This window comes from Cervus elaphus, chromosome 22 (assembly GCF_910594005.1).
Source record: "Cervus elaphus chromosome 22, mCerEla1.1, whole genome shotgun sequence".
Lineage (NCBI taxonomy): Eukaryota > Metazoa > Chordata > Mammalia > Artiodactyla > Cervidae > Cervus > Cervus elaphus.
In genome coordinates this window covers 59,157,947-59,302,125 of record NC_057836.1, presented here as the reverse complement: position 1 = coordinate 59,302,125, position 144,179 = coordinate 59,157,947, and the positions used below count along the sequence as shown (strand labels likewise).

The 144,179-nt window shown below is 36.8% G+C and overlaps 3 protein-coding genes and 6 pseudogenes across 4 annotated transcripts; 4 read left to right on the top strand and 5 right to left on the bottom strand.

Annotated features, from left to right (window-relative positions):
* Nucleotides 1-2,987: 2,987 nt before the first annotated feature.
* Nucleotides 2,988-3,926, bottom strand: LOC122680640 (olfactory receptor 2AP1-like). Its single transcript, XM_043882253.1, has one exon. The coding sequence runs from the start codon at nt 3,924-3,926 to the stop codon at nt 2,988-2,990; it is 939 nt and encodes a 312-aa protein (XP_043738188.1).
* Nucleotides 3,927-23,303: 19,377 nt separating this feature from the next.
* Nucleotides 23,304-26,184, top strand: LOC122680248 (annotated as a pseudogene). The gene has a single exon (XR_006336669.1). The product of XR_006336669.1 is annotated as a heat shock protein HSP 90-alpha-like (transcript).
* Nucleotides 26,185-28,983: 2,799 nt separating this feature from the next.
* On the bottom strand, nt 28,984-29,921 carry LOC122680160 (annotated as a pseudogene).
* Nucleotides 29,922-36,488: 6,567 nt separating this feature from the next.
* Nucleotides 36,489-42,534, top strand: LOC122680001 (annotated as a pseudogene).
* Nucleotides 42,535-47,064: 4,530 nt separating this feature from the next.
* On the top strand, nt 47,065-48,021 carry LOC122680000 (olfactory receptor 10C1-like). The gene has a single exon (XM_043880829.1). The coding sequence runs from the start codon at nt 47,065-47,067 to the stop codon at nt 48,019-48,021; it is 957 nt and encodes a 318-aa protein (XP_043736764.1).
* Nucleotides 48,022-75,722: 27,701 nt separating this feature from the next.
* Nucleotides 75,723-77,236, bottom strand: LOC122679999 (annotated as a pseudogene).
* Nucleotides 77,237-90,495: 13,259 nt separating this feature from the next.
* Nucleotides 90,496-92,004, bottom strand: LOC122679998 (annotated as a pseudogene).
* Nucleotides 92,005-108,742: 16,738 nt separating this feature from the next.
* On the top strand, nt 108,743-109,945 carry LOC122680437 (olfactory receptor 9K2-like). The gene is made up of 2 exons (XM_043881793.1): nt 108,743-109,653; nt 109,903-109,945. The coding sequence occupies exons 1-2, from the start codon at nt 108,743-108,745 to the stop codon at nt 109,943-109,945; spliced, it is 954 nt and encodes a 317-aa protein (XP_043737728.1).
* Nucleotides 109,946-122,300: 12,355 nt separating this feature from the next.
* LOC122679997 lies at nt 122,301-123,236 on the bottom strand (annotated as a pseudogene).
* Nucleotides 123,237-144,179: the final 20,943 nt, after the last annotated feature.

The window sequence follows — 144,179 nt, the reverse complement described above, 5'->3', positions numbered from 1 at the left end:
AGTAGGAAATGCCAACCTACTCCAATATTTTTGCCTGGAAAATTCCATGGACAGAGGAGTCTGGCGGGCTACAGTCCATAGGGTCACAAAGAATCAGACACAACTGAGCAACTAAGCACTGACAGACAGATAATATTTCAGAATCTGCCTGCAATGCAGAGATTCAGTTTCGATCACTGGGTCAGGAAGATCCCCTGGAGAAGAAATGGTAACACACTCCAGGTCTTACTTTTGCTGACTGTATAGAGCTTCTCCAGTATTCTGGCATGGAGAATTCCATGGACTGTATAGTCCAGAGGATCCCAAAGAGTTGGACATGACTGAGCAACTTGCACTTGCATAGAGCTTCTCCATCTTTGGCTGCACAGAAATATAATCAATCTGATTTCATTATTGACTATTTGGTGATGTCCATGTAAAGTCATCTCTTGAGTTATTGAAAAAGGGTATTTTCTACGACCAGTGTATTTTCATTTACTGATTCCTAAGATGTCAATGTTCAGTCTTACCATCTCTTGCTTGACCACATCTAATTTACCTTGATACATGGACCTAATATTTCAGGTTCCTTGCAATATTGTTCTTTACAGCATTAGATGTTACTTTCACCACCAGCCACATCCACAACTGAGTGTCATTTCTGCTTTGACCCAGCCACTTCATTCTTTTTGGAGCTACAGGTAACTGCCCTCCACTCTTTCCCAGTAGCATATTGGACACCTTCCAACCAGGGGGCTCATTTTCTGCTGTCACATATTTTTGCCTTTTCATACCATTTATGGGGTTCTCATGGCAAGAATACCAGAGTAGCTTGCCATTCCCTCCTCCAGTAGACCATGTTTTGTCAGAACTCTCCATTATGACCCATCTGTCTTGGGTGATTCTGCATGGCGTGGCTCATAGCTTCATTGAGTTATGCAAGCCCCTTTGTCATGACAAGCTGTGATCCATGAAGAAGCAAAAATGAGATACTAAACATTAAACCTCTATCAGTATTCTTATATTTTTCCTGAATTTTATATACATATAATTTTAAATATCATTTATATTACTGGTTTTTAGACTAAGAATCTTTGGTTCAGTGAGATTTCAGGTTGATATATTGCTATGCTAATTAATGTTTTGTGCAATTTTTGCTAGTTACCAATTTTCTTCCAGAAAAATCATCCAAGATGAGTTTCCGAATTGTCTATTTAAATTTTGCATCTATGTCTGTATTTGCATGGTTTAAAAGAAATTATCTGTCAATCTAAGTTTAGCTACACATCATTATATATATTTCTGAAAACAAGCAACCACCACAGGGTAAGCAAACATACTGAATGACTATGATTAATGTACTGCTGATGATGTTTAAAACAACGAATGAATCGAGTCAATTACCTGTTGATCTAAATAACCAATGAAGTAACAAGCTAACTCACTTGTTAACATCAATTGTGTGTTTGGTATTTAGGCGTTTTGATGTAATCATGACAAGGTGTATAAAAACTGACAAGTTCTACATCTTCAATCATTTTTCTCCTTCATGATTTCCCAAGGCACTCTTTTAGTATCTCTCCTACTGGGTAAATTCTTCATTATTAAATGGATAAACAAGGAATTCAAGAGTACAAAATTGGCACTAAGTAACTATGTACTTTAGTAAAAGTTTGTTAATATTTCTCGGACTCAATTTTTTCACCTGTATATTAAAGGGATTATAATAGAAGTATCTGGAGTTTCTTTAAATTTCAAAATTATTCATGCTATGAATCTGATCCACGCATTCTGAAAAAGTTAACACAGTCAAGAAATGATCAGAAAATGTCAGTTTTTACTTGTGGAGACTTTGCCTAAGGTTATCAGATTATCAAGATTTAACGTTTAGTATGCAATTTAGATGGAGAAGGCAATGGCACCCGACTCCAGTACTCTTGCCTGGAAATCTCATGGATGGAGGAGCCTGGTGGGCTACAGTCCACGGGGTCGCTAAGAGTAGGACAGGACTGAGCGACTTCATTTTCATTTTCACTTTCATGCATCGGAGAAGGAAACTTCAACCCATTCCAGTGTTCTTGCCTGGAGAATCCCAGGGACAGGGGAGCCTGGTGGGCTGCTGTCTATGGGGCCGCACAGAGTTGGACACGACTGAAGCGACTTAGCAGCAGCAGCAGCGTGCAGTTTAGAAAGAGTATGAGTTACGACTATAAAATCATTAATATCATAGACAATGTTAACATAGTTTTATATTCTTGTAAATGCGAACCAGAACAATAACTATGCAGGACACTAAATTATATGAAATTTGCTATAAAGACATTTCCTTTTAGCTTAAATTTGAAATATCCTTCTACCTCTTTCATGGGTTTATTCAAAGAGTTTGTGTACAAATCCTCATTAAGCATTTCCCCATCAATGCTAAAACAAACATGTGCTTATTTTCTCTTCTTCAGAAATGTTTTACCTCAACTACTGAGTAATGTTTAGGTTCTCATTAAAAACTCATTGTAGAAAGACTAAGTTTAAATCTGAATAACTTGAAAATAACCAACTTTATATCAGTTCACTAATATATTGATTACACTATTGCCAAGAAGCTAATATAAATTTCTTTGATGTAAGTATGATTCAGGTACAAGTATAGAAATTGATGACTACATGGTAATGGGCAAGAGAAGAAAAATGCATTTGTAAAAAGCAAACTATTAGAAATCATATTCCCAATTTGACTTTTGTCAAATCTTCTTTTTTCTTTTAAGTGAAATACAGATGAAGAAAAAAGAACGCAAGTGTTAGAGGACGCATGCACATATACATACACACACAGAAAGACCTTTAAAGTTTTAAGAACATAAAGCGGTGATAAAGTCAGCTTAATTAAACAAGTAGTTATGCTGTTTCAGGGTTTGGATAGGAATATTAACAATATAGAAAATATATTTGAATTAAGATAATGTACGTCTATGGTCTTCCAAACATTTATTATGTAATAATGAAACTCAGTTTTACTTTCTTGAAAAGGTTATTATCTTACTGACCAAATGTTTGAAGGCTATTTTCACTTGCTTGTTCCTTAGTGTATAGATGAAAGGGTTCAAGAGAGGGGCAACTGAGGTATTTAACACAGCCACTCCCTTATTAAAAGTTGCAGCATCCTCCACAGAGGGATTTATATACATGAAGATACAGCTTCCATAAGAAAGTGAGACCACAATCATGTGAGAAGAACATGTAGAAAAAGCTTTTTTTCTTTGTTGAGCAGATGGGATTCTCAGAATTGTCCTGATAATGTATGTATAGGAAAGAATCACCAGCATCAAGGTGAAGATGAGGGTAAGGGCAGCAAGGACAAACTCAATCACTTCTATGAAACGAGTGTCTGAACAGGATAAATGCAACAGTACCGTATAGTCACAGCAATAATGATTGATGACGTTGGAGGCGCAGAAAGGCAGCTGGAGAGTCATTACATGGGGCACAATGACAACTAAAAAGCCAGAGAACCAGGAACATAGGACAAGCTGAATGCAGAGTCTTCTGCTCATTAGAGTCGTATAATGTAGCGGTTTGCAAATGGCAGCGTAGCGATCAAAGGACATGGCAGCTAAAAGGTAAAATTCGGTTGCTCCCAGAAGGATGGCAAAAAAATACTGAGTGAAACAACCAGCAAAGGAGATCGTCTTGTCTCCAGTTCCAATATTGACTAACATTTTGGGAACAAAGACAGAGGTAAAAGATATTTCTAAAATAGAGAAATTCCGGAGGAAGAAATACATAGGAGTCTGAAGGTGATGGTCCAGCAGGGTCAGAATGATGATTGTCAAGTTCCCCGTGATACTTAAGACATAGGTTAACAGCAGAAATGGGAAAAGCACAGCCTGAAGCTTGGCATCACTTGTCAGTCCAAGAAGGATGAACTCTACCACTGATGTTTGGTTTCCCATAGTTAACGTCTGACAAGTTAAAGGAGAATAAAATAATAATGATAACGGTTGGAATAAAAGTTATAAGGTTTTATTGAAAAGTAAAATCAAACTCAAAACAATTAGAAGTAAAATTTAAAACTCAGAATCTTTCTCTTCCCCTTATTTTTTCAGTCAGATCTTTTAATGAGACAATTTACATATTTTCCTCTTTTGATTCATAAATAACAAAAATACTGCTTCTTAGAGACATTTTCATTGTTTCTTCTAAAATGTATCAATATTTGTTTTTCATCATTGTCCCACTTGTTTGCACTTTCCTTTATATTCTTTCTATTCTAATTTTCTTCTCTAAACTATTGGATGCTGTCACACATACATACACAAATATAAAGAAAATTTAGAGAGTAGGTTTTATTTGGGATTTCTTAAATTAGCCTTTTAACTCAGTTTATTAGCCAACAAATATATATATATAATCCAAGGTATGAACTCTAGGAATAAAATTGGACTTGCTCAGTTTTTTGTTTTTTTTTTTTGCTGTTTTGCATTTTCTCTTATTTCACATTTCTCATTTTGAACAATAATTCTGTGTACCTACTTAAAGTTCAAAGAGTGGATAGATTTTTCTTTTAATTCTGAAATGTTTGGAACTTACAATACTGACAATTTCTGTGTCATGAAAATTGTTCAATAAATGACATCACCATTTAATATAGATATATGGATTAAACTGCCCTTGGTGAAATATTAAATATAAAAAAATATTGTGCTTTCTTGCTATTAGCAGAATCTTCCCATCAACCTATTACAGTTCCTTAAAAGTCAGTTCAAACTCTGCTCTCCATACAACTTTATCTGACAAACACAATTAGCAATAATTGTTTCTCCTTTATAAAAATTTATCAGAAAGTAATTCTGGGTCATAAAGTCAAATTATTTTCTAATTATATTAAATATGTACACTTTATCCAACTTTTACATAAACCTATAGCCCACAAGAACAGGCTCCAGTTTTCTTTATATCTTATTTAGAGAGGCTAGAAAATTGCACAGATTTGGTAAAATTTTCAATGCAAAATATATTTTTTACTTCTCTTTAGATTCATGGGGCTTCCCAGGTGGCACTAGTTGTAAAGAACCCACCTGCTAATGCAGGGGATGTAAGAGATACAGGTTCAATTCCTGGGCTGGGAAGATCCCATGGAGGAGGAAATGGCACCCCACTCCAGTATTCTTGCCTGGAAGATCCCATGAATGGGGGAGCCTGGCAGCCTACAGTCCATTCATAGACCTATTTAATTGAATACTATAGAGTTTTACGCAAATCGAAACTCCAACTAAGTTTATGCATACAGCTTCTCAGGTTTTTCTTTTAATATTTTCCATAATCAGACATGAAAAAATATCACTATGAGAATGATTTTCCTAGTAAAACATTATGAGGTTTCTTTTTCATTTACCTATTGTTTCACTACTTATGTTGACATATGTTCATATGATGATATGAAATAAGGCAATGAGAGTAATACATTACATCTTTATCAAGGTAAAAATTCCAGAAATATCTGGTACACATAAAAGGGTAACTTGCTGGGAGGATTTATTGTATGATAGAATTATGTCAGAAAATTTGAAGATTCATGTCTCCTGATATTATAACTATAACCAATATGCACTTTTGTACAGAATTGTCTCCTTTGTTAACTACCTTCATTTAATGTATTAACATGAAGTTATAACATGCTATGCAGTTATACAGTATTAGTATACTAAAAATCCTGTTATGTTAATAATGAGATAAATGTACCAATAATATAAATTTAAATGTTAATTGATTATGATTATCTATGTCAGAATATATTATCTTGACTACTTTGTAATGAGCACAGATAAATGAGTGTGAGAAATTAAAAATTATGCACAAATAATGAATTTCACAGAAATATTTTATATTCAGAGGCATGCTAGGATAGTACTTCCACTATCAAAAGCTAGCTCATTAAATTGTAATATGGCCACAACTACCTGAAATAAATCTTGAGATTTGAACAATGAGTAATGATTTTCTCCTTTCTACATAAAAATATCTAGTGTATCATATAATTTGAATATATCAATGTTAATCTACTGGTTTGAGGTTCTAGCTATTAAGCTTCAAAATTCTACTTTAGAAATTCATTAATAAATCAATTATATTCACTAAACAACAACAATATTCTGAAATTTTCATTGTTTAGCATTTTTGAAATAATGAAAACTTTGTAAATAATTCCCACATAATAGAAACACTTTACTGAATGAATAAAAGATTTTAAAAATTACAGCAAAAACACTTTTATATAAGTGATCTCATCTATTAAATAAAAGATGAAAAAAATGATATTTTTATATAGGAAGAAAATTTTATAGTAAACATTTTAGCATAATAAAAGATGATAATCCTTTAATATTAAAATTAGTGTTATTTCCAGAAAAAGAATATATATACTCATATATAAAATTACATCTATATATGATCAAATAATATTTCATTCAAACAAAATTTATTTAGCAAAAGATACATTTGTCATTAAAAGGCATACTGCTAAGACACTGATTTTAAAAAGATAAGGTTTATTTGTAGTTGAAAAGATGTTGATAAATTTCCCAGACTTTTCTGGATATCATTAGTTTTGAATCCCTTCACAATGAATTATATATAACTCTTATGTTTAGTCACTATCTCTTTCTGCAGTGGACCCTAAGCATTAGAAACCTCTATCCCTTTATGAAACATTGTTCTCGATTACATTTAGGAGGAATGTTAAGAAAACTGAATCCATGAAAAGTAGGAATTGGAATAGTCGAAAAACAAGAAAAAAGTTATTTATTTTACCACTTCAAGCTCTAATTCTGTGAGTGTGGCATAACATTTTTTTGGCTTGAAAATACCTTTTGCTGTTAAAATATAATGCTTCAAAAAATTTTACCTTTATTTAAGTCAATCAAAATTTTATGAAAAAGAATGTGTGTGCAGTTATGTCACAAGTAAATATGAAAGGTATACAAACAAAACAATAATGAGACACATCTCCACACATCTCCAGTTAAATGCAGCAGTCCTCAGCCCTCTCCTACCTCAAATAGGTAAATCAGTTCTACCTTCACTCCACATCGGCTCCTTTTGTGGCTGAAAGAGAGAATATAAAGTTGTAGAACCCACTGGGAAATCCTTCCTGGGCCATGAGAATTTGTCTGCTTCAAAACACTCAGGAAGAGCCTGGTTTTCTCTCCTAACAAAGGTGGGTCAAATTAGAAGGTAGGAGAAGAAAAAGGCGGGCCTGTGTAGAGCACACCCAGGCTGCAATCCCCTGCCAAATCTTCCCTACAATTTCATTGCTCTTAGAAATTATCTATCACTCTTTTTTTTCACATTCACTTTGCTCTGAGTGTATATATTGCTGTTTCCTGGTCACGTAAGAGCATTACCAACTCGATGCTCTTCCGTCTTTCTGCATTCTTTCTCCAGCCATCACAGGACTGACGTTCCCTCTCCTCACTCAGATCTCAGAAGTGGGCACGCCTCGCAGAAGCCGCCCTGACCATACTTTAGGACAATCACTACTCAGTCACATCTGACACCGTAGCTTGCTTGATGTTTCTTTTTTTTTTTTTTTTTTTCATTTATTTTTATTAGTTGGAGGCTAATTACTTTACAATATTGTAGTGGTTTTTGTCATACAATGACTTGAATTAGCCATGGATTTACATGTGTTCCCCATCCCGATCCCCCCTCCCGCCTCCCTCCCCATCCCATCCCTCTGGGTCTTCCCAGTGCACCAGGCCCGAGCACTTGTCTCATGCATCCAACCTGGGCTGGTAATCTGTTTCACCCTAGATAGTATACATGTTTTGATGCTGTTCTTTCGAAACATCCCACCCTCGCCTTCTCCCACAGAGTCCAAAAGTCTGTTCTGTACATCTGTGTCTCTTTTTCTGTCTTGCATATAGGGTTATCATTACCATCTTTCTAAATTCCATATATATGTGTTAGTATACTGTAATGGTCCTTATCTTTCTGGCTTACTTCACTCTGTATAATGGGCTCCAGTTTCATCCATCTCATCACAACTGATTCAAATGAATTCTTTGTAATGGCTGAGTAATATTCCATGGTGTATATATACCACAGCTTCCTTATCCATTTGTCTGCTGATGGGCATCTAGGTTGCTTCCATGTCCTGGCTATTATAAACAGTGCTGTGATGAACATTGGGGTGCACGTGTCTCTTTCAGATATGGTTTCCTTGGTGTGTATGCCCAGAAGTGGGATTGCTGGGTCATATGGCAGTTCTAGTTCCAGTTTTTTAAGAAATCTCCACACTGTTTTCCATAACAGCTGTACTAGTTTGCATTCCCACCAACAGTGTAAGAGGGTTCCCTTTTCTCCACACCCTCTCCAGCATTTATTGCTTGTAGACTTTTGGATAGCAGCCATCCTGACTGGCGTGTAATGGTACCTCACTGTGGTTTTGATTTGCATTTCTCTGATAATGAGTGATGTTGAGCATCTTTTCATGTGTTTGTTAGTCATCTGTATGTCTTCTTTGGAGAAATGTCTGTTTAGTTCTTTGGCCCATTTTTTGATTGGGTCATTTATTTTTCTGGAATTGAGCTGCAGGAGTTGCTTGTATATTTTTGAGATTAATCCTTTGTCTGCTGTGCTTGATGTTTCATACAGAGTAGATTTTCTTTTACTGTTAACATCGCTCCTAAATTCTATTCTTTTTTTATTTGCTTTCATGTTTATTGCATATCATCATCACTAAAATGTAACCTCCACTAAGTGAAGGACTTTTATTAATGCTAGGTCGTAAGTCACTAGGTGTTATGAAAGTGACCAGTACATATTTAAAATTCTATTGATATATGTGAATTGCATCTTTTTTTACCTGAATCTTACTTAGTATCAGTTTTCTCTAGGTTTGAGCTATTCTAGCATGTCATATTACTTTAAATTTTCATGAGAGATCAATAGTCTTTAAATTCCTTTTCTCTAAATCAACCCAAAGATACTCCAACATAGAAAAAAGTAAGGTTGACAGATTAAAAGCAGAGCAAATTTCAAATAAATATTTGGTTTATATCAAGTACTTGAAATATACGGATCTGAAAGGACCTCTGAAGTATTCATTTAAGAAAATATATTTCACTCTAACATTTCCTGTTTAAGGAATAACAAGAGAAATTTGTCATCTCTGTCTAAAAAATCATTCTGATAAATATTTCTAATTGAATCATGTGAAAACACATACAAACATCAAAATAAAATATTAATATTTTTATAAGCAAAGTGAATGCAAGAAAAATGAAATGGAATGTCAGGATTATACAGGGAAATTATGATTATTTTCCTAACTCCATTCTATTTTTTGTAAATTAATTGATGAATTATAATTAAAGAATTATATAGATGATTCTTCTAATCTCCAATATACATGTGTATCTCTTTAGTATAAATTCAATTTAGTGATGAGAAATATATTCAACTAAGCATATGTTTAAAAATAATCAGGTCTATAAGATAAATAGTGTACGAAATAAACACATAAAATACAATAGATTATTAATACATATGTGATATATATAAATATATAAATACCTATAGGTGATAAAGCATACATATATATATACACATAATATATATACTAAATATATCCATGACTCAAAATGATTGTACTCAATGAAAAATTTCTGTATACAAAACAGAAATATTAAAAAAATATTGTATGCAAATTGAACTTCTTCCAGATAGCAACTTATTGCTTGCCTGACACAACATTTTCACACACATGCTAATATAATGATTTCAATATTTTCTCAAGGAAACATCAGTTTCACTCTTGAACTTCCCTTGATTAATCTATGCATAAATAACATACTTTCCTCCTTTTATATATTATCTCTTCATATGACTTCTTTAGCACTAAATCTAGTGTTGTGAAATAATAATGAATTACTCAAATGATAACTTATCTTTCCATGTTCTCTTGGCCCTTTATTTCAGTATATGTCACATGGATGCTGCCAAACATTTTCTGCACATCTCTTTCATTGAATCCCTTTTCTGTTTGAAATTCTGCTTCAACATCAATATTCTATGTATTATCCTATATAAGAAATATTTACTACCTTCTCTGTATACCTATGGAAGTTTTTGGCAACTACTAGTTTGTTTTTCTTTTTAATGATCAGTGTGTGTGTGTGTGTGTGTGTGTGTGTGTGTGTGCTGTGCAGAAAGGCATACAGCATGATAGCTTCTAAATTTAAGCCCAGTTAGATTTCCAAGTTACTCTTTTAATGAGGTATAATTGATTTATAATAAATTTCAAACATCTATGATATAAAAATTTATCAAGTTTTCAGATTATATCTGTGCAAACTCCACCATAATGAAGATAATAAATGTATCCATGGAACATTAAATTTCCTCATACTCCTTTTTAATTTTTTCCAGGGATTCTACTCATTCCCACACAACTAACATTGTTATAGCTATAAATTAATGCATATTTTCTAAAATTTTATGTAAATGTAATCATGTATTTAGTTCTTAAATTTAGGTCTTTGAACCATTTTGAGTTAATTTTTGTACATTATGAGGTATGGGGCCAACTTCATTCTGTTGTATGTGGCTATCCAGTTTTTCTAGTACTATTTCTTGAAAAGATTGTCTTAGAACCTTAAAAAATAAGCTAACCATATATATTAGGGTTTATTTCTGGGATCCCTTTTCTGTTCCATTGGTTTCTATATCTATCTTTTATGCCAGTACTACAACTGTTTTTGATTATTTTGGCTTTCTAGGATGTTCTGAAACCAAAAAGTGTGAGACTTCCAGCTTTGTTCTTTTATATGATCGTTTTTTGACTATTTGGGATCCTTTGAAGTTACATATGAATTTGAGGGTAGGCTTTCCATATCAAAAAAGAAAAAAAAAAAAGCTGAAGCTGAAGCTCCAATACTTTGGCTGCCTGATTAGAAGAACTCACTTGAAAAGACCCTGATGCTGGGAAAGATTGAAGGCACGAGAAGGGGACGACAGAGGATGAGGTGGTTGGATGACATCACCGACTCAATGGACATGAGCTGAGCAAGCTCCAAGACTTGGTGATGGACAGGGAAGCCTGGCGTGCTGCAGTCCATGGGGTTGCAAAGAGTCAGACATGACTGAGTAACTAAACTGAACTGAATCATAAATTTTGTCTAATTTCCTTTACACAGCACAGTTGAGGCTTTCATGTCATTCTGTGAACCAATTGTTTCTTTCTATTTCTGAATGGTATTCCATTTAATGTATATACCATTATTTCTTTAGTCTTATCTTACATAACGTGCATTTGGACATTTCCAGGACATTTTCATTTCACAAATGAAACTATTATAAATATTTTTACAAGTTTTGTATACAGTTCAGTTCAGTCGCTCAGTTGTGTCCGATTCTTTGCAACCCCATGAATTGCAGCACTCCAGGCCTCCCTGTCCATCACCAAAACCCGGAGTCTACCCAAACTCATGTCCATCCAGTCAGTGATGCCATCCAGCCATCTTGTCCTCCGTCGTCCCCTTCTCCGCCTGCCCCTAATCCTTCCCAGCATCAGGGTCTTTTCCAATGAGTCAACTCTTCGCATGAGGTGGCCAAAGTATTGAAGTTTCAGCTTCAACATCAGTCCTTCCAATGAACACCCAGGACTGATCTCCTTTAGGGTGGACTGTTTGGATCTTCTTGCAGTCCAAGGGACTCTCAAGAGTCTTCTCCAACACCACAGTTCAAATGCATCAATTCTTCAGTGCTCAGCTTTCTTCACCATACAACTCTCATATCCATACATGACTACTGGAAAAACCACACCCTTGACTAGACGGACCTTTGTTGGCAAAGTAATGTCTCTGCTTTTAAATATGCTATCCAGGTTGGTCATAACTTTCCTTCCAAGGAGTAAGCTTCTTTTAATTTCATGGCTGCAATCACCATCTGCAGTGATTTTGGAGCCCAAAAAAATAAAGCCTGACACTGTTTCCACTGTTTCCCCGTCTATTTCCCATGAAGTGATGGGACCAGATGCCATGATCTTAGTTTTCTGAATGTTGAGCCTTAAGCCAACTTTTTCACTCTTCTCCTTCACTTTCATCAAGAGGATTTTTAGTTCCTTCTTCACTTTCTGCCATAAGGGTGGTGTCATCTGCATGTCTGAGGTTATTGATATTTCTCCCGGCAATCTTGATTCCAGCTTGTGCTTCTTCCAGCCCAGCGTTTCTCATGATGTACTCTGCATATAAGTTAAATAAGCAGGGTGACAATATATAGCCTTGATGTACTACTTTTCCTATTTGGAACCAGTCTGTTTTTCCATGTCCAGTTCTAACTGTTGCTTCCTGACCTGCATACAGGTTTCTCAAGAGGCAGGTCAGGTGGTCCAGTATTCCCATTTCTTTAAGAATTTGCCACAGTTTATTGTGACCCACATAGTCAAAGACTTTGGTATAGTCAATAAAGCAGAAATAGATGTTTTTCTGGAACTCTCTTGCTTTTTCGATGATCCAGAGGATGTTGGCATTTTGATCTCTGGTTCCTCTGCCTTTTCTAAAACCAGCTTGAACATCTGGAAGTTCTTGGTTCACATATTGCTGAAGCCTGACTTGGAGAATTTTGAGCATTACTTTACTAGCATGTGAGATGAGTGCAATTGTGTGGTAGTTTGAGCGTTCTTTGGCATTGCCTTTCTTAGGGATTGAAATGAAAACTGACCTTTTCCAGTCCTGTGGCCACTGCTGGGTTTTCCAAATTTGCTGGCATATTGAGTGCAGCACTTTCACAGCATCATCTTTCAGCATTTGAAATAGCTCAACTGTAATTCTATCACCTCCTCTATCTTTGTTCATAGTGATGCTTTCTAAGGCCCACTTGACTTCATATTCCAGGATGTCTGACTCTAGGTGAGTGATCACACCATCGTGATTATCTGGGTCATGAAGATGTTTTTTGTACAGTTCTTCTGTGTATTTTTGCCACCTCTCCTTAATATCTTCTGCTTCTGTTAGGTCCGTACCATATCTGTCCTTTATCAAGCCCATCTTTGCATGAAATGTTCCCTTGGTGTCTCTAATTTTCTTGAAGAGATCTCTAGTCTTTCCTATTCTGCTGTTTTCCTCTATTTCTTTGCATTGATCACTGAGGAAGGCTTTCTTATCTCTTCTTGCTATTCTTTGGAACTCTGCATTCAGATGAGACTATCTTTCCTTTTCTCCATTGATGCTTTAATTTCTCTTGGGCAAATACCTAAAAGTAAAATGACTGTTTAACTTTTTAAAGAAACCACAAAACTGTTTCCAGAAGGGTCATACTATTTATATTCTCCACAAGTTTGTGTAGGAGTTTCATTTAACCCACATCCACACTAAAATTAGGTACGGTCATTCATTTTAATTTTTAGTCATTCTATTGAGTTTGTAATGGTATCTAAGTGTTATTTTAATTTATATTTTAGTAATGAATAAGATGTCAAAAATTTTTCCATGTGATTATTTATTATGGGTACATGTTTTTCAATGAGGTGTCTGTTTAAATCTACTGCCCATTTATATTGAGTTGCTTGTCTTATGTTGCAAAAGTTCTTCATTTATTTTAGAAAAGAAGTCCTTGATCTATTTAACAACCATTTTCTTCAGTTTTGACCTAACATTTCACTTTCATTATAATGTCTTTTGAACAGTAAACTTTTTGTTTTTAAAATTCAATTTATATGGGGTTTCTTTCCTATATTTTTGTGCTTTAAGAAATCTTTGCCAAATGAGTATCACTAAGATTTCTCCAAAACAGAAATATCCTTTGTTTTCTTTCAAAGTTTTATAGTTTGAAGACTTACATTTAAACCTATTATCCATTACAAGTTAATTTTTACAAAAAGGTGTGATACAAGGAAGAAGGTATTTGACTTGTATATTATTATTATTTTGTATATGATTAAAAATAGTTCTAACACATCTATAGAAATAATAATCTGGTAATCCTTTCCATCTTTAATTGTTTGGCACTTTTATTTTGAAATATCAATAGACCTATCTCTGTGGGTCTATTTCTGGACTCTTTTTTTTTAATTGAGGTATAATTGATTTGGGGCTGACGAGGTGGCTCTAATGGTAAGGAACCTGCCTGCCAATTCAGGAGACATAAGAGACATGGGTTTGATCCCTCACTTGGGAAGATCCTCTGGAGGAGGGCATGGCAACCCACTCCAGTATTCTTGCCTGCAGAATCGGATGGACAGAGGAGCCTGGAGGGCTACAGCCCATGGGTTTGCAGAGTTGGACACAGCTGAAGCAACTTCACATGTGTATTTTGGTCTTCCCAGGTGGCAAAGAATCTGCCTGCCAACGCGGGAGTGGTAAGAGATGTGGGTTTGATCCCTAGGCCAGGAAGATCCCTTGGAAGAGGACAAGGCAACTGACACCAGTACTCTTGCCTGGAGAAACCCATGGACTAGCTGTAGCAAGCTATGGTCCAGAGGGTTGCAAAGAGTTGGACACGACTGAAATCACTTAGCATGCATGCATAGTTGATTTAGAAAATTGTAATAGTTTCAGTTGTACAACATTGTAATTCAACATTTTTATAGATTATCCATTTAAAATTATTGCATAAGAATGGTTATGTTTCCCTTTGTTGTGCAATATATCCTTGCTGCTTACCTATTCTATACATAGTAGTTTGTATCTCTTAGTGCTATAACCCTATCTTGTACCTCGTCCCTTCCTTTTCCCAATGGGTAACCACCAGTTTGTTCTCTACATCTATAAGCCTATTTCTGTTTTGCTAAATACATTCATTTTACTTTTAGATTCCACATATAAGAGATAATGTATAGCGTTTGTCTTTGATTAATTTCACTAAGTATAGTAAGTTCTAGGCCCATCTGCATTGTTGCAAATGGCAGAATTCTAGGAATTTCTATAGAAGTTTCTAGGCCCACCTTCATTGTTGCAAATGACCATTCCTTTTTATGGCTGAGTAATATTCTAGTGTGTGTGTGTGTGTGTGTGTGTGTGTGTGTGTGTGTGTGTGTGTGTGTGTGTATACACATATATATATCCCCAATCTTCTTTATCTATTCATCTGTTGTTGGACATTTAGGTTGCTTCCATATCTTGGCTATTATAAATAATGCTGCTATGAATATTGCACTATATGTATCTCAGGAGACAGATCAAAACAATTATTGCTACAACTTACATCAAAGTGTTCTGCCTATGTTCTCTTCTAGGAGTTTTATGGTTTCAGGACTTACATTTAGGTCTTTAATCCATCATTTTGAGTTTATTTTTGTATATGGTGTGAGGAAATGTTCTAATCTCATTCTTTTACATGTAACTGCCCATTGTATATTCTTGCCTCTTTTATCACAGATTAGTTGATCATAAATGCATGGGTTTATTTCTGGACTCTGTATTCTGTGCCATTAATATGTGTCCTTTTTTTTTTTTTTCTTTTGTTTCAGTGCCATACTCTCTCTCTCTCTCTCTCTCTCTTTCTCTCTCTCTCTCTCTCTCTCTCTTTTGCCTGTGCCAAGCAGCTTACAGATCTTAGTTCCCCAACCAGGGACCAAACCCAGGACCCTGCAGTGAAAGTGCTGAGTTCCAACCACTGGACTACCAGGAAATTCCCGCCATACTGTTTAAGTTAATGTAGTCTAAAGTCTGGGACAGTTATGCTTCCAGATTTGATTTTTCTTCTGAAGATTAATAGAGCAATTTGGGATCTTCTGTGTTTCCATATAAATTTTAGGAGGATCAGTTCTTGTTTGCGGGAAAATGTCAGGGGTATTTTGATAGGGTTGCATTAAATCTTTAGACTGGGTAGTCTAAAAACTTGTATTTTATCTTAAAACTATTCATTCTTTCAATCCAAGAACACAGAATATCTTTCCTTCTTTTATCATTTTCAAATATCTTCATCAATTTTTTACAGTTCTCAAAGTATAGTATAGTAACCACTTCCTTGGTTAAGTTTATTCCTAGGTATTTTTTATTGGAATTTCATTGAAACAATTTTTGGTTGAACTGACATTATAAGAACATTGAGTCTTCCAATTCATGAATACAGTAATAAATATGAGAATAGAACAAGGAAAAAATCCTGCAGTACATAGTTTATATTATGCATTTAAAGAAAAAGTCATCAGCATGTATATATATATATATATATATATATATATGTATATATATATATATGAGTGTATATATATATATGTGTGTGTATATATATATATATGCATGCATATATTGGCACTAATAGTAAAGAACCCCCTTGTCAATGAAGGGGACATAAGAAATGTGGGTTTGATCCCTGGGTCAGAAGGATCCCCTGGAGGAGGACATGGCAACCCACCTCAGTATTCTTACCTTGAGAATCCTATGGACAGAGGATCCTGACAGGCCGCAATCTATAGGGTCACAAACAGGTGGACACATCTGAAGTGACTTAGCACAGTACATACATGTATCCAAAGAAGTAGGCTAGCTTTATGTAAAGACATTAATGGATACAAAATTCCATGATTATAAGCCTCATCATATGTGTTGTCCTTTCAACTGCTGCCTATCCTCTGTTCTCCAAATCCCTATAATCTGTTATAATCCCTATAATCTGTTACTAACTCCACTACTTCCCTAGCCTCTAAAATATACCTGTTATTCTTTTTCTCTTGCCTTGTAAAGTCAAGGGATTATCAATATCTTCTTTGTGATTTCTTTCTCACTCTTCTTTTTGTTTTCAGTCTTCCCCTATTGCTATAACCTGGAGTTGACATCACACACTTGCTGCGCTACGTGTGTGCTAAGTCACTTCAGCCATGTCTGACTTTGCGACCCTATGGACTGTAGCACACCAACCGCCTCTGTCTGTGGGATCCTCCAGGCAAGATTACTGAAGTGGGTTGCCATTTCCTTTTCCAGGGTATCTTCCCAACCCAGGAATCAAACCCGCATCTCCTGTGTCTCCTGCATTGGCAGGCAGGTTCTTTATCACTAGTGCCAACTGCTACAGTAACATCCTAATTGGTTTCTCTGAATCAAGCCTGTGTTTTTCACCACATTTCTCCCATTTTAAAGTTCACATTTGTACCACATTTAATGTTCATATATTTGTACAACATGTAATGTCATATTTGTACCACATTTAATGATCACATATTCACATCTCTCTCATTTTAATGTTGTAATTATCTTTTTTGAAAACCACCCCATTAACCACACACTATTTCTAATATAATAGCCAGCATCCAATCTTCTGCACTATTGCATAAATACACATTTCAAATATTTTTTTTGTCAGTAATTAACTTCAAACATTTTAGCACCTCAAACTAGCAAACCTACAGCCCTCTGATTATGATGTGGACATTCTCAAGTAGAAGACTGCCTCAGGACACCTTCCATACCACTTCCCATAACTGTAGCAGGATGAGAGGTGAAAACAATTGCTATTTTCACTAGGTAGCATTGTTTCTTTTTAGAAAACAAACTAAATGTATTTAATAAGGAAGCTTGATATCACTCATGAAAGAAGATAAGGTCATAAGGGTGTGGGCTGAAAGGTGGGTCAAGGAAGTGATTGATAGGTAATTTGCCATAAAAAAAGTGAGTAAGAAAATAACAATTACATTTCTAACATCTATGCTGCATTTTCCTCATCTGTAAAATGTAGATTATATTAGCATTTACTTTAGTTTACTGGAATATATAAGCACATATTCAGTGCTATATAAGTGTTAAGTTCTAATATTATTCTATTCTGAGCTGGCTTTCACATAATAGGTTCACTAGGAAAAGTGAAAGTGAAAGTTGTTCAGTCATGTCTGCCTCTTTGTGACCCCATGGACTATAGAGTCCATGGAATTCTCCAGGCCAGAATACTAGAGTGGGTAGCCTTTCCCTTCTCCGGGGGATCTTCCCAATGCAGGGATTGAACCCAGGTCTCCCACATTGCAGGAAGATTCTTTACCAGCTGAGCCACAAGGGAAGCCCAAGAATAGTGGAGTGAGTAGCCTATCCCTTCTCCAGAGGATCTTCCCAACCCAGGAATCCAGCCAGGGTCTCTTGCATTGCAGGTGGATTCTTTATCAACTGAGCTATCAGAGAACTATCAACTTTGCAACTGTGCTGGTGCTGCTGCTAAGTCGCTTCAGTCATGTCCAACTCTGCGACCCCATAGACTACAGCCCACCATGCTCCTCCGTCCATGGGATTTTCCAGTCAAGAGTACTGGAGTGGGGTGCCATCGCCTTCTCCTCGCACTGTGCAGTTAAGTGTTATTCAGAAGGAAATGGATAGAGGACCTATGTTTATCAACTGCCAACTCTAATTTCTCCAATTACACATAATAAGCATACAGGAAGATGTTTTGATATTCTGCTTCTTTGCATATTTTCCATGAATACCCCAATATCAAAGTGCAACCCCTGTTTTCTTGTCTATAGTTTTTAAATATATAGTATATAGTGACTAACACTAATTAAATAAATGCTATCTCTGGTTAGTTATTATCAATCACTTTTTATTATAAACCTTAGTAAATGAGTATTTTATTTTCTAAAAAGTAATTTACAATATAGACTATACTAAGAATAGTAGTGTTTGTGGGTAAATGAGATTGTCGTATTTCCTAACTAAAGCTGTGGTTCATGCCATGATCAATGTAAACTCAGACCCAGATTGTAAAAGAGTCCAAGTAGAAGACAGAAAAAATATTTGAAGGTTGAAGATGGAGTTAATATTCAGAGAGACAGACAGATGAAGGGAGGTAGATGTCAATAAATCAGGTGGGTAGTATTAAGGTAAGTATAGGAAATAGGCTCTGCTTCAGTGGATCTAAGGGCTTCACTGGTGGCTCAGCTGTAAAGAATCTGCCTGTAATGCAGGAGACCTGGGTTCAATCCCTGCTGGGAGAAGATCCCCTGGAGGAGGGCATGGCAACTCACTTCAGTTTGCTTGAGAGAATCCCATGAACAGAGGGGCCTGGTGGGGGCTACAGTCCATAGAGTCACAAACAGTTGGACATGGGTGAAGCCACTGAGCACGCACGCACACACAGTGGCCGTAGATGCTAACGTTTATAGCTTCTCTGTGCTATGGTGCACAGCACAAACAACTTCAGTGGTAGATATGGGTGGCTCTGACAGATGTTTTCTTAATTTCATTATCTGAAATTAGTTATGCATCTTTTATCACTTTGCCATTTCTACATAACAAATCTTTCCTAAACTTAGTGTCTGAAAACAACCAACTTCTATTATTGCTCATGAGTCTACGGTTCAGCTAGGAGGCTCTCCTGATCTGGTCTGGATTTTCCCACATTTGGGGTAATCAATTGGCTATAAGCTGATCTAGAATGCTTCTGTTGGGATAAAGGTGCTCTGCTTAAGTATATCTTTCTTTCTCCAGCAGGTTAGCCTTGTCTTGTTTCTTGTGAGAATCACATGGTCCAAGAGATAGAGGATGCATGCTTAGTTTCTTGACTCTTATGCTTTAGCACAACATTTCTTTAGTCACATTCTTTTCATAAGAGCAAGTCACAGGTCTAGACTAGAATCAAAGGATAGAAAAAATAGGCATTTCTCCAATGGAGATGAAGAAGCACATTCTAAAGAATATGACCATCTGTCTATTCTCACCACACAGTAAATGAGGAATTACCTAATTACTTTCAAAATTGTGATGTATATTAGTACATCCTAGGGCTTTTGCAATCAAATTACCACAAAGGAGTGGCTTAAAACAATTGAAATTTACTCTCTCACAGATCAGGAGGCAAGAAGTCTGAAACCAAGCTGTGGGCAGGATGGGAACTTGCCAACAACCCCAGTGTTCCTGGCATATAGCTACATCTCTTCAGCTCCTGCCTCCATCTTCACAAGGCTGTGTTTCCTACAGGTCTGTATATCTCTGTGTCTCTAAATCTTTCCTTATGTAATGACACTAGTCATTGGATTTATCACCCACTCTAATCCATTAGAGCTTCCCTTGTGGCTCAGCTGGTAAAAAATCTGCCTGCAAAGCAGGAGACGGATTCAATCCCTGGGTTGGGAAGATCCCCTGGAGAAGGGAAAGGCTACCCACTCCAATATTCTGACCTAGATATTTCCATGGACTGTACAGTCCATGGGGTTGCAAAGAGTCAGACATGACTGAGTGACTTTCACTTTCAATCCATTATAACCTCATCTTCATATGATTATACTCTATTTCCAAATAAGGTAGGACTTCAGCATATCTTTTGGGGGACACAAGTCAGTCCACAAGAGTGATCATATATATTCCATCAAAAGTGCTTAAGAGAAATCAAATTCTCTTATATATGATTGTTACATATATATGGGTCGGGAGCCGCCAGGACATGCCTGGATGCTGACAAGGTCACGGGACGAGAGAGGAACCTGCAAGGCAGCTCTTCCCCTCGAGGTTGTCCCAGGGACAAGGTCACGAGACGAGAAAGGAATCTGCAAGACAGCTCTTCCCCTCTAAGTTGTCCTGGGGGCCCGGTATGTCCCTTTCCTCCTTCTGTTTCACTGTTGTTGGGCTTTCTGTTAATTTTTGGAAATATAATATATGGTAATAAGGCCTCCCTGGAAAAGTCTAAGCCTTTTTGGAAATGCTCATGATTGCTCTGGCTCAAGACACAACCATAAACATCAAGTCAAAAAAAAAAAAAAGGCCACAGGTATAGTTTGGCTGCTTGCTTAAAAGATTATAATGTTCTAGAACAGAAAAGAGTAGAGGCATTTAGATTTAGAAGTAGATATACTGCTTCAGTTTACTTGCTCCTTGGTTGAGAGGGTTTTCGTTATTGCTATTTCTTTGCTGCTATTTGTTCATTGTTTCCCTTTCTTTAAACAAGATGGAAGATTATGGGTATTTTTGTAGAGTTAGGAAATGGGGTACATAGGATTTCAATAGAAGGTTTATATTAACCAGCTTCACTGCCATTATCTCACTATTAATAGAGGTGTTTTGCTGCTTTAGAGGTGTTTTTGCTGCTTAATAGTTTATCACTGTGAATTGAGACTTTGTAATTTCAGGTAAAGAAAAATATCAAGGTTTTTCTCATGGTACTATTCTCAGAAATGTCAAACATGTTACTGTGACCCTTCCCATGTATTGTTTTATTGTCCAAAGAATTTACACTATACCTGAGATTTGTAGAACATTGTTTTGTTAGAATGAAAATGTTAGGCATTGAGGCAAGAAGATTAATGTATGGGATATTTAAGAAAAAACCCTGTAATCGGAAACATTCTAGATGAATGCATAAGGGAAAAACATGGGAAAGAAAAATATTGACAGAAGCATGAAACCTAACTCTGATGTAATATGTGGTGACTTAAGGGGGAGGTAACGTTCATTCTATAAAATCTGAGCTATCCTAAAAATTAAGAAAAAAGCTACCTCTTCTACACAACCTTCTGTGTGTGTCTGTCTTCTTCCTCGCCAATGCCACTCATCCCTTGGTATTCCTGGACCCACTGGGGCTGGACCTCGGCATATATGCAAAAATTTTTGCCTCTCATTTAAAAATGTTCATTCCACAGGCTTCTGTGTAAGATATTTTGATGGAACTTACAAATAAATTCAGTCAAATGACACTTGCTTCCTGAATTGTTTGATTTTTTCATTCATTAGAATTTTTCATTTTTAAAAAATAAACTGACTTTTGATGATTTACATAGGAGAAATATTGAAAACGTATTTAGAAGCCTACTACATACAAATGGAAAGGAAAATGTAAGAAAAAGCAGGATCGTTGTGAAAATTTAAATTACTACTCCAGAATCAGTTGTGTGAATACCCTGCTGTGGCACAACTATAATCTGAATGCCACGGCTGAAGCTTGCGCCCCGAGTACTGGACACTGCGCCCTGCCACGGTCACTGTAGTCTCCTTTGTTCCTGGACTCTGGGAACCACTGGCTTCATGTGAAATCCCCCGTCCCATCTCTTTACATGGTTAAATTGCAATCCAAAATATGATTAATTGAGCTTAAGTTACATATGTTCAAAGTAGCCATAAGGGAGTCTGGTAATACAGGGTCTATCCGGCCTTCATCTCTTCTCCACGGTAGATGGTTTCTTCCTTGCCCTTAGAATCATAAAATGAGGAGTCCGGAGGCTAAGTGATCTATAGATAACTCCTGCCCCCTCTTTTCTGAATATATTAAATTGTAATAGCACAATAAAAACTCAAAAGACTTTGCCAAAAACATGGACAGAAATCAAAATTCATGGAGGATAAATACTCGGTATTGGGTTCTGAATTCAAATTAGTGACTATCTGACTATCAAGTCTGTAGGTTTTATTTCATAATGAATCATTGTGTTACACACATTATATTCTCTCTACTACCTGAACTTTCACAGAACTCACTATCAGTATTTATAATATGTTTATAAATGTGCATGTATTTGTTATTGTAATATTGACTTTGGAGGTTAAGAATTTTGCTTTATGTCATCATTATATAATTGTATTTTTTACTAGTTAATTGTTCTTAAGTTATGTCTCTTAACCAAATCTAAAATTCCTTTAGGACAATTTTATTTATTTCACATTAAAATATAAATATAAACTATGATATACATTGGATTGGATTCCTTAATTTGACTAGAGTGTCACTGAAATAAACCACACAAACTTTTCAAGCTATACTGAAATATGAAATACGTTTGATCACTTTTTCTTCTTACCTCAGCTCCCATATATATCTAACAGGATTGCATACTATAATCAATCTAGCTAATTCTTTTCTTATGTGTACCAGGTTTGGCATTGGAGGACACCCTCTAATACTCAAACTTAAGGACATTTAAAGGAAATATTTCCAGAATTGCTTGTAAATAACAATGTGGGGACATATATTTGAAAGCCATCTATGAAACTGAAAACAAAGGAGGGACTCTATGCAAAACGTTTTCTGCAAAAAGTCAATGATACCAGCACAGTAACCATGATAAAAATATATGGCCAGAAGTAAACCCTGGGGCTTCCCTTGTAGCTCAGTCGGTAAAGAGTCCACCTGCAATTCAGGAGACCCGGGCTTGATTCCTGGGTTGGGAAGATTCCACTGCAGAAGGAAATGGCAACCAACTCCAGTATTCTTGCCTAGGAAATCTCATGGACAGAGGAGCCTGGTGGGTTACAGTCCAAGGGGTCGCAAAAGTCAGACACAACTGAGAGCACAAACGACTACCACAAATCCTGGAATTAGTTAATAAAGAAAACATTAAAGAGCACTGGTTTGAGAGAAAAACTCGAGTTGCCTCTGCGTCCCGGTGCTGCGTCACTGCGGAGCCCATGCTAGTCCTTCAGCCAAGATGCCTGAGGAGACCCAGGCTCAGGATCAGCGGATGGAGGAGGAGGAGGTGGAGACGTTCGCCTTCCAGGCAGAAATTGCCCAGTTGATGTCACTGATCATCAACACTTTCTACTCGAATAAGGAGATTTTCCTGAGGGAGCTGATTTCAAACTCGTCCGACGCCCTGGACAAGATCAGGTATGAGAGCTTGACCGATCCCAGTAAGTCAGACTCTGGGAAAGAGCTGCACATTCATCTCATACCGAACAGGCAAGATCAAACCCTCACCATCGTGGACACCGGCATTGGGATGGCCAAGGCCAATTTGATTAATAACCTGGGCACCATCGCCAAGTCCGGGACCAAAGCGTTCACGGAGGCTTTGCAAGTTGGCGCTGCTATCTCCACGATTGGCCAGTTTGGTGTCGGGTTTTATTCGGCCTATTTGGTGGCTGAGAAAGTGACCGTTATCACCAAACATAAGGATGAGGAGCACTACGCCTGGGAGTCTTCTGCAGGAGGATCCTTCACAGTGAGGAGTGTGAACCTATGGGAAGTGGAGCAAAGGTTATTCTGCATCTGAAAGAAGACCAGACTGAGTACCCTGGAGGAACAGAGAATAAAGGAGATTGTGAAGAAGCATTCTCAGTTCATTGGCTATCCCATCACTCTTTTTGTGGAGAAGGAACGTGATAAAGAAGTTAGTGATGATGAGGCAGAAGAGAAGGAAGACAAAGAGAAAGAGAAGGAGAAAGAAGAAAAGGAGTCTGATGACAAGCCTGAGATAGAAGACGTTGGCTCAGATGAGGAGGAGGAAGAGAAGAAGGACGGGGACAAGAAGAAGAAGAAGATCAAGGAGAAGTACATCGATCAAGAAGAGCTGAACAAGACAAAGCCTATCTGGACCAGAAACCCTGATGACATCGCTAACGAGGAGTACGGAGAGTTCTACAAGAGCCTGACCAACGACTGGGAGAATCACTTGGCGGTCAAGCATTTTTCAGTTGAAGGACAGTTGGAATTCAGAGCCCTTCTTTTTGTCCCAAGACAAGCTCCTTTTGATCTGTTTGAAAACAGAAAGAAGAAGAACAACATTAAGTTGTATGTTCGCAGAGTTTTCATCATGGATAACTGTGAGGAGCTAATCCCTGAATACCTGAATTTCATTAGAGGTGTGGTGGACTCTGAGGATCTCCCTCTGAACATTTCCTGTGAGATGTTGCAACAAAGCAAAATTTTGAAAGTTATCAGGAAGAATTTGGTCAAAAAGTGCTTGGAACTCTTCACTGAACTGGCAGAAGATAAAGAGAACTACAAGAAGTTTTATGAGCAGTTCTCTAAAAATATTAAGCTTGGGATACATGAAAATTCTCAAAATCGGAAGAAGCTTTCAGAGCTGTTGAGGTACTATACTTCTGCTTCTGGTGATGAGATGGTTTCTCTCAAGGACTATTGCACAAGAATGAAGGAAAACCAGAAACACATCTATTACATCACAGGTGAGACGAAGGACCAGGTAGCCAACTCGGCCTTTGTGGAGCATCTCCGGAAGCACGGCTTGGAAGTGATCTACATGATCGAGCCTATTGATGAGTACTGTATGCAGTAGCTGAAGGAGTTTGAGGGGAAGACCTTAGTGTCAGTCACCAAAGAAGGCCTGGAACTTCCAGAAGATGAGAAAGAGAAAAAGAAACAAGAAGAGAAAAAGACAAAATTTGAAAACCTTTGCAAAATCATGAAGGACATTTTGGAGAAGAAAGTTGAAAAGGTGGTTATGTCTATCCGGTTGGTGACATCCCCATGCTTCATTGTTACAAGCACATACAGCTGGACAGCAAACATGGAACGGATCATGAAGGCTCAAACCCTGGGAGACAACTAAACGACGGGTTACACGGCAGCCAAGAAGCACCTGGAGATCAACACTGACCATTCCATCATCAAGACCTTGAGGCAAAAGGCAGAGGCTGACAAGAATGACAAGTCTGTGAAGGATCTGGTCATCCTGCTATACAAAACAGCTCTTCTGTCTTCTGGCTTCAGTCTGGAGGATCCCCAGACACACGCCAACAGGATCTGCAGGATGATCAAACTTGGTCTCGGTATTGACGAGGATGACCCCACTGCTGAGGACAGCAGTTCTGCGGTCACTGAGGAAATGCCTCCCCTGGAAGGAGATGATGACACGTCCCGCATGGAAGAAGTAGACTAAGCGCTGCCTGAGGATCGCTTGGCTATGTGTTCAGCACTCTGTCTCCATTCCCTCTAATATGTTTTCAAGTATTTCTTTATTTTTGTTAACATTTAAAAATCTGTATGGCATGGTAACTACATAAGGGGAGGATAAGATTTCTTTATACTAAGTGAGATACTGTGATACTTTTAGCACTAAAGCAGAGCTAGTTGTTTTTTCCTAGTTTCATGTTGGTTCATTTTAACAGATGGAAGTAGTTATGTTTGTTGTAAGGTATGTATGTAACCTGTGTTAACTTTGTGGTCTGAAGTGTTTAGCTGTCAAGCGGATTCTTTAGTAGACCAAAATTTCCTGTCACTGAAGTGTTCTGAAGTATATATCGTGATGTTTAAAAGAAACACTTGTTAAAGCAAGTTTTCATCTTCTGGGATATACTTTTTAAAACTTCCATCCCCTGTAGTTATGACTGCATGTGCCAGGCCTCTAGAAGTTAGTGTGTTAAGCTGAACCAACTTGATTGGAGTCGCTGTCCATACATAGGGCTTGTTTTCCAAAGAAAAATATTGTTTAGAGTAGCAAAATTATAAGCCTGCTCAGGCATGTTGTAAAGCTGCTGGAAAAGTAACTTGGAGCAAGTTTTGTGAATGGAAATGTAGTGCTCAAGTCACATTCTGCTTTAAAAAGTTGTAACAAATACAGAAGAATTTAAAAAGAGAGAGAGAGAAAAACTCATCAAATCAATCTTTTCAATCATAACTCCAGATATAATAATGACTTTGTTAATTAGCTTGTGGAACTTTAAAGAAACAAAATCTAATGCCCCTGGTGGTGCAGTGGACAAGAATTTGCCTGCCAAAGCAGGGAACATGGGGTTCCATCCCTGGTTGAGGAAGATTCCACATCCTGTGGAACAACTGAGCCCATGCTTCATAGCTCCTCCAGAGCTCACAGACAGCAACAAGAGAAACCACCACAATGAGAAGCCCACGCATGAGGAGAAACAGTCCCCACTTTATGCAACTAGAGAAAGCCCATGAGCAGCAGCGAAGACCCAGTGCAGCCAAAATAAATAAATAAAAATTTTATAAAAACAGAAAAAAATCAGCCTATAAATTGAGGTTGAAAAGTTTTTTTAAAACATCTCCATGAAGATCTTGCAGTTAAGTGACTTTTATCAATTTTAATAAAACTATTTGAAACATAATAATTATAAATTCTCTGTAAAAACTTGTAGACTATCAATCACACAGAATATGCAATAGGTATATGATTTATGAACATTTTTGCTTTCATCTTATAGAAGAAATTAATTTGCATTTCAATCAGAAAGGAGTATATGCATAACTAAAACATACCCTATAATATGTGGAGTCCACTCCATATTTTCTGTTATTCTAACAATAATATTATCAAACAACCAGATAGTGTTTACCATGCATCAGATGCTCTCATAAATTATTTTCATATATGGCTTATTTTATTCTTCTCTATATTTGATTATGCTAGTTTATTAAATGCATACACATGCACTACTTAATAGATTTAACAATCTCACAATTTACTTCTGAGTCACATAAAGTTAATAGGAAACCACTGCAAAAGAGTTTTGCCAGAGGGTCACTGAACTTAGTAACATTAATTTTAAAATATTTGAGTTAGGCTTAAGAAATTAAAAGGCCACTGAAAGAGAAATATTTAAAGGAACTGATATTTCCTGCCCCAAATTCCCATTACATTCAATGGATACAAACTTCAGGGAAACACAATTAAACTAAAATAGTCAACACAAGTTGGAAATTTGAGATGACTTTAAAATTTTCTTGAATTGACAAAGAATGATTGAGAGTCATTATTGCTTAAAGAAAAAACTGTAAAATTAAAAAAAAAACGCTGGCTAACAAAGACTTAGAGCAACTGATATCATTATATATAAATTGCATATTCAAAGTCAATATATCCTTATGCTAGTGGAAATATGAGATTTTTCAAAAATTAAATTATTCATTTTGTTCTTCTATGCTGTCTCAAGGTGCTTTCATTCCTGAAAGGCCAAATTACCATGTAAGTGGGGACTTTATCATGATGAAAATGTGACTAGAGACTTTTCAGTGGTTAAGATATTGGCTTTCAAATTCAAAAGAGTATGCATTCAAATTCTCGGGACCACCTCTGCATAACTCTTTGCCTTTTCAAATTAATTTTCTGATCATAATTTTTCTTTTACAAAAAAAAATAAATGCAAAAGAAAATCTATCTCTTGGGTTGTTGCAGGTGCATTTGTTAAAGGCAGTAACTTGAAAAATCATGTTAGCTATTACTAACTTTACTCTTTTTCACTTACAGTATTGTCAAGCCAGGATTGTTGTTTAGATTCTAATAGCTGAATGTGGTGCTGGAGAAATCTTGAGAGTCCCTTAGACTCCAAGGAGATCAAACCAGTCAATCCTAAAGGAAACCAATCGTGAATATTTATTGGAAGGACTGATGCTGAAGCTGAAGCTCCAATACTTTGGCTACAATATGAAGAGCCGATTCGTTAGAAAAGATCCTGATGCTGGGAAAGAATGAAGGCAAAATGAGAAGGAGCAGCAGAGGATGAGACGATTAGACAGTGTCACCAGCTCAGTGGACATGATCTGAGCAACTTCTGGAACACAGTGAAGGACAGGGAGGCCTGGCACTCACGGGGTCACAAGGAGTCAGACACAACAATTGAACAACAACAACAGCAAATAGTTGATTAATCCAAATGAATAGCAGATTTAGCCAATGATCAAAGAAGTCCAGAAGCATGTTAACAAATATTAAAACTAAGGTAATTTTTTTTTTAAGTAACCTCATTTAAACCCACCACACTTATAAGGAATTTGCACCGTGAATTTTTAGCAACTACAAATCTCTACCTTTCATTATCTTTTAAAAATTAACTTAAAACACATTACATGATAGTCTTCACATCACATTAAATGCAGAATATACAGTGGTTTGTGGCAGATATTTTCATTTACCCTTCATAACTTTTTCCATTCTAATCTGTGCTCTAGAAGGTTGTTCATTATATTGCACCAGTGGACACTCTTGCCCTCTATCTCAACTTGGTTTGATCAAGAAGATACCAGCAGTAGATGTAAGAGAGTCAGAGCAGAATTAGGCTGAGATTGTTGCCTTTGTCTACTAAAGAAAAAAGCTTCCAATGAGCAACTTTTTCTTAGATTTTTAACATTCTCTAAAGTGCCAGTTAATACCTCTTTTCTTTGCCTTTCAGGTCAAGAGACATGGAATTTCCATCATATGAGTTGCCCCACAATTTGTGAATAATCCCTTCATAAAAGAACTCAGGTACCCCAGTCTGAGCTGGGACTCTGACTGAGACACTGAGATTCACCCATCATAGTAAGTGACCCTGACAAAGTAAGAGCAAATCTTCCACTCCTTCAAAGCTTTTGTTCATGGGTTCTGGTGCTCCTACTTTGTTTAGAAAAACTTGACCACAATTGAATTCAAAGCACATCTAACTTCTGCAAGACTTTTCGAGTGATTGTCTTCTTGACTGCCCCCTTCATTTCATTGTTCCTTAGGCTGTAGATGATGGGGTTTAACATAGGTGTGATGACAGTGTAGGACGATGACACTAGCTTCTTACTCTCAGGAGACTGGTTGGATTTGGGCCGTAGGTAGGTCAAGCTGGCTGTTCCATAGAAAAGGGATACCACAATGAAGTGAGATGAACAAGTGGAGAATGCCTTCTGGTGACCGGTAGCAGAGGGCATCATCAGGATGGTTTTAATAATGCGAGTGTAGGAGACCAAAATGAGGGAAAAGGGAAACATAATAAATAGTAGTGTGGAGGCAAGTGCTTGCATTTAATACACGGTTGTATCCTCAGTGACTAGTTTCAACACTGGGGAACCATCACAAAAGAAGTGGCCTATGGTGCTTGGTCCACAGAAAGATGGGCCATCAACCAAGTTGTCTGTAGCATAGACACGGGAACACCAGACATCCAAGAACCTACAGCCATCCACAAACATAGGGACCTATTCATTGACTGAATAGCGGAGAGGATTACAGATGGCCACAAAGCCATCACAGAGAGGAGGAAACATTCGGAGCTGCCAAAGAAGAAAAAGAAGTACATCTGGGTACCGCAGCCTACAAAAGAGATGCTTTTCCTTGGGGATACTAGATCTACCAACATCTTTGGCACCATGACCAAGGTGAAACAGACTTCAAGAAGTGACAAGTTCCTGAGAAAGAAGTACACGGGTGTTTGAAGAGCAGGATCCATACTGGTAACTGTGACAATAAGGAAGTTACCCAACAAAGTGACTGTATAGATGACCAGGAACAAAACAAAGAGGGAAACTTTCATCTGAGAGTTGTTTATAAAACCACGAAGAATAAATTCAGTCACTTGGGTGTGATTTTCACAGACCATATCTTAGACCAGTTTCTCTCTAATAATCAAAGTATATGTGTCAAAGGATCAAAGAATATTCTTTAAATGTATATATAATATCAAATATAATAATAAAATCCATAAATGTATCTTAGTTCTCAGTTGTCTTACCATTCTATTTCTCTAAAACAGAATATCTACAATAAGATTAAATCAGAGCAAAGAAATAATTTGCATGAATACCACTAATTGTCACCTAGGTGCAGTTTGTCTCTCACCAGTGATGATAGTCTGCAGCTCATATTCTTCATCAGAGGCATGCTATTTTTCAGGATGAAGTAGAAAGAGTTTAGGCAGCTAATAACTAAAATAGAATCACTTAATAATTTTAAAAAATATATCCAAGAGGTATCCAAGAGCAAAAAGATAAAAATTGGGCTAGTTTGACTTTTTAAATCTTAGATTATAAATGATACATTTCTGCCAAATGGAGTGCATTTTATATAATACACTACTCCATCCAGTATATATACACATATATACATCTTATACGTATATACACATATAAATTATATACACATGTAGATACACATATATGTATATAAGGGGGAACCTTAGTAAATAAACATAGATAAACAAATAAACATAACAGGTACTTATGATTTTAGTACCTTGTGCAGTCCTCACGGGACTGCTATTTATGTGATTTTTCATGGTGCCTCTTGAACCATAATTTCACATCACTGGACCCCAGTTCTTACTATGCACAAAGGTATAGTCATATCATTTGAATTGGGCTTTATAAAAATAGCAAACTTCTGAGCAAACATAACCTGCAATCCAGAAGTCCTCCTTCCAGCACTTATCTCAGTTCCAATCCATCAAAACAGTTCTGCTTCCGACTGTGTTGTGACTTTGTTAAATTAACATATGTTAAATGGAGCTCAGGGGTGTAGGATGGTGAGCCCTGATTCAACAAAAGATCACAAAGGAAAGTGAAATGAAGTTTATTACTCTCAGATTCTGGAGGAGGAGCTATAGGAGGCCAGAGTGCAGGCACAAAGAAAGGCGAATGTGGGGTATATGCCTTTATTATGGTCCAAAGGTGGAATATTTTGAAGTTCCTTGGCTGAGGCCAGATTTGTTAATTCAAACCAAAAAATGCAGAATTTTTGTATGCTTCCCATGAGTTTTTGTTTTTTTTTTTCCTAAGGGGGCACAAGGAAAAGGCCCTCCCTGGGAGACAGGGGTGACTGTTTACAACAAAGACATTTGGGGTATCATGTCAGAAAGTTACATTTAATTATGGCTGTTGGGCTGTTATCTAGGGTATGTGTTCTGGGGAGAGGTTAATATCAGTTTAAGGTCCCTGCAAATCAGGGACCGATAATGAGTCAGCAGTATTATGAATTAATTTACCTAAATTCTCAACAGACTGTCAGTCTTCTCCAAAACTGCATGGACAAAGTGGGAACTAGTCCCTTACTATTGTGTCTCCACTAAAAGTCCACTCATGGAATTACTAATTCAATTAGTATTATCTCAAACACAATATCTTCTTTAAAGTAGAACATTTTGATTGAAAGTAGAATTATATAAATATTTTCCGTACAGTTCTTACTCAACAACAGCATATCAAATGTTAGGGATCACAAAAATATATGTTGGAAAACACCTATTTTATAAAGCTGCATTGGAGCTGAGCTGAACAATGTTTCCATCTTTTAAGATATTTGGGCTACGTAAGTACTAAGTATTACATCAATTATTTTGATCTAATATTGATATTAGGTCAAATTGATAAGCAATTGATCTAAGCATTAGAACAATTATTTTATAAAACATTTTTCAAATTTAATTTAAAAATCTTAGTTTATTTTATAGTCAAATCATATTTAACATAGATTTCTCTGAAAGTAAGGAGTTGAAAATGCAGACTATTTGAAGAATTCTGTCTTAATTCTACTCCAGTGATATATGTACTTTGGTAATATCTCACCTATTTCTCATACCACAAGTTCTCAAACCAATATCCTCTACAACAGAAGGAAAGGAACTGGTCATCCCAGGCTGCCCACACTGATGGTACTCCAGAATAATAGGTTAAGAGACATGACCGTGATTGTGACCACTACCTTTCACCACTATTGCAAATTCTGCTTCGATATCATTCACATCAACAGTAACAATAACAAGAGTATTCCTTGTATATTTAGAAAAACTTACAAATAGCTTCAGCAGCTTCCCAAGTGGCTCACTGGTAGAGAATCCACCTGCTAAAGCTGGAGATGTGAGTTCGATCCCTGAGTCAGGAAGATCACCTGGAGAAGGAAATGAAAACCGACTCTAGCAATCTTGCTTGGGAAATCCCATGGACAGTGGAGCCAGTGGGCTACAGTCCTTGGGGTCACAAAGAGTCAGACAGGACTGAGAAACTATAAACCAGCAGCAGCATAAATAGTTTCAGATGCATTATCATGTTCACCAGCATTTTGTAACAATTCTAAATTCACTGTGACTCTAAACATACTCCATCATTTGTCTGAGGAAAACAATTATGAGAATTGAATAAGGTATCAAGATTTTATAGTAGTCCAACAATTTTTAGTGTATCTCTAAAATCCCTCAACCACTTCTGCCTCTCAGATTTCTAATACTGAAGTGGGAGAAAACAATAACAGGTTTAATATCTAGTCTTGGAGTGACCAAGGTCTATAATGTAACATCCATGGTCTCCACTGTGAGATAGGAATAAGGCAAGACAAGAAGATTATCAGTTTCTTTATTTGATAATCAATGATATACATATTCTACCTTGTGTAGGCATATTTAAATTCAATAAAGTTTTGGAGAACTAGAGATTTTTACTGTAACAAAATATACTTCCAAATATCCCTCCCCTCTTTCTACATCCTAAAAAAAAAAAAAAATACTGTTTACATTGCATATATCTTCTAAAAATCAAAAGATTCATCAGCAATGATGCCACAGTAACTACCACAAATTTATACTGATACCTTTCTTAAAAACTTGTAAACTGTAGATGAGTTATCAGGATTGCTACATAGATCTAGAGAATGTATTATTTTATTTATTGCATGGAATTCTAAAATTTTAATGACATTTAATTAAGTCCACTAATTTTTGGACTATGTTTTGAGACCAAAGAGTTTCTCACTTGCTATTAAGCAGGCCAGCTTCAAAATTTTCTGGAAAATATGCTAGCTTTCTCATAAATATATATTTTCTCATAAGAATCTTTACAAATCATTCAGCTTCTTTAACTGGAACAGCAATTCTAAGAACCTAAAATATAAATTAATAAAAATTGGAAAGCAAATAACCCTCATACCTGAATTGAAAATGCATTTCATGATTATAATACACATCATTTCTTAAATAGACAACCATTGTTTTCTTAATATTCTCTTCCTCAGAATTCTGTAGCTTTCTAGACAGAAAAAACACTCTATTGTCTTTTGTTTTACTTAATAAAGCATCAAGCTATTCCTTTTTTCATGTATAAATAAGTTTATAGGTTTATTTTTCTTAAGATGATTTTGTTGTATATAGATGCACAGATAAAAATAGTTTTTGCAAGGGGGGGGGATGCGGAATTGAGGAACAAAATAAATCATACAGAAATATCTGGCTATATCTTACCAAATAAAATTTCATATTTCTGAATTTGAAGTTTAATAATTTTTTAAAGATAAGTAATATCTTCTGAGAATTGTAAACTGATCTTGAAATCTGTCACATCTCAAATTTTCAGAATTAAGCAAATAACTTTGACAGGTTAACCTACTTTGCATTGGCACTAAATGGTTGATATACTCCCATAATAGTATTTAAGAGTGATTGGCCTTGGGGAAAATGATCCTTGGGATATTAGAAGGGATTGCTGCTAATTAAACAACCGTTTTACCTTATAGGGGAGAATATCGAATTTTCAAGAAATTGTTTATATTTTAAGTCACAATGGCTTCAATTCAATATGAATTTCTTAATAATAGCTATTTGTGGTGGGTTTGTAGGGCACACTGGTCAATTTCTTGGTATTACAATTATTAATACACTATGATGTGAGGAACATAGATTTTAGCTTTCCCTGTAGAATTTTTTGTAGGATAGATTTTGGCCACAAAATGATAGAATATATTTGTACAACATCCTTGAAATTTAAATGATTTAAAATTTTATTTTTTAATTCATTTTTAAAATTTTATTTTTAAATATATATTTTTAGTAATAATCTTTTAAGTGATTAAACTGTGCAAGTTAAAATGATTAATGGTATGCATTTATTATTTTATACATCAAATAGTTTGCCCACAGCTTTGTTTAACCATGAGAAAACTGTAAACAGTTCCAAGATTCACATACTGTTTCATGAAAGCAATATCTTATAATAACTAACATGGTTATTGTCATAAAGTGATAAACAGTTCTTTCTTTGTTTTGTTAATCCTTAGAATGTATTCTCCTTGAAATTTCAAAGGCTATTTTAATTTAGTGGACAGAGACATAACATTATTATTTGAAGCGTTTTTCAATGAGCTAACAAAGCTGTATTTTATTATATTTGTTGTAGGACCAACTAATAATAAAGTTAAAATAGTCACAAATTAGCACAGCAAAAATGATTCCCAAAAATTTTAACAAAATGTGTGGCAGTAAAAAACCCTTGAAAAAGGCACAGGAGTTTAAATTTTATGCATGAGCAGGAGACATAATAAATAACTAGATAGGAAAATTTACCACTTCCAATTTTACTTCCTTCTTGAAAAGTAAAAGGGAAGCTTTGTGTATTTGAATTTAATCCTACATAAGGATTAAAATACTTAATCAATCATTATTTTCAAAAAAAACTAAATAACAATGCTATAATAGCTTAAAATTCTTTTTCTGAAATCTTCAATTGGAAATACCTACCTTTAAAATAAGTAAAATAAAGCTATAACAACATCAAAGGAAAAGTTACAAAATATATTTATTCTAATTTAATTCTTACCTGTACAAAATAAATAACTATAGACCATATGAAAGATACATTTGTAACATTGGGCAAGAAAAATCAAATAAAAATGGTGCCCATTACTGACTGTTTTGTACCAGCTTTTGTTTTGTTTTCAAATTTTTTAAACAGAAGTTTTATTAGGTATCAACAGGATGACTATGAAAACCCTCTCATACAAAGATGATACAAACTTCAATGAGGTTATTTTTTACTTCTCTGTTCCTAATTAATATCACCTCGCCAAGAAAAAGAAATTCAGATAAAATACAGCTCCTTGTATAGGTGGTCTAACTGCCACTTTTGAGTAACTCAGTTCCCAATTAATAATTCCTAAAATCATTATACAATGCATTCACTGGTTACATATCACTGCCATCTTGTGGGTAGTTCATTTTAATTATTTTAGCTGAAAATTCTTCATGCAGTTATAATTTGGGATTTGCCTGGAAACAAATCAGTGATTCTTTTCCTACTGATTTCTTGGTTTGGCTACTAAGTGGCAGGCACAGTAGGTTTGAAAGGTAAAACAAATACAGATTTCCATCTCAGAAAGATTATACTATTTGTAATTCTCATTTGATGAAATTTGATGAAATTCATGTAACCACTTTTCATACTGTTCACAGGGTTCTCAAGGCAAGAAAGCTGAAGTGGTTGATCATTCCTTTCTCCAGAAGACCTATCCAAAAAAGATCTTAATGACTCATATAACTACAATGATGCAATCAATCACCCAGCGCCAGAACTTCAGGAGTGTGAAATCAAGTGGGCCTTAGGAAGTACCACTATGAACAAAGCTAGTGAAAGTGATGGAATTTCAGCCAAGCTATTTCAAATCCTAAAAGATGATGCTGTTAAAGGGCTGCTCTCAATATCTGGAAAACTCAGCAGTAGCCACAGGACTGGAAAGGTCAGTTTTCATTCCAAACCCAAAGAAAGGCAATGCCAAAGAATGTTCAACTACCACACAATTGCACTCAATTGCTAGCAAAGCAATGCTCAAAATTCTCCAAGCTAGGCTTCAACAGTATGTGAACCAAGAACCTCCAGATGTTAAAGCTGGATTTGGAAAAGGAAGAGGACCCAGAGATCGAATTGCCAACATCCACTGAATCATAGAAAAAGCAAGAGAATTCCAGAAAAACATCTACTTCTGCTTTGACTACGCTAAAGCCTTTGACTGTGTGGATCACAACGAACTGTGGAAAATTCTTAAAGAGATGGGAATACCAGACCACCTGACCTGCCCCCTGAGAAATCTGTATGCAGGTCAAGAAGCAACAGTTAGAAGCAGACATGGAATGGGCTGGTTCCAAATTAGGAAAGGAGTACATCAAGTCTGTATAGTGTCATGTCACCCTGCTTATTTAACTTATTTGCAGAGAACATCATGAGTACATCATGCCAGGCCAGATGAAGCACAAACTAGAATCAAGATTGCAGGGAGAAATATCAATAACCTCAGATATACAGATGACACCACCCTTATGGCAGAAAGTGAAGAGGAACTAAAGAGTCTCTTGATGAAGGTGAATGAGGAAAGTGGAAAAGAGGGCTTAAAACTCAACATTCAAAAACCTAATATCATGGCATCCAGTCCATGGCAAAGAAATGGGGAAACAGTGGAAACAGTGACAGATTTTATTTTCTTGGCATCCAAATATCATTGCAGATGGTGACTGCAGACATGAAATTCAGAGGCTTGCTCCTTAGAAGAAAAGCTATGACCAACCTAGACAGCATATTAAAAAGTAGAGACATTACTTTGACCAAAAAGTCTGTATAGTCATAGCTATGGTTTTTCTAGTAGTCATATATGGGTGTGAGAGTTGGACCACAAAGAAGGCTGAGTGCCAAAGAACTGATTCTTTTGAACTGTGTGTTGGAGAAGACTCTTGAGAGCCCCTTGGACTGCAAGGAGATCAAACTACTCAATCCTAAAGGAAATCAGTCCTGAATATTTATTCATTGGAAGGACTGATGCTGAAGCTCCAAAACTTTGACCACCTGATGGAAAGAGCGGACTCATTAGAAAAGGCCCTGATGCCGGGAAAGATTGAAGGCAGGAGGAAGAGGGGATGACAGAGGATGAGATGGTTGGATGGCATCACCGACTCAGTGGACGTGAGTTTGAGCAATCTCCAGGAGATGGTGAAGGACAGGGAAGCCTGGCGTGCTGTAGTTCATGGGGTTGCAAAGAGTTGAACACGAGTGAACAACTGAACAACAACACATAACCGCATACCCCAGTACTTAAAGCAGTAATAAATATTCATTATCTTACAATTTCTGTGGTTGGTTCTGGAATTCAGGAAGTTTATCTGCAGAGTTTGGCTCAGAGCCTTTAATAAGGTGCAATCAAGATATGATATCACTTATATGTGGAATCTAAAAAAGCCAAATTTATAGAAACAGAAATAATTTCCAGAGGCAGGATGTGGGTGGGAGGAATGGAGAGATGCTGGTCAAAGGATATAAGCTTTCACTTAAAAGATGAGTAAATTCTGAGGATCTAGTATACCATATACTAGATCCAGTGGCTATTAAGCACACCTAATTTTACTGTGCTTTGCAGATACTGGATTTTTTAGAAATTAAAGATTTGGGGCAATTGTGCTTTGCACAAGTCTACCAGCACCGTTTTTTCCAACAGCATTTGCTCAAGTTGTGTCTCTGTCATATTTTGGTTATTTTCACAATATCTCAGACTTTTTCATTGTTACTAAGTTTCTTACGGTGACCTATTTGGTGATCTCTGAAGTTACTATTGTAATTGTTTGGGGATGCCACAACCATAACCGTATAAGATGGCAAGCTTAAAAAATGTGCCAGTTACACAGGTCAACTGTCCCTTCCCTCCTCTCCACAGTCCTCCCTGTTCTCTAAGAACAACAATATTGAAACTAGGTAAATTAATAACCCTAAAATTAAGGTTATATATTATTCTATTTTCAAAATGTGTGTGCAGGGGTGATGGGGAGCTATTTTGTTAAGTATAACTCCTTCACAACAGCCATTAAGTAGACTTCTAATTCTCCATCTTGAAGACATATCAAATAACAATCATAAATAATCTTGTCTTATCTTTTATTTTCTCTAGATATAAATCACCCTGTCTTTCTCCTCCCTTTCACCGCCAAATGTTTCCAACATGTTGTTGTTGTTGTTGTTTTTTCTCATTTCTCAACTTATATCTATCCATACATAACTTGAATCTGATTTGCCCTCTTATCTCTCTCTCAAAAACTTTTTTCTGAAGTCTCCAATGGCCAATGTGTAGCTGAAAATTAATAGATAACTCAAAGCTATTTTTTTTCCTCAACTTCTCATAAATATTTGGCACACTTAGTCACATCTTCCTTAAATAATCTTTTTTCACCTTAGAAAATACTGTTTGCCATGATCTACTCTCTCATCCCAAATCTTTTGTTTTCAAGACCACTTACAAACTCATTTTCTAAAGGGTTAGAGAAGGGTACAAGAAATCATCGTGAGAGCTAAAGTCCATATTTTGTTTGTATTGCTGGTAGGGCTTATTCTCATATGGTCACTGTATCGCCAAATGTGACCTTTTACCAAATTATTCAGGTCAAAATCAGATGTAAAGCAGCATTAAGAAAGCATTTTGAATGGACCTATAGGATTGTCATACTGAGTGAAGTAAGTCAGACCAAGAAGCAGAAACATCATACGACATCCCTTATATGCAGAACCTAAGACAAAGTGCTACAAATAAACTTATTTATAAAGCAGAAACAGACTCAGACTTAGAGAATGAACTCACAGTTGTCAATGAGAAGGACAGGTGAAGGGATAGTTAGGGAATTGGGGATGGACAGGTACACACTGCTATATTTAAAATGGATAACCGATAAGGACCTACTGTATAGCACAGTGAATTGTGCTCAATGTTATGTGGCAGCCTGGATGGGAGGGGATATAGAAGGAGAATGGATACAAGTATATGTATGATTTGAGTCCCTTTGCTTTCTACCTGAAACTGTCACAACATTGCTAACTGGCTATGAAAGAAAGAAAGTGAAGTAACTCAGTCGTGTTCAACTCCTTGTGACCCCACAGACTATAGCCTACCAGGCTCCTCCATCCATGGGATTTTCCAGGCAAGAGTACTGGAGTGGGTTGCCATTGCCTTCTCCAGAGGATCTTCCCGACCCAGGGATTGAACCCAGGTCTCCCACACTGCAGGCAGACGCTTTACCATCTGAGCCACCAGGGAAGCCCAAATGTCCCACTCTGTGACCCCATGGACTATACAGTCCATGGGACTCACCAGGTCAGAGTACTGGAGTGGGCAGCCCTTCCCTTCTCCATGGTATCTTCCCAACCTAGGGATCAAACCCAGGTCTCCCTCATTGCAGGCAGATTCTTTACCAGCTGAGCCACATGCAAGCCTAACTGGCTATACTACAATACAAAACAAAAAGTTTACTTTAAAAAAGAGGACTTTTGACTTTCATATATCCACATCCAACCATATACAATTGAATCTCGAACAATATGGGAGAGAATGAGCATTGCCTCTTCTCTGCCAGCAGTCAAAAATCCTTGTATACCTTATAGTCTTCCCTCTGTGTCTGCTGCAGCATTTGCATCCATGGATTCAACCAATCAAGGATCATGCAGTAACTATTTATTGAAAAATTCACATACAAGTGGAGAATCTGTGTTATACTTCCCTACAATTAAATCTGTGTTGTTCAACAGTCAACTGTACTCCTCTTCCATTTTAATACTATGCCCTGGTTTCAGAGCTAGACTGAGAAATAGTCAACACAGAGAACAGATTGAGATTAAATTTTTTAAATGTAGCATCAACTTTTTACTTTTTTTGTTTTATTAATATTTCACTGTAAAGACACATCAAAGAGGTTGTTTTCCTATCTTGACTACTGTTGAATAATGTTGAAACGAACTTGGGAGTGCAGATATTTCTCTGAAATAATCATTTTTTCCTTTGAGTATATACCCACTAGTGAGATTGCTGGATCATCTGGTAGCTCTATTTTTAATATTTTAAGGACCCTATATATACTATTTTCCATAATGACTATGTTAGGTTACTTTTCTATCAACAGCACACAGGATTCCCTTTTCTTGCCAGCACTTATTATCTACCATCTTCTTAATAATCATAGTCCTAGCAGAAGTGAGATGATATCTCAGAGTCATTCTGACCTGTATTTCCCTTATGATTAGGGATGTTGAGCACCTTTTAATATACATGTTGGTACTTTAGGTCTTCTCTAGAGAAATGTATATCCAGGTCCTTTGCAAACTTTTTAATTGTGTTATTTGTCTTTTACTTTTTGAGTTGCATGCATTTTTATGTATTTTAGATAGGGACCTTTACTGAATATTTGGTTTGCAAGTATTTTCCCTCAATCTATGGTTGCTTTATCTTATTCCAAAAATTATCACCAAGACCAACGTTAAAGAGGAATATTGTTCAGGCACAAAAAATGAAGAGGATCCCAGGACAATATGGATTTACTTGGGGGATATTTTGCTAAGAAACTTAACTCAGACCCAGAAAAATAAAGATACGATTTCACTTACATGTAATTAATAAATTTTAGCCTCCCCCACCAAGACCATGTATTTACTGCACTACACACTTAATCATACACAATGAATAAATGAAATGCTATCTGTGGGTTTATTGAGCCTACTTTGTGTCCTGCATTTGTTCTTTTGATATGAAGATTTGAGCATCTGTGCATCTAAAAAGCCTAAAGAAAAGTAATATGGAAAAACCCATACAATTCAATAAGTGTTTAAAGGGCAAGGTACAAATTCACTAGAAACATTTGGTTTTACCCACTGAAATTTAAATGATGTAACTAACAGCAATAGATTAACTCTGGGAAATATATTTAAATATGAAAATCAAATTAACATTAAATGTTCATCATTGTTCTTTTGAACAATGTTCTCTTGAGACAAATATAATTAAACTGTGTAGTGGATGTAATCGCTACAGTCTCTAGTTAGAGTAGAAATACTGCCTAGTCTATCACCATGTTATAATGTGGAATTGTCAGAAGCCTAGAAGGACAATAAGGAAGAGAAAATGTGCCTTGTGGTTCTTGGTATGTTCTCTCATTCAAATTTCCTGTAAAATTACATTGAGGTTACAGAAAGGACATTTTGTTAGTTTTGGTTTCCATGGACTTTAGCTGTCCAATTATGGTCCTATTATATTCAAATCAAAATGAATAATAAGAGTACAGATAGGTGGCTGTAAATATACTCCCTTTGAAATGATTACTTGTGGATTTAAGGCAAAATGTAGAATTCAGAAGAACAGAACATAGCACCTTACATTGTACTCCTCCCTACACTTAGCTTTTATATGACTCCTTTTATTTAGAAAGCTCTCATGGATGTTACTCATCTAACAGCCTGTGTGTATGATTAGAGTAGCAACAAGGTAAAAATGAAACATCAGATGATGCAGTTTAAGGCCTCTACATTTCTGTGAAAATCCAGAACTCAAAGTCAGGAGGAAATGTTGCATTCATTTTACTGGGTAATCATTTCAAAACTTTTAGCAAAAGGAATACAAGTGTCCAGGTTCTCATGTCAGACCACGGACCCTAGAAAGTTCCACAGAGACCAACGCTAGGTAATTGGATTCCTTTAGGTATCACTACTACCCTCTCTGATCTCTCCACAGATGTCTAGCTCTGAGTCTATAATGAGTAGAAACCAGTCCCTCTGCACCCACTTCACATTTGTGGGATTTTCTTCTCTAGTGGAGTTGAAACCTGTGCTCTTCATTGTGTTCTTAACCACTTACTTGTTTACTATGGGGGAAAATCTCATCATTGGCTTGATCTGGAGCACCCCTTCCTTGCACACTCCCATGTATTTCTTCCTGGTTAACCTCTCCTTTCTGGAGATGTGCTATATCACTAGTGTGGTGCCTCAGATGCTGGTGCACTTGCTTGTGGAGATCAAGACCATAAGCGTTGGGCGCTGTGCAGCTCAGATGTATGTATTTAGCATCTTGGGACTGACAGAATGCTGCCTGCTAGCAGCCATGGCTTATGACCGCTTTGTAGCTATTTGGCATCCTCTGCATTACTCTCTCCTGATGGACCCTCGTGTGTGTTTGAAATTGGCAGAAGCATCTTGGACCACTGGGGTGGTGGTGGAGTCAGCCCAGACCACATGGATCTTCACTCTGCCCTTCTGTGGAACAGGAAGGATCCAGCACTTTTTTGTGACATCATGCCTGTAGTGAAACTGGCTCATGTTGATATCTCCCACAGTGAGATTGTGATGTCTGCTCTCTCTGTGCCTTTTATTCTTAGCCTGTCTCCTCATTCTGAGCTCCTATGTGCTCATTATGGTGACCATCCTGAGAACCCCTTCAGCCGCTGGCAGAAGCAAAGCTTTCTCCGCTTGCTCTTCTCATGTCTGGGCACTGCCTTGTTCACTTACCTCCTACCGAAGGTGCACACACCCCAGAAACAGACACGGCAACTGCACTCGATACACAGTGGTCACACCTGCTCCGAATCCAGTTATCTACACCTTGAGGAACAAGAAGTGAAGGAAGCCTTTCAAAGCCTAACACTGAGGAATACGGTTAGACAAGTGGCATAAAGTACTCACAGGATCGCAACCAAGAAACACGTGGACCTCGTCTATGCTTTTACATATGTTCAAGCAGAAGAAAAGTGTGGGGCTTCCCTAGTGACTCTGTGGTGAAGAGCTCGCTTGCCAACAAAGGAGACACTGGTTCGATCCCTGTTTCAGGAAGATCCCACTTTCTGCAGAGCAACTAAGCCTGACACCACAACTATTGTGGAGCCGCAACTACTGAGCCCATGCTCAGCTCACAAATGCTGAAGCCCACATGCCCCGGAGCCTGTGGTCTGCCACGAGAGGTCACTGCAATGAGGAACCCGTGCACAGCTGGAGATCAAGCCCCTCTTGCTGCAACTAGAGAATTGCCCATGCAGCAGCAAGGACTCAGCACAGCCAAAATTAAATAAATAAAAATCAAAAATGGAAATGTGCAGTAGGGTCATTAAAGTATATATCCTGTGTTCAATCAACAATATTCAATCAACAAAATTACTGAGTATCTCCTGGGCACTACTCAATTTTTCACGACTAACATGGTAATAGGATTAAGGTTAGTGAGTTTCACACTTTTTGATGAAAGAAAATATTTCTTCAGTGGAAAATGCTAAAAATAAAAATGAAAAAATTAATATATTTTAGTGCTAAACATAGGATACTGTCATTCAAGAGCTTAAGTGGAGTACCCTCCCATGCTTACTCACCTGTGATAAACTCTAATATGATCTATTAAATAATCATCCAAAGGAAGATGAAGGACAGGAAAGCCTGGCAGGCTGCAGTCCATGGGGTCACAAAGAGTCTGACAGGACTGAGCAACTGAGCAAAAACAACAACAATAAATACTGATGAGTGATGTGCCCTGTAACTCAACTCTAGGTATTTAACTTGTAAATCCAGTCAAGGAATCTGATTTTTTATCCAAAACTAGCTTGCTTCTATGGTATTATCCACTCATCTTTTGGGTTTTCATACAAATGAAGGTTTAGAGAAACATATATTACATACTACCTAGGGCAATGATGAAAGTATGATACTACTATTCAAATTTTTTTCCTATCTATCTAGTTTTTAAATTATGGTTTTATTTGTCCCCAATTTTCCTGCTTTTCTGTGTATTGAATGTACAGTATATTGCTTTGATCAAGTTCCCATTCTATTCCCACAAATCATCAGGTCCTAATTTCAGGACACTAATGGTCTTAAATCTAGAGTGTATGTCAGTAATATGACAACTGAAAGGAATATACCTATACATTTTAAACACAGAGATTCAACATCACTGCCCAAGTAGAAGCTGAGCAAATATATTGGTATTCTGTGCCTGAAAAACATGAATGTATGTTCTCTCCTGTTCAGAAGTGAGAGTGATGGGACACTGTGATAACCATAGATAAGAGGACATTCACTGGAGCAGACTGACCAAAGGGTCACAGGCCCCACCTGTTCAATAGCAGAATCCCTCCCTGCCAAAGCTGACCCTTAGTTGTCTCTGCACACATAACAAATGTTTCAATGTGCATGGGTGCATGTGGACCTGCACATGCGCTCATACACACAAACACAGACAAATCCAACAGCTGCCAGTCATCACACAACATCTGATCCCTTCTACTGTTTTGTCTGCATTTTAAAACACTCAGCAAAATCACTTAGAGAAGACTTGCTGTTACTATTTATTATCTAACTATTCAAAGACCCATGCTTATGCCTGAAGTAGTTTCTGGAATATTCTGAATCACCAATTCTCCTGGATTCCAGAAGAAGGCTGAATTCCCAGAAAAGCAGATGAAAGAAAGCTCTTTCCCAAATGTGTGTGTCATTTTAATGCTTGAGCTTCAAAGCAGCTCCTCCCATAGTTCAAACTTTAATAAAAGACTAATTTCCACACATATCACAAGAGACATATCAGTACTGAAGACTGGTTTGGAAGAATGTTAGAGACTCGAAAACAGCATCTCAAATAATGCCCTATTGTATAATATACAGAAGGAAAAGATGTGTTCAGAACTTTAGTTTAAGTAATAGAAAGTTGTGAATACCAATGAGATGCTTCCCAGTATATGCCTGCTTCTTGGAGACGTGCCCAGCACCACTCTCTTGTGTTAAGACTACGTGACATCACTTCCAAGGCCCAAACTGATTTTAAGTACCAGAAATCTTCACGAATCACTGTCTCCACAGACCATCAAAATGATAAAACCTGATATCACATTTTATCTCCACGGATCATCAGAATGATAACACCTGATATCACATTTATCACTGTATGCTTTTCAAGGTATAAAAGCACTTTTTAGATCATGTGATAAAGTTGATACCATATTCATTGCAACTATTTGTTTTAAACACCTGACATGCATGCAGTGGAGCTTGCTTTGCTTGTTTATCCATTTCAGAATAGACCAAAGTTGAAGGAAGGAGGCTCTTTAAATTCTAAAGAAGGCAGCAAAGGAGTCCATAGTAGCTGGGTTACTAAAATGTTAGGAGGACTTGCCTGGTGGCTCAGATGGTAAAGGTCTGCCTAAAGTGCACGAGACCCAAGTCCAATCCCTCAGAGAGGAAGATCCCTTGGAGAAGGGATAGCAACCCATTCCAGTATTCTTGCCTGGAGAATTCCATGGACAGAGGAGCCTGGCAAGCTACAGTTCATGGGGTCACAGACATAGACATGACTGAGCAACTAACACAGACATACACACACACACACACACGATTTGGAACTTCCCCCAGGACCTCCATGTACCTACCTGTAAGTATGGCAGAGAGAGGAGGATGCAAGGCCAGTGGAAACATTGCATTGGCATCTCTGATAGCTCAGTTGGTAAGGAATCCGCTTGCAATGCAGTAGACCCCAGTTCAATTCCTGGGTCAGGAAGATCCCTTGGAGAAGGGAAAGGCTATCCACTCCAGTATTCTGGCATGGAGAATTCTATGGACTGTATAGTCCATGGGTTTACAAAGAGTCGGCCTCGACTGAGTAACTTTCACTTTCACACTTTTCACTACAAAACTGTGGGCTCCGAAATAGATTTTCCTTCTATATCTCACACAATATGGGAAAGGGGGGCTATAAGCATATCAAATTATAATGAGGGTGTTGAGGGTACTTCAAAGAGAATCACTGCAAAATTTTGAATGTCTGTTAAATTAAATACTATCCGTTGGTCTACAAAGTCTACTTTCTGTCTTATGCTGGTTCTATTGACATAAAAAAAAGACATGAGCAGTCACCATGCATCTGAAAAACTTAAAGAAAATTAATATGGAAAATAGCCATACAATTCAATAATTGTTTGAAGTGCAAGGTGTAAATCCATTAGAAATATTGGGTTTTACCCATTGAAATTTAAGTGATGTAACTAACAGCAATAGATTGCTTCTGGGAAATGTACTCAAATAATGAAAACCAAATTTGCATTGAATGTTCATCACTGTTTTTGAACAAATTGCTCTTGGGACAAATTAAACTGTGCAGTGGATGCAATCCCTATGGTCTCTCTCAGAATAGAAACACTGCCCATTCTATAACCACACTATAATTCGGAATTGTCAGGAGTCTAGAAGACCGACAAGGAAAGGGAAGTTTGTCTTGTGGTTCTCGGTATGTTCTCCCATTCAAATTTCCTGTAAAATTATACTGAGAATATAGAAAGGCCATTCTAGTGGTTTGGATTTCCATGGATTTTAGCTGCCAATTATGATTTTATCATATTCAAATAAAAAATGACTAACATATGTAAGAAAATAAATAGACAAATGCCTAGAAATATTCACCCTTTCAAGCCCTTAATTGTAAATTTAAAGGAAAACTGTGGAATTCAGAAGACCAGAACATAGCACCTTTACAATTTACTCTCTACACTTAACTTTTATGTGACTCCTTTACACTTAATGGTAAAGATTTTGCCTGCAATGCAGAAGACCCAGGTACAATATCTGGGTGGGGAAGATCCCCTGGAGAATGGAACGGCAACCCATTCATCCTCTTACCTGGAGAATTCCATGGACAGAGGACCTTGGTGGGCTACAGTCCATGGGGTCGCAAAGAGTCCGACACAACTGAAGTGGCTAACGATTTTACATTTAGAAGGCTTTCATATATATTACACACCTAACAGTCTGGTTATGTGATTAGGATAACAACAAGGTAAATACAAACATCAGAGGATATAATTTAAAGCCATTGTTTTCTCTAAAGTTCTATAAAAATCCAGAACTCAAAGTCAGGAAGAAATACTCCATCCATTATGTTGGGTGCATACATGCATGCTAAGTCGCTTTAGTATGTCTGACTCCTTGCAATCGTATGAACTGTAGCCTGCCAGGCTCCTCTGTCCATGGATTTTTCCAGCCAAGAATACTGGAGTGAGTTTCCATGTCCTCCTCCAGGGAATCTTGCTAATCATTTCAAAACTTTTAGCAAAAGGAATACAAGTGTGTAGGTTCTTATGCCAGACCACAGACCCTAGAAAGTTCCACAGAGACCAACGCTAGGTGACTGGATGCCTTTAGGTGTTACTTATACCCTCTCTGCTCTCTCCACAGATGTCTAGCTCTGAGTCTATAGTGAGTGGAAACCAGTCCCTCTGCACCCACTTCACATTTGTAGCATTTTCCTCTCTAGCAGAGTTGCAACCTGTTCTCTTCATTGTGTTCTTCACCATTTATGTGTTTACTGTGGGAGGAAACCTTCTCATCATTGGCTTGATCTGGGGCACCCCTTCCTTGCACACTCCCATGTATTTCTTCCTAGTTAACCTCTCCTTTCTGGAGATGTGCTATATCACTAGTGTGGTGCCTCAGATGCTGGTGCACTTGCTTGTGGAGATCAAGACCATAAGCGTTGGGCGCTGTGCAGCTCAGATGTATGTATTTAGCATCTTGGGACTGACAGAATGCTGCCTGCTAGCAGCCATGGCTTATGACCGCTTTGTAGCGATTTGCCATCCTCTGCATTACTCTCTCCTGATGGACCCTCCTGTGTGTTTGAAATTGGCTGTAGCATCTTGGACCACTGGGGTGGTGGTGGAGTCAGCCCAGACCACATGGATCTTCACTCTGCCCTTCTGTGGAACAGGAAGGATCCAGCACTTTTTTTGTGACATCATGCCTGTGGTGAAACTAGCTTGTGTTGATACTTCCCACAATGAGATTGTGATGTTTGCTATCTCCGTGCTTTTTATCATGACCCCCTGTCTCCTCATTCTGTGCTCCTATGTGCTCATTCTGGTGACCATCCTGAGAATCCCTTCAGCCACTGGCAGAAGCAAAGCTTTCTCCACTTGCTCTTCTCATATCCTGGTTGTTTCTCTCTTCTATGGCACTGCCTTGTTCACTTACCTCCAACCGAAGGCTGCACATTCCCCAGAAACAGACAAGGCAACCGCACTCATGTACACCGTGGTCACACCTGCTCTGAATCCAGTTATCTACACCTTGAGGAACAAGGAAGTGAAGGAAGCCTTTCAAAGAATAACAGTAAGGAGCACTCCAGACAAATGACCTAAACCTGTTTATTACTAAACTATTTAGAGACCCATGTATCTGCCAGAAGTATTTTCTGGATTTTTTTCTCCTCCAATTTTCCTGGATTCCAGAATAAGGGTGATATCCTGGAAGAGAGATAAAAGAAATCTCTTTACTAAACTTGTGTGACATTTTACTCCAGTGCTTCACAGCAGCTCCTCCATAAGTAAAAGTTTAAAAGAGTCTTTTTTTCATATTATCATGAAAGAAATATCAGTGCTGACTCTTGGTTTAGTAGAATGAGGAGAGGGTCCAAAACAGAAACATCAAAAATGCATTTTTAATGTATGGAAGGAAAAAGGTATGAACAGATCTTGAGTTTAAGTAATAGAAAGTTGTGGACACCAATGAGATGCTTTCCCATGCACGACTGCTTCTAGGAGACATGCCCCACACAGCTCTCGCACGTCAAGCCTACTTGACGTCTCTTCCAAGGTCCAACCTGTTTCTGGTTAAGTACCAGAAATCTTCAGTAGTTAGTACCTCCACGTACCTCCAAAATGATAAAAACCTGATATCACATTTATTATTCTATGCTTTTCAGGTATTAAAGCATTTTTAAATCATGTAATAAATTTAATATTATATTTGCTGCATCTATTGTTTTAAATATGTGACATGAGTGCAGTGGAGCTTCGTTTACTCATTAAGCCATTTCAGAAGTGGCCAAAGCTGAAGTAACGAGGCACTTTAAGTTCTAAATAAGACAGCACATGAGTCAAAAATAACTGCATTTATTAAAAACATAGAAAATCACCCCAGGCACCTCCATGTATCCACCCGAATGTGTGGCAGACTGAGGGGGGCAAAGCAAGTTGGAAATGTTGCACTTACAAAACTGTGGGTTCTAAAGGAGATCTTCCTTCTATCTCTCACAGTAGATGGGAAGGTAGAGCTGCAAGCATATGAAATCATATTCAGGGTGGGAAGGTGTTAAGAGTGCCTTAAAGAGAATTACTGTAGAAACTGGAAGGTCTGTTAAAAGGAGAAACTGGATAAAAGTCTCCACTCCAAAGCTTATTGAGATGTAGCATCTGGGGCAGCTGAACTACTTCCATCTGAGAGGAGCTTCAGATGAGTAAATGTTAAAGACAGACTTTGGTTGTATCCCCTGGAGCTTGGGTGTGGGGGGTGTGGATATAGAAACATAAATGCGAGGGCTGCTTCACATACAATTACTGCTATCCTTGTAGTGAGGTTCACTGTAGGAATCTCTAAAAAGCAGAGTTAGAAACGAATAAAGAATACTTGAAAAGATAACCAACCTAGGTATAAATTTATAAAATATGCTAATATCTATACAAGGAAAACTACAAAGCTCTGATGGAAGATATCAAAGAACCAGAAAAATGGAAACCTAATAGCCTTGTACATCAGCAAATGAACCACGTTGTATATTACATCCTATAACTTCCTGGGCCTCACCCAGTAAGGAAATTTGCCCTTTTCCTCTCTCTCATTTCTAATACCAATTCACCAGACCACACAGGGTCTAGAAGCTGCTATGTATTGGATGAGTTCTGAATTTAAAATATGATAAACTTTTTCAAATTCAAATTCATTATATTTCAATAATTTAAAAAATCTGCAAGCTATAGTAACTGACAGAGCTAGTTCAGGGAAACAAAAATGAGAATCAAAAGAGCAAAATTAAACAGTTATTGGAAAAAGTAAAGCCATTTCATAGTTGTGTTCCTAAAGAATTGAGCATTCTGTTACAAATATTTGATTTTTTTTTACATGAAAGCCAGTGACACACATAGCATTTTTATGGTATATGTTATACCCAGGGTATATGTTATACCCTGGCTTATGTAGAAATTTGAATGGGATCATCTATCATCTCATTATTTTCCAAGTATGAGAATTTAGCAAAAATATGGAGTACCCTATTAATGGCAAACTGATAATCTCCTTTATAATTAATATATTGATCTACAAATTCATAAAATATGTACACAAAACTTATTCATTTTATGTTCAGAAGTTTTCTTTCACTACTACTTCAAAAATGTCCAGTTATATTAATAAAAGAGCTTCTAATGCATACTAGAAATATTAAAGTCAAATTTTACTTCTTAGAAGATGTCTGCATTCTGAGAGCACACGTAAGGAAACATCAGTATTGGAAGAAGCTGCCATTTCAAAGCAACGGAAAAACAACAGAGGAAGAACAAGTATTGGACATATTTGAAGTGGGTCTTTTTTGGTAAAAGTTTATTAGCAAAAAGGCTCCTGTAAAGCTTTTGAAGACAGTTATCATTTTTTAAGCCTATTTTGTCCTGAAAAAATCATATTTAGCCATCTCCAGTAAGTGATCAATAAAAACACAAAGAACAACTTCTGAAGCTGGCTAATAATATGTAGTCTCTAATATTATATATGGTCCAATGGCATTTAAAATATGCCTTTGTTTCATCTTAATTTCCATGCATTAACCACTGACACCCCACAGAACCAATTTGAAATTTGAAATCAATTTGAAATTTGAAATCAAGTTTCTAGTTGATATCTCACTCAGAAATTCAAGGTATCTCAACTGGACATGCCCAAAGCAAGCTTATGAGTGAACCTACCCTGAAAAATATGTCAAAATTTTCCATTCTATATCTTAGCACAAACTACTACACCATCCATTCTGTATGGAAGACAGGAGTCTTAGGATTGTCCTTCTAACACAGCTCTCTTTGTCACTATATTCAATCTGTCACAAAATAATGGCAATTACACACAGGAAACATAGGAAAATTGTTCACTTCTCCTTATTTTTCCTGGCATAGTCCAAACTGTCATCATTTTGACCTTTAATTGACCTCTCTGATGGCTCAATGGTAAAGAATCTGTCCGCCAAGATGTGGATTCATTCCCTAGATCGGGAAGATTCCCTGGAGAAGGGCATGGCAACCCACTCCAGTTTTCTTGCCTGGGAAATCATGGACAGAGGCTATAGTCCATGGGATTGCAAAAGAGTCAGACAACGTCTTAGCGACTAAACAACAACACATCCACTAGGAAGGACTGACCTTATTCAGTATGTTCCAAACTACAGTCATGGTGATAGTTGCAAATTAAAAATTTCAGTAAACCATAACCATGTCTGAGTGCATACAGTAGGCTCATAACTTTTAGAATACAGACTAACATGAAGAACATAGCCAAAAAAGATCCAGCTCCTTTTTGCTGTCACAGACCTCATCTAGCTCCATGCTGTCTCTGTTCTAATTTCAATGACTTTCTTTCAGTTTCTTGAATATCATCTCACCATGCAGACAATGCACATGTTGCTTTCTCTCCCTAGAATCTCCCTCTTCAATAACTATGTTGTTGTTGTAACTATTCTCTTCATCTAATTAATCCAAGTTCTTCAAATCTCAAGTCAATAACCACTTATTTATGAAATCTTCATCTCCATAACTACATATTTTCTTCCTATTACATGTTTTATGACACTGTTTAACTTTTTTTGGGTCCCAAGTTTCCTTTCCATATTTATGGTGCTTCAGTTGTTCATTTTTATTTCTTTTATTATTAACTCATTTGAGATATTCAAATTTATATTCCTTCTCCAAACTGCTTGATATTACCCCTACAGACCTTGTTCTTCTCAGATATTTTTATATATCTGAGACAATTATATCTTAGACAATTAACCATTCTGAAAATGTACTATAGATCTTCATCCTGAGCTACCTCTCCTTAAAAAAGAGGGAATAATAATAATTAGATCAAACATACATTTGACACCTAATCTATGCCAGGCATTGTCCTGAGTGTTTTCCAAAGTATACCTCCCTTATACCTCACAACACTGCAATTGGGGTATTATTATTTCTATTATAAAAATGAAAAAATTGAGGCATAGAGAATTTAAGAAACTTGCCAATGATAACTAACAGCATTTGTAAATGATAAATTAATTATCTTAAATATTATGCTACTATATATTTTAATTTATCTATTTTTTAATTGAAGGGTAATTGCTTTACAGAATTTTGTTGTTTTATGTCAAACCTCAACATGAATCAGCTATAGGTATACGTATGTCCCCTCTCTCGATATATTTTTTCTTCAAAATACACACTTCCATTCAGTATAACACTTAAACTTAGAGTTGCCTGAATGGTGCAGCAGTTCACTTCCTGCTTGTTGCAGATATGAAAAAAAATTATTTATAGAACATGCTCAGATTTTTCAGTCAATTGTTCATAGGACATTCCCCACGTTATCTTAAGCCAGAGGTAGCAATGGGACCTGCAGGTACACTGGCAGGGTGCATAACTTGTTCTCAGAACAATCTAAATACTTAGGACCTGGTCCCAAATATGAACTATTTGCTGATAAAGGAAACACAGGATTTAGGAGGTTTAAACTCGAAGAATGAACTGGATAGGGTGAAAAAGTTTCTTTAGCATAAAAGGGAGTAAATGAAGAGGCAGAAGAGAAAATCTAGATATGGATTGTTAGTTCAGTCTTATGGTATCACCAAATCAACCAAGTCAATTTATATTTATAATTTCAAAAATTTGATAGGAAATTAGACATGTATGAAATAGTCTGTGTATTTTCGTGACAGTCCACTGCTCAGTTCAGTTCAGTCGTTCAGTCATGTCCTACTCTTTGCTACCCCTTGGACTGCAGCATGCCAGGCTTCCATGCCCATCACCAACAACCGAAGCTTGCTCAAACTCATGACTATTAAGTCAGGGATGCCACCCAACCATTTCATCCTCTGTCATCCCCTTCTCCTCCTGCCTTCAATCTTTTCCAGAATCAGGGTCTTTTCAAAGGAGTCAGTTCTTCACATCAGGTGGCCAAAGTATTAGAGTTTCAGCTTCAGCATCAGTCCTTCCAATGAACACCCAGGACTGATTTCCTTTAGGACTGACTGGTTGGATCTCCTTGCAGTCTAGGGGACTCACAAGTCTTGTCCAACACCACAGTTCAAAAGCATCAGTTCTTCAGCACTCAGCTTTCTTTAAAGTCCAAATCTCACATCCATACATGGCTACTGGAAAAACCATAGCTTCGCCTAGATGGACCTTTATCGGCAAAGTAATGTCTCTGCTTTTTAATATGCTATCTAGGTTGGTCATAGCTTTTTCTCCAAGGAGCAGGCATCTTTTAATTTCGTGGCTGCAGTCACCATTGGCAGTGATTTTGGAGCTGAAAAAAAAAAAGTCTGTCACTGTTTCCATTGTTTCCCCATTGATTAGTTTTCTGAATGTTGCGTCTTAAGCCAGTTTTTTCACTCTCCTCGTTCACTTTCATCAAGAAGCTCTTTTTCTGCCATAAGGGTGGGGTCATCTGCATATCTGAGGTTATTGATACTTCTCCCGGCAATCTTGATTCCAGCTTGTGCTTCATCCAGTCCAGCATTTCGCATGATATATTCTGCTTATAAGTTAAATAAGCAGGGTGACAATATACAGCCTTGACATACTCCTTTCCCAATTTGGAACCAGTCTGCTGTTCCATGTCCAGTCCTAACTGTTGCTTCTTGGCCTGCATACAGATTTCTCATGAGACAGGTCAAGTGGTCTGATATTCCCATTTCTTGAAGAATTTTCCACAGTTTGTTGTGATCTACATAGTCAAAGGCTTTGGCATAGTCAAAAAAGCAGAACTAGATGTCTTTCTGGAACTCTCTTGCTTTTTCAATGATCCAGCAGATGTTGGCAATTTGATCTCTGGTTCGTCTGCCTTTTCTAAATCCAGCTTGAACATCTGGAAGTTCATGGGTTGAGGAAAGAAATCTGTTTTAGATACATTTCACTCTCCTTTCCTTTCTACATCCTTTATTAACTTTAATGCATATGAGGCATTTTTCTAAAAATTTTATCCCCTTAGCAATCATTGTCTCTTTGCCTTCTTTTTCACTGGAAAAGCACGCCTTCCTGATTCTCAGACTACATGTTAGCACTATAGAATATGGGAAGCTTGTGACCAAGGCCTCAGAAGATATTGACTCAAAATCTGACACACAATCTTGAAAGGTTCAATCAAACTAACTCTTGAGTTTTTATTTAAGCAAACAAGAAGGTGATATCTCTTTTTACTAGACTTGAACTTGGGAATATAGAACTCTGGAGTACCCAAGGACTATAGCCCAAGCAAAAAGAGTATTGTGATTATGATGTCAATGAGAGGAAAACACTGCCTAGAGATGCATATTCTTGAGTCATGATGACTTGTAGGCCAGTGACTCTAGCTTTAGTAAAACATTTAATTTTCTACTGTGGACAATAATGCCCTCCCCTTCTTTTACCATTTGCTTACATCATTCTGAGATGAGGTATTCCTTACCAGTAACTGAAAAATGCAATAACTCAAAAGCCATTGTAACTGAAGTTCTAGAGACATCTCTTGTTGTTGTTCAGTCACCAAGTCATGTCCAACTCTTCGTGACCCCAGGGACTGCAGCCCACCAGGCTTCCCTGTCCCTCACCATCTCCCGGAGTTTGCCTAAGTTCATGTTCACTGAATCAGTGATGTCATCCAACCATCTCATCCTGTTGCCCTCTTCTCCTTTGGCCTTCAATCTTTCCCAGCATCAGCATCTTTTCCAATGAGTCAGCTGTTCGCATAGATGGCCAAATTATTTGAGCTTCAGCTTCAGCATCAGTCTTTCCAAAGAGTATTCAGGGTTGATTTCCTTTAAGACTGGTTTGAAATCCTTGCTTTCCAAGTTGTTCTCAAGAGTCTTCTCCAGCACCATGTTTGGAAAGTGTCAATTCTTTGGCACTCTGCCTTCTTTATTGTCCAGCTCTCACATCAGTAAATGACTACTGGAAACACAATAGCCTTGACTTTATGGACCTTTGTCAGCAAAGTGACATCTTTATTTTTTAACACAGAGTCTAGGTTTGTCATTGCTTTACTGTCAAGAAGTAATTGTCTTCTAATTTCATGCCTATAGTCACCATCCACAGGGATTTTAGAGACATGGATATTGCTATTTTTTAACTCTATCTTCTTACTGCCCTAAGAAAGGTTATTTCCATGCATTCTTTTTTCTAGCTTTATGTATCTTTAATGGTTTTCCTTACAAATTTCATGAATTAAAATCAATTTTAATAATTCCATTATTATATTATATTATATATTATCAAATATAACATGCATATATTTTTTAAGAGTAATTCAATAATAATGTAGATTTATTCAATAAATATCACTTACATAGTATAGGTAAACAATTCATAAGCCTCCACTTTGCAAGATTCCTGAGACGTCTAATTTTATGAGGTTTTTCCATTTACCTCAGAAGGAAAGAGTTGAACAAATTATATCATGCAAAAGTAATCTTTGTGACCAGGTCACTTGACTCAAGAGAAACTTCCCAAACAAACAGACCAAAGTATATAATCAGTGTCTAGACCCTTTCCTAGACAGATATACTTGTGCTATCTTTTGAAGCTAATTTTTGGATTTTTAAAAATAATAATTAGGTAAGACTCAAAAAATAATATTTTCTCAGTTTCTATATACAGTTGCCACTAGGGAAAAGCAGCTGCCAAGTGTTTATTAATAATTATTGATTAAGCTAGCAACATTGACCAATCTGGTAACAAGGATAAAAACCTAGAATAGGATTTTGTACACTTAGAAATTTTTACCACATTATGTGTTTGCAATATAAACAATACAATCAGTTAAAGCTACTAATTGCCAAAAATGTCTTGCAAGAAAGGAAATATACCTATACTCACATCCTACCAGTTAGTTAAATTAAGAGGCGGTTTATTTCACCGTATAGATTTAGGAAGACTATGTTTTTGGCCACGAAAAGGTCCTTAGCAGTGCCATCTGGTGGACAAAATCTGCAATGCTTGTACCTGAATGTAGGTAAAGTCTAAAAATGTTTACTTAAAAAAAAAAAAAATCTGACTCTCTGTGATATTTTGGTTCTCAAGATAATGTGACATATACAATTTTACTAAAGTTATTATATTTAATAAAATTATTGTTAAAAATTTACCGAAAGAAATAGAATCATTCCCTCCTTTGCTTCTTCAGTCTATTTTATGTATATGTCCAAGAAAGAGCGACCTATGACTCATTTTATGTTACCTAACTCTGTTATTCTCAATAGCATTCACAACTCCCTGGAATCCTTCTCCAAAATAGTTTATATGCTGCTAGAGAGGAGAGATGGCTACTGACAGAGCCATTAATGATTTACAAAATATTCAAGAATTCCACAGATCTCTCTGTTTTTCAAGGAGCAAGCACTGAATAAGTACTTTTAAGTAAATAAGTATTCTGTTCAATTCTAAATGCTACTACCTATGAAAGACCCCTGTGAAATAATAGAGCAAGAACATAAAGGTGGACAGGATTGCTATGTTTGGTCATGATAGACAAGGATTAACTGAAGTCACCAGGGAAACTGAATATTACACAAGAAAACTGAAGTCATTATCATTACCCATGTAAAAGGACGAGAGGTTTGATTTATTTTCAAAGATGAAGATGGTAGCATTTAAAACGATAGGAGGAACTGACAGGAAAGCATCTTTCTGCTTAGTATGAAGAAAACTGTTTTAAGAAGCAGAGCCTTTTAAAAATGAAATAGACTGCCTTCAAAAATATGAAATTTTCAATTGATAAAACTATTCAAGTATATAATTGGTCATTCATTTCCCCACCCTCTATGTTTAGGTAGAATATGATTTCCAATATTTGGGGGGATTATTTATATACATGATTTCTGTAAGTTCAACAACTATAATTAAATATGTCATTAATCATTAATAATAATAAATTTCTGTACCACAATCATCTGATAGTCTATCATTAAAACTGAAATTCTTAGCTAAAAATGATAACAAGAATACCTTTCTACTTTAGGGAAAATCTTTAAAATTTAAAATATTACCTCTTTTACTTAAAATGATAAATCCCCCGCCTCTAATTGATATAAGGTCCTGGGAAATGTAAAAGAAAAACATTTGATTTATAGCTTAACTATTGTATTTAGTGTCTAGAATTAGCCTCAATCAGAAGGTATAAAATGTTTTATTTTTTGTTAACAGCTAATATAGTGCCTTGCTTTCCTTTTCAATTATTCTGAAAAAATGTAAGTAGAAAGACCCTTTGCATTATTTTATGTAGATTATAGACATACATTTATACCATTTCACCCTCTCCTTTCATATTTACCAATATTAATCATCACAGAGAGTGAGTCCCTCCCCATAATCACCTTCCCAGAGTTATTCTGAACTCTTGGTGGGTGATAGAATGAAAATTCTTTTAAGATGGATGAGAATAACAGATGTTTTTGAGGAGATTTGGGCAAGGGTTATTTTGGTAGCCATTCCTCAGATCCTGTATATACTTGTTATTACACATTGCTTGTGATATGATTTTGATATTTAGTTGATATCAAAACCTAAATCATGAATGATGAAATTAGTTCTTTATTCTCTTGTGTGGCTGTTCTGGTTAAAAGGACTAGCTGAAAATATTGCTACAGCATCATACTACAATAGTTTCTAATGTAGCTCAAGGCAACTGCTCAATCAAACAATAATCCTAAGGAGATTTTATATGTATAAATATATATACACACACACATACATATATATACACATACACACATAAACACACACACACATATGTATATATATGTTAATATATGTTTTGTTATAGAATATGTTACAGAAAAATCCAAACAAACTTTTTGGCCAACTCTATATATAATCTATTATATAAATATATATATATATACACACACACACATATATATATTCTATATATGTGACCTTGAAGGGCATACAAATCAGTATATTAATTCGTTTAAGTAAAGATTGTAATATGTTCATTTGACTGACTAATGGAAATATCTTCATTCATTCTCCAATAATAGCATCTCAAGAGAAATGGTTTAATTGCATTTTACTATTCAAACTGATTTTTTAAATGCATATGTAAATATATATTTAAAGTGCCAAGAAATTGGGTAAAATATTATTTTACATGTGTGTTAGAAGTAAGAAAGAGTGAATAAATTTGTCCATATATTAAATAAAGTCTTAGAAAAACTTTTTTTCCCAATTTATTCAAGATATTTATTCAACCTGATGAATAATATGTTTATTTCCACTAGAGGAAAAATAACTGTAAATAAATTCTAAACTAACTTCCAGACATTAAGAAGTGTAAAATGAATTTAAACATGAAGTTACAAATCACTCTTTCAAATATATATATATTTTTTTTAATAAGATGTGATCAAGAGCAGATGTAATTCCTCACAGAAGAAGTCAGAAAATAATAGTGTTTGCATATACTAAAATGATTTTTAACACGTTGACTCTTTGGAAACTACTCCAATAATGTTAACATTCACCCAAGAGATTCTTGTGAGCGTGTGTGTATGTGTGTGTGCGTGGCAAGTATGAAAACTTAAGTAAACACTTGTCTCTGCCTCTATTATTTTTAAACATGTATGTAATATACCACTTAAAACTGTTTCAGGCTTATCTTGCCCTATAATCACCTATTTAGACGTTTCTTAAAGTTCTTTCTAATTTTGTTCTTTGACTAAATTTACTTTTTAATAGGGCCCAATGAGACTGATTAAAATTGTGAGTTATTTTACATGGGCTTTATATAAGATAATTCATAGCAGAATACAAAAGTTTCTTCCCACCAGTGGGAATCATTCAGTCACCCTGGTGCATCCTATTGCTAATTATGGTAAAACAGATCAATTTGTTAGAGGAAGTTTGAGAAATTAGTTACCCTACACCCTCAACTGTACTTTGAGACCAGAGGAGTCCCATTTTCTTGTTAACCTTCTCAAAGCCATGATTCCAACTCTCTTAGATACCTCTCTAATTGGCACAATTAACTATGAAAATGCAGTGTTATTTTAGATATGCATTAGGAATAACTATTTGGAAACCATCCTAGTAGAACTGGATCCAAATATGCTACCCTGAGGATGACTTCATCTTTAATTAAAAATATTTATATAAGTACTCTCCAAGGACAAAGATGATTAATAGCAACAATAGAAGAGTGCTTTGTGAGTTTTTGATTGGTCTCCAGAGTTTGCTGCATTAAAGACATAAATTTCTTTTAACTTTAACTCCATAAGGCACATTCGAGAATTTAAATTAAAAGGGTAGTTTAGAGGAATTCTGTCTTCTTGCACAGAAGACAGAATTGTTTTGTCTCCTCAAAACAAAAAGTTAACCAGAAAATGTCCTTACCAATTACACAAATCCTTAAGATTACATGGAATAAAACAAACTTATCAAGAAATATTTGTTTTTATCTATTCTAGATTTGGGTAAGGCATTATGAAAAAATGTGGAATTCGGAATAAAGAGAGCCGGATTCTAGTGAATTGGTACCAGCAAGAAATGTGCACATAGGATATTCATTCTACATTTTAAATTCTCAAGAATTTTATATGCCACAGATTATTTTTAAGTCTAAATTTAAAAATCCATACAAAGGAATGTATCCTCCATTTCCTGGTCTATTTCCCTGACTGAATCATATGCAACACAAATGACCAGATACATATCATATTTTACTGAAAATAAAGCAAACATCTAAAACAGGAGACTTGTCAGCTTCTTTAAATTACTCAGCCTAGGTTTCATAATTCTGCTTGCCATGCACAAAATGTCATAGTTAAATGAGTCTTCAGAAATTGCCATGTTTTGCTTCTTCAACTATTTCTTGGTCCAATTGATAATAAAGATTATAATATAAAAAGCATAGCAAAACATATTTTTAAAAATTTAAATACATGATAAATTGACTATAATGAAAACTGTATTAGAGAATATCTATATACTTCTAAAACTAGCAACTAAATGGAAGAATACATAAAATATGGAAAATGAGAAACTTTGATAAATTTTGTTACCTATATATTAAACAATTTATCATTCAAACATAACATATTTCCCCAAAATATTCACAGAAAATGATTAATTTGATAACACATTAAGTTAGAAATAACATTTATGAGATATAAATATAGGAAAAGAAATTTTCAGAAAAGTTATAGTAAAAGACAAAAATAATTTTAAAAAGAGAAAAAAGTAAAGGGATCTAACTGATTTTGAAAATGAAGCTAACAATACCAGAAGTATTAATTCTAATAGGAAATTAAACTTGCAATTTGAGATAATAGAAAGTAATTTTATGTAGAACTAGTAGTAGTAGTATAAAGCTATAAAATGAAAATATACTAATATTGAAGATACTATGATTCTTAAATACTTTCATTCTACAAAAATAAAAATAAACAAATATTGAATTAAAAAAATAATGAAGGCAAGAGTAGAGAATTACCATGGTTGACATTAATGAACCATTTATTTCTCACAAGTGTATGCATAATATAAACTTATGAAATCATGTATGTATGTATGCATTTCTTTGCTGATTTATTAACATATTTATGAACTTATGCTAGAAAGTACATAAAGACCAATAGGAACATTACAGAATGACATGGAAGCCAGCCTTCAAACACAGCACAATTTGAGCATCAAGACTGATAAAATGGTACAACCCGCTAAATAACATAGTGTGGCTCAGACAGTAAAGAATCTGCCTGCAATGAGGGAGACTCGGGTTTGATCTCTGAGTAGGGAAGATACCCTGGAAAAGGGAATGTCTAACCATTCGTGTTCTAGCCTGGAGAATGCCATGGACAGAGGAGCTTGACGGGCTACAGTAATGGATCGGAAAGAGTCAAACATGAGTGACAAAGCACACTCTGAATCTATAGTGACTTATTAATCAAATATGTACATACTCATGGATGTATGTGTTTTGGCTTCCCTGTTAGCTCAGTTGGTAAAGAATCCACCTGCAATGCTGGAGACCCCGGGTTGATTCCTGGGTCAGGAAGATCAGCTGGAGAAGGGAAAGTCTACCCACTCCAGTATTCTTGAGCTTCCCTTGTGGCTCAGCTGGTAAAGAATCTGCCTGCAATGCAGGAGACCTGGGTTAGATCCCTGGGTTGGCAAGATCTCCTACAGAAGGGAAAGGCTACCCACTCCAGTATTCTGGCATGGAGAATTCCATGGATTGTACAGTCCATGGGGTCACAAAGAGTCAAACAGGACTGAGCGACTTTCACTTTCATGCATGTATTTCAAATTGAACAACGCTTAACTTTATGGAGAAGGCTAGCAGAGACTTTTGTGTTAAATGATTAAAGTAAAAATTATCAGGAACATGACCAAATGAATTCATCTGCCACCAACGTGACACAATGAGAAGACAGCATCACTTCTGTGATATTCCTATTTCACACTGAAAGAGACTAAGAATGCATGGCAACAAATGTAGGCAAACTCTGCTTCTAATATAGACCTTCTGTTATAAAGGTTATCACTGGGAAAACCGCTACAAATATATGTGTATATATCATCAAAACACTAATTTTATTGATATATCCTTCAGATATAGACCCAGAAGTGGAATTGTTTGATCATATGGTAGTTCTATTTTTAATTTTTTGAGGAACCATAGAAGTGTTTTCCAAAGTGGTCTACCAACTTACAACACCACTAACAATGCACCAGGTTCCTTTCTCTATATTCTCACCAGCACTTTTTATTTCTTGTCTTTTTGATAATAGACAGCCTAAGAGGGTGAAGTGGTTTTGATCTGCATTTCTCTGATGACTGGTGATGCTTAAGAAATTTTCATGTACATGTTTTCTTTGTTCAATGTCTATTTGGGTCTTCTGCCCATTTTTAAATTAGATTATTTGTGTTTTTGCTACTGAGTTGTAAGGATTTCTTATATATTTTAGATTTTAATTACTTACCAGGTATGTGGTTTGGAAATAGGTTGCCTCTTATTGTTTCTTTGATATTTTGATGAGAAGTCCTCAATTTATTTAATAAAATGCTTATGAGTCTTTGTACAAAAGTTTCCATTGTGGCTCAGCTGGTAAAGAATCTGCCTGCATGTGGGAGACCTGGGTTTGATCCCTGGGTTGGCAAGATCCCCTGGAGAAGGGAATGGCTACCCACTCCAGTATTCTGGCCTGGAGCATTCCAAAGACTGTATAGTTCATGGGGTCGCACAAAGAGTCAGACGTGACTGAGCAGCTTTCACTTTCACCTATGAGTCTTTGTCCAAAATAATGTGATGCCTCCAGTTTTAATCTGTTTTTTTTTTTAATTGGTCTGTAGAGTCTTTTGTGGTTCCATATCAATTTTAAGATTGTGTTCTTCTATTTTTGTAAAAAATGACATTGGAATTTTCAGAGATATTACACTGGGTCTATAAATGGCTTCATATATTATAACATTTTAACAGTATTAATTTCTCCAACCCATGAAAACAGGGTATATTTCCCTTATCTGTCTTCTTCAATTTCTTAGTTTTCCAAGAATAGATCTTTCACCCCACTGGTTAAACTAAAAGACTGTAGAAGCCAAAACATTGTATTAATGGGGGAAAAAATTAAACCAATAATTCAACAAGCAATTATGCAGAAAGCAATAAAGGCTTTAAATAATCTGATCCACAACATTTAGATGTAATATGTATAACAAATAGCACTAAAGAAGGAGGAAAGTGATAAGTTAACTGAGAAAACAAATATATGAAAATAAAAAACTGGAAAAAAAAAACTAAACATGCACTATGTAAGGATAAGAACGCTGGGTTAGCAATATTAGTATCAGACAAGTTAGATTCCAAAACAAAGTGTTTAACAAGGGACAGACATTATTGGACCACTTATTAAAGTGATAAATAGGTTGATAACACAGTAAAAATCAACAATTATAAATGTGAATGTCCACACTAACAAAACATCAAATATGTGAAGCAAAAACTTATAAATGCAAATGGAAACATAATGAAAATCAGAATTATAGATGGTGAATATAAATAAGCGTCTCTTGATAAAATATAAAACAAATATAAAAAATCAATAAAAACATAGAAGACAAGTGATATTATCAACTATCTTAATCTAATTGACATTCATTGAGAATTACATTCAACATTCTTTAAACATTTCTTGCAACAGCAATCTTTTAAATTGTACATAAAATATTGGCCAAATAGATAATATCCTGGGCCATATAAAATTCTCAGTATATTTTAAAATAATTGAATCACTCAGAATGTGTTCCCCTACCACAACATTTAATTAGGAATCAAAAATAACAAAAAATTTAAGGCATCTAGAAAGTCTCCAAATGACTGGAATAGCATCTAGAAATCCATGGGTCAAAGCAAGAATAAATAAAAAGAAAAAAATTAACTGAATGATTTACATTGAATGTTATTGAAAAAAACTTATCAGAATTACTGAGATTAAGCTAAAGTAGGCCTGCAGGAAAATGTATAGGAATTAATGTATACATAGGATAACAAAAAAGTATGAAATAATTACCTAAGTGTCTACCTTAAGAAAGTAATAAAATAAGAAAAACCAAGATGCAAAATAATCTGAAGAAAGGAAGTAATAAAGATAAGAAGAGGAAGCAGTAAAATTTAGAAATTAAAAAAAATACAGGAAAAAAGAAAAGCAAATCATTATATATAAGAACGTTTCCAAGAAAACATCAATAAAATTGATAAACTTTAGCTAACTAATAATTAGAAAATTGGACACATATTAACCAATGTCAGGAATAAGAGGATGTCTATTACTATTAGAGAATTAAAAGACTATTAGGGAATATTACGAACAACTTAGTGTGAAAAATTTTAATAACATAAATTAAAAAATTCCTTAAAGGACAAAAATATCCCATTTACTCAGAAATACTTAAAAATCAAAAATTTTCAATAAAATGTGAGCAAACAGAATTTTGCTAAAGGATTTTAATAAGAATGATAAAGTGTGATTTATTTCTGGAATGCAAGGATAGTTCTACACATGAAAATGGATCAACATACCACACCACATTAAACAAATGAAGAGGGCAAAAAGCAATTATCTAAATTGATGTCGAAAAAGCATTTAACAAAAATCAGTACACTTTCATGGAAAAAACATTCAACAAACTATGAATAGAAGGAAAGAACCTCTTCATAATAAAGGCCATGTAAGAAAAACCCACAGCAAACATCATATTTAATGATAAAGACTGAAACTTTCCCCCTAGGTTAAGAAACAAGACAAGGACGCCCACTTTTGCCAGTAGTTTTCAACACAGTGCTATAGCTCTAGAAAGAGCAATTTTGACAAGAAAAAAAAAGCGTCCAAACTGGAAAGAAAGAAAACTATCTCTGTTTGGAGATAATATGATTTTATACATAGAAAACCTTAACTATTACACACACACACGTACACACACACACACACAAAATAAACTCTTAGAACAAATAAATTCAGCAAAGTAGCAGAATACAAAGTTACACAAAATCAGCTGCCTTTCCACATATTAATAATGAACAACTAAAAGAAAATTAAGAAAAGTATTCTAAGAGTAAAAATAGTAACTAAAATAATAAAATACTTAGGAATTAACCAAGGAGATAAAACTACAAAACATTAACAAAAAACTAAAGATATAAATAAATGGAAACATGTAGCATGTACATGGATTGGAAAAATGAAAATTCTTAGGATGTCAACACTACCAAAAGCAATCTACAGATTCAATGCATTCAATATCAAAATCCCAATGAAGCTATTTTTTTTTTTTGCAGGAATAGAAAAACCCATCCTAAAATTTATATGGAATCTCAATGAATCTCAAATAGTCAAAACTGAAAATACTGAAAAAGGAAGAATAAATTCCTCCTTTTTTCAATACTGAAATAAGAAGAATAAAGCTGAAGGAATAACACTCCCTGATTTCAAAACTCACTACAAATCTGTAATACTCAAAAGAGTGTGGAGTTGGCATAAAGACCAGCTGATTAGAAAAGAGTTCACAAATAAACTCTCATGCATATTGGTCAATGGTTTTTGACAAGATGCCAAGACTTTTCAATGGAGAAAAGGCAGTCCCTTCAACAAATGGTTTGGGAAAACTGGATATCCACACAAACAAGAATAAAGTTGACTCATTACCTAACAATAGATACAAAGTTTTAACTCAAAATAGATGCATACCTAAAGGTAAGACCTAAAACAATAAAACTCTCAGGAAATAAAATGGGCGAAACTTCACAACTTTGAATTTGCCTATTATTTTCTGGATATAACACCAATAGAATGGGGTATCTATATCTATATATGTATATATATACAAATCGACCCTCACAAAAATGTAAAAATGCTTTGCATCAAAAGATATTATTAATAGAATAAATTGCAGCCACCTAAAGAATGGGAAAAATATTTTCAAATCATATATTTAATAAGGTATTAGTACTCATAATATATAGGAAACTTCTAAACTAAAAAAAAAGAAAGAAAATCAGATTCAAAAGTAGTCAAAGATACCACCTTATAAACAATTAGGATGGATACTACCAAATAAAACAACTTTTATGAAGATGTGGAGAAATTCAAACCTTTCTACACTGTTGGTGGGAATGCAAAATGGTGCTGTTGTGGAAAGCAGTACAGCAGCATCTCAAAAAAATAAAAATAGAACTAACTTATGATCCAGCAATTCCACTTTTAGGTGTATACTCAATGGAACTGCCATTAGGGTGTCAAAGAAATATTTGTACACCATGTTCCTAACAGCCTAATTTATAACACCTAGTTTGGAAGCAACACAAGCGTATATTGATGGATGATTGAGTAAGCAAAATATAGTATATACATAGAATGGAATATTACTCAGCTATAAAAAGGAAAGAAATTCTGACATCTGCTACAACTTACATGAAACTTGAAATATTATGTTAAGTAAAGTTGCTCAGTCACGTCTGACTCTTTGTGACCCCATGGACTGTAACCCGCCAGGACCCTCTGTCCATGAGCATCTCAGGGCAAGAGTACTGGAGTGGGTTGCCATTTCTTCCTCCAAAGTAATATAAGCCAGTAACCAAAAAGACATATCCTCTATGGTTCCATTTATATAAGGTAGTTAGAGAAATCAAAATCATAGAGACAAAAAGTACAATAGATGGTGGTTTCCAGCTGCTGAAAGTCTGGGGAATGGGAAGCTGTTGCTTTTACAGTTTCAGTTTTCCAAGGTGAAGAGAATTCTGGAGATAGATGATGAGGATGATTGCACAACAGTACGAATGTACCTGCAATCAGTGAACTGTACCATTCAAATGCTTAAGATAATAAGTTTTACTTTTTAAATTTTTTTAAATATCCTTTTTTTTAAAAAAAAGAGTTTTTTATGTGGACCATTTATTTATTTATTTTTAGTTGCGCTGAGTCTTTGCAGCTGCATGCGAGCTTTTCTCTGGTTGTGGTGAGCAAGGGTTACTCTTCGTGGTGGTGCCCAGGCTTCTTAGGGTGGCTTCTCTAGTTGCAGAGCACAGGCTCCAGGCACGCAGGGTTCAGTTGTTGCAGTCCATGGGCTCGGGAGTTGCGGCTCGAGGGTTCTAGAGCGCAGGCTCAGTAGTCGGGGCACATGGGCTTAGCTGCCCTGAGGCATGTGGTGTCTTCCCAGACTAGGGATCCAACAGGTGCCCCCTGCATTGGCAGGTGGATTCTTATCCACTGAACCACAAGGGAAGTCCATAAGTCTTATTTTATTTATTTCACCACATTTTAAAAAATCTGACAAGAAAAAGATAACCTAAATCACCCTTTATCTATTAAAGATATTGAGTTTATAGCTAAAAGCCTCTCCACAAAGTAAAGTCCAGATTGAGATGATGGTGAATTCTTTCTAACATTTAAGAAGAGAATAATGCAAATTGTACAAAATAGCTTGCAGAAATTTTTAAGAAGCATCATATTCTAATTTATTTTATGAGGTCAGTATTACTCAGATAAAAATTCCTGCTACGGCCATTTGAAAAAAAAAAAAAACTATAGATAAACTTTCCTTACAAACCAAAAAGATAATCCTTAAAGATGTATTATTAATAGTATCCCAGACCATCTAAAAAAATAATAAATACATCATGACCAATGGGAACATACTGCAATGCCAGGTTATTTTAACACTTGAAAATCAAAGCTATTCACCATATTATCAGACATAAAGAGAAAATATAGGGGGGAAAAAAAGAGTCCAAAGGTACTCTTAAAATATATGACAAAGGCAAAAAGCTAATTCAATGGAGAGAAAATAGTCATTTCACCAAATCCTGCCAGAAAAATTGTACATCATTTTGCAAGAAAAAGGAGCAACACCTCTTAGCTCATGTCATGTACAAAAATTATTATGAGTACAATTTTAAAAATCTACAAGAAATATAGCATAAACATTCTTATAACCTCAGTCTAGGCAAATACATCTTAGTTAAGATACACAAGAGAGAAAAAAATAGATTCCATCAGTATTAAAAAATAGTTGGTCTTCAAAATATACTGTTAAGAAACTGAAAAGGCTAGCAATAGACTGGAAGAAAATATTTGAAAAAGGCTTATCTATTAAAAGATAGTTATCCATAATAATTTTAAAATTTTACAACTCAATAATTAATAGACAAATTTTAACAGAAATATTATCAGGCAAGATATATGAGTGTTAAATAGCCAAGTGAAAAGATCCTTAACATCAATAGTCATCAAGCTTGTGCTCAATCGCTCACTCATATCCAACACTTTTGCAGTGCCATTAACTGTAATTCACCAGGTTCCTCTGTCCATAGGATTTCCCAGGCAAGAATACTGGAGTGGGTTGCCATTTCCTTCTCCAGGGGATCTTCCCAATCCAGGGATCAAACCCACAGCTCCTACATTGGGAGGCAGATTCTTTACCACTGAGCCACCTGGGAATCCCCCAATTGTCATCAGGGAAATGTTAATTAAACTATGGTGAAATAATACACATGCACTAGAATGGCTAAAATTACAAATGCTGAGAATACCAAGCGCTGATGAGAATTTGAACACTCACACATTCCTAGCAGTAGTGTAAAGTGTACGGCCACTTTGAAAACTAGTTTGGCAGTTGCATTTAAGTTAAGTGGGATTCCCTGATAACAGTAAAGAATCTGCCTGCAATGCAGGAGACCTGGGTTCCATCCCAGGGTGGGGAAGATTCCCTAGAGAAGGAGATGGCTACCTATTCCAGTATTCTTGTCTGGGAAATCCCATGGACAAAGCCTGGAAGGCTATAGTCCGTGGGGTCGCAAAGAGTCAGATAAGACGGAGGGACTAACACTTGCACTTTTACACTTATCTAAAGCAGCAATTTCACACAGTTATATCCCTGAGGGAAATGAGAATTCATTGCAATACGTTTATGGAAAGGCAAAAAATACAGAATAGTCAAAAAAAATGGTTTTAAAGAAAAAGTTGGAAGACTTATACTGGTTTGAAGATTTAATAAAATGCTATAGCAATCTGGAACCACTGTATTGACATAAGAATGTATCAGTATAGCCTAAAAGAGAGAGCAAAAGACTATACATGTATAATTTACTGATTTTTTACTAAGATGAATTCATTGGAGAAAGAGAAATCTTTTCAACAAATAGTTCAATGACAACTAACCATAAGCAATCAACAATATAATTCTTGATCACACTTTATATCATACCCCAAAACTGAATTAAATGAATCATAGATAAAACTAAAATCATTAAACTTACAGAAAAAACCCAGTATCTTTGCAAACTTGAAGTAGGCAAGAATTCTTTATACATACAAAAAGAAGTAAAAATAGCAACACATTAGGATTCTAGAGAAAGTTACTAAGCACATACATGATACTACATTATAATTTTAATACATCTGGATTTCAAGTACAGAGGAAGGAATTAATCGTAAGACTTGTTTCACGCTACAGTATCAACTTGGGCCCATATATGATCATTAACCAGGTGGTTTTCTCTTATCTCATACCAGCATCCTCCTAGCCTAAGGTAACATTCAGACTCCCTTGTTAATCATTCAGTTGATAACATCTAATATAATTTAAGTAATATGCCATCTTATTTTATTTTAGTTGTTTTTACTTTATTAAAAAGTATCACATAAAGAATTTCAAATAATTTATATATTCACTCTCCCCTCAGGAAGGTAAAGCTTAATTCCTTCCCCCTTAAGTGGGAGCTATACTTAGTGACTGGCTTCCAAAGAGTACAGTATGGACAAAAATAGTGTAACTCTATAGAGAAGAAACTGTATAAACACTACCTCAGCCAGGTGAATATGACCAGAGGTTAAGTAATATTGATAGTTGTTCTTGTCCAGTCTTTCAGTGGTGTTCTACTTTTTGTGACCCCATGGACTGCAGCACTCCAGGCTTCCCTGTCCTTCATTATCTTCCAAAGTTTGCTCAAACTCCTGTCCATTGAGTCAATGATGCCATCCAACCATCTCATCCTCTGTCGCCCTCTCCTCCTTCTGCCCTCAATCTTTCCCAGCATCAGGCTCTTTTCCAGTGAGTCAGCTCTTCACATCAGGTGGCCAAAGTACCGGAGATTCAGCTTCAGCATCAGTCCTTCCAGTCAGGGTTGATGTCCTTTAGGATTAACTGGTTTTATCTTTTGCTGCCCAAGGGACTCTCAAGAGTCTTCCCCAGTACCACCTTCCGAAATTATCAATTCTTGGGCACTCAGACTTCTTTATGGTCCAACTCTCACATCTGTACATGAATACTGGAAAAACTACTATAATATATTTACTATAATATATTACTATATTATATATACATGTGTGTGTGTGTGTATATATATATATATATATATATATATATATATATATATATATATCTTCTCTTATATGAGAGAAGCTTTTTGTATTTAGGTATGTATTCTTTGGAAAAATGTCAATCCAGGTCATCTGCCCATTTTTAATCTGGTAATTTGTTGTTTTGCTGTAGAGTCCTATGTGGTCCTTTTAATTGTGGCTACTAACTCTTTATATAACAAGTTCAGTTCAGTTCAGTTCAGTCGTTCAGTCATGTCCGACTCTTTGCGACCCCATGAACCGCAGCATGCCCAGCCTCCCTGTCCATCACCAACTCCCAGAGTCCACCCAAACCCTTGTCCGTTGAGTCAGTGATGCCATCCAACCATCTCAGCCTCTCTCTTCCCCTTCTCCTCCTGCCCTCAATCTTTCCCAGCATCAGGGTCTTTTCAAATGAGACAGCTCTTCGCATCAGGTGGCCAAAGTATTGAAGTTTCAGCCTCCGCATCAGTCCTTCCAATGAACACCCAGGACTGATCGCCTTTAGGATGGACTGGTTGAATCTCCTTACAGTTCAAGGGACTCTCAAGAGTCTTCTCCAACACCACAGTTCAAAAGCATCAGTTCTTCTGCACTCAGCTTTCTTTATAGTCCAACTCTCACATCCATACATGACCACTAGAAAAACCACAGCCTTGACTAGATCGACCTTTGTTGACAAAGTAATGTCTCTGCTTTTTAATATGCTGTCTAGATTGGTCACAACTTTCCTTTCAAGAGTAAGTATCTTTTACTTTCATGGCTGCAATCACCGTCTGCAGTGATTTTGGAGCCCAAAAAAAATAAAGTCTGACACTGTTTCCACTGTTTCCCCATCTATTTCCCATGAAGTGATGGGGCTGGATGCCACGATCTTAGTTTTCTGAATGTTGAGCTTTAAGCCAACTTTTCCCCTCCTCTTTCACTTTCATCAAGAGGCTCTTTAGTTCCTCTTCACTCTCTGCCATAAGGGTGGTGTCCTCTGCCTATCTGAGGTTACTGATATTTCTCCCAGCAATCTTGATTCCCCTTGTGCTTCCTCCAGCCCAGTGTTTCTCATGATGTACTCTGCATTTAAGTTAAATAAGCAGGGTGACAGCATACAGCCTTGACGTACTCCTTTTCCTATTTGGAACCAGTCTGTTGATGCATGTCCAGTTCTAACTGTTGCTTCCTGACCTGCATACAGGTTTCTCAAGAGGCAGACCACCAGGAGGTGGTCTGGTATTCTCATCTCTTTCGGAATTTTCCACAGTTTACTGTGACCCACACAGTCAAAATAAGTAGTTTCCAGATATTTTCTCCCATTCCATAGGTTCTGTCATTTTATAATTATTTCTTTGCTATGCAGAAGATTTTTAGTTTCATGTATTCCAATTTGCTTATTTTTGCCTTTGTTGCTTATGCTTCTGCTGTCATACCCAACAAATCAATGTCAAGACTGATGTCAAGGAATTCTTTCCCTATGTTTTCTTCTGGGAGTGTTACAGTTTCAGGTCTTATGATTAAGTCCTTAATCCATCTTGAGTTCATTTTCATGGTTGGTATAAGGCAGTCAGTTCAGTTTCATTCTTTACATGTGAATATCCAGTTTCCCCAACATCTTTCACTGAAAAAACTGTTCTTTTATCACCGAGCACTCTTGACTCCCTTGTCAAATATTAATTGATAAGGTATGTATGGTTTATTTCTGGGCTTTCAACTCTGTAACATTGGCCTATGTATCTGTTTTAATACCAGGACCCTACTGCTCTGATTGCCATAGCTGTGTAAAATAGTTTCATATCAGGAAATAAAGGCTCTACTTTTGTTATTCTTTCTCAGGATTACCTTAGCTGTATCTGGTCTTTAGTGGTTCCACACAAACTTTAGAGCAGTTTTTCTTTCTATTCATGAAAATAAAAAAAAATATATGCCATTAGAATTCTGATAGACATTCCATTAAATCTATAGATGAGTTTGGATGGTATGGACATTGTAACAGAATTAGTTTTTCCAATTCATGAAAAACTATCTTTCCATTATTTTTCTCCTTCAATTTCTTTTATAAATATTACACTTTTTAGTGAATAGATCATTCATTTTCTTGGTTAAACTAACCAATCTGGAGTCATATCCACTCTCTCTGGCCCTCACACCACAGCAGAAAATATCCCTCTGCCTAATCATCTCAAGGCCAGGAAACTAGGTATAGCCCCTATAACCCAAAACCCTCTGAAATTACTCAAACTAGTCAATCCTAACCTGTTCACCTTGCTCTGCCTTGCCTTTCTCACAGAGACCCTAACAAAGGCATAGAGCTTTTTCCTTGCATTATTCGCTTCCTTTCTTGGTGTCATGTGTGTCCGATTCATTGTGATCCATGAAGCCTTGAAAACATGCCTGGGCATTTGAAGAAGCAAACACATCTTTCAGTCTTTATTTCCGGGTTCTGGCAGGTAAAGTCTTTCCCCTGTGGGGTCCCTGAGCTAATGGAATTACCTCCAGAATCACAATTATGCTGGACTGGAATCAGTTTAAGGCTGTCTTTGGGTCTGCAGTAGGGTCCCTGGATGGGGATGGTCATTCCTGTCTGGTCATTGGATGAATAAGACCGCTTCCTGTGTCTTGTTCAGTAAGATAGCACTAGAATAAGGACCTGCTTCAGGGTCCATAGTTGGGTCCTTAGTCAGTGGCCTGATACCAGATACATGGACAGAAAGGAATGTCTCCCACTGGGTGTTTAGACCTGTAGGACTGCTGGCAGACTATGGCTGTGAAGAAATGGGATCCAAATATAGGACCCTTTTAGTATCTCTGGGGGTGCGGATGGGAGTGTCTTCTGTCCAGTATCTGGGCCAGCAGGGCTGTTTGTAGACTGCTACTAGGATGAGCTGGAGTCCAGTTACAACTTTGAAATCTACAGCCTGACTGAGGTTTGGTGGGCTTACTCCCAGGGCTCCCAGACTGTAGTCAAGGGGTTGGAGCTGGTTCACAGGCTATAGCCAGGACTGAGGTCTATACACCTATTACCTGACCCATAGATGGGCATGATTCCGGCCAAGTCCCTCAGCGTATGGTGCTGGTGACAGTAGACAAACAGCCATATTCCAGTCCTCAGGGGCAAGGAGCTGCTCCCAGGACATCAGTGAGTGACTCAGCCACCTACGTGCAAGCCTGAAATCTAAACACGGCTCTTCTCCATACTGGACGGCACTAGAGTTTCGCGGACTCCTACATGGATCTCCAATCTCCCACAGAAGCACTCTTGTCCCTCTTGTCCATGGTTGGATGACAAGTTATTGTTGTTCAGAAGGCATATGAAAGGGAGATATCTTATTTAGTCATCAGCTGATTTCACTCCTCCCCTCCTTTTTGTAATCTTTGAACAATAATTTTCTACCACATGATCTAGAGAATTTTATAATTTTCCACATTAAAGTCTTATATATCTTTTGTTAAATTATCCCAAAATCCTTAATAATATCTGATACACATATAAATAGAATAATCTTTTAAATTAAATACTGTAGTTGTTTACTGCTATTGTATGGACATGCAATTGGTCTTTTGTGTTAATCCAGATACCTTCATAAATCCTTCTTTAGATTGCTTTTGTAAATTATCATATAAATGACAGTTCAATCCTACATTTGATCCCCTATACATTAAAATTATGTTTATTATTTATTGCATTTGTTAGATTTCTAATAGCATGTTGAACTGCATTTAGGGATAATGAGCACTGTGTCTTTTTTCGTAATTTTTAAAGAAAATGCTTCTAATATTTTCCCAATGAAAATGTGTGTTCATTCAGTTTGTAGCTATAATTTAGCAGCTTAATAAAATTTAGCTATTTTTCTAATTTTACTGTTTTTAAAATCATAAAATACTGTTACAACTTATCAAATATTCCTTCTATTTGTGACAATTCTTTTTAAAATATTTTAATCTGTTAATATGTCAAATATTTTTTGAATTTTAATGTGGCATTAAACCACCACAATATTTAGGGTAATTATTCTCCAATTAAGTTAATTAATTAAAATGAAATAATATGTCAAATTTAATTCTGCATTGTCTGACATTGAACCATCAATGCCTACCTGCTATATTTACAACTTAGCCATAATGATCACCTTTTATCATATTCAATATGTTTAAAATCCAATTTGATAATGCATATTAGGATGACATAGTTTCCTTAAATTGTGGAATATTTACAAGTTTAATAGCTAACTAAATGTACTCCAGAAATTCCACCATAAAGGTTTTTTTGAGTTTAAATCCTCTGAACTTAAGACAATAAAACTAGAAATTAACAATAAGAATATATTATCTAAATAAATCTACTATACTGAAAGAACAAACCTCATCTACATAAGCCTTTAATAAAAAGAATATTAAAATGAAAAATTATTTATATTGAATATAATAATGAAAGCAAAGGAAAATTACATTGAGAACTATATAAAAGTCTTAAACATTTCCCATTACAGTAAAAACAGAAAATAAATCAACCAAGCCTTCAACAAATGAATTCAGAAACAAAAGATTAACAAAACCAGAAAAACTTTAGGTATATTAAAATAATCATGGAGATATGCAAATGTTCATGCAGATATTGATTAATGAACATAATGTGTGTATTTATCAATTAATTTAAATAGTACAATATTTATGAGTTGCAGTTTGGAATACATCTAAACAAAACAAAACTAGAACAGGAAACCTATGTAACACCTAGATGTCACATCATAAACTACTTTGAAAATAATTATATGGAACTCAAAATTCCAATGGTATAAAGTCAAATTCATGGCAGATTTAATTAAGGAACTAAAATGGAATAAAATCCTAAGATTTAAAAATAAAAATGTATAATTACAGACATCATAAGAATTACATTACTATAAGACACTATTTTATGTCACTCCATGTCAATGTTTTTTCCAACTCTAGAGGAAAATAAGGATTTTCAATCAATATATAGAGTACAAACATTACAAGAAAGAAAGTAATGAGATCAATAATATGTGTTTAGTTCCTAAGTCGTGTCCGACTCTTTTGTGACCCCATGGAATGTAGCCCACCAGGCTGCTCTGTCCATGGGATCTCCCAGGCAAGAACACTGAAGTGGATTGCCATTTTCTTCTCCAGGGGAATCTTCCCAACCCAGAGATTGAACCCTCATCTCCTGTATTAGCAGGCAGATTCTTTACCATAAGCCACCAGGGAAGCCCTCAATAAATATAAGTAACTAAAAATATTACCAAACATTTATTATTAAGACTCCCCATTACAAATAGGTTTACAGCAACCATACCACATTTTTTTTTAATTTTTTGTCCCTTGATGAAATCATTAATGTTTGGACTATTAAGGATATTATAGGTGTAATACTTTGTACCACTCCTTCATATAATTATTTGAGCAAGGCCAGTGATTTATATTACTGTGGGACTTTCAACTCTCATTTGCAAAGATTGAATACTGGCAAACTCAACTATGATTTGGAGAAAACAAATTCCATAGAAATTTTAATAGTGTCTCTTTCTTTTTCCCCCAGATATATAGATGGATATATAGATATTCATATAATCATATATATTTTCAGATATTATATTAATACTTTTAGTGTGTGTACTTATTTAGCAGTACTGTATTCATGAGCTGTGATTTTGAATATACCTAAGCAAAATGTCAGACATGACTGAGTGACTGAACTGAACTGAATTGAACTGAACTGAAGCAAAACAAACAGAAAAAAACCTTGTAACAAACAGATATCACACCATAAAATAACTATGAAGAAATATATTTACATTGATTTTCATTCATTTTTGAAAAATCTATTGATGTTAAAAAATAAACTCAAATCTTCAAAAATGTAGATGAATTAGTTAGAATTATTCCATAACAAATTATTACATATATTGATTTTAGTCTAGCCTATAGTTTTACAGATGGCCAGAGGTCAATGAAAAGATTTTTTTCTCAACAATATCCTTTTCACAGCATTTTTTACCTCCCTATTCTTTAGACTATAAATCAGAGGATTCAACATAGGGATGATAAGAGTGTAGAATACAACTATAATCTTGTTTATCTCTGGTGAAGAGATGGCTCCAGGCTGGGCATACATGAAGAATACAGTTCCATAGAACAAACTCACCACAGTGATATGAGAGCTACAAGTGGAGAAGGTCTTACTCCTGCCATGATTTGAGGGGATCTTTAGAACAGTGGAGAGGATACATGCGTTAAGAAGCCAGAATGACCGTTGTGGTAGTGATGATGATGACAGCAGACAGAATAAAGAGTACAATCTCATTCACCAAGGTGTCCACACAGGATATCTTGATCAGGGCTGGGACATCACAGAAAAAGTGGTCCAATCTGTTTTCTCCACAGAAACGCAAACTGAAGGTGAAACCTGTTTGGATCATGGAGTTGATGCAGCCACAGACGTAGGAGGCAATCACCAAACGAACACAAGCCTGCTGGGACACATACGGACAGTGTAGAGGAAGGGCGAGCAAATGGCTGAGAAGCGATCATATGCCATCACAGCTAGAAGAAAGCCTTCAGTCCCAAAAAAAAGAGCAAAGAAAAAGAACTGGGTTGCACAGCCATTGTAAGAAATTCTCTTGTCTTTGGATAAGAAAGTGGCCAGAGTTTGGGGAGCAATGACGGAGGAGTAGCAAAGATCTAAATAAGACAGATTTCTGAGAAAGAAATACATAGGGGTATGAAGTCTGGAATCGATTTTATTTTATTTTATTTTATTTTATTAGTTGGAGGCTAATTACTTCACAACATTTCAGTGGGTTTTGTCATACATTGATATGAATCAGCCATAGAGTTACATGTATTCCCCATCCCGATCCCCCCTCCCACCTCACTCTCCACCCGATTCCTCTGGGTCTTCCCAGTGCACCAGGCCCGAGCACTTGTCTCATGCATCCCACCTGGGCTGGTGATCTGTTTCACCATAGATAATATACATGCTGTTCTTTCGAAACATCCCACCCTCACCTTCTCCCACAGAGTTCAAAAGTCTGTTCTGTACTTCTGTGTCTCTTTTTCTGTTTTGCATATAGGGTTATTGTTACCATCTTTCTAAATTCCATATATATGTGTTAGTATGCTGTAATGTTCTTTATCTTTCTGGCTTACTTCACTCTGTATAATGGGCTCCAGTTTCATCCATCTCATTAGAACTGATTCAAATGAATTCTTTTTAACGGCTGAGTAATATTCCATTGTGTGTATGTACCACAGCTTCCTTATCCATTCATCTGCTGATGGGCATCTAGGTTGCTTGGAATCGATTTTAGTGACAACTAACACGCTGATATTTCCCACCACAATGACCATGTAGATAAGCAAGAAGAGTGAAAATAAGAGAATCTGTACATCTGGAGATCTTCGGAATCCCAGCAAAATAAACTCTATCCCTTCTGAGTAATTCTTATTCAGTTCATTCATCACAGCTGAGACCTATCTGAGAAAATCAGTGGATGATCACGAATCCTATGGAAAGCCTCATCAACTTTCTGCTCTTTTTTAAAATTGAAATATAGTTCACGTACAATATTATCTGTTACAGGTATACAATATAGTGATTCACAATTTTGAAGTTATACTCAATTTATAGTTATTATAAAATATTGGCTGTATTCCTTGTGTTGTACAATATATCATTGGAGCTTATTTTATATATAACAGTTTGTACCTTTTACTCCCCTATCCCTATATTTCTCCTTCCCCCAACCTCACCCCAATGGCAACCACTAGATTGTTCTCTATATCTGTGAGCCTGTTTCTTTTTTGTTATAGTCACCAGTTTGTTGTATTCTTTAGATTCCATAGATAAGTGATATCATACAGTATTTGCCTTTCTCTGTTTGACTTATTTCACTTAGGATAATACCCTCCAGGTTCATCCACATGGCTGCAAATGAGAGAAAAACATGCTATTGGAATATGAAGTTCTCTTGGCAACACATCTAACAGAATAACTTTACTTTTGGAAGGACCGATAGCCAAATATATATAATTTTTTCTAATATATTCAATGTCAATGATATGAGAAATGTAGATGGGCAAAAGATGTCTGGGACAGTGATGCTATGAGTCATTTTATGCCATTTGTTCAGAACTTTGGAATTAGATAGACTAAGTCCAAATTTCACCTCTTTCAATCTGAAATAATCTAAAATTGCTATCTACATTTTCAATGCCTGAAGTCCTCTTCTATGAAATGGGAGGTAATAATAATACCTAGTTTATAGGGTTTTTGTGATAAAAATGTGAAACTGAGTATGAAAAGCAGTATTTGCAGTTACTGGAACTTCTTAAATTCAAAGTAAATGTTAGTCAAATTAACAAGCAAATAGCCACGTAAAAAATTACTTTTGTTTTAGGAATATCAGGTGAAAAATTAGGTCAATTCTTTTTCCTATCACAAAATGCAGTTAGTTTGACTGTCTTAAAACATCCTGCTATATAAAAGACATTAGGAAACATGGGATTATAGTTTCATGGGATGGAACGAAGCACCAGTCTTACAGTCATCTGAAATGATGAATGAACTCTTACCTCCTACACTAGCTACACACCCTTTAACATCTACTCCTTTACCACTTAACTCTGACTGCTAGTAGGCCTGCTTCCTTTCTGCAGCCAGACTCCAGCACATCTTTTTCCTTTAATGTAAAGCATTAACATCTCAGTACATGAATTATTGTTTATACAGAAGCAAACTTTATGATACAAGAAGTACAAGATTAACTTTCCTAAGAAGTATTTTTTCCCTGTCTATATTATTAATCAAACAGAAGACATTCATGGAAATACATAGAGCAAACAAAATCTGTGTTGCACAGGTTTTGCTTTTTAAAATAACTATCAATGCTTAATATCAAACACTAAAGATGTATGTGGATAAAACATCAATAATTTTAATATATCTGAAAAATTAAATCCAAGTGGAAAAGATGAAATTTTATGTTATAAATGTGTATCCATTTCTATCTTTAATTTCTGAAATATCAAAAAAAAACTTCCCATCAATGAAATTAATGTCATATTTGAAGTCATTTTAATTTGGGCATTTTTACAAAATCAAAATTAGAGTCATAAAAATTGAATCAATTTTGCTTCTGTTACTATTTTTTTTATGAAGTAAAAAATGTTTTATTAGTTAAAAGTGTGGCATTTAACACATGTAAACCTAAGTTTTAATCCAGGTCCTGACACTCACTGGATAAGTAATCTTGGGCAAATTGTTCATATTCTATGAACCTCTGTCTCCTCATCAGCAAAATATGTCTTAGAACATCTATCCCATAGGGTGGTATTGAAAGGATTAAATTAAGTGATGTATATAAATTGAATAAAATATGTAGGACCTGGGAAATAGAAAGTGTTCATTAAGAGTGCATATATGAGAGATTGAATTTTTTTTTCTAAATTAAGAAATCTATCTTTTAAAAAGTTGTGATTTTATAAAAATCAGGTACCTTACTTGAGATTCAGCAGATACCAAAAGAAACTCATTGAAGAATTTTATTAGCTCCTTTTTCCATTAAAAGAAGCTTTGAAGAAAGTGCGGTTAATTGCAAACATGTTTAACAGTACATATTCAATCTATTCAAGTGAGGGCACTCAATAAACAGACCTATTTATTTCTAAGTCTCATATACCTTATTTTTACTTGCTAGAACCAAAAGAGGATCAGACTGACTCTTCAGTTTGACATCAAGAAATATCCTACTCTTTATATCATGCAAAGACTGAACCAAAAATTGTTCCTACATAAGTTCTAAATCCTTTGATCTAACCATGTAGTTATTCTTGTAAAAAAGAAAGTAAATTAGATATAGATAGACAGACAGATAGATAGATAGATAGATATAGATATATAGATATGTGGTCTTTCTGAAAAGTAAAAAGGGCTCTAGAGGTCAATTAGGTCATTGTTTGCTAAATTTCCCATATGTTAGAATCTGCTAGGGAGGTTTTGTTTTGCTTCACTTTTAATACTGATTCCTGGATCACACCTCCTTCTTAATTAGTCTCAATATTGAAAATTGTCTAGTGAGATGAGTGTGAAGAACATTCATTTATAATTTATGATTCTCAACTGACAACAATGAAGCCAGTTCCTATTTAGAAGTTCGGGGACAAGTGAATTTGGTCTCCTTATTGCTTCCTGGCAGAATAGCAACATTCTCACTCAAAGTCAATCAAAGGTATTATTAATCATACATATTCTTCTGGAAGGATATTTCCACCCTTCATTGCATTGATTTACAAATATCCTCTCCAGGAATTTCTGTCTTTGTTCAACACAGATGTGTAATAAATATAATCCATTTATCATTTTCTGATGCCAGTGGATATCAAAACTAGATCACTAAATGCTGCATATATAAACCATGCTCCTCCCACCCTCCCCAATTCTCAGGCATTCTTTTAGTTTCTTTACATTTATACCTAATTGAAATCACTGTCTTTCTACTACTTAGGTGGATTGGAAAATAAGTTTAATTTGTTTTGCAAAATAAAAGAGTTGACTTCTGATTCTAGCAAAGAAAAAGTAAAAGAAACCAGATCTCTGCCCGAATCAGTAACAACAGAGTCTCTTTCTTTCACTCTCGCTCTGGTCTCTCTCCTCCCTCTCTCCTTCTTCCCTCTGATACATATGCCACATAGACACACATATGCATATATATAGTTCAAAACTATCCCACAAAGAAAAACTCTAGTTCAGTTTGCTGGTGAATTTTACCAAATACATAAGTCAGGCCTTAATAATAATTCTACATAAACTTTTCCATGGAATTTAAATGAGTGAATACCTCCTAATTTATTTAATGAAGCCAAGATAAAGGTGGTATTAAACTGGACAGACACAGAAAAAGAGAAGAAAATACAGGTCAACATCTGTTGTGAACATTAACGTGAAATTTCTAAACAAAAATTTAGTAAATTTCAATTCAACAGAGGACCAAGGGATGTCAAAGGGATAAGACACTAGGATGAAACAGATGCTATCCCAGGAATGCATAACTGATTTATTGTTCAAAAATAATGTAATTTACTATATTAACAAAGTGGAAAGGAGAATATATACACACAAAAACAGACATTTAATTCTGATAACTCTCAGCAACTTTTCTCAGCCTGATAAAAGGCATCTATGAAAAATCTAGGGGTAATAATATCACCCTTAATGATGAAAGTCTGAAAGACTTTATCTGAAGATCGGGAACAAGACAAGGAGATAGAAAATTGTAAATATAATTGATATTAGTTTAGCAGAAACCTGGCAAGGATTCAGCATCATAAACAATTTTGTTGAAAGAAGATTATTTTTTTTCAAATACAGCAACTAATGACTTTAAAAAAAAGATGAACAGAAAATGGAAAATATTTTCTGATTACATTATATCTGAATTTGTTTTATCTTGAGATCCCTTTGCATGGGTTTTACTGGATTTTATTTAGAATTGTTGTATATATATATATTTGTCATCAAGATAGATCATTATTTGCTTTCCTCATACTAATCATGCCACATTTTGTACTTAAACTTGTCTTATCATTAAAAGATGGCGGATTTTTCCTCAATTTTAAAAATCCTGAAGAGATTGTATAACATTGAAATTATTCACTGTTTCAAGCTTTCCAGGAATTAATGGGAGTTGCCATCTGACAAAGGATTTTTTATCATAGGAAGAGTTTTGACCTATGATTCAATTATTTCAGTGGTTAGCAAAAGGGGTAATAATCAAAATATTTAATAACATTTTTAGTAATCATTGAAACAAGCGGTGAGATCTCACAGGACTTATTTTTGGTGAGGGAAATAACAAAAGGAGGGGAGAGAAAACAAGACTCACAGTATCAGAGACAACTTTATCTTGGGAGACAGGGAGGTGTCTGGGGCTTTGCACATTGCTGGTTATTATTAGCCAAGCTCCTCTCCTCAGGACCGTCTGATGGGGATAAAAACCAGGTAACTAGGCAATAATTAGAATTCTTAACCATCATTCTGGAAGTTCCACTCTACCATAGTACCTAGAATCTTTGTCTTGGTATTTGGTCAGACAACAGCCACCAGATGGCAGCAAACTGCTGCTGGATCAAGCCTCTGCTTCTGGAGCCAGAATCCTCCAGGAATCCTTAACGGTCCTGCACATCCTTGCCTGCATCACGTCATTCTATTTCTTTTTTAACCTGTTTCCTCATATTTTATAAACTATTTTTCTTTATCAATTAACTGTTGAAAGAAAACAATTTTTTAATCAAAGTGAGACTCTAAGCCTTTGGAAAGACTCACTGAAAATTTGGTGTAGTCTTTGTTAAGGAGACATTCACTTGCTATGGCAGGAAACAAAATAAACAGACAAGACCCATTTAAACACAACAGAAAATGTGACTCAGCATAGAGAAATATATGATTCTCACAAGTGTGATCTGACTTTTAAGAATTAAAGTAATAAACTTTTCTGCATATGGACATATAAAGAATATAATTTAAATATCTATAAAGTTATAATGACTTCTATCTATTTCTTATCTGTTAAGTGATACAAAAATATTTTCTGGAAAAATTCCATTACATTTCATATCATTTGTTTATATATAAGAATAACTGACAGATATGTATAATCTAACAAGGCTCAGAGAACAATACTATCTCTAAAAGTAAAAGATGAATTTGAATAATTTGTTGAATCTTAAAGATTGAAAGGGGAAAACTGATACACTTGCTAATTACAGACACAAACGATGCAACATAGGCTTATACTTCTGAAAGATGGAAATAGCAGAAGTATTATTTTCCTCTAAAACAACAGAAAAAAATGGAGCATACATAGAAAATACAAAAAATGACTTTAGTGAGTAAAGTGAGGTGAAGCAAAAGTGAAGACTAGAGTGAAGTGAAGCAAATAGATTTGTTTAAATGAATGTGAGTGAAATATACTACCTTCATTTAAGAGAATTACATTTGTGATAATGGAAAGAGAACTTGATTTATAAAAAATCATAGCTATAAGAAATTTCATATAAAAACTGAAATTCAAAGTATAATATATATTGGGGATGATATGCCACAATGTAGGTAAATACAATAAGTTTGAGTTTTCTAAATTATGTTTGGTAGTTGAAGAAAAATTACAGTGCAGTCTTCTGTAGTTCTAAATGTATAATATATAGATTAAATATTTAAAAAATTGATTTTAAATGAGAGAGGGTAAACAAATATAAAGAGAATAAATTCCTATATGTAGACACAAATGATACAAGCAATTTAAGGTTATATTTCTCGAAGTGAATTGGTAATTATTTATTTAATAGCAAAATACCAAAAAAAAAAGAAAAAGGAACACAGAACAAAGACATTTAAATAGCAGAAGTAAAGAACAATAACAGATCTTTACAATTAATGTAAATGAGATAATCTCCCTTATTTCAAAATATGGTGTCTACTGTATATGTGGAGTGGGAGGAGAAGTTTAAATTTTTCAAAGTCACAACTATAAAATGCTATAGTAAAAAGTTTAAAATCAAAGTTTTTATAAGACACACCAGATAAAAATTTTAAATAAACACATAGCTCATCACAGTGATGTAGACATTCTCTCTCTTTTTTTCCACTGTTTTTATTTTTTTAATTTTTTTCTTTTCCTTTATTTTTTTTTTCAGTGGGTTTTGTCATACATTGATAGACATTCTCTTTGTCTCTCTCCTTCAATCTACAATCACTAAAGTGAAGTGAAAGTTAAAGCCACTCAGTCGTATCCAACTCTTTGCTACCCCATGGACTATAAAGTACATGGACTTCTCCAGGCCCAAATACTGGAGTGGGTAGCCTTTCTCTTCTCCAGCGGATCTTCCCAACCCAAGGACTGAACCCAGGTCTCCCGCATTGCAGGTGGATTCGAAAACATTCATAATTCAACAAATGTGCCTCTGTCCAACACACCAGGACACAGCAGAGAATTCCACACATCGGCACATCTAAAGATGGGTGGACTGGAAACAGAGGAGGCAGAGCCAGGGCTAAGCAGGGTGGGTGCCCCCCAGCTAGGCTTGCAGTCCCAGAGAGCCCAGGAAAGGTGGCACACAGGACTCAGGCCTCCAGGATGCAAGAGCCAACCACAGCCACAAGAAAACAGGCAGCGGCAGAGCTGCGACCCCATTTCTTTAGCCACAGAGGCATCCGTGACTCTGGCCCCTTGCCCCCCCACAGCAGCTCCTGTGAATTCAACAACTCCAGACGTCGCTGAGGAACCTGTGACCATAGCTCCCCCGACACTTCTGTCCTCTCCCTGGGGTGGTGGAGCTGCCATCCCAGGAGACCACAGAGGTAGCCGAGGGGACAGCCACACCAGAGCCCCGGGTGGCGACATCCACCGCAGCAGCGGCAACGCCAGCATCAGTGGCAAGGCACTACGGACCCCAGGGGCACACGTGGTAACAATGAGGGCAGAAGTGGTGGAAAGCGGCAAGTGCCAATCCTATCATATAACCAGAGGCAGCCCAGGTAAGAGAAACGGAAGACTGGTGCTATAGGACCATCTACCGAACACAACAAGAGGAAGACCTCTAATTATTGACCTGTTGAATCATCATAATCAGGTTGCCAAAAAAAAAGGCAGCTCTACCTAAGGAAGAAAGATGTTCATTACTTCAAGTGCACTAGCAGAGAATAACTCATCAAGCACCATGAAAAACCACCGTAACACAGTAGCACAAAGTTAAAGTGACAGTTCTCCAGAAACCCAACTCGAAGCCACTTCATTTGTTACATAAACACATTTCTGGTTTCAACGGAGACATGTTCTTTAAAAGACATAAATGTAACTAAAAGCATCTAAAAGAAAACAGAAAAAGCAAATGCTTATTTCAGAGAATAAACAAACATGAGACAGTCTCATGAATGGATACGATTCCTTACATATTCCTTGGAATAGAGTAAATGCTTTCTGTTCAGTTCAGTGGCTCAGTCATGTCCGACTCTTTGAGACCCCATGAATTGCAGCATACCAGGCCTCCCTGTCCATCACCAACTCCAGGAGTTTACTCAAACACAAGTCCATCGAGTCGATGATGCCATCCAGCCATCTCATCCTCTATCGTCCCCTTTTCCTCCTGCCCCCAATCCTTCCCAGCATCAGGGTCTTTTCCAATGAGTCAACTCTTCGCATCACGTAGCCAAAGTATTGGAGTTTCAGCCTCTGCATCAGTCCTTCCAGTGAACACCCAGGACTGATCTCCTTTAGGATGGACTGGTTGGATCTCCTTGCAGTCCAAGGGACTCTCAAGAGTCTTCTCCAACACCACAGTTCAAAAGCATCAATTCTTCTGTGTGCAGCTTTCTTTATAGTCCAACTCTCACATCCATACACGACCACTAGAAAAACCGTAGCCTTGACGAGACAGACCTTTGTTGACAAAGTAATGTCTCTGCTTTTTAATATGCTATCTAGATTGGTCACAACTTTCCTTTCAAGAGTAAGTATCTTTTACTTTCATGGCTACAATCACCGTCTGCAGTGATTTTGGAGCCCAAAAAAAATAAAGTCTGACACTGTTTCCACTGTTTCCCCATCTATTTCCCATGAAGTGATGGGGCTGGATGCCACGATCTTAGTTTTCTGAATGTTGAGCTTTAAGCCAACTTTTCCCCTCCTCTTTCACTTTCATCAAGAGGCTCTTTAGTTCCTCTTCACTCTCTGCCATAAGGGTGGTGTCCTCTGCCTATCTGAGGTTACTGATATTTCTCCCAGCAATCTTGATTCCCCTTGTGCTTCCTCCAGCCCGGTGTTTCTCATGATGTACTCTGCATTTAAGTTAAATAAGCAGGGTGACAGCATACAGCCTTGACGTACTCCTTTTCCTATTTGGAACCAGTCTGTTGATGCATGTCCAGTTCTAACTGTTGCTTCCTGACCTGCATACAGGTTTCTCAAGAGGCAGACCACCAGGAGGTGGTCTGGTATTCTCATCTCTTTCGGAATTTTCCACAGTTTACTGTGACCCACACAGTCAAAATAAGTAGTTTCCAGATATTTTCTCCCATTCCATAGGTTCTGTCATTTTATAATTATTTCTTTGCTATGCAGAAGATTTTTAGTTTCATGTATTCCAATTTGCTTATTTTTGCCTTTGTTGCTTATGCTTCTGCTGTCATACCCAACAAATCAATGTCAAGACTGATGTCAAGGAATTCTTTCCCTATGTTTTCTTCTGGGAGTGTTACAGTTTCAGGTCTTATGATTAAGTCCTTAATCCATCTTGAGTTCATTTTCATGGTTGGTATAAGGCAGTCAGTTCAGTTTCATTCTTTACATGTGAATATCCAGTTTCCCCAACATCTTTCACTGAAAAAACTGTTCTTTTATCACCGAGCACTCTTGACTCCCTTGTCAAATATTAATTGATAAGGTATGTATGGTTTATTTCTGGGCTTTCAACTCTGTAACATTGGCCTATGTATCTGTTTTAATACCAGGACCCTACTGCTCTGATTGCCATAGCTGTGTAAAATAGTTTCATATCAGGAAATAAAGGCTCTACTTTTGTTATTCTTTCTCAGGATTACCTTAGCTGTATCTGGTCTTTAGTGGTTCCACACAAACTTTAGAGCAGTTTTTCTTTCTATTCATGAAAATAAAAAAAAATATATGCCATTAGAATTCTGATAGACATTCCATTAAATCTATAGATGAGTTTGGATGGTATGGACATTGTAACAGAATTAGTTTTTCCAATTCATGAAAAACTATCTTTCCATTATTTTTCTCCTTCAATTTCTTTTATAAATATTACACTTTTTAGTGAATAGATCATTCATTTTCTTGGTTAAACTAACCAATCTGGAGTCATATCCACTCTCTCTGGCCCTCACACCACAGCAGAAAATATCCCTCTGCCTAATCATCTCAAGGCCAGGAAACTAGGTATAGCCCCTATAACCCAAAACCCTCTGAAATTACTCAAACTAGTCAATCCTAACCTGTTCACCTTGCTCTGCCTTGCCTTTCTCACAGAGACCCTAACAAAGGCATAGAGCTTTTTCCTTGCATTATTCGCTTCCTTTCTTGGTGTCATGTGTGTCCGATTCATTGTGATCCATGAAGCCTTGAAAACATGCCTGTGCATTTGAAGAAGCAAACACATCTTTCAGTCTTTATTTCCCGGTTCTGGCAGGTAAAGTCTTTCCCCTGTGGGGTCCCTGAGCTAATGGAATTACCTCCAGAATCACAGTTATGCTGGATTGGAATCAGTTTAAGGCTGTCTTTGGGTCTGCAGTAGGGTCCCTGGATGAGGATGGTCATTCCTGTCTGGTCATTGGATGAATAAGACCGCTTCCTGTGTCTTGTTCAGTAAGATAGCACTAGAATAAGGACCTGCTTCAGGGTCCATAGTTGGGTCCTTAGTCAGTGGCCTGATACCAGATACATGGACAGAAAGGAATGTCTCCCACTGGGTGTTTAGACCTGTAGGACTGCTGGCAGACTATGGCTGTGAAGAAATGGGATCCAAATATAGGACCCTTTTAGTATCTCTGGGGGTGCGGATGGGAGTGTCTTCTGTCCAGTATCTGGGCCAGCAGGGCTGTTTGTAGACTGCTACTAGGATGAGCTGGAGTCCAGTTACAACTTTGAAATCTACAGCCTGACTGAGGTTTGGTGGGCTTACTCCCAGGGCTCCCAGACTGTGGTCAAGGGGTTGGAGCTGGTTCACAGGCTATAGCCAGGACTGAGGTCTATACACCTATTACCTGACCCATAGATGGGCATGATTCCGGCCAAGTCCCTCAGCGTATGGTGCTGGTGACAGTAGACAAACAGCCATATTCCAGTTCTCAGGGGCAAGGAGCTGCTCCCAGGACATCAGTGAGTGACTCAGCCACCTACGTGCAAGCCTGAGATCTAAACACGGCTCTTCTCCATACTGGACGGCACTAGAGTTTCGCGGACTCCTACATGGATCTCCAATCTCCCACAGAAGCACTCTTGTCCCTCTTGTCCATGGTTGGATGACAAGTTATTGTTGTTCAGAAGGCATATGAAAGGGAGATATCTTATTTAGTCATCAGCTGATTTCACTCCTCCCCTCCTTTTTGTAATCTTTGAACAATAATTTTCTACCACATGATCTAGAGAATTTTATAATTTTCCACATTAAAGTCTTATATATCTTTTGTTAAATTATCCCAAAATCCTTAATAATATCTGATACACATATAAATAGAATAATCTTTTAAATTAAATACTGTAGTTGTTTACTGCTATTGTATGGACATGCAATTGGTCTTTTGTGTTAATCCAGATACCTTCATAAATCCTTCTTTAGATTGCTTTTGTAAATTATCATATAAATGACAGTTCAATCCTACATTTGATCCCCTATACATTAAAATTATGTTTATTATTTATTGCATTTGTTAGATTTCTAATAGCATGTTGAACTGCATTTAGGGATAATGAGCACTGTGTCTTTTTTCGTAATTTTTAAAGAAAATGCTTCTAATATTTTCCCAATGAAAATGTGTGTTCATTCAGTTTGTAGCTATAATTTAGCAGCTTAATAAAATTTAGCTATTTTTCTAATTTTACTGTTTTTAAAATCATAAAATACTGTTACAACTTATCAAATATTCCTTCTATTTGTGACAATTCTTTTTAAAATATTTTAATCTGTTAATATGTCAAATATTTTTTGAATTTTAATGTGGCATTAAACCACCACAATATTTAGGGTAATTATTCTCCAATTAAGTTAATTAATTAAAATGAAATAATATGTCAAATTTAATTCTGCATTGTCTGACATTGAACCATCAATGCCTACCTGCTATATTTACAACTTAGCCATAATGATCACCTTTTATCATATTCAATATGTTTAAAATCCAATTTGATAATGCATATTAGGATGACATAGTTTCCTTAAATTGTGGAATATTTACAAGTTTAATAGCTAACTAAATGTACTCCAGAAATTCCACCATAAAGGTTTTTTTGAGTTTAAATCCTCTGAACTTAAGACAATAAAACTAGAAATTAACAATAAGAATATATTATCTAAATAAATCTACTATACTGAAAGAACAAACCTCATCTACATAAGCCTTTAATAAAAAGAATATTAAAATGAAAAATTATTTATATTGAATATAATAATGAAAGCAAAGGAAAATTACATTGAGAACTATATAAAAGTCTTAAACATTTCCCATTACAGTAAAAACAGAAAATAAATCAACCAAGCCTTCAACAAATGAATTCAGAAACAAAAGATTAACAAAACCAGAAAAACTTTAGGTATATTAAAATAATCATGGAGATATGCAAATGTTCATGCAGATATTGATTAATGAACATAATGTGTGTATTTATCAATTAATTTAAATAGTACAATATTTATGAGTTGCAGTTTGGAATACATCTAAACAAAACAAAACTAGAACAGGAAACCTATGTAACACCTAGATGTCACATCATAAACTACTTTGAAAATAATTATATGGAACTCAAAATTCCAATGGTATAAAGTCAAATTCATGGCAGATTTAATTAAGGAACTAAAATGGAATAAAATCCTAAGATTTAAAAATAAAAATGTATAATTACAGACATCATAAGAATTACATTACTATAAGACACTATTTTATGTCACTCCATGTCAATGTTTTTTCCAACTCTAGAGGAAAATAAGGATTTTCAATCAATATATAGAGTACAAACATTACAAGAAAGAAAGTAATGAGATCAATAATATGTGTTTAGTTCCTAAGTCGTGTCCGACTCTTTTGTGACCCCATGGAATGTAGCCCACCAGGCTGCTCTGTCCATGGGATCTCCCAGGCAAGAACACTGAAGTGGATTGCCATTTTCTTCTCCAGGGGAATCTTCCCAACCCAGAGATTGAACCCTCATCTCCTGTATTAGCAGGCAGATTCTTTACCATAAGCCACCAGGGAAGCCCTCAATAAATATAAGTAACTAAAAATATTACCAAACATTTATTATTAAGACTCCCCATTACAAATAGGTTTACAGCAACCATACCACATTTTTTTTTAATTTTTTGTCCCTTGATGAAATCATTAATGTTTGGACTATTAAGGATATTATAGGTGTAATACTTTGTACCACTCCTTCATATAATTATTTGAGCAAGGCCAGTGATTTATATTACTGTGGGACTTTCAACTCTCATTTGCAAAGATTGAATACTGGCAAACTCAACTATGATTTGGAGAAAACAAATTCCATAGAAATTTTAATAGTGTCTCTTTCTTTTTCCCCCAGATATATAGATGGATATATAGATATTCATATAATCATATATATTTTCAGATATTATATTAATACTTTTAGTGTGTGTACTTATTTAGCAGTACTGTATTCATGAGCTGTAATTTTGAATATACCTAAGCAAAATGTCAGACATGACTGAGTGACTGAACTGAACTGAATTGAACTGAACTGAAGCAAAACAAACAGAAAAAAACCTTGTAACAAACAGATATCACACCATAAAATAACTATGAAGAAATATATTTACATTGATTTTCATTCATTTTTGAAAAATCTATTGATGTTAAAAAATAAACTCAAATCTTCAAAAATGTAGATGAATTAGTTAGAATTATTCCATAACAAATTATTACATATATTGATTTTAGTCTAGCCTATAGTTTTACAGATGGCCAGAGGTCAATGAAAAGATTTTTTTCTCAACAATATCCTTTTCACAGCATTTTTTACCTCCCTATTCTTTAGACTATAAATCAGAGGATTCAACATAGGGATGATAAGAGTGTAGAATACAACTATAATCTTGTTTATCTCTGGTGAAGAGATGGCTCCAGGCTGGGCATACATGAAGAATACAGTTCCATAGAACAAACTCACCACAGTGATATGAGAGCTACAAGTGGAGAAGGTCTTACTCCTGCCATGATTTGAGGGGATCTTTAGAACAGTGGAGAGGATACATGCGTTAAGAAGCCAGAATGACCGTTGTGGTAGTGATGATGATGACAGCAGACAGAATAAAGAGTACAATCTCATTCACCAAGGTGTCCACACAGGATATCTTGATCAGGGCTGGGACATCACAGAAAAAGTGGTCCAATCTGTTTTCTCCACAGAAACGCAAACTGAAGGTGAAACCTGTTTGGATCATGGAGTTGATGCAGCCACAGACGTAGGAGGCAATCACCAAACGAACACAAGCCTGCTGGGACACATACGGACAGTGTAGAGGAAGGGCGAGCAAATGGCTGAGAAGCGATCATATGCCATCACAGCTAGAAGAAAGCCTTCAGTCCCAAAAAAAAGAGCAAAGAAAAAGAACTGGGTTGCACAGCCATTGTAAGAAATTCTCTTGTCTTTGGATAAGAAAGTGGCCAGAGTTTGGGGAGCAATGACGGAGGAGTAGCAAAGATCTAAATAAGACAGATTTCTGAGAAAGAAATACATAGGCGTATGAAGTCTGGAATCGATTTTATTTTATTTTATTTTATTAGTTGGAGGCTAATTACTTCACAACATTTCAGTGGGTTTTGTCATACATTGATATGAATCAGCCATAGAGTTACATGTATTCCCCATCCCGATCCCCCCTCCCACCTCCCTCTCCACCCGATTCCTCTGGGTCTTCCCAGTGCACCAGGCCCGAGAACTTGTCTCATGCATCCCACCTGGGCTGGTGATCTGTTTCACCATAGATAGTATACATGCTGTTCTTTTGAAACATCCCTCCCTCACCTTCTCCCACAGAGTTCAAAAGTCTGTTCTGTACTTCTGTGTCTCTTTTTCTGTTTTGCATATAGGGTTATCGTTACCATCTTTCTAAATTCCATATATATGTGTTAGTATGCTGTAATGTTCTTTATCTTTCTGGCTTACTTCACTCTGTATAATGGGCTCCAGTTTCATCCATCTCATTAGAACTGATTCAAATGAATTCTTTTTGACGGCTGAGTAATATTCCATGGTGTATATGTACCACAGCTTCCTTATCCATTCATCTGCTGATGGGCATCTAGGTTGCTTGGAATCGATTTTAGTGACAACTAACACGCTGATATTTCCCACCACAATGACCATGTAGATAAGCAAGAAGAGTGAAAATAAGAGAATCTGTACATCTGGAGATCTTCGGAATCCCAGAAGAATAAACTCTATCCCTTCTGAGTAATTCTTATTCAGTTCATTCATCACAGCTGAGACCTATCTGAGAAAAATTCAGTGGATGATCATGAATCCTATGGAAAGCCTCATCAACTTTCTGCTCTTTTTTAAAATTGAAATATAGTTCACGTACAATATTATCTGTTACAGGTATATAATATAGTGATTCACAATTTTGAAGTTATACTCAATTTATAGTTATTATAAAATATTGGCTGTATTCCTTGTGTTGTACAATATATCATTGGAGCTTATTTTATATATAACAGTTTGTACCTTTTACTCCCCTATCCCTATATTTCTCCTTCCCCCAACCTCACCCCAATGGCAACCACTAGATTGTTCTCTATATCTGTGAGCCTGTTTCTTTTTTGTTATAGTCACCAGTTTGTTGTATTCTTTAGATTCCATAGATAAGTGATATCATACAGTATTTGCCTTTCTCTGTTTGACTTATTTCACTTAGGATAATACCCTCCAGGTTCATCCACATGGCTGCAAATGAGAGAAAAACATGCTATTGGAATATGAAGTTCTCTTGGCAACACATCTAACAGAATAACTTTACTTTTGGAAGGACCGATAGCCAAATATATATAATTTTTTCTAATATATTCAATGTCAATGATATGAGAAATGTAGATGGGCAAAAGATGTCTGGGACAGTGATGCTATGAGTCATTTTATGCCATTTGTTCAGAACTTTGGAATTAGATAGACTAAGTCCAAATTTCACCTCTTTCAATCTGAAATAATCTAAAATTGCTATCTACATTTTCAATGCCTGAAGTCCTCTTCTGTGAAATGGGAGGTAATAATAATACCTAGTTTATAGGGTTTTTGTGATAAAAATGTGAAACTGAGTATGAAAAGCAGTATTTGCAGTTACTGGAACTTCTTAAATTCAAAGTAAATGTTAGTCAAATTAACAAGCAAATAGCCACGTAAAAAATTACTTTTGTTTTAGGAATATCAGGTGAAAAATTAGGTCAATTCTTTTTCCTATCACAAAATGCAGTTAGTTTGACTGTCTTAAAACATCCTGCTATATAAAAGACATTAGGAAACATGGGATTATAGTTTCATGGGATGGAATGAAGCACCAGTCTTACAGTCATCTGAAATGATGAATGAACTCTTACCTCCTACACTAGCTACACACCCTTTAACATCTACTCCTTTACCACTTAACTCTGACTGCTAGTAGGCCTGCTTCCTTTCTGCAGCCAGACTCCAGCACATCTTTTTCCTTTAATGTAAAGCATTAATATCTCAGTACATGAATTATTGTTTATACAGAAGCAAACTTTATGATACAAGAAGTACAAGATTAACTTTCCTAAGAAGTATTTTTTCCCTGTCTATATTATTAATCAAACAGAAGACATTAATGGAAATACATAGAGCAAACAAAATCTGTGTTGCACAGGTTTTGCTTTTTAAAATAACTATCAATGCTTAATATCAAACACTAAAGATGTATGTGGATAAAACATCAATAATTTTAATATATCTGAAAAATTAAATCCAAGTGGAAAAGATGAAATTTTATGTTATAAATGTGTATCCATTTCTATCTTTAATTTCTGAAATATCAAAAAAAAACTTCCCATCAATGAAATTAATGTCATATTTGAAGTCATTTTAATTTGGGCATTTTTACAAAATCAAAATTAGAGTCATAAAAATTGAATCAATTTTGCTTCTGTTACTATTTTTTTTATGAAGTAAAAAATGTTTTATTAGTTAAAAGTGTGGCATTTAACACATGTAAACCTAAGTTTTAATCCAGGTCCTGACACTCACTGGATAAGTAATCTTGGGCAAATTGTTCATATTCTATGAACCTCTGTCTCCTCATCAGCAAAATATGTCTTAGAACATCTATCCCATAGGGTGGTATTGAAAGGATTAAATTAAGTGATGTATATAAATTGAATAAAATATGTAGGACCTGGGAAATAGAAAGTGTTCATTAAGAGTGCATATATGAGAGATTGAATTTTTTTTCTAAATTAAGAAATCTATCTTTTAAAAAGTTGTGATTTTATAAAAATCAGGTACCTTACTTGAGATTCAGCAGATACCAAAAGAAACTCATTGAAGAATTTTATTAGCTCCTTTTTCCATTAAAAGAAGCTTTGAAGAAAGTGCGGTTAATTGCAAACATGTTTAACAGTACATATTCAATCTATTCAAGTGAGGGCACTCAATAAACAGACCTATTTATTTCTAAGTCTCATATACCTTATTTTTACTTGCTAGAACCAAAAGAGGATCAGACTGACTCTTCAGTTTGACATCAAGAAATATCCTACTCTTTATATCATGCAAAGACTGAACCAAAAATTGTTCCTACATAAGTTCTAAATCCTTTGATCTAACCATGTAGTTTTTCTTGTAAAAGAGAAAGTAAATTAGATATAGATAGACAGATAGATAGATAGATATAGATATATAGATATGTGGTCTTTCTGAAAAGTAAAAAGGGCTCTAGAGGTCAATTAGGTCATTGTTTGCTAAATTTCCCATATGTTAGAATCTGCTAGGGAGGTTTTGTTTTGCTTCACTTTTAATACTGATTCCTGGATCACACCTCCTTCTTAATTAGTCTCAATATTGAAAATTGTCTAGTGAGATGAGTGTGAAGAACATTCATTTATATTTTATGATTCTCAACTGACAACAATGAAGCCAGTTCCTATTTAGAAGTTCGGGGACAAGTGAATTTGGTCTCCTTATTGCTTCCTGGCAGAATAGCAACATTCTCACTCAAAGTCAATCAAAGGTATTATTAATCATACATATTCTTCTGGAAGGATATTTCCACCCTTCATTGCATTGATTTACAAATATCCTTTCCAGGAATTTCTGTCTTTGTTCAACACAGATGTGTAATAAATATAATCCATTTCTCATTTTCTGATGCCAGTGGATATCAAAACTAGATCACTAAATGCTGCATATATAAACCATGCTCCTCCCACCCTCCCCAATTCTCAGGCATTCTTTTAGTTTCTTTACATTTATACCTAATTGAAATCACTGTCTTTCTACTACTTAGGTGGATTGGAAAATAAGTTTAATTTGTTTTGCAAAATAAAAGAGTTGACTTCTGATTCTAGCAAAGAAAAAGTAAAAGAAACCAGATCTCTCCCTGAATCAGTAACAACAGAGTCTCTTTCTTTCACTCTCGCTCTGGTCTCTCTCCTCCCTCTCTCCTTCTTCCCTCTGATACATATGCCACATAGACACACATATGCATATATATAGTTCAAAACTATCCCACAAAGAAAAACTCTAGTTCAGTTTGCTGGTGAATTTTACCAAATACATAAGTCAGGCCTTAATAATAATTCTACATAAACTTTTCCATGGAATTTAAATGAGTGAATACCTCCTAATTTATTTAATGAAGCCAAGATAAAGGTGGTATTAAACTGGACAGACACAGAAAAAGGGAAGAAAATACAGGTCAACATCTGTTGTGAACATTAACGTGAAATTTCTAAACAAAAATTTAGTAAATTTCAATTCAACAGAGGACCAAGGGATGTCAAAGGGATAAGACACTAGGATGAAACAGATGCTATCCCAGGAATGCATAACTGATTTATTGTTCAAAAATAATGTAATTTACTATATTAACAAAGTGGAAAGGAGAATATATACACACAAAAACAGACATTTAATTCTGATAACTCTCAGCAACTTTTCTCAGCCTGGTAAAAGGCATCTATGAAAAATCTAGGGGTAATAATATCACCCTTAATGATGAAAGTCTGAAAGACTTTATCTGAAGATCGGGAACAAGACAAGGAGATAGAAAATTGTAAATATAATTGATATTAGTTTAGCAGAAACCTGGCAAGGATTCAGCATCATAAACAATTTTGTTGAAAGAAGACTATTTTTTTTCAAATACAGCAACTAATGACTTTAAAAAAAAGATGAACAGAAAATGGAAAATATTTTCTGATTACATTATATCTGAATTTGTTTTATCTTGAGATCCCTTTGCATGGGTTTTACTGGATTTTATTTAGAATTGTTGTATATGTATATATTTGTCATCAAGATAGATCATTATTTGCTTTCCTCATACTAATCATGCCACATTTTGTACTTAAACTTGTCTTATCATTAAAAGATGGCGGATTTTTCCTCAATTTTAAAAATCCTGAAGAGATTGTATAACATTGAAATTATTCACTGTTTCAAGCTTTCCAGGAATTAATGGGAGTTGCCATCTGACAAAGGATTTTTTATCATAGGAAGAGTTTTGACCTATGATTCAATTATTTCAGTGGTTAGCAAAAGGGGTAATAATCAAAATATTTAATAACATTTTTAGTAATCATTGAAACAAGCGGTGAGATCTCACAGGACTTATTTTTGGTGAGGGAAATAACAAAAGGAGGGGAGAGAAAACAAGACTCACAGTATCAGAGACAACTTTATCTTGGGAGACAGGGAGGTGTCTGGGGCTTTGCACATTGCTGGTTATTATTAGCCAAGCTCCTCTCCTCAGGACCGTCTCATGGGGATAAAAACCAGGTAACTAGGCAATAATTAGAATTCTTAACCATCATTCTGGAAGTTCCACTCTACCATAGTACCTAGAATCTTTGTCTTGGTATTTGGTCAGACAACAGCCACCAGATGGCAGCAAACTGCTGCTGGATCAAGCCTTTGCTTCTGGAGCCAGAATCCTCCAGGAATCCTTAACGGTCCTGCACATCCTTGCCTGCATCACGTCATTCTATTTCTTTTTTAACCTGTTTCCTCATATTTTATAAACTATTTTTCTTTATCAATTAACTGTTGAAAGAAAACAATTTTTTAATCAAAGTGAGACTCTAAGCCTTTGGAAAGACTCACTGAAAATTTGGTGTAGTCTTTGTTAAGGAGACATTCACTTGCTATGGCAGGAAACAAAATAAACAGACAAGACCCATTTAAACACAACAGAAAATGTGACTCAGCATAGAGAAATATATGATTCTCACAAGTGTGATCTGACTTTTAAGAATTAAAGTAATAAACTTTTCTGCATATGGACATATAAAGAATATAATTTAAATATCTATAAAGTTATAATGACTTCTATCTATTTCTTATCTGTTAAGTGATACAAAAATATTTTCTGAAAAAATTCCATTACATTTCATATCATTTGTTTATATATAAGAATAACTGACAGATATGTATAATCTAACAAGGCTCAGAGAACAATACTATCTCTAAAAGTAAAAGATGAATTTGAATAATTTGTTGAATCTTAAAGATTGAAAGGGGAAAATTGATACACTTGCTAATTACAGACACAAACGATGCAACATAGGCTTATACTTCTGAAAGATGGAAATAGCAGAAGTATTATTTTCCTCTAAAACAACAGAAAAAAATGGAGCATACATAGAAAATACAAAAAATGACTTTAGTGAGTAAAGTGAGGTGAAGCAAAAGTGAAGACTAGAGTGAAGTGAAGCAAATAGATTTGTTTAAATGAATGTGAGTGAAATATACTACCTTCATTTAAGAGAATTACATTTGTGATAATGGAAAGAGAACTTGATTTATAAAAAATAATAGCTATAAGAAATTTCATATAAAAACTGAAATTCAAAGTATAATATATATTGGGGATGATATGCCACAATGTAGGTAAATACAATAAATTTGAGTTTTCTAAATTATGTTTGGTAGTTGAAGAAAAATTACAGTGCAGTCTTCTGTAGTTCTAAATGTATAATATATAGATTAAATATTTAAAAAATTGATTTTAAATGAGAGAGGGTAAACAAATATAAAGAGAATAAATTCCTATATGTAGACACAAATGATACAAGCAATTTAAGGTTATATTTCTCGAAGTGAATTGGTAATTATTTATTTAATAGCAAAATACCAAAAAAAAAAAGAAAAAGGAACACAGAACAAAGACATTTAAATAGCAGAAGAACAATAACAGATCTTTACAATTAATGTAAATGAGATAATCTCCCTTATTTCAAAATATGGTGTCTACTGTATATGTGGAGTGGGAGGAGAAGTTTAAATTTTTCAAAGTCACAACTATAAAATGCTATAGTAAAAAGTTTAAAATCAAAGTTTTTATAAGACACACCAGATAAAAATTTTAAATAAACACATAGCTCATCACAGTGATGTAGACATTCTCTCTTTTTTTTTTCCACTGTTTTTATTTTTTTAATTTTTTTCTTTTCCTTTATTTTTTTTTTTCAGTGGGTTTTGTCATACATTGATAGATATTCTCTTTGTCTCTCTCCTTCAATCTACAATCACTAAAGTGAAGTGAAAGTTAAAGCCACTCAGTCGTATCCAACTCTTTGCTACCCCATGGACTATAAAGTACATGGACTTCTCCAGGCCCAAATACTGGAGTGGGTAGCCTTTCTCTTCTCCAGCGGATCTTCCCAACCCAAGGACTGAACCCAGGTCTCCCGCATTGCAGGTGGATTCGAAAACATTCATAATTCAACAAATGTGCCTCTGTCCAACACACCAGGACACAGCAGAGAATTCCACACATCGGCACATCTAAAGATGGGTGGACTGGAAACAGAGGAGGCAGAGCCAGGGCTAAGCAGGGTGGGTGCCCCCCAGCTAGGCTTGCAGTCCCAGAGAGCCCAGGAAAGGTGGCACACAGGACTCAGGCCTCCAGGATGCAAGAGCCAACCACAGCCACAAGAAAACAGGCAGCGGCAGAGCTGCGACCCCATTTCTTTAGCCACAGAGGCATCCGTGACTCTGGCCCCTTGCCCCCCCACAGCAGCTCCTGTGAATTCAACAACTCCAGACGTCGCTGAGGAACCTGTGACCATAGCTCCCCCGACACTTCTGTCCTCTCCCTGGGGTGGTGGAGCTGCCATCCCAGGAGACCACAGAGGTAGCCGAGGGGACAGCCACACCAGAGCCCCGGGTGGCGACATCCACCGCAGCAGCGGCAACGCCAGCATCAGTGGCAAGGCACTACGGACCCCAGGGGCACACGTGGTAACAATGAGGGCAGAAGTGGTGGAAAGCGGCAAGTGCCAATCCTATCATATAACCAGAGGCAGCCCAGGTAAGAGAAACGGAAGACTGGTGCTATAGGACCATCTACCGAACACAACAAGAGGAAGACCTCTAATTATTGACCTGTTGAATCATCATAATCAGGTTGCCAAAAAAAAAGGCAGCTCTACCTAAGGAAGAAAGATGTTCATTACTTCAAGTGCACTAGCAGAGAATAACTCATCAAGCACCATGAAAAACCACCGTAACACAGTAGCACAAAGTTAAAGTGACAGTTCTCCAGAAACCCAACTCGAAGCCACTTCATTTGTTACATAAACACATTTCTGGTTTCAACGGAGACATGTTCTTTAAAAGACATAAATGTAACTAAAAGCATCTAAAAGAAAACAGAAAAAGCAAATGCTTATTTCAGAGAATAAACAAACATGAGACAGTCTCATGAATGGATACGATTCCTTACATATTCCTTGGAATAGAGTAAATGCTTTCTGTTCAGTTCAGTGGCTCAGTCATGTCCGACTCTTTGAGACCCCATGAATTGCAGCATACCAGGCCTCCCTGTCCATCACCAACTCCCGGAGTTTACTCAAACACAAGTCCATCGAGTCGATGATGCCATCCAGCCATCTCATCCTCTGTCGTCCCCTTTTCCTCCTGCCCCCAATCCTTCCCAGCATCAGGGTCTTTTCCAATGAGTCAACTCTTCGCATCACGTAGCCAAAGTATTGGAGTTTCAGCCTCTGCATCAGTCCTTCCAGTGAACACCCAGGACTGATCTCCTTTAGGATGGACTGGTTGGATCTCCTTGCAGTCCAAGGGACTCTCAAGAGTCTTCTCCAACACCACAGTTCAAAAGCATCAATTCTTCTGTGCACAGCTTTCTTTATAGTCCAACTCTCACATCCATACACGACCACTAGAAAAACCATAGCCTTGACGAGACAGACCTTTGTTGACAAAGTAATGTCTCTGCTTTTTAATATGCTATCTAGGTTGGTCATAACTTTCCTTCCAAGGAGTAAGCACCGTTTAATTTCATGGCTGTAATCACCATTTGCAGTGATTTTGGAGCCCAAAAAAAATAAAGTCTGACACTGCTTCCACTGTTTCCCCATCTATTTCTCATGAAGTGATGGGTCAGATGCCATGATCTTAGTTTTCTGAATGTTGAGCTTTAAGCCAACTTTTTCAGCCTCCTCTTTCACTTTCATCAAGACGCTTCACTTTCTGCCATAAGGGTGGTGTCATCTGCATATCTGAGGTTATTGATATTTCTCCCGGCAATCTTGATTCCAGCTTGTGCTTTTTCCAGAGTTTCTCATGCTGTACTCTGCATATAAGTTAAATAAGCAGGGTGACAATATACAGCCTTGACGTACTCCTTTTCCTATTTGGAACCAGTCTGTTGTTCCATGTCCAGTTCTAACTGTTGCTTCCTGACCTGCATATAGGTTTCTCAAGAGGTGGGGCAGGTGGTCCGGTATTCCCATCTCTTTCAGAATTCTCCACAGTTTATTGTGATCCACACAGTCAAAGGCTTTGGCATAGTCAATAAAGCAGAAATAGATGTTTTCCTGGAACTCTCTTGCTTTTTTGATGATCCAGCGGATGTTGGCAATTTAACCTCTTGTTCCTCTGCCTTTTCTAAAACCAGCTTGAACATCTGGAAGTTCGTGGTTCACATATTGCTGAAGCCTGGCTTGGAGAATTTTGAGCATTACTCTACTAGCACGTGAGATGAGTGCAATTGTGCGGTAGTATGAGCATTCTTTAGGATTGGAATGAAAACTTTACCAACTATGAAATCAAACAATTCATGAATAATCAACAGTATGAAAAGAAACAAATATTTGTTTAACAGGAGGTAATTCTGCAACATAGATCCCATTTCCTCACTGTTTAGATCATGATTTAAGCTTGCTAAGACGAACAAGTATTAGGGGGGCAGGGATGCAGCTTCTCTCTCTTTAGTTCTCTGTACTTTTTAATTGATTAAACCAACAAACATAGCGGTGAAGGGTCCTGAGAGAAACTCTTTCCTGGGGAGAAAAATCAGAGTAGCAGTCATTCCCTCTGCAAGGGACCTAAATGTCTCTCTGACCAGTGTATTGCATCATAAAGCAAAAAACTGAAAATGAGGGAAGTAATTCCTCAGCAGACCTTCGGAAAACCAGCAAGGTTCGGGATCCGGCCCCTGGCTCAGCTCCTCCGACGCTGCCTGGACGGAGGAGCAGGCGGGCGCAGTGATGCAGCGCTCGGAGGCCCAGAAGGCGGGCCTCCTGCTGGAGGGAGCACCGCGGCCTGATGCTGATGCCCAACGTGACCCGACGGCTGTGGCAGCTCCCGCCGAGTATCTCGGCCTCCAGGACGCGAACCTGCGGCTGCAGGACGGCCAGCTGCAGCTGCGCGGGCTCTGCGGCTTCCTGGACGCCGCCGACCGGCACAAGGAGGGCAGCGCGTCTGTGGCGGCGTTGTGGGCGCCACGTTGCCTGCGCCTGCGGCACGAGGTGGCCCCGCGAGCCTCTGAAGCTGCGGGAACTAGAGGCGCGCCGGGAGGCCCTGCTGGGCGGGAACCTGGAGCTCATGGAGCCCTGCTGCTGCTGCCGGACCAGGAGGAGCGGGGACGCTGGCGGCGGCCCCGGCTGCCACGGATCGAAGGGCTGCCGGGTCGGCTTGCGGGCGGTTGGCGGGCGGCGTGGGCTAAGGCAGCCGGTCGAGCGCCGCAGCGGCGGAGGCCCAGGCCGCTACCCGCGCTTCCCGGCCCTGCTGCTGCCCCCTCAGGCCGCACGAGGCCCCCGGAAGACAAGGCCGTCACCCCGCACACGTCCCTGGACGACCCGCTGGAGCCATCTCACCGCTGAAGCGTGCCCGATGGCCCGCGCGGTAGGGACGGCACCGGCCGGGCAGCGCGGGTCCACGGGTGGCCCCCACTCCAGACCCCTCCTCCGGCTCCGGACCGGAAGATCCCAAGTCCATCTGAAGTGGGGCTTTGAGTGGTGATTTTCTGGCTAAGTGATGGAGGCGTGAAATTCGCAGTGGACCCGGTAGTTGAGTACAAGAGGCTGGAACTCTAGGGCTGGCTGGAGGCGCCACATCCCAGCCTGGAAACCCTTGTCTGGGAGCCGGCAGCTTTTCATGGGGGAAAAAAATGCAAGGCCATTCCATTTGCGCAAATGTGGAATTTCCTGTCTTTTTTGTTGCGACCTGCTGCCCCAAACCTGAGCAGCGTCCATGTGTGTATGAATCCCACCGGGGCTTCTCGGTGCTGCCTGCCTGCCGGGAAGGGGCCCAAGAAGCTGGGCCAGAGGACCAGGGCCAAGAGCCTTCCTGGTCGGCCTTTAGTCCTGCCCTTCTCAGGGTCCAGGGACCTTTCTCAACCGAGGCTCTAAGACTTGGCAGAGGAATATGTGCTTGGAATGGGTTCTGGCTTTTGGTCTCCGCGTGCCTGAGTTTCCTTATCTGTAGAATGGAGACAATGATTCCTACACCTGGATTTAAGGTGGATAAAAGTGTCTGAAAGGATTTGTAGACTGTTGGTCACATGGCTCAGAAGGTAAAGAATCTACGAGCAATGCAAGAGACCTGGGTTTGATCCCTGGGTCAGGAAGATACCTTGGAGGAGGAAATGGCAACCCACTCCAGTATTCTTGCTTGGAGAATCCCATGGACAGAGGAGCCTGGTGGGCTAGTCCATGGGGTCGCACAGACTCGCACACTGGAAAGCGAGTGACTGACACTTTCACTTTGCCAGAAGCCCCATGGTTGCCGGCTGCCAAGGTGGGGGTGGGAGGACTTCTAAGCCTCAGGAAAGCTGGGCCTTCTCCCATCCCCCCAGTGACTGTTGGGCAGATCAGAGGGGCCCCATTCCCCAGCCCTCTGGGTCAGTGCTCCTCCTGGCCACCTCGCCCCTCTCCTGCTTCCCTGTCCTTCCATAGTTTTGGGGGCTTAGCTCCTCCTCCTGGTGGCAGTTACTGCTGCCTCAGCTATTTGCCTGAAGGTAGAGATTAACCCGGAGAAGGCAATGGCAACCCACTCCAGTACTCTTGCCTGGAAAATCCCATGGATGGAGGGAGGAGCCTGGTAGGCTGTGGTCCATGGGGTGGTGAAGAGTCGGACACGGCTGAGTGACTTCACTTTCACTTTTCACTTTCATGCATTGGGGAAGGAAATGGCAACCCACTCCAGTGTTCTTGCCTGGAGAATCCCAGGGACGGGAGAGCCTGGTGGGCTGCCATCTATGGGGTCGCACAGAGTCGGACGCGACTGACGCGATTTAGCAGCAGCAGCAGAGATTAAACAACCCTTTCTGGTTCTGTTTGAAGCCTTTCCTAGTTCAGAGAAAATGTATCTAGGCCTTCAATGACTGTTGTTCCCCTGAGTGATGGGATGGGAACTGGACCCTCTCTCTCGGGTTGGATGGCCAAGTGGTCTCTGCAGGTGCCTTGTGTAGCGGACCGGGATACTAGCCCCGAGAAGGTCGGGTGCTAGCCCAGCACAGTTTTTGCTTTACCTTCTCAGTCTGTCAGTTCATGGAAGGACTAGGGTTAGAGGGATATTTTATTACTGATTAGCAATCTAAGGCTACAATTTGGGTTTCTCTTTATAACTCTGTGTACACCCTTCATCCCACTGCTGGCTCCTTCAGGCCAGAGGGAGTTGCTCAAAGTGAAGTTTTTTGATGCATCAGGGCTGGGCAGTCTAGGAGTGAGAAGTCGCAGTCCCAGCTTCAGTGAACTCACTGGTTGGGGGTCCTTGGGAGGGTCAGATTCCTGGGCCTCAGTTTCCCCAAGCACAGTATGATACCGGGGATCACTGCAGTACTGTGGCTGGAAAAGGAAATGTTTCTGGCTTTTAGCTTCATTGACAGGTGACCGGTGATTTAGGACGTGATTCTCTGCAGGGCAGTGAAGTGCTGGAGCGTGAGAGCATATTTGCAGAGAAGTTCTGTCATGTTTTGGACAAGGAGACGCAGACCCTGTCTGGCTCAGGGTTTTGCTGTCGCAGTGCATGGTGTAGGAATTGAGGACTGGGCTTCACCTAAGGTTTCCCACCTCACTGGACAATGAGTAGAATGGAGCTGTTGGGTTTCCTTCAGTATCCAAGTCCCATGCACAGTCAGAGCAGGACTGCCACAGATGTCGTGGTGGCAGAGCTTTGGGTTGAGACGAAATAAAGAGTCAGCACGATGATCACAAGTTTCAGCTACAGGTGGGACTGCTGCTGTTGAGTTCTGTCTGAAAGTTCTGTGTGGCCTTGAGACGTTCTCCCAATGACTGCGAGTAGGAGGCCTGAAAACAAGGAAGGGCCCTCCTCTTAGGGACCACTTTTCTGTACTTGGACTTGTAGTTTTAAGGTGAGTGGAAAGCAAGCTGGAGGTGAGAAAGCTCACAAGCCTCGATCTGGGTGCTGGCAAAGGTGGAGTCAAATACCAGGCTTGTGCCATATGTGCTTGCTATTAGCTCATCCTCACAAAAGCTCTGGAAAGCAATAGTATTTCCATTTTACAGCCAAACATCTGCAGGCTCAGAGAGGTTCTGAGCATCTCCTGGGGGAAAAAATTGAGATTGAAATGTCTTAGTTCCAACTGCCTCGCTGGGTCTCCCAGGGATTCTCTACTGCTCAGGCTATGGATGGGCTTCCTTTTCTGACTTGTTGTCCTTTTGGCCAATAATATTAATCAGCAGACACTAGGTGACTCCCTATTCTTGATTCCTGACCCAGGTTTGCCCTTCTCCCACCCTGAAAGTGTCACTTCCTTATCTGTGACCACTGAGCAGATGATTGATAATCGCACTACCCAGAAAGGTCAGGCTGTCTTGTGTTCAGATTTCCACTCTTTCTCTCCTCTTGGGCAACTTACTTCACTTCCCTAAGCCTGTCTCTGTTCTTCTTCTGTAAAGTAGGGCAACACCTACAGTGTCCCCTTTATCCCCGCAGGATCAGGGGAGGTCAGGATCTGTACACAGTCAGCCTCAACAGTTGTCAGTATCTTAGTCATTCATAGTCCTTACCAGGCTCCTCAGGAAAAAAGATAGGGACCCATGGGGGTTTGCCAAATGGACATCACTATTCTCTTTGAAACTTGGTTTGCTGTTTAGACAGACAGCTTGCTTCATTTTCCAACCAAGCCAGTGTCTGGCTGCACCTGCCCCTGGGATAGGGAATAATGACCCTGTAGTCCTTCCTTGAGGTGCCTTAAAGACCCTAAGTGGCTATCCTGGCAGGTTGCCCCTCGGTATTCCAGGCAGTCCCTCACAGGGACTGGGCCTGGCTGCAAATGGGCCTTTCCCCTGGCTGTTTCATTTGACAGATATCTGGGTTGGGCTGACTAGTCTGGACTCGGATGCTCTTCGCTGTAGTCCAGGGGGCAGACAGGGGCAGGCAAACCCCAAACACCAGAAAGTCAGGTGCATCACTTTGAACTGATTTTCAAACAAAAGTATTTTCAACAATTACTCCCCTTCCACTCCCCCAGATTGAATATGATTCCCTGTGTGTTACAATAGGACCCTGTTGTTTATTTATTTTATATACAGTAGTTTATATCTGCAGATTAGTAGATATGTTAAAATTCATATATACCACTTTGTTATATTCAAAATACTTTTATTTTAAAAATTATCATTTCTGATGTTAAAAAATAGTATTTGCTATGTCCATCTTAGTATTAGAAGGATTTGTAGTGCTATCTCCTTTTCATTCCTGACACTTGTGATTCAGTGTTGCTGTATTTGTTAAGCTGGCTAGGGTTTTATGTATCTTACTAATCCTTCAAAAACTCAGTGTTAAGCCTTATAAATATCCTATAGTATATATTTCTATTTAACTAATTTTGGCCTTTATTATTTATGTTGTTTTATTTTATTGTACTTTTTTTGCACCGACTGTTTTCTCCTTCACATAGTTAAGATGGATATTACATTTATGTTCCTTTCTTACTCATTTATAGTAGTTACTTCTGGGTTTTATATATCCCACTAAGTATAATACTTCTTTTTCTGCACCCCAGAAATTTAGGTATATAATAATTTATTACAACTTAGTTCAAACTAGATAAAAAGATAGTTTGATTTCTTTTTTACCCACGGTCTTTTAGGCAGTGTTTATTTCTAACATCCACACTTTCTATTTGTCTATTTGTTATTCATTTCTATATTAAGTTGACCAGGATCAAAGAACATACACTGAATGATTTCAGTCTTTGAATTTATTGAGAATTCATCCCATTTATTGTTATTTCCAGTAAGTTTTTCTTAGATATTTATAAACAGTAACATGTTGTTATTGCTAATGATATTGTGGGAAGTTTAGGAAATAAGAAAAAGTATAGTGAATTTTGTTATACTTTATGGATTAGATCCCAAAGCTCCTCTCCAAGTTCTTTCTAGTTGGAGATGTTAAAAAGTTAAAATGTCTCCTGCTATTAAGGTTCTTGACACAGAACTTTAGAACCAATTGTAATAGATCCATACAGACTTGGGATTTGGGAAGACACAGTGTGTTTTGGGTCAATGTTCCATTCATTTTGACTTTTTCTACTGGTTAGGAAGTTATGGAAACATGAAGGCTTTTCTCTGAAGCCTTGTTGAACCTCTAACTTCCTAGGGAAGCTATTTTGATGGATAAGAACGTACTGACATATTTTTGCTGCTGTGTATATGATCCTTGGATCACAGTCAACAATATTGTTCTTAAACCATACCTACAATGGTAGCCTCACTTTGTGAATTAATTCTATGTTTTTCTAAGAGTCATTGCAAGAGTTTCAGCTAGAAGTTCATTCTGCCTTTCCAAATTTCATAGGCCTCATTCACCTTAATTATTAACATTTTCCTGTTTAAAATTCCTAAACTTCTTTCTTTTTCTATACTGACCAAACTCTTAATGATACAAGAGGGAGGGGACATATAATTGATTCACTTTGTTGTATAGCAGAAACTAGCACAACATTAAAAATCAATTATGTCCAAAATAGAGATTGCAATAACTTATGGAAATATTTAGGAAAAATGGCATCCTTGTATTAGGCTTGTTAAATAGAATATAATGTCTCTGGTTTTCAGTCACAGAGTTTTCAGTTTTCAGTCACAGAGTAGCTATTAAGGAATTTTTAAATATTAGCCCTGATCTCTTATAAATGTTTTTACTAGAGATTTTAAAAATAATTTTATTGAATACTATCATTTATTCCATGATATTTTTAACTAGTACTTAAATATACAAAATTATAAAATTAGCAAAGCCTTATTTTACTTTGAGTTTGTGATTCAGATGGAGTTTGTGTACCATGAAGTATATCTACATCAGAGAATATAGGAAGACCAAAATTTGGAGTGAATTTTTGCTCTTTACAATCATAGCTCATGTAATTTATTACATAATTTAAATATTTATTTATCTAAAACATTTTTCGTAGAGTACAGACTTTTCAATCTGTTTCCTTCTGCATATTGACTTGGCTGCTGTGACAATGACCAGAAAGTTTTTCTTTGTTGATGTTCTCAGAAGACAGCCCTGGAGCCTGCACTTACGTCTCCATAATTGACTTTGCTATTACTCCTCTCCCAGTGGAATCCATCACAGGGGATGAGCAAAACCTCAAGGCTGAAATATCCTGAAGAAGGTTTCACAGGCTTAAAAATAACTAAGGCCATCATAAACACCATTGCTGATTACTCCAGCTCACGATCATGAACCCTGAACGACACAGGGTTGCTTAAATATGCAAGCGTACCCCATTATTCTTATTGTAGGAGGTACAGAGCATACTAGAATTAAGGAGAGGAACTCCCTATGTGTTTTTCCTTAGGTTTACTTCCCCTGACTAAAGGGTGAGATCCCTTGAATTGATGCAGCCTTGGTAGAAAGGCTAGGTAGAAGGGCGTTCGTTGCACTGTAAGGACTAGAATGTTCATCAGTTTCTCTCTGCTTCAAAAAGAGGGCTAAATGATTATGACATTTTAGAAATTAACTATTATAGAAATGAAATATTATAATGAGGAATATAAATGCATGTATTTGGGGGAATGGCTTCGATCTGAGGAAACGAACATATATTTGGAATAGCTTTAGGGAATTTTGTTATATCTAGTCTTAGCAATTTTTGCTGTTAATTTAACATATCAATAACTTATCTATTTCTATTATGTTTTCAAAGATGGATACAGTTATAGCAGAAATAAATAAATTGAGATGTAATAAGGTTAAAATATTTTCAATATATTTATTACTGTTATTACCATTGTATTGTGATTAAAACAAGGATTGCACTATCATAATGGCTACAAACACTATCATTGATATTATATGTGCCAATCCTGTTTTAGATAATGTATAATATTCCTAATTTAGATTGCTATGTAATACTCCTGTTTTAGATAAGCATAAATTTTAACTATAAACATATTAAAAATAAAAACTCAGAATGTGAGTAAAATTACACAGGAAAATATGCTACTTTCTTATTTACTTACCTGAAAAAATATGATTTAAACAAAAGAACCAAAGGACTTCCTTTACTGCTTAATAGACTAACAGTTTCAGAAGTCTAATGACATCTAATCCCTAATCTTGCATCTTCTTGACAATAAGATTGTTTTGTATGCAATATCTCATTAAGTTGTTAATCATATATATCTACATTTAAGACAGTATTGATAGCACTAGAATCAAAGCCACAGTTTCATTTATTTTGCCTTGTGCCTCTCAGCAGGTTTCTGCCATGGGTGACATGGGAACAACCAACCACTCAGAAGTGACCGACTTCATTCTTGTAGGCTTCAGGGTCCTCCCAGAGCTCCACATTCTCCTCTTCCTGATATTTTTGCTTGTCTATGCCATGATCCTCCTAGGAAATATTGGCATGATGGTCATTATTATGACTGATCCTCGGCTGAACACACCAATGTATTTCTTCCTAGGCAACCTGTCCTTCGTCGATCTCTTCTATTCTTCTGTTATTGCACCCAAGGCTATGATCAACTTCTGGTCTGAGAGCAAGTCCATCTCCTTTGCAGGCTGTGTGGCCCAGCTCTTTCTCTTTGCCCTCTTCATTGTGGCTGAGGGATTTCTCCTAGCAGTCATGGCGTATGACCGCTTCATTGCCATCTGCAATCCTCTCCTCTACACTGTCCAGATGTCAACACGTCTCTGTGTTCAGTTGGTGGCTGGTTCCTATTTTTGTGGCTGTATCAGCTCAGTTATTGAGACCAGCATGACATTTACTTTATCCTTTTGTGCTTCTCGGGCCATTGACCATTTTTACTGTGATGACCGTCCACTTCAAAGACTGTCTTGCTCTGACATCTTCATCCATAAACTGGTTTCTTTCTGTTTATCTGGCATCATTATCTTCCCTACCATCATAGTTATTATTGTTTCTTATTTGTACATTGTGTCCACAGTTCTAAAGATACCCTCCACCGAGGGACGTCAGAAAGCCTTCTCCACTTGCAGCTCCCACCTGGGAGTCGTGAGTGTCCTCTATGGTGCTGGCTCTTTTATGTATCTCACTCCTGACAGATTTCCTGAGCTGAGTAAAGTGGCCTCCTTGTGTTACACCCTACTCACCCCCATGTTGAATCCTCTGATTTACTGTCTGAGAAACAAAGATGTCAAAGACGCTCTGAGGAGGATCCTGAGGGAAAATATATTTTTATTTATTTCTGTTTAACAGTAATATACCTGAAAGACGCAGGCTTTATAACAACTTGGGGAAGCACTAACTCAAAAAATGCACCCATTGATCTTAGAAATATTTACTCTTAGAGAGTTAGTTTATTTGAATACCATGTACTTAAAACCAAAGAGTACATTTGGAATATATTTTGTCTGGCTGTTGATTTTGGAGTGTATGAAAAGACTTCCTCTGTACTTCATCTTAATTTTGGGTAAAAATAATTATTACCATGTAATTTTATTTTAGGGAAAATATATTCCAAATTTGCTTGTCTCTCTGAGATTGCTTCTTTTACATGTATTGTTAATCTTGAGTCAGTAACATGTGTTATTTGGATATGTATGCAATTGATAGAGGTAATCTGATGTAATGAGATTGATCTGATGTAATAAGCAAGAGAGAACAAAATATGAGATTTACTGGAGAAATCTCCATGAATGTTTAGTGAGAGAATCAGATGCTCTGAAGTGCACAGAGTCTGACGGGAGACTTGTATGTAACTTAATTGTTCAGAGGCTATGTGAGTGACACATTTATTTCATGGTTTCTCTGACTTGCTAGACTGATAAATTACTTTTGAATATTCTCCCTTTTCAAAAGAACACTGTAATAAAAAATAAGCAGGAATAAAAATAATTTATATTTTTTTAGATATACCTTACTATTCATTCATCAAATTAACATGTATTGAATTTTGATGTACTGTTCACCCTAAAAAATTCTTAGGTGTAAATAATTTCTGTACTTGAGCTCACAAACTGAGGGGGAAATAGCTGAATAGAGAGCTAACATGTCATATGGTCAACCCAGTGAATAAAGGAATATGCAGAAAATATCAAAAGAGAGCAGCTTTTATAGATGAGTGACCTAAATAATCAGGGAAAGCTTCAAAAGTACATATTGAAACATAAGCGGATGTGAGCAAGATGAAGCACAGAAGATTTTGTGCAAAGGAAATTAAATAACTATATTAAGCTCCCTAAAGTTTGACACCTGATTGTTAATGTGCAAGAGAGGGAGTGAGAGGTAAGACTTAAAAGGAAATTCATGGAAAGTGTGCACACATAAAACAAAGAAGTTGGCCTTTATTCTACAGGGAGCGGGGAAGCACTGGGGATATTTTTAAAAGGGTATATCATTTTCAAATTGGCATTTTATAAAAAATCACACTGGTAACTTCTATAAATATTCATAGAAGAAGCTAATCGATGAAAGTGTGTGATTGTCCAAGAAAGAGGTTTTGGTGGCCAGAACAATGGCAGTCTTCTAGGAGACAGTGAAGAGGGGGAATATCTTTAAGGCCATGAAGAACTGAGCTGAATATTAATTGATGGTTGGTAAAATGAGAACTGGGTAGAAGTGAATAGTGACTTCTAATGTTTGAGCATCTTTCATTGGGGAAATGCTACCTCATAATATGAAGAGGAAATAGGGGTAATATTGTTAATCATTAAGAAAATAAAATCAGGTCAGACTGAGCATTCAAATCCTGGTTTTACCTATGTCCTCCATATTCAACTGTATTGACTTTGCAGTAACTCTTGTTTCTCAGTTTAATAAAAGATTCAGGTCAGTTCAGTCGCTCAGTCATGTCTGACTCTGCAACCCCATGAATCACGGCACACCAGGCCTCCCTGTCCATCACTAACTCCTGGAGTTTACTCAAACTCACGTCCATCGAGTTGGTGATGCCATCCAGCCATCTCATCCTCTGTCGTCCCCTTCTCCTCCTGCCCCCAATCCCTCCCAGCATCAGGGTCTTTTCCAGTGAGTCAACTCTTCACATGAGGTGACCAAAGTATTGGAGTTTCAGCTTCAGCATCAGTTCTTCCAGTGAACACCCAGGACTGATTTCCTTTAGGATGGACTGGATCTCCTTGCAGTCCAAGGGACTCTCAAGAGTCTTCTCCAACCCCACAGTTCAAAAGTATCAATTCTTTGGCGCTCAGCTTTCTTTATAGTCCAACTCTCACATCCATACATGACTACTGGAAAAACCATAGCCTTGACTAGACGGACCTTTGTCCATTGGGCAAAGACCCTGTGCCTGGGATTTAGGTGAACTGGAATTAAAAAGAATTAAGAGCCTCTTTCATAGAAGGCTTGTTCCATTTAGGACTCAGTGTTGCATGAAAGATTCTGTACTTTATGCCCAAAGAGTCTGTACTTCAGTAAAATATGCTTAAGTAACTTCTTAAAGAGCACACTCTTCTAAAACATTATTACTTCTTTACTCATCTTTTGCTATTGCATTTATAATTATAGCTGATTATAGTGTCACAACTAGTAAGATTTTCTTTATTTAAATGATAGTGTTCATGGTATTGAATCCTCACCAGATGCTACTACACTAACAATAATTATGTTTAAAAGTTTTACCCTACTTTTAATATTCAGATTTTATATAAGAAATATCTAAATAAACCAGTTAATAATAAGTGTTATTTATTATTCAAATAATAAACACATATCATATTATAAATAAGTAAAGAGTAAATTTTCCATTTCCTTTGCTTTCTATTTTTCAGATGAAAATGAAACCTTCATTCAAAAAAAAAATATTTCTGAGTCTTTGTTCTAAAATGGAAATCTTTGAATCTAAAGAAGATCTACTCATTTTTTGTTCCAAACGCTTTATTGAGGAATAATTGGTGTGAAATAAACATTCAAAGTGCACCATTCTGTGAGTTTTAGCATCAATAAAAACACCACCACATTAAGATACTGAACACTACCTTCATTTCCAAAAGTTTGATTATGCCTCCTTTCAGTCCATGCTTCCCTCTAAACCCATCTGCAGATAACCAATGATCTGAACGATGTATGATGGAATCATACAGTATGGGCCTTTTCTCTCAGGCTTCTTTCACTGAGTAAAATTATTTTGAGATGTGTTCATTTTGTCATATATAAGTAACTCATTCTTTGTATTGCTTAGTAGTATTCCATTTTCCAATGTGCAAATTTTGTTTATGAACTCTTAAATGAGCAGTTGATATGTGCGCAGTTTTTAGATACTGTGAATAAAGCTGGTATGTGTTCATATGTATTTGCCTAGATTGTTTTCCTTTATCTTTGGTAAATGTTGAGGATTGAGATGCTTAGATCTTATAATAAATACATGTTTGACTTTTGGAAAGACAACCAAGGAAACATCTGGAAATGAAGAAAGAAGAAACAAAAAAATATTACCCAACAAAATCTACTAAGTCTCAGGAAGAGAAAATCGATGACATTTGAGCCAGGACCCACTCCCTCCCTGCCCTCTCTCATCCCAGCAGAGGTGAAAGTGCAGTCGGGCAAGTGCAGGCAGGGACACAGAGATGCCTCTGCCCCTGGATCCCAGTCAAAGGCTACCGTGTCCCCTTGATTGTAGTTGCTGCAACCATTACTTATCCCCTCCAGCTCCACGCTGAAGAAGCTCTATTCAAGGCTAGAGTTGCTGATAAGTCTGATGAGCTCTACCCAGCTCTCATTCATAGGGTAAACACTCTACCCTTAGCACGCCAGGCCAGGAGTATTACTGCTGCTCCACTCTCCCCAAAGACAGACGTGCAATACTCAGAAGACCATAGGCTACTGACCTTACCCAGAAACCTGCTCCTCAAGCAGCATCTTCTTGCCTGTTCAATCAGTCCCAGCCCCTGTAGGCCAGCTGTTGCTCTATACTACTGTGCTTTTCATACTTTTAAGATACTGTCCTATAAGATTTTAAATGTTTTCTTTATTTTTTATGTATTTTTTTATATGTTATTTGTTGAAAAGTATCATAAACCTATTAGAGTACAGTACTATGGAATTGACTGTGATAGTTGAGTACCTAGGCTAACTTGGTTGGACTTACAAACAAACTGAACTTACTAATGCACTGTAGAAACAGAGTTTCATTAGTATGTAGGCAACTTACTATACCTTAGCTGAAAAACACACTGGAGGGATTCAGCGGCACACTAGAAGTGCAGAAGATTGGATCAGTGACCTGTGGATGAAACTTCAATTAATAATCAAATTAGAAGAAAAAAGAGAATTTTATTTGAGGTTTATAATCTGAGAGGCAGTTACAATGCTAGCATCAGAAGAAAGGAAGATGATCTCTCTGGGCAAGCAGGCATTCCCATCTTTGAGGACCTCTGGTTAATGTGTAGGGGCTTCCCATGTGGAACTAGTGGTAAAGAACCTGCCTGCCAGTGCAGGAGACATAAGAGACATGGGTTCAATCCTTAGGTCAGGAAGATTTCCTGGAGGAGAGCATGGCAAGCCTCTCTAGTATTCTTGCCTGGAGAATCCAATGGACAGAGGAGCCTGGTGGGCTACAGTCTATAGGTTAATGTGTATTGCAGAAGCACACTGCATATTAGTGAGGGAGGGAGGAGGCCAAATAGACACACAGGGAGAATTTTGTGTCTATTTTTTCTTGTCCTGCCTCCAAATATAAATTTTATCTCATCACCTGGAACGCAAGGGCAGAAAAATATCATCCAAAGGAGCAGCAAAAAACAAACAAAATTCATAAAAAGCGTATATTAAAAAGTGAAGAACATGTAAGAACATCAAGCAGAGTAAAACACATGTTTCCAGAAGGAAAAGAATGAGAGAAAGAGGAATAAAACTAAATGAAGCAGTAATGGCTGGAAATGTGCATAATCTGAAGAAGGAAACACACACCCAGGTGCAGGAAGCACTGAGTTGCAAGTTAGTTAAATGAAAAGAGAACCACGCCAAACACATTATAGTTTAAATGTCAAAAACTAAAGATAAAGAATCTTCATTTTTAAAAAAAAGTTTATTCATTTGCTGTGGCATGTAGGATCTTCCTTGCTTGGCGCAGGGGCTCTCTAGTTCTGGGGCTCAGTCTTCAGAGAGAGCAGACTCACTAGTTGCAGCATCCGGGCTTAGTTGGCCTGTGGCACGTGGGAGCTTAGTTCCCAGACCAGATGTTGAGCCCACATCCCCTGCACTGCAAGGCAGATTCTCGACTGCTGGACTACCAGGGAAGTCCACAAAGAGAGAATCTTAAAAGGAGCAAGAAAAAGCAACTTTATACATACAGGGGTACCCATGAGATTATCAATTGACTTTTTTCAGCAGAAACTTTGCAGAACAGAGGGGAGTGGCATGATACATTCATAGTGCTAAAAGAAAAAAAAATGCAAACAAGAATATTCTAACCTGGAAAGATTATCCTTCAGAATCGAAGGAGAAATTAAGAGTTTTCCAGACCAGCAGAAGTTAAAGGGATTCATCACCACTAAACTGGACCTATAAGAAGTGTTAAAGTGACTCTTTGAGCTTAATTTCTAAAATATGCAAACAGCTCATACAACTTAGTAACAATAACAACAAAAACAACTCAAAAGAATGTGCTGAAGGCTTAAACAGAAATTTCTCCAAAGAAGACACAGATGGCCAATAGGCACATGAAAAGATGTTCATCACTGCTAATTGTTAGAGAAATGCAAATCAAAACTGCAATGAGGGGCCACTTCATAGCAGTCAGAATGACCATCATTAAGAAGTGTACAAATAAATGCTGGAAAAGGTGTAGAGAAAAGAGAACCATCCTACACTTTTGTTGGAAATATAAATTTGTACATCTCTGTGGAAAACCGTATGGAGATTACTCAAAAAACTAAAACCAGAGCAACCATATAATCCAGCAATTCCACTCCTGAGCATAATAGACACATAAATCTCTTATTCAAAAAGATACATGCACTCCTATGTCATAGCAGCACTATTTACAATAGCAAGACATGGAAACAACCTAAATGAACATCAACAGATGAATGGATAAAGATATATACAATGGAATATTATGGAGCATAAAAATTGAAATAATGCCATTTGCAGCAACATGGCATTGGACCTAGAGATTATCATACTAAACAAAGTAAGTTTCAGAAAGAGAAAGACAAATGCCATATGATATCACTTATGTGTGGAATCTAAAATATGACACAAATGAACTTATCTATGTAACAGAAATAGAATCACAGACATAAAAGAACAGACTTGTTGGTTGCCATAGTGGAGGGAGGGGAAAGGAGGCATAGATGGGGAGTTTGGGATTAGCAGATGGAAACTATTATGTATAGAATAGATAACCAACAAGGTCTTGCTTTAGAGCACACGGATCTATATTCAATATCCTGTAAAACCATAATGGAAAAAGATATGAAAAAGAATAAAAAAGGGAAACTTTTAAGTCAAAAAGAAAAGCTGCTATGTTGTAAAGGAGATGTTTGAAAGTAAAAATCTCACTGGTAAAAGCAAATATATAGTAAAAGTAATGGTTAAACCACTTGAAAGCTACTATGAAGATTAAAAGACAAAATTAGTAAAATGAACAACTACTGCAATAATTAGTTGAGGTATATAAAATATATATCAAATATATAACACATGGGGTGAGTAAAAATTTATTTAGAATGCCAGCAATGTAAAACAGCAACTTTTAAGTTGCTTTATATGTATATACGTAATTTATATAATAATCACAGAACAAGCTGAGATATTTTGATCATCACCCCTTTTGGTAACTAAATCACTGCAGATGGTGACTGCAGCCATGAAATTAAAAGACACTTGCTCATTAGAAGAAAAGTAATGACCAACCCTAGACTGCATATTAAAAAGCAGAGACATTACTTTGCCACAAAGTTCTGTCTAGTCGAGGTTATGATTTTTCCAGTAGTCGTGTATGGATTGGACTATAAAGAAAGCTGAGCACCAAAGAATTGATGCTTTTGAACCTTGGTGTTGGAGAAGACTCTTGAGAATCCCTAAGACTGCAAAGCGATCCAACCAGTCCATCCTAAAGGAGACCAGTCCTGAATATCCATTGGAAGGACTGATGCTGAAGCTGAAACTCAAATACTTTGGCCACCTCATGCGAGAGGTGTTGGAGAAGACTCTTGAGAATCCCTAGGACTGCAAAGTGATCCAACCAGTCCATCCTAAAGGAGACCAGTCCTGAATATTCATTGGAAGAACTGATGCTGAAGCTGAAATTCCAATACATTGGCCACCTCATGTGAAGAGCTGACTCATTTGAAAAGACCCTGATGCTGGGAAAGATTGAAGGCAGGAGGAGAGGGGGACGACAGAGGATGAGATGGTTGGATGGCATCACCAACTCAATGGACATGAGTTTGAGTAAACTCTAGGAGTTGGTGATGGACAGGGAGGCCTGGCGTGCTGCAGTTCATAGGGTTGCAAAAAGTTGGACATGACTGAGTGACTGAACTGAACTGAACTGAAAAATGACTAAATCACAAGTCAAAATTTTTTTCATAATAAAAACTTTTTGTCAGATGGCAACTCCTATCAGTTCTTGCAAATCTTGAAAGTAGGAACAATTTCAGTGTTTTAATATCTCCTCTTCAGAACAAAAAGGAGGAAAAATTCTCCATCTTTCAATGCTATTAAGACAGCTTGAGTCTATACTGTGCCATGATTAGTATGAAGAAACCAAATGATGCTTTGTCTTGATGATGAATATATTCACAACAATTCGAAATTAAATCCAGTAAAAGCAGAAAAAGATATCTCAAGACTTCAGATATAATATAATTGGTTAATATTTTTCATTTTATATTCACCCATTTTTTGAAACTGAGAATGATTTCTTACAGGCCTTACTTTTGATGAGGGAAAGAACACAAGGAGGGTAAGAAAAATAGGACTGACAATGCCAAAAATGAACTTCGTCTCAGGAGACAGGGTGGTGTTGGGGCCTTTGCACATTGCTATTTATTTTCAGCCAACCTCCCCTCTTCAGGACCATATGATGGGGGTGGAAGCCAAGTAACTAAGAAATACTTGGATTTATTAACCGTTATTCTGGAAATTCCACTGAATCACAGTACCCAGAATCTGTGCCTTAGATTTACTCGGAGTTGACAATTAACAACCACCAGATGGCAGCAAACCGCAGCTATGTCAAGCGTTTGCTTCTGGAGACAGAAGCCTCCAAGAATACTGATCAGTTCTGCAAATCCTTTCTTGGGTGATACCATTGACTCTACAGTAACTAAGTACTACTTTTAGGGGAAAAGATATTTTGATACTGATAATGGTAATAATAATAACAGTTGAAGCTAGTATGAATTGAAAAACGTTCTTGTGCCCAAAGCTTAATTTATAATATTTTATGTAATCCTTAACATCTAAGTAGGGAAAATAATAGTGTTCAATCAATCTTAAAATCATTCAAAAAGTTTTCAAATCTATGCTCAGTGGTGCGTAGCCTTACAGCTAAGCTATCTGATACTAGAAGCAATACTCTTATCTGATTCTTACAAATGAGGATTGTAAACAAATCAATGATTTACTAAATGCAAATAAGAATTATTTTTAATGCAAAAGAATGAAGTTCACTGAAATAATGAGTAATATTAGCAGAGAAATTTTTGAAAAAGATGTATCCCTATCAGGTATTAAATCCTATTGTGCAATTAGCATGTGATACTAGCATGAAGAGACAAGCAAATCAATGGAAGAAAACAAAGAACTTGAAATGCATCTAATATGTATAAAATGTACCACATGATCAAGGGCTTCCCAGGTGGCACAGTAGTAAAGAATCTGCCTGCCAATGCAGGAGATGCAAGAGACACACGTTCTACTCCTGGGTCAAGAATATGCCCCTGGAGTAGGAAATGGCAACCCACTCCAGTATTCTTGCCTGGAAAACTCCATGGACAGAGAAGCCTGGCAGGTTACAGTCCATGGAGTCTCAAAGAGTCAGACATGACAGAGCACACACACAAGGTACTACATGATCACAATAAAAAATCTCACAAACTAAAATAAATTATTATTTATTAGAAACTTTGATATAATTTGGGGCCCTCTTGGCTAATATTTTACCAGAAGACCAGTAATTTCTTGATCCTGCCTGACTTTGCATCCTATCACAAATTATCTGACTTATTTGCCCAAAGTAACAGTACCGAATTATCATTAGCATCATTATTTTAATTGGTTGGAACTGAGTGTCAAATTGAACTAAAGCATTTGGGGAAGCCATGAGTTCTTGAAGTAATTCCCCTTTTGCCTAAATTCAATTGTTAGTATTAGTTTAGGGAAGAGAGAAAAAAACCTAGTTACTATGGAATTGAGTACAACCCATGTGCAACACGATGTGTGGGCTTCCTTGTGGCTCAGTTGGTAAAGAATCCACCTGCAATGTGGGAGACCTGGGTTTGATCCCTGGGTTGGGAAGATCCCCTGGAGAAGGGAAAAGCTACCCACTCCAGTATTCTGGCCTGGAGAATTGCATGGACTATACAGTCCATGGGGTCGCAAAGAGTCAGACACTACTGAGCGACTTTCACTTTCACGTGTGAGACAAAGAAAAAAGAAAGAAATAACCTGGTCTGACCTGACATGGATAATTGTCAGAACAGTGACAAACAAGTCTATAAAATTTTAAATAAAACAAGTGGTTCTCTCCCATTTATCATTTAGCTTGATTAGATTCCTAGATTCTTATTTAGTATTCACATATATATTTAAAGAAACAAAATAAAATTATGGCAAAAACTTTTACTTCCCCCCCCTTTTTTTAAGAGAAATATTGGCAAGTTGATAGAAAAAAATTGGATCAAGACCTCAGTCTATCTTATATTGAAGAAGTATTTTATAATAACCAATATTTTAAATTAATATATTAAAATTAGCGTTAGAAAGTATTTGATTTTCAGTGCATAAGTATATGTAATAGTTTAAAAGAGAAGACCCATAAATAAAACTTTATTAAAATATCTTGCTCTACACCAAAAATAAATTGATTAATGTGTTTAATAGAAATACAGAATATTATTTATACACATAATAAAAGAAGAATGGTCAAATTTGTTATAGGTCCCAGACTGGCTCCATATCCATACTTCCATTCAGCAATTGATTGTTTCTAGGCTGTGAGACTATATTTTTAAACTATGCCACCTGCTTTGGAAGATATATTTGGGTAATTAAATCCTGGAGCCATACTGGTGAAGAGTGTTGGCTACACCAAACTGCTTAGTCTCAGTTTCCTCAATTGAAAATCATTATTAAAAATGATTATGACATATAGTACCTGTTAATACGTATCAGCCTTTATTATTATAAACATTTTATACTAAGATGAAAATGGGGAAATGAAAAGTAGTAAAATATTATTAACACATTTGCCATATAAATAACTGTTTCTCAAATACTATATGATGGGCTTCTGTTTTACAATAACTTTATGGATGATATACCTTAGAATAAAACCTGGATCTTGGAAAAGAATAGACCTTTCATCATAAGTGTTCTATGTAACCAAACATTAATATTCCATTTTGCCACTTAGTCAATGAGGCTGTTATCTTGCTCAGACAAATATCAGTTTAATTGCTTTGTAGAATTAAACAAAGTTTTTTTCCTGATTTAAGTAATAATTATTATATCTCTTGATGAAGGTGAAAAAGCTGTCTTGAAACTCAACATTCAAAAAACTAAGATGATGGCCTCTGGTCCCATCACTTCATGGCAAGTAGAAGGGGATAAGGTAGAATCAGTGAAAAATTTTATTTTCTTGGGGTCTCAAATCTTTGCAGACAGTGACTGCAGCCTTGAAATTAAAATACACTTGCTCTTTGGAAGGAAAACTATGACAAACCTAGCCAGGTTATTAAAAAACAGACATCACTTTGCTGATAAAGGTCCATATAGTTAAAGCTATGGTTTTTCCAGTAATCATGTATGAATGTGAGGGTTTGCCGGGAGCCGGCACACGAGATCCCACCCATGACAAGGTCCTGAGGAGGAGACCTGACAAGCAAGGCTGATCAGGACTTCAGGGATTTTGAAAAGCTGCCCCAGCGCTCACCTTAAACATGATCTCCGTCTTTCTGATGCTTGCTATATTAGACTACGCCCTAATTTCTGTGACATGGGTAGAAGGTCTTCCCCGATCTCTCTCCAAACAGAATCAACTTAGAACTTTAATTAATATGTCCCCCGGACGGTGGTATCCTATAAGATTATCCAGGATGAAAGGAGTGTTTCAATTTAGACCCCTTTGCTGGCATTCTAGCCTGCTTGGCAAATGCGTACTAATGCACATGACTGCTCATGACACCTTAATCATAAACAGCATAAAGAACCTGATCACACAAAAGACCCTAATAGGCACAGAGCCCTTTGGGGGTGAGGAAGCCCTATTGGAGAACACAAAAATGTTATCCTAAAAGTGGTTATAGCTAAAGATTTAGAAAAATAAGAGTTTAGAATTGTTAATTTTAACCAGGAATGCTAAACAGGGGCTGTCTCATTGGAGCTGCAGAGTCTTTGTGTGGTAAACCTTTTAGATAAATTTAACTGATAACTTCTGCAAAAGGACTGACCTTTGTGTTCGTTAAAGAATAGATTATGGAAAACAGCTTTGCATTCACCTAGGTCATAAAATGTCAATAGGCCCCAAGGCCAGAAGATAATGTACAAGACCCTCATAAACAAAGAAGCATGCAGAAAACACCCTGGTTTCCTGAAGAACAAGATGATGTAATATTAAACTATCTTTCCCTTAGAAATGTACTAATTTAGGGTATAAAAGCCACGGTAAAAAATAAAGCATTGCCAGACTCTGCCAGACTCTGCTGCACCCCACTGTCTGGTCACTCTCTCTCTCTCTCTCTCTCTCTCTCTCTCTCTCTCGTTCCCTCTCTCGTTCTCTCCCTCGTTCTCTCTCTCTCCCTCACAGACTTGGCCCTATCAAGGCTGGTCTCACGTCTCTCTCTCGCCGATGCCATTCATCCTGAGGGTATCCCCTGGATCTTGCCAAGGCTGGACCCCAGCAAGGGTTAAACCATAAAGAAGGCTGAGTTCTGAAGAATTGATGCTTTTGAAATTGTGGTGCTGGAGAAGACTTGAGAGTCCCTTGGACTGCAAGGAGATCAAACCAGTTAATCCTAAAGGAAATAAACCCTGAATATTTGTTGGAAGGACTGATGCTGAAGTTGAAGCTCCAATACTTTGGCCACTTGATGCTAAGAGATAACTGTTTGGGAAAGAAGCTGAAGCTCAGAAAGATTGAAGGCAAAAGAACAGGGCGACAGAGGATGAGATGGTTAGATGGCATCACCGATTCAATGGACATAAATTTGAGCAAGCTCCAGGAGATAGTGGAGGACAGAGGAGAATGGTGTGCTACAGTCCATGGAGTCAGAGAGTCAGACATGGCTTAGCAGCTGAACATCAACAAAATATATGTGTGAACTATGGTATAATATTATTCACACAGATACAATATTATTCATTCAGATATAATATTATTTTAATGAGTAAAAGCAACCCTTAATATTTACTTCCTAATCAAGGTAATATTGAAATGCAGATATTATTATCACAAGTTGAGAACACACATGTTTTCATATGTCCTAATCAAATAAAATAATGATCTATGTACCTAAATTATTAAAAATATTTTATAAAGCAGCAAAATATTTATTTTTATATATGCAAATATCTTTGGCATAGTAATTTTGCAAAAACAAGAATAATGATGACATTTAGAAAACACGGTTTGCCCATTATGTATTATAATAACATTACAAATATGAGCAGAGAATCATTTACTGTGTAATACTCTTTTCACAGCATCTTTCACATCCCTGTTTCTCAGACTGTATATTAGAGGATTTAACATTGGGATTACAAGGGTGTAGAACACAGCTACAAGCTTGTGCTCTTCTGGAGAGGAGATGGCTCCAGGTTGGGCATACATGAAGAACCCAGTCCCGTAGAATAAGCTCACCGCTGCCACATGAGAGCCACAGGCGGAGAACGTCCTACTCCTGCCGTGGGTTGAAGGGATCTTTAGGACAGAAGAGAGGATATATGCCTAGGAAACCAGAATGACAGTTGTGGTGGTGATGATGATGAGAGCAGAAAGAATACACAGACCAACCTCGTTCACAAAGGTGTCCACACAGGAGATCTTGATGAGGGCTGGGACATCACAGAAAAAGTGGTCCAATCTGTTTTCCCCACAGAAACACAAACTGAAGGTGAAACCTGTTTGGACGACAGCATTGATGCAGCCGCAGGTATAAGAGCCGGTTACCAACTGAACACAGAGTTTTGGGGACGTGTGCCCAGGACACAGGAGTGGGGAGCAAATGGCTGAGAACTGACCACATGTCATGACAGCCAGAAGAAAGCCCTCAGCGGTGACAGACAGAGCAAAGGAGAAAAACTGGACTGCACAGCCTCTGTAAGAAATTTTCTGTTCACTAGACAAGAAGCTGGCTAAAGTTTTGGGAGCAATGGCTGTGGAGTAGCAGAGATCTAAATAGGACAAGTTTCTAAGGGAGAAATACATAGGCATTTGAAGTCTGGAGTCCATCTTAATGACAACTATCATGCTGATATTTCCCACCAGAGTGACCACATAGACCAGCAGGAATCCTAGAAAAAGGAGGATCTGTAGCTTTGGGGGGGTTCTAAATCCCAGCAAAATAAACTCAGTCACCTCTGAGAAGTTCCTATTACACTCACTCTTCATAACTGAGGTATGGCTAGGACTGAAGAGATGGTTACATGAACAAAATGAATGATCAGAATACGTTATAGTAAAAATAAGTAGGAACCAGTATGGAAAAGATTCATTTCATACTATGTTGTCCCAATATTTTACAAAGCACCAATGAATATAACGAGATTGCAATTCTTAAAATGTCATACTAGTGAAGAGTTCTGTCTGATTAGCCTTTTTCATATATGCTCATTTGTAAATAGTGCAGATTGGCTGTCCAAGTATGCTTTGGTAAAGTGGAGATTCTAAGAAAATATCTGGAAATAAGAGCCTTCCCCCACCCTGGATTTGTTATCAGTTTACTGCTGTTGAAAGTTGCTTCCATGGATGATATTTCTCACAGACATTATAATCCACTTTTTTACCTAAAATAAAATCTGTTCAATTCATAATCTCATCTTATTATTGAAAAATAATATGTAAATATTATATTTGTCTTTCTTACATAAGGAGGAAGACTCCAGGTCCTCACAACAGCATGATTCTTTTACACATTTATATCATATCTTTGTTTCTTTCATTTTTTGTCCCTATGATGACATACAATTTTAGGGGCACAGTTTTCTAAGAACAGAATGATTCTTGCTGATATTTCCTAAACACAATGAAATCAGACTTTCGTGTTTCCCTTTGTTCCTTCCTACTTTTCTTCTCTCTTTTGCTTGCTTTGGATTTTGCAAATTAGAATGCAAGTGGAGAATTCTAAGATCTTGACAGAGATTTTCCTGTCTTTTCAGAAACAGGCAAATTTAGTTAGAGATACAATAATATGTGCATAAGAGTGATAAGCATATAGGACAATTTAACAATAGCTTCAAAAGAAAAACTATGTATTTAAACAAGCTTGTATTATTTAGATTTATGCTATATAACTGTAAAACATCCTCAGATTAAAATGCAGTGAGAGGTAAGGAATGGAAGTAATATTTATTCTAATTTTATAAATGGGGAAATTGGGACAAAAGCAGATTTAATTGGTTTAGAGTCATGAGGTTTATCAGCATAATGATTTTTTATTCAATAGTCATAAAATGTAAAAGAAAACTGGCAAGCAGTAAATTTAAAACTTGTATACTATAGAAATATCTTTTATAACCTTATGAGAATAGAAATTTATAATTTTATCTATAATTATAGTAAATAAATAAAATTATATATGATCTAAAAACATAAAATGTCTCATAATGTTTCTTATAATTTTTATAATTGGAATTGCTATGGTTTTCATTCTGACATAATTTTAAGATAGTTGGAACTATTAAAGTATATTAAAATCAATTTGGAGCAGTTGCAATATCTACTCTTTTAAAAAAAATAGTGGTTAACAGAAATGTTGACTGACAAAATTTTAATAGAATACAGAGCAATGGTCAAAATGCATTCTGGCAGTGTTGTCAACTACAAAATGTATAATTTTCTTAAGATTCATATTTTATATAAAGTTTTTGGTTTCAACAGAAAAATTAAAAAGAATGATGTAGAGAAATGTATCTAAAAGAGAAGAGAACTGAGAATAAACAACTTAAATATAAAATATATTCTTAAGAATGGGTACCACTTCTCATCTTAGTAAACCTTCTACCATAGTTTCTGTATTATACATTTATGAAGAAATAACAGGAAGAAAAGAACCAAACCTTTAACAGGAAATTTTTCTGCATGGTGAATTTCATTTCCTTACTGTTAAGATCATGTCTCAAATTGCTAAGGTGAACAAGTGCTAACACAATTTATAACTTATCTTTCTTTCTCTTTTCTGTTTTGTTTACTGTAGTTTTCATTGATTAAACCAATAAATATACCTGGAATGGGAGGGAAGCCAAAATGGTGGACACGCTCTCTGCAAAGTATTCATCACGGACTAAGGTCTCTCTCACCATTACTATATTTTGTATCACAATGCAAAAATTAAAATGAGAGAAGAAATTATTAATTAGAAAACTCACAAGACCATTAGAAAGTTAGAAGCTCTCTCTAGAGGCTGTATGATCTAAACTTCTTAGAGAACAGAATTTTTAAAAAGTACATTTAGATGAGAAACACTTGATTCTCTTTTCATTTTCGTGATTTAACACACAGGGACATTCATGATTTTTCATTAGAATGTATTACAAGCTTTAGTTTTGAAAACACGTTTCTTTACTGTGAAAACTTCATGCTTGTATTAAGATTAGAACAGAGAGAAATCTAATCAGTCAATGGGAGTAATGTTGGTAAAGAAGGAGTGATATTTTTAAAATATTATTGGACTATAATTGATGTAAAATTTTGTGTTACTTTCTGCTTACAACAAAGTGAATCGATATACATATACATATATCCACTCATCTTTAAATACCTTTCACATGTAGGGCATTACAGAGTATTGAGTAGAGTTCCCAGTGCTATACAGTAGAATCCTATTCGTTATCTAGTTGACATATAGAAGTGAGGATGTGTCAATCCCAGTGTCCCAATTTGTCCTTCACCCCCTGTCCTCTCTTGACAACTATAAGTTTGTTTTCTACATCCATGACTATATATCTCTGTTGTAAATAAGTTCATCTGTACCATTTTTTGATTCTGCATATAGTATATAAGTGACACTATATATTTGCTGTTCTCTGAATTACTGCACTAAGTATGACAGTTATCTATGTTACTGCTAGTGACATTGTTTCCTCATTTTTATGGCTGAGTAATATTCCACTATATATATCTACATATATATATATATATACATATATATATATATATATATATATATATATATATACACACCCCACATCTTCCTTCTCCATTCCTCTCTCAATGAACATTTAGATTTCTTATCCTTCCTGGCTGTTGTAAATAGTGCTATAGTGAACATTGGGGAGGATATGTCTTTTTGAATTATGTTTTTTCCTGGGGAAACTTTGAGGTTACATAGGTATTAGGAAGATCAGAATGTCATAGCTTTACCTGTGATTTCAAGGCACTAGAAAAGGGGTGTAAAAAGATCTCAGAAGTCTGAAAGTCTCTTCATGGCTGAGAACCATGGCAAGGTTTCTGTACTAGGTGCTGGAACCAAAACGAGAAACAATACAAGAAGCAGATTGAAAAAGAAAGAAATGCATTCACCGCCCACATCCTCACTTCTGCCTTTATAATGTGAAAGCAGCCAGGGACAATAGATAACTGAATGAGTCTGAGGACTCAACACATAGACTATAGAACTCTATAGGACTCACTACTCTAGAATATACAAAGATTTCTCAACAAATATTTTGGGAAAGTAGAAATCTTACATAATTTTTTAAGACTCCACATTTATATTCTCTGCATTTCAAAATGTGCATTTTGAAAAAGCAAGAGAGTTCATTAGGAACAATTTTTTTTATTTTTTCTGTAAGTGACATTCATCAAGAGACTCTTTAGTTCTTCGTCACTTTGAGCCATAAGGTTAGTGTCATCTGCATATCTGAGGTTATTGATATTTCTCCCAGCAATCTTGATTCCAGCTTGTGCTTCCTCCAGCCCGGTGTTTCTCATGATGTACTCTGCATATAAGTTGAATAAGCAGGGTGACAATATACAAACTTGACGTACTCCTTTTCCTAATTGGAACCAGTCTGTTGGTCCATGTTCACTTCTAACTGTTGCTTCCTGACCAGCATACAGATTTCTGAGAGGAAGGTCAGATGGCCTGGTATTCCTATCTCTTTCAGAATTTTCCACAGCTTATTGTGATCCACACAGTCAAAGGATTTGGCATAGTCAATTAAACAGAAATAGATGTTTTCCTGGAACTCTCTTGCTTTTTTGATGATCCAGTAGATGTTGGCAATTTGACCTCTTGTTCCTCTGCCTTTTCTAAAACCAGCTGGAGCATCTGGAATTTCATGGTTCACATATTGCTGAAGCCTGGCTTGGAGAGTTTTGAGCAATACTTTACTAGCATCTGAGATGAGTGCAATTGTGCATTAGTTTCAGCATTCTTTGGCATTGCCTTTCTTTGGGATTGGAGTGAAAACTGACCTTTTCCAGTCCTGTGGCCACTGCTGAGTTTTCCAAATTTGCTGATATACTGAATGCAGCACTTTCACAGCATCATCTCTTAGGATTTGAAATAGCTCAACTGGAATTCCATCACCTCCACTAGCTTTGTTCATAGTGAGCTTCCTAAGGCCCACTTGACTTCACATTCCAGGATGTCTGGCTCTAGGTGAGTGATCACACCACCATGATTATCTGGGTCATGAAGATCTTTTTTGTACAGTTTTTCTGTGTATTCTTGCCATCTCTTCTTAATATCTTCTGCTTATGTTAGGTCCATACCATTTCTGTCCTTTATTGAACCCATCTTTGCATGAAATATTCCCTTGGTATCTCTAATTTTCTTGAAGAAATCTCTAGTTCTTCCCATTCTATTGTTTTCCTCTATCTCTTTGCACTGATCACTGAGAAAGGCTTTTTTAACTCTCCTTGCTATTCTTGCTAACAGAAGAGTCTGAAATACAGTACTTGGATGCTATCTCAAAAACAACAGAATGACCTCTGTTCATTTCCAACGCAAACCATTCAGTATCATGGTAATCCAAGTCTATGCCCCAACCAGTAATGCTGAAGAAGCTGAAGTTGAACAGTTCTATGAACACCTACAAGACCTTTTAGAACTAACACCCAAAAAAGATGTCCTTTTCATTATAGGGGACAGGAATGCAAAAGTAGGAAGTCAAGAAACACCTTAAGTAACAGGTAAATTTTGCCTTAGAGTACAGAATGAAGCAGGGCAAAGGCTATTAGAGTATTGCCAAGAGAATGCACTGGTCATAGCAAACACCCTCTTCCAACAACACAAGAGAAGACTCCACACATGGACATCACCAGATGGTCAACACCAAAAAATCAAGTTGATTATATTCTTTGCAGCCAAAGATGGAGAAGCTCTATACAGTCAGCAAAAACAAGACCAGGAGCTGACTGTGGCTCAGATCATGAACTCCTTATTGCCAAATTCAGACTTAAATTGAAGAAATTATGGAAAACCACTAGACCATTCAGATATGACCTAGATCAAATCCCTTATGATTATGCAGTGGAAGTGAGAAATAGATTGAAAGGACTAGATCTGATAGACAGAGTGCCTGATGAACTATGGACGGAGTTTCGCGACATTGTACAGGAGACAGGGATCAAGACCATTCCCAAGAAAAAGAAATGCAAAAAAGCAAAATGGCTGTCTGAGGAGGCCTTACAAATAGCTGTGAGAAGAAGAGAAACAAAAGCAAAGGAGAAAAGGAAAGATACACCCATTTTCCTAGATAGAAAGTTTTCATTTGATCTCTACTCTCCTTCTTTGGCTCTTTAAAAATGGTAGCCTACTGTCTTCTTTTTTGTATTTTATTGACAAAATGTCTATGCTTTAACCTTTATTTGATGATGTATAATCTTTCATTTTCCTTCCTGCTATTTTGACAATATTCTATTTTTCACCTACTTTCAGAAATTTTATCCTCATATTCCTTCATTCAGTTTTATTTCTGTTCTTTCCACTTGGGTTTTTATGAATTTTCTTGTGTCTATGTGTTCAGAGTTGTCATCCACTTTGAAAAGAAGACTTGCCCATTATAATTTCAAATATTTTCCATTTCTCTCCTTTTTCACTTATATAAGTTACATTTTCTCAGTTATCTCTGAATATCTGTTAACCTTTTTATTATAACTGTATGCTTATGTTTGATTTGTTTCAATTGCTATGTATTCATATTTAAAATCTTCATGAATTGTTTCTATTTTCTTGGGCATTGCAGCCATGTGTTGCTACTATACACTATCATAAAGTAGTTGGCTCATAGAATCACTACAGTTTGGATTTTGTCATGGAAGGCACATCTCATCATAGTTTTTTGCCCACTACTAGATGTGGTAGCTTTGCTCACAAGTAGATGAGGAAGCATCTTAAAGTCATTATTTTTCAAAGTTCAGTGATCTTTATATTTGTAGGATAAGTTCACACTTCAGCGAGATTCTTATTCTTTCTGCATTTAAGTATATTATTTGTTAATATTGTGTTTAGATCTTTTGAAGGTAAATTTATGAGGGAAGGTTGTGGTCAAGACGGCAGAGTAGGACAACCTCGAACTCACCTCTTCCTACAGACACACCAAAATCATAACTACTTAGAGAGTAGCTACCTGTATGAACATCCTAAGGAATATCCAGCAACATTATCTGTAGATGCATACATAGAGAGGAAAGAACAATGAGAAAGACTGGAGGGGAAGAGACATATTATAATCAAAACCCACAAATGGAAGGAATATCATAATTATAGAGGTCCTCTCAAATGAATGGCATGGTTCAAGCCCCACATCAGGTTTACCAGCCCAAGGGATCCTGCACAGGAAAGATAAGCCCTCAGAATATCTCACTTTAAAAACTTATAGATTTTCTATTCAGAAGATCTGGAGGGCTATCGGAAACAGAAAGCCCACTTCTTAAGGGTACACACAAAATCTCACACATTGTGAGTCCCAGAGCACAGGCAAGCATATGAAAGAACCCTGGCTCAGATCCACTTGCTGACCTTGGAGAGCTTCCTGGAGAGGCAGAAGGCAATTGGGACTCCCACTTGAGAAAGGAACACTGGAATCAGCCATTTGAGTTCATTCATTCTAAGGTGATGACATCAGCCTTGCAAGTGTCATTTTATAAACTTGTCTTTACCCTCTCATCACTGAGGGGTTTAAAACCCATCAGCAAGTCAACTTCAGGCCCAAGATCCATTGAGCTATGAAGATAGCCACTAATTGGCCTATCCCCGGCTTTCAGCAGGCCAGCACCAGCCCTGACTCCCCCTGTGCTAAGGAGACAGCAGATGGGGAACTGGCCCTGCTCTCCGGTGGGCCAACAGCAGCATTACCTAACACCCCCGCTGCACAGCAAACCATGATGATAACTGCCTTGTCCTCTGGTGGGCCCAAAGCCAACATAGTCATCACAGTCTCGTGGACTACTGAGCTAGGGGCCAGGACTACCTACGAGCACACCGGTTGTAGTCAGTCCCGCAATAACAGAATGGTGCGTTCAGCCTGTATGAGGGCATCACTGGAGCATATATTTCTGGTGACCAGAAGAGAGAGTGCTTCTGAGCCTCTTTGGATGTTTCCTACATAAAATCACTCCTCCAAGATTGGGAAACGTGACTGATGCACATAGAAAAATACATAGAGAGCTGCTGGTAGTAGTCTCTTATGATCCTTTGTATTTCAGTGTTGTCTGTTGTGATCTCTCCATTTTCATTTCTAATTTTGTTAATTTGGTTCTTCTCTCTTTGTTTCTTAATGAGTCTTGCTAATGGTTTGTCAATTTTGTTTATTTTTTCAAAAAACCAGCTTTTAGCTTTGTTGATTTTTGCTATGGTCTCTTTAGTTTCTTTTGCATTTATTTCTACCCTAATTTTTAACATTTCTTTTCTTCTCTTAACCCTGGGGTTCTTCATTTCTTCCTTCTCTAATTGCTTTAGGTGTAAAGTTAGGTTATTTATTTGGCTTTTTTCTTGTTTCTTGATGTAAGCCTGTAATGCTATCAACCTTCCCCTTTGTTGGGGTCCTTTAATGGACCGGAACCTTGTGGTGCGGAGTCGACGATAAGAAAGTGAAAGAGAGAAAGAGAGAGAGAGAGAGACAAAAAAGACCCGGGGACCTAAGCTCTGATGGAGCTTATGTATAATCATACATAGTATGTGGTTATTGAACTGCTCAGATGATATTAACAATACTATGTATGATTATATTACTCAAGTAACATGGAAGGTTACTAATACTACAATAGAACATTACCATGACAGAGGACTTCTTGGCTAGCTTGATGATGGAATGGCCCCTACCTCGTCCTCGAATCATCCTTTATAAACAGATTGGGCCTAAACAATAGGACATCTGAAAACTTGCTGCATACACCGAAGAACTTGGGACTTGGGACTTGGACCAGACATTCCACGGGGACCAATCATAGCTATAGCAATTATTTCTTTCACTATAATCAATCATATTTTATACAAGCCTATGTTCCACTTCCTTTTGTTGTAGCTATAAAAAATTTACAATTCAATAAGACTATACGTTTTGTAACTTGCATAAATTGCAGATTATATACTTGTCTTAACTCCTCTATTTCCTTAAGATATGATTCTCTTTTAATTCTTTGATCTCGACGTAGTCTATGGTTACCAATAAATCTCCAACAGCCCTGGGAAGAAGGTCCCATGGCTGGACTTGCTTCCCGGTTGCTTACTAAATTGCTCTAGCGATGTAAACGATTCATTGGATGGCTGATTTTTGGCATTATAGGATTAATAACTATTTGCACCATTGCTGTCATCGCTAGCGTTACTTTACAAACCTCAATTCAAACACATAATTTTATCCAAAATTGGACTAAAAATGCTTATAATATGTGGGCCACTCAGTCTCAAATAGATGAGGATATTCAAAAAGAAATACAGGAACTGAAAACAGCCATCGAATGGGTTGGAGATCAATTAACAGATGTACAAAAACAGGTGATGCTAAAATGTGACTGGAATTCTACTCAGTTTTGTGTTACTCCTGTTCATTTTAATAATAGTACCTACAACTGAGAACAAATCAAGTTTCATTTACAAAACATACATGATAATGCCTCTCTGAATGTACAATTATTACAAAAAAAAATATGTAAAACGTTTTCTAATAATCTGCCCTCTTCCACTAGTATGGGAACTTTAGTTATACAATTGGCTAATCAATTATCTGGGCTAGACCCACATAGATGGTTTCAAAGCCTTACTCATAGCATTGGGTCTAGAACTATAATTTTGGTGATTGTCTTAACAATTATATTTGTTGTCTACTGTTGCCTTCATGCAAAGATTGTCAAAACTAAACAAACTCTGATGGTCAGAACTCTTCTTACAAATATAAATAAATAAGGGGGAATTGTCAGGGAATGTTTGACGGGAGGATTCCTACGTGCTGTCTCTCATGAGTCCTTTGTCCCTCTTCAAGCGGAACAGCACGCTGCTCCCAGGGACTGAGGTCATTGTGTGAGGCAAGCATGAGTCTCCTTTAGTAAACATTCTCCTTAGGACAAAACAGCTTAATCTCCTTCCCCTTACTTGAGATATAGATTGTCTCCTGACCTTGTGACTAATGTTACCCCTTGTTCCCTTGGTAACGGTTGCTGTACATTTGGTTTTCTGATCTCTATCATTCCCGAAAGAAGTATCTTGTACTGCAGCCTATATATACTCATAGAAAATTCATTAAAGCACCTTTGCTCCATCAGAGCTTAGGTCCCCGGGTCTTTTTTGTCTCTCTCTCTCTCTCTTTCTCTCTCTCTCTTTCTCTCTTTCACTTTCTTATCGTCGACTCAGCACCACAAGGTTCCGGTCCATTAAAGGACCCCAACACCCTTAGCACTGTTTTTACAGTGTCCCATAGGTTTTGGGTTGTTATGTTTTCATTTTCATTCATTTATATACATATTTGGATTTCTTTTTTGATTTCTTCTATGATTTGTTGGTTATTCAGAAGCGTGTTATTTAGCCTCCATATGTTTGAATTTTTAACAATTTTTTTCCTGTAATTGAGATCTAATCTTACTGCACTGTGGTCAGAAAAGATGACTGGAATGATTTCAATTTTTTTGAATTTTCCAAGACCAGATTTATGGCCCAAGATGTGATCTATTCTGGAGAAGGTTCCGTGTGCACTTGAGAAAAAGGTGAAGTTGATTGTTTTGGGGTGAAATGTCCTATAGATATCAATTAGGTCTAGCTGGTCCATTGTGTCATTCAAGGTTTGTGTTTCCTTGTTAATTTTCTGTTTAGTTGATCTATCCATAGTTGTGAGTGGGGTATTAAAGTCTCCCACTATTATTGTGTTACTATTAATTTCCTCTTTCAAACTCGTTAGCGTTTGCCGTACATATTGCAGTGCTCCTATGTTGGGTGCATATATATTTATAATTGTTATATCTTCTTCTTGCATTAATCCTTTGATCATTATGTAGTGTGCTTCTTTGTCTCTTTTCACATCCTTTATTTGAAAGTCTATTTTATCTGATATGAGTATTGCGACTCCTGCTTTCTTTTGGTCTCCATTTGCATGAAATATTTTTTTCCAGCCCTTCACTTTTAGTCTGTATGTGTCTCTTGTTTTGAGGTGGGTCTCTTGTAGACAGCATATATATGGGTCTTGTTTTTGTATCCATTCAGCCAGTCTTTGTCTTTTGGTTGGGGCATTCAACCCATTTACATTTAAGGTAATTATTGATAGGTGTGGTCCCGTTGCCATTTACTTTGTTGTTTTGGGTTCATGTTTATACAACCTTTCTGCATTTCCTGTCTAGAGAAGATCCTTTAGCATTTGTTGAAGAGCTGGTTTGGTGGTGCTGAATTCTCTCAGCTTTTGCTTGTCCATAAAGCTTTTGAATTCACCTTCATATCTGAATGAGATCCTTGCTGGGTACAGTAATCTAGGTTGTAGGTTATTCTCTTTCATTACTTTCAGTATACCCTGCCCTTGCCTTCTGGCCTGGAGGGTTTCTATTGATAGATCAGCTGTTATCCTTATGGGAATCCCTTTGTGTGTTACTTGTTGTTTCTCCCTTGCTGCTTTTAATATTTGTTCTTTGTGTTTGATCTTTGTTAGTTTGATTAATATGTGTCTTGGGGTGTTTCGCCTTGGGTTTATCCTGTTTGGGACTCTCTGGGTTTCTTGGACTTGGGTGGCTATTTCCATCCCCATTTTAGGGAAGTTTTCAGCTATTATCTCCTCGAGTATTTTCTCATGGCCTTTCTTTTTGTCTTCTTCTTCTGGGACTCCTATGATTCGAATGTTGGGGCGTTTCACAGTGTCCCAGAGGTCCCTGAGGTTGTCCTCATTTCTTTTGATTCTTTTTTCTTTTTTCCTCTCTGCTTCATTTATTTCCATCATTTTATCTTCTACCTCACTTAGAGAAATTAAGGAAACAATACCATTCACCATTGCAACAAAAAGAATAAAATACTTAGGAGTATATCTACCTAAAGAAACAAAAGACCTATACATAGAAAACTATAAAACACTGATGAAAGAAATCGAAGAGAACACAAACAGATGGAGAAACATACCGTGTTCATGGATTGGAAGAATCAATATTGTCAAAATGGCTATTCTACCCAAAGTAATCTATAGATTCAATGCAATCCCTATCAAGCTACCAACGGTATTTTTCACAGAACTAGACCAAAGAATTTCACAATTTGTATGGAAATACAAAAAACCTCGAATAGCCAAAGTAATCTTGAGAAAGAAGAATGGAACTGGAGGAATCAACCTGCCTGACTTCAGACTCTACTACAAAGCCACAGTCATCAAGACAGTATGGTACTGGCACAAAGACAGAAATATAGATCAATGGAACAGAATAGAAAGCCCAGAGATAAATCCACGAACCTATGGACACCTTATCTTTGACAAAGGAGGCAAGGATATACAATGGAAAAAAGACAACCTCTTTAACAAGTGGTGCTGGGAAAGCTGGTCAACCACCTGTAAAAGAATGAAACTAGAACACTTTCTAACACCATACACAAAAATAAACTCAAAATGGATTAAAGATCTAAATGTAAGACCAGAAACTATAAAACTCCTAGAGGAGAACATAGGCAAAACACTCTCCGACATAAATCACAGCAAGATCCTCTATGACCCACCTCCCAGAATATTGGAAATAAAAGCAAAACTAAACAAATGGGACCTAATGAAACTTAAAAGCTTTTGCAAAACAAAGGAAACTATAAGTAAGGTGAAAAGACAGCCCTCAGATTGGGAGAAAATAATAGCAAATGAAGAAACAGACAAAGGATTAATCTCAAAACTATACAAGCAACTCCTGCAGCTCAATTCCAGAAAAATAAATGACCCAATCAAAAATTGGGCCAGAGAACTAAACAGACATTTCTCCAAAGAAGACATACAGATGGCTAACAAACACATGAAAGGATGCTCAACATCACTCATTATTAGAGAAATGCAAATCAAAACCACAATGAGATACCATTACACGCCAGTCAGGATGGCTGCTATCCAAAAGTCTACAAGCAATAAATGCTGGAGAGGGTGTGGAGAAAAGGGAACCCTCTTACACTGTTGGTGGGAATGCAAACTAGTACAGCCACTATGGAAAACAGTGTGGAGATTTCTTTAAAAACTGGAACTAGAACTGCCATATGACCCAGCAATCCCACTTCTGGGCATACACACCGAGGAAACCAGATCTGAAAGAGACACGTGCACCCCAATGTTCATCGCAGCACTGTTTATAATAGCCAGGACATGGAAGCAACCTAGATGCCCATCAGCAGATGAATAGATAAGGAAGCTGTGGTACATATACACCATGGAATATTACTCAGCTGTTAAAAAAAATTCATTTGAATCAGTTCTAATGAGATGGATGAAACTGGAGCCCATTATACAGAGTGAAGTAAGCCAGAAAGATAAAGAACATTACAGCATACTAGCACATATATATGGAATTTTAAAAGTTGGTAACGATAACCCTATATGCAAAACAGAAAAAGAGACACAGAAGTACAGAACAGACTTTTGAACTCTGGGAGAAGGTGAGGGTGGGATGTTTCAAAAGAACAGCATGTATATTATCTATGGTGAAACAGATCACCAGCCCAGGTGGGATGCATGAGACAAGTTCTCGGGCCTGGTGCACTGGGAAGACCCAGAGGAATCGGGTGGAGAGGGAGGTGGGACGGGGGATCAGGATGGGGAATATGTATAACTCTATGGTTGATTCATATCAATGTGTGACAAAACCCACTGAAATGTTGTGAAGTAATTAGCCTCCAACTAATAAAAAAAAATAAAAATTTTAAAAAAAGAAAAAAAAGAAAAAAGAAAATAAATAAATAAATAAAAACATAGATAGTGACAGTAGATTTTGAGAAATATTGTGTAATTTCACAGAAAATAAGGACCCAGAGGAAAAAATGGAAGCATACAGTCTAATAGTTTTACATTCAGACATGTACTATTATCCTGTTTTATGCATTATCCTAAATGCATGTTTTACTAGAGCTAAATATGCTGTATTTAAATTATTTTCATGTGTACATACTGTTATAATGAATGTACTAAAATACAACAAAATGTCTATGAATAAAGTGTTGGCTTCTAAAATAAATTAAAAAAAAGAAAAGAAAAGAAAAATACATAGAGAACTGGGCAAAATAAGGAGAGAGGGAAATATATTCCAGATGATGAAACAAGACAAAACCACAGGAAGAAAAACAAAGTGGAGATAAGCAATCTACTTGTTGAAGAGTTGATGGTAATGATCTAAATATGCTCATTGAACTCAGAATAAGAATGGATGAACACATTACAAATTTCAGGAGATTTAGAAAATATAAGTAAACATCAAACGGGGCTGAAGAATACACTGAAATAAAAAAGCAACAACAGGAGGAGTCAGCAGTAGATTAGATCTAACAGAGGAATGGATCAGTGCTCTGAAAGACAGATCAGTCATAATCACACAAGATGAACAGGAAAAAAAGAGGAAAAGAATTTTTGACAAATGAGAAGGGCTTAAGGGAGCTTTGGGATGACATCAAGTCTATCAGCAGCATTCACATTATAGAGGTTCCAGAAGGAAGGAAAGAGAAAGGAGTGGAAAACTTACCTGAAGAAAAAAGTGGTTGAAAAACTCCCTAACTGGGGAAGGAAAAACACCCAGGTCCAACAAGCACTGAATTTCAAATAAGATGAACTCACAGACACACACCAATACACATTTTAAAATTAAAATGCCAACTATTAAACATAGTGAAGTGAAAGTCACTCAGTCGTGTCCAACTCTTTGTGACCAATACTGGAGTGGGTAGCCTTTCCCTTCTCCAGGGGATCTTCCCAACCCAGGGATCGAGCCCAGGTCCCCCTCATTGCAGGTGGACGCTTTACCAGCTGAGCCACAAGAGAAGCCCAATAATGATAATGGAGACTCTTAAAAGTAACAAGACAAAAGAAAGTAATTATGTTCAAGGAGACTTGCATAAGAGCATGTGCTAATTTTTAGCAGAAAAGAGGCATGCCAGAAAGAAATAGCATGGGCATGATACAGTCAAAATGATAAAAGGATAAAGCTAGAACTAAGAATACTATACCCAACAATGTTATCATTAAGATTTGAAGGAGAGAGATTTCGACAGAGAAAGAAAACCTAAATTGTTTAAGTATCACTAAATTGACTTTTCAAGCAATGTTTAAAGGACTTTAAGTGAAGAAGAAAAGGCCACACTAGAAATGGGAAAATTAAGAAAGAAAAAAATCTCATTGGTAAAGAAAAACAAAAGTAGTAGATCAGCCACTTATCAAAGTAAAATCAGTATAAGTAGTAGATCAACAACTTATAAAGCTAGTAGGAAGATTAAAAGACAAAAGTATAAAAATAATTTATACTCACAATACATAATAAAGATACATGAAATAAAATGTGTAAAATATGATGTCAAGACCATTAAATATGGAACATGAATTAAAAATGTAGAGTTGTTAGAATGCATTCAAACTTAAGACATCATCAACTTAAAATAATCATATGTACAGAGAGAGATATCTATAGATAGATAAACAGAAATGTAGTTAAAAGTGTTGTTATGTATGAATCTCATGGTAAAAACAAAAATCTTACCACACATATGCACACAAAATGAAGAAAGGAATCCAAAAATAGCTCCAAAGATAGTCATTAAATTACAAGGGAAAAAAAAAAAAGGAAAAAAAAAAATTACAAGGGAGAAGAGCAAAAGAATAAAGGAATGAAATGCAACCAGAGAATAATGAAAAAGTCTCCATAAGTGTATACATATCCATAATGACTTTAAATATAAATGGACTAAACGCTCCACTCCAAGGAGATAAAGTGACTGAAAGGATACAAAAACAAGGTCTTATATATGCTGCCTACAAAAGACTCACTTCAGATCTAAAGATAAATCGACTGAAAGTGTAGGGATGAAAAACGTTATTCCATGCAATTGGAAGCAAACAAAAGTTCAGGTGACAATACTTACTTCAGACAAAATAGACTGTAAAGCTGAGATAGTAACAAGACAATAAACAACATTACAGAGTTATTAAAATATCACTTGTGAAAGAATATATAACAATTATAAATATATGTGTGTCCCCAGTATCAGAACAACTAAATATATAAAGCAAATACTAACAAACATAAAGGGATAAATTGACAAAAACACAATAAGAGTAGGGGATGATAACACCCCACATATATCAAAGGACAGGTCAGCCCAAAAGAAAATCAATCAGAAAACACTGACCTTAAGTGATACCTTAGATGAGAAGAAATTTATATATGTTTATATAGATATAGAGATTCAGTGAAGCTCAATTCAGTAGCTCAGTCATGTCCGACTCTTTGTGACCCCATGGATTGCAGCACACCAGGCCTCCCTGCCCATCACCAACTCCCGGAGTTTATGCAAAATCATGTCCATCGAGTTCGTGATGCCATCCAACCATCGCATCCTCTGTCGTCCCCTTCTCCTCCTGCCCTCAGTCCCTCCCAGCATCAGGGTCTTTTCCAATGAGTCAACTCTTCGCATGAGGTGGCCAAAGTATTGGAGTTTCAGTTTCAACATCAGTCCTTCCAATGAACACCCAGGACTGATCTCCTTCAGGATGGACTGGTTGGATCTCCTTGCAGCCCAAGGGACTCTCAAGAGTCTTCTCCAACACCATAGTTCAAAAGGATCAATTCTTCGGCACTCAGCTTTCTTCACCGTCCAACTCTCACATCCGTACATGACCACTGAAAAAACCTTAGCCTTGACGAGACAGATCTTTGTTGGCAAAGTAATGTCTCTGCTTTTTAATATGCTATCTAAGTTGGTCATAACTTTCCTTCCAAGGAGTAAGCATCTTTTAATTTCATAGTTGCAATCACCATCTGCAGTGATTTTGGAGCCCAAAAAAATAAAGTCTGACACTGTTTCCACTGTTTCCCCATTTATTTTGCTTGAAGTGATGGGGCCAGATGCCATGACCTTAGTTTTCTGAATGTTGAGCTTTAAGCCAACTTTTTCACTCTCCTCTTTCACTTTCATCAAGAGGCTTTTTAGTTACTCTTCACTTTCTGCCATAAGGATGGTGTCATCTGCGTATCTGAGGTTTTTTGATATTTCTCCCAGCAATCTTGATTCCAGCTTGTGCTTCTTCCAGCCCAGCATTTCTCATGATGTACTCTGCATATAAGTTAAATAAGCAGAAGAGATATAGGTGATATGGATACGGAGGGCAGGGAAACTCACTCCAGTATTCTTGCCTGGAGAATCCATGGACAGAGGGGCCTGACAGAATCCATAGGGTTGCAAAGAGTTAGACACGACTGAAGCGACTCAGCACGCATAGATATAGTTATAACTATTTGGTGGTGGTGGTTCAGTCACTAAGTTGTATCCAACTGTTGTGACCCCTTGGACTTGTAGCCAAACAGACTCCTCTGTCCGTGGGAATTCCATGCGAGAATACTGGAGAGGGTTGGCATTTCCTTCTCCAGGGCATCTTCCTGACTCGGAATCAAAACCATGTTCCCCTGCATTTCAGGCAATTCTTTACTGCTAACATATATATATGAACTAAAGAGCCTCTTGATGTAAGTGAAAGAAGAGAGCGAAAAAGCTGGCTTGAAACTCAATATTCAAAAAATGAAGATCATGGCATACAGTCCTATCACTTCATGGCAAATATATGAGGAAACAATGGAAAGAGTGACAGACTTTATTTTGGGGAGCTCCAAAATCACCTCAGATGATGACTGCAGCCATGAAATTAAAACACGCTTGCTCCTTGGAAGAAAAGCTATGGCCAACCTAGACAGCATATTAAAAAGCAGAGACATTATGTTGCCAACAAAGGTCCATCTAGCCAAAGTCATGGTTTTCAAGTCCCTTGGACTGCAAAGAGATCAAGCCAGTCAATTCTAAAGGAAATCAATCCTGAATATTCATTGGAAGGACTGATGCTGAAGCTGAAACTTCAATACTTTGGCCACTTGATGCAAAGAACTGATTCATTGGACAAGATCCTGATGCTGGGAAAGATTGAAGGCGGGAGGAGAATGGAACGACAGAGGATGAGATGGTTGGATGGCATCACTGACTCAATGGACATGAGTTTGAGCAGGCTCTGGGAGTTGGTGATGGACAGGGAAGCCTGGCGTGCTGCAGTTCTTGGGGTCGCAAAGAGTTGGACATGACTGAGCAACTGAACTGAACTGGTAGATATATATTTCTCTTATATATAAATTCACACTGTTTTCATGTGTACACAGAGCATTCTTCAGGACAGTTCAAATTCTAGGTCACAAAACAAGCCTCAGTATATTTAAGAAGGTTGGAATAATATTAAGCATCTTTTGTGACTACAGTAGTATGAGACTGGAAATCAACTATGGGCTTCCCTCGTGGCTCAGTGGTAACGAATCTGCCTGCAGGGAAGGAGATGCAGGAGGGTCAGGTTCAATCCCTGGGTTGAGAAGATTCCTTGAAGGAGGGCATGGCAACTCACTCCAGTATACTGCTGGGAAAAATTTTACAGACAGAGGGACTTGGCAGGCAATAGGATCGTAAAGAGTCAGACAAGACTGAAGTGAATCAGCATGCATGCATGCAGAAATCAACTATAAGAAAAAATAAACACGTGGATATGAAGCAATATGGTACTAAATAACCAATGATTCAGTGCAGAATTGAAGAGGAAATCAAAAGTAATGGGAGAAAAACAAAAGTGAGAAACAATGAATCAAACTATGGGAAGCAGGTAAAGACGTCCCAAGAGGGAAGGTTGTAATTGTACAAGGGAAGAAAAATCTCATAGAAACTATCTAATCTTATACCTAAAAGAACTTTAGAAGAAAAAAAAAAGAAGAATAAATAAAGACTACTACAAAGTAAGTAGTAAGAATGAAAGAAAGGATTAGAATTGACAGATAAAATTGAGACTAACAAACAATAGAAACAAATGAAACAAAGATCCGTGCTTTGAAAAGATAAACAAAATTGATAAACTTTTGGTCAGACTCATCAGAAAAAAGAGAACTCAAATATATAAAATCTGAAACCGAAGAAAAAAAATTACAGAGAAACCACAGAAATTCAAAGAATTAGATGCTCACTGCTCAGTCGTATCTGACTCTTTGTGACCTTTGGATTGTAGTTCACCAGGCCACTCTGTCAGTGGGATTCTCTAGGCAACAATACTGGAGAGGGTTGCCATGCCCTCCTTCAAGGGGTCCTCCTGACCCAGGGATTGAACTCACATTTCCTGTGTCTCCTACATTGCAGGCAGATTCTTTACTGTTGAGCCATCAGGGAAGTCCCAAAAAGAATAATAAAACATTATTAAGAACAAGCTTATGCCAATAAAATGAACAACTTAGAACGAATTCCTAAAAATGTATAATCTCCTAAGACTATATCAAGAGAAAAGAAAAAAATGAAAGACTGATTGCCAGTAATTAAATTTAATCGGTAATAACAACCTCCCAAAAAGCAGAATTCCAGGCCAGACACTTCCACAGGTGAATACTACTGAACATTTCAAGGAGTGTTAACACCTATCCTTCTCAAACTATTCCAAAAATTGAAGAGGAAGGAACAACTTTCAAACTCGTTGAATGAGGCCAACATCATCACCGTGATGACAGAACCAGGCATGACACCAAAACAGAAGAAAAGTAAAGGCCAACATCACTGTTAAATACAGATGCAAAAATCTTGAACAAGATATTAACAAAAAATTTTCAACAATAGATTAAAAGTATCATTCACCATCTTCAAGTGGGATTTATCCATACATGCAAGGATAAGTCAGTCAACTGTTCAGTCAATGTGATCACCCCATCACTAATTGCAAATAAAAGTTATATGATCATCTGACTAGATACAGAAAAATCTTTTGACATGATTCAACATCCATTGTCCCTGAAATGATCAACAATGAAGATCTAGAGTCATCTTATCTCAGCATAATAAAGGCCATATGTAACAAACTCCCAACCACTCTGTGCTTCATGGTGAAAAGTTGAAGGTACTTCTTCTAAATTAGGAATGGGCAAGACGATCAGACAAGGAAAATAAAGTAATCCAATTTGGAAAGAAAGAAATAAACAGTTATTATTTGCAAATGATATGGTACTCTACACAGAAAATCCTAAAGATGTCAGCCAAAAAACTGTGAGACTTAATAAACGAATTCAATAAAATTACCAGATAAAAAAAGCTTAACATACAGACTTCTGTAGTGTTTCTATATACCAACCATGAACAAGAAAGAATTTTTTAAAATCCAATTTATAATTGCATCAAAAATAATAAAGCTTCTAGGTTTAAATCTAACTAAGGAGATAAAAGATCTGAACTTGGAAAAATGTAAGACATTGATAAAAGAATTTGAAAACAACACAAACAAGCAGAAAGATACACCATACTCAAAGATCGGAAGAATTAATGTGTTAAAATAATCATACTACACAAGAAAACCTACAGATCCAGTACAATCCCTATTTAAATGCTAATGGTATATTTAAACAGGATACAACAAGTAGTTCTAAAATTTGAATGGAAGCACATTAATAAAAGTTCCCAAATTGCCAAAATTATCTTAAGAAGAAGGACAAAACTGGAAATGTTGTGATCCTTTATTTCAGTCTATAAACAGACATAAGTAATCAAAACAGTATAGTACTGGCACAAAAATAGACACATAGGTCAATGGAACAGAATAAAAAGCCCAGAAGTAAATCCAGGTTTCTATGTCAGTTAATCTGCAATAAAGGAGGCAAGAATACACAATGGGGAAAAGGCAGATTCTTAGATACATGGTGTTAAGAAACCTGCATGCTGCTGCTGCTAAGTCGCTTCAGCCGTGTCTGTCTCTGTGCGATCCCATAGACGGCAGCCCAAGAGGCTCCCCCGTCCCTCGGATTCTCCAGGCAAGAATACTGGAGTGAGTTGCCATTTCCTTCTCCAACGCATGAAAGTGAAAAGGGAAAGTGAAGTCGCTCAGCCGGGTCCGACTCCTAGAGACCCCATGGACTTCAGCCCACCAGGCTCCTCTGTCCATGGGATTTTCCAGGAAAGAGTACTGGAGTGGGTTGCCATTGCCTTCTCCAAGAAACCTGCATAGCTACATGCAAAAGAATCATATTGATTTACTTCCTCATACCATATCCAAATATAATTGAATTGGACTTAAAACTTAAAAAGGATCTGAAACCATAGAATTCTTGGAAGAAGCCATAGACAGTTTGTTCTTTTACCTCAGTCGACGCAATATATTTTTGATGTGTCTCCTCTGGCAAGGGTAACAAAAGTAAAAATAAACAAACGAGACTACATCAAGACAAAAATCTCTTGCAGAATGAAGGAAACTATCAATATAATGAAAGGGCAGCCTACTGAAAAAGAGACAATATTTGTGAAGAGTACATCTGATAAAAGGATAATATCCAAAACACAAAAAACTCATGCCATTCAACTTCAAAAAAAAGAAAAAGAAAAAGAAGAAGACAACTTGATTAAAAAGCAGACAGAGGACCTGAATAGCCATTTAAAAAAAAAAACATATAGATGACCGATCTGTTCAGTTCAGTTCAGTTCAGGCGCTCAGTCGTGACCAACTCTTTGTGACCCCATGGACTGCAGCACACCAGGCCTCCCTGTCCATCACCAACTCCCGGAGCTTACTCAAACTTATGTCCATTGAGTTGGCGATGTCATCCAACCATCTCATCCTCTGTCGTCCCCTTCTCCTCCCACCTTCAATCTTTCCCAGCATCAGGGTCTTTTCCAGTGAGTCAGTTCTTTGCATCAGATGGTCAAAGTAT

Excerpts from the sequence above, each read along its gene's own strand:
- LOC122680640 (XM_043882253.1), bottom strand. The coding sequence starts at position 3,926 with ATGGGAAACCAAACATCAGTGGTAGAGTTCATCCTTCTTGGACTGACA.
- LOC122680000 (XM_043880829.1), top strand. The coding sequence starts at position 47,065 with ATGTCTAGCTCTGAGTCTATAGTGAGTGGAAACCAGTCCCTCTGCACC.
- LOC122680437 (XM_043881793.1), top strand. The coding sequence starts at position 108,743 with ATGGGTGACATGGGAACAACCAACCACTCAGAAGTGACCGACTTCATT. Across the intron at positions 109,654-109,902 it reads GTCAAAGACGCTCTGAGGAG|AATTTTGGGTAAAAATAATT; the intron begins GATCCTGAGGGA and ends GTACTTCATCTT.